The sequence below is a fragment of the Chiloscyllium plagiosum genome, unplaced genomic scaffold, assembly GCF_037043375.1.
Source record: "Chiloscyllium plagiosum isolate Xiang-an unplaced genomic scaffold, Cpla_swu_hap1 HiC_scaffold_30, whole genome shotgun sequence".
Lineage (NCBI taxonomy): Eukaryota > Metazoa > Chordata > Chondrichthyes > Orectolobiformes > Hemiscylliidae > Chiloscyllium > Chiloscyllium plagiosum.
Window position 1 is genome coordinate 43,649,018 of NW_028270168.1, and position 144,179 is coordinate 43,793,196.

General features: G+C 43.8%; 3 protein-coding genes across 4 annotated transcripts; 1 reads left to right on the forward strand and 2 right to left on the reverse strand.

Moving 5' to 3' along the window:
• Window positions 1-25,164: 25,164 nt before the first annotated feature.
• On the reverse strand, window positions 25,165-29,142 carry LOC148142186 (general transcription factor II-I repeat domain-containing protein 2A-like). The gene is made up of 2 exons (XM_087976980.1): window positions 28,921-29,142; window positions 25,165-26,388 (listed from the first exon to the last, which is right to left on the reverse strand). The coding sequence occupies exons 1-2, from the start codon at window positions 29,140-29,142 to the stop codon at window positions 25,741-25,743; spliced, it is 870 nt and encodes a 289-aa protein (XP_087833106.1). The 3' UTR covers window positions 25,165-25,740.
• Window positions 29,143-31,255: 2,113 nt separating this feature from the next.
• Window positions 31,256-43,859, reverse strand: airim (AFG2 interacting ribosome maturation factor). Its single transcript, XM_043717889.2, has 5 exons — window positions 43,772-43,859; window positions 39,571-39,861; window positions 37,368-37,547; window positions 34,249-34,367; window positions 31,256-32,289 (listed from the first exon to the last, which is right to left on the reverse strand). Exons 2-5 carry the CDS (start codon window positions 39,840-39,842, stop codon window positions 32,207-32,209), a joined length of 654 nt encoding a protein of 217 aa, XP_043573824.1. The 5' UTR covers window positions 39,843-39,861; window positions 43,772-43,859; the 3' UTR covers window positions 31,256-32,206.
• cdca8 (cell division cycle associated 8) lies at window positions 43,838-105,498 on the forward strand. 2 transcript variants are annotated; one of them, XM_043717888.2, is made up of 11 exons: window positions 43,838-43,930; window positions 69,264-69,369; window positions 70,477-70,605; window positions 77,697-77,737; window positions 79,475-79,562; window positions 81,435-81,517; window positions 84,535-84,608; window positions 103,728-103,814; window positions 104,067-104,184; window positions 104,309-104,395; window positions 105,324-105,498. In XM_043717888.2, the coding sequence occupies exons 1-11, from the start codon at window positions 43,838-43,840 to the stop codon at window positions 105,357-105,359; spliced, it is 942 nt and encodes a 313-aa protein (XP_043573823.2). In that variant the 3' UTR covers window positions 105,360-105,498. The 2 variants fall into 2 exon arrangements, with proteins under 2 accessions (XP_043573823.2, XP_087833032.1); XM_087976906.1 differs by lacking the exon at window positions 43,838-43,930 and adding an exon at window positions 60,411-60,443 and having other exon boundaries at window positions 69,263-69,369.
• The last annotated feature ends 38,681 nt before the right edge of the window (window positions 105,499-144,179 follow it).

Sequence of the window (144,179 nt, forward strand, 5' to 3'; positions counted from 1 at the left end):
AAGATCAACAGGAGAAGATCAAATATGAGGGGGTAAGCTAGCCAGTGAGAGTTTCTTTGGATATATAAACGGCAAAAGACAGGAGAAAGTGGACATTTGGCTGCTGAAAATGACACTGGAAAGATAGTACTGGGGGACAAAGAAATGGCTGAGGAACTGAATAATTACTTCCTGTCAGTCTTCATGGTGGAACACTCAAATAATATCCCAAAAATTCAAGAGAGTGAGACGGCAGAGATGGTGGCCATCAACAAAGAGAAGGTGCTAGAAAAATTGAATGACCTGAAGGTGGGTAAATTACTTGGACCAGGTGGAGTACACCCCAGAGTTCTCAGGGAGATAGCTGAAGTGATAGTGGAACATGAATGATAATCTTTCAGGAATTGCAAGAGTCAGGGAGGGCTCCACACTGACTAGGCCAGCACAGTGGCTGTGGTTAGCACTGATGCCTCACAGCGCCAGCAACCTGGGATCAATTCCAGCCTCAGGTGACTGTCTGTGTGAAGTTTGCATGTTCGCCCCATGTCTGCATGGGTTTCCTCTGGGTAATTCGGTTTCCTCCCATAATCCAAAGATGTGCAGGTTAGATGGATTGGCCATGCTAAATTGTCCATAGTGTTCAGGGATATATAGAGTACCCTATTACTCTACGTTTACCCCTGACTAATAGAGGGAATGCATCTGGATAAGTTACTCTTTGAAGAGTTGGTGTGGACTTGTTGGGCTGAATGGCCTGTTTCCACACTGTAGGGATTCTATTTTTCTATTCTGTGACTGGAAAATCACTAATGTGACATACCTGTTTAAAAAGGGAGCAAGGCAAAAGACAGAAAATTACAGACTGATTAACCTAACCTCGGTACGAAACTGGAATGTATTGTGAAGGATGCGATTTCTGAATACTTGGAAGTATATGGTAAACTAAGGTAAAGTCAGCATGGTTTCATCAAGGGGAGATCATGCCTGACAAATCTGCTAGAATTTTTTGGGGAAATAATGAGCAGGTTAGACCAATGACAGTCAATGGATGTTATCCACCTGGACTTCAAGAAGGCCTTTGACAAGGTGCCACACAGGAGGCTACTGAGTAAGAAAAGGGCCCATGCTATTAGAGGCAAGGTGCTAGCGTGGATAGAAGAATGGCTGTTTGGCAAAAAGCAGAGAGTGGGGAAAAGGGTCCTTCTCAGGATAGCAGCTAGTGACAAGTGGTGTTCCGCAAGGCTCAGTGTTGGGACCACAACTTTTCACTTTATACATTAACAATCTAGATGAAGGAACTGACAGCATTCTGGCTAAGTTTGCAGATGATACAAAGATAGGTAGAGTGAAAGGTAGCATTGAGGAGGTGGAGAGGCTGCAGAAGGTTTTGGACAGGTTAGGAGAGTGGGCAAAGAAGTGGCAGATGGGGTACAACGTGGGAAAGTGTGAGGTCATGCACTTTGGTTGGAAGAATAGAGGCATGGACTATTTTCTAAATAGGGAGAGAATTCAGAAGTGTAAAGAGACTTGGGAGTTTTAGTCCAGGGTTCTCTCGAGGTAAACTTGCAGATTGAGTCAGTAGTTAGGAAGTCAAATGCAATGTTGGCATTTAGTTTGAGAGGACTTGAATATAAAATCAGGGATGTACTTCTGAGGCTCTTTAAGTCTCTTGTCAGACCATATTTGGAGTATTGTGTGCAGTTTTGGCCCCCCTATCTCTGGAAGGATATATTGGCCCTGGTGAGTGTTCAGAGGAGATTCACGAGAATGGTCCCGGGAATGAAAAGCTTAACATATGAGGAATGTTTGAGGACCCTAGTTTTATATTCGATGGAGTTTAGAAGTATGAGGGGGATCTAATTGAAACATACAAAATGAATGACTTAGACAGAGTAGCTGTGGGAAGGTGTTTCCACTGGCAGGATGCGAGGGCACAGCCTTATAGTAAAGGGAAGACCTTTTAGAACAGAGATAAGGAGAAACTTCTTTAGCCAGAGAATAGAATTCATTGCCACGGAAGGCTATGAAGACCCGGTCATTAAGACCGAGATAGATAGGTCCTTGAGTATCAAGGGTTATGGGGAGAAAGGCGGGAGAATGGAGTTGAGAAACTTATCAACCATGATTGAATAGTGGAGCAGACCTGATGGGCTGAATGGCCTAATTTCTGCTCCTATATCTTATGGTCTTAGGGCCTATTAGCCAAGTTAAGCCAAATAATATCCAAACGTAAGGGAGTCCAAAAGGAGAGGGTTAGGTTTAGGTGGAAAATATTTAAGAGACCTGAGGGGCAACTTTTCCGCACAGAGGCTGGCACATATATGGAATGAGCTGCCAGAGGAAGTGGTACAATTGCAAGATTTAACAGACATTTGGACAGGTCCATGAATAAGAAAGGTCTAGAGGGATGTGGGCCAAATGCAGGCCCACAGGTTGGGGGTATTGCTGCCTAGGCCAACCACTTATTGCCCATCCCTAATTGCCCTGTTATCTCTTGTTGTGGATTTGGAATCACATGGAGGCTAGACCAGGTAAGGATGGCAGTTTCTTTCCCTAAAGGACATTAGTGAACCAGATGGGCTTTTCCCAACAATTGACAATGGATTCATGGTCATCAGTGAACTTTTAATTCCAGATTTTTATTGGATTCACATTCAACATGGTAGGATTCAAATCTGGTTCACCAGAACAATACGTGGGTCTCTGGATTAACAGTTCAGTCATAATAACAGTAGGGCATTGCCTCCCCTTCAGTTTAGGATATCTGGTCGGCATGGACAAGTTGGACTGAAGGATTTGTTTCCGTGCTATACGACCCCATGACTAAGTCTGAGGTTGAGATCTGAGATGTAGTAAAAACAGCAGTAACTGCATGGTTGAAGTGTTCTAGCTTTGTGAATATACAACAGAAATGTAATTTGTTGGAGCCTCACCAATCTGGAAATTGTGCTCAGGGTAATGGCTTTTTTGCATGTATAAGTAAGCATCATTTATTTTGAAAATAACTTGTGTTGCTAAGTTTATACCTGTTATTGTATGCCAATTTAAATAGCGCAGCATCCTGAAAATAAATGTTTTCTTTGTGTGTTCTGGCTTTAAATTTAATGGAAACTTGACTATTATCGATGATATTATGAATTTGTTTATTATGAATTCAAATACTGTTTCCATGAGAGTCTAAATATACCATATGTCAAAACAAATACAGAAAATATTGTTATATGACTGCATCTCCTAACAAAGGAGTTACTGAGAACGAAAATAATAGCTCTTGCTAACCAAAATGCAGGCACTAAAAATTAAACAGGAATGTCTGTGAAAATCACAACCTGTGAAAAGAAGACACTATCTGGTGTCTACCTATGGTTGACAGTTTCCCAAAAGCCCACATTTTGTTGCATTTTACTCCCTTCAGAACCCCAGCAATGCCTCATACAGTAGACATTTTGGAGGATGTATCCATTGGTTGCATCTGTGCCAGGAAGAAGCATGAAAACCAAAGACTCTTTCTCTATTTTCCACACATTTTTACACTGTTTTGACTCGATGATGAGCTGCGGAGTTGCTGATTTAATTCTCTGTTTTTTTTTGGTTATGCAGAAACAATTGTACCTGCAGCAAATTTCTCAAAAACATTTTGAGTGTAACCTACCACCACTTTATGGAAGTATGGGAGGTGTAGGGAAATTTCAGATCTTTTATATTTTAAATGGAAAATTAACATCAAGTCTCCTTTAAGACGGCTATCCCGCCATCGGTAACATGATACAAATGTGCCACGACCAATAAGAAATTGTTTTCCTGACTATAGAAATATTACTTTGATACAATTTAATCAGAATTGCAATGGTTAATGGGTTCAATTTGCATGAATTACATAGCTAATAGAGGCAAGCATTGAAGATGAGCACCAGCAATATTTACTATACATAAGATTGCATTCACAATACTGGGTCATATCACGGGCTACATCACATTTTAACTGAATTCTTTACCAACTGCTGTTTGTTATTCTCTTCTGACAGAATTTCTATCAGCAATGAAGCAGAAACAATGACAGAGGAATATATTAATCCCTCTAGAAGTTACATTTCCTTATGAGTTTATTAAATCAATTTCTGTAATAAAAATGTAGAAACAGTAAAATTATTATTGGCCTTGCGCATGATTGCACATTTGCTGGAATAGCAGACCCGAAATAATTACTCTAACTATATGAGTGAAACTGAATTAAATGGAATTCCCAAATCAATTCAAGTTTTGAAAAAAAACATGCTGTTCCACTATTTAATCATTAACTGTTTCATTGACGAAATGATAAGGAATAAAGGACTGGCCTGTTGTAGGAGATTATTTTATGAAATAACCTCAGGAGTCTCCAGGTACATGTCAATAATTGTTTATTGAGCCAACATTGGGAGAGTATATCCCAGTAAGGAGCCTGAGGTAGCACACTAACTCAGTGAGGATTCATTAGTTATTGATACATTGTAACTCATATGGATAACACATTGCTCATATTCTGAAATGGTCTGTTTTACACAAATATCTTGTCAAAAGTGGCAAGGCCAGTGTTACCCCTGGTCTCACTGCTCCTTACCTTCCCAATGCAAACCGATTTTGTTTCTGAAGCCTGTGCTTTGTTCCCATCCATGACTAAACTCTATTGTGTTGTTTTTCTTGCTATGGCACAGGGTCCGTCTCACATTCCATTTCCAAATACGACCTCAGAGTTAATTCCAGTTCAGTCACATTGCACATTCCCAGAAACTCCAGCTTAGCACTGTCCCCATGACCTGTCCTACCTGCCAATCCCCCTTCCCACCTATCCACTCCACCCTCTCCTCTGACCCATCACTTCCATCCCCATCCCCATTCACCTATTTTACTCTTTCATGACTTCTCCCAGCCCCACCACCCCCCATCCCCCATTTATCACTCCACCCTGGAGGCTTCCTGTCTCTATTCCTGATGAAGAGCTTTTGTCCGAAACGTTGATTTTCCTGCTCCTCGGATGCTGCCTGACCTCCTGTGCAATTCCAGCACCACTCTGATCTAAACTCTGGTTTCCAGCATCTGCAGTCCGCACTTTTTTTCCAGAAACTCTGTCTGTCTGCTGCATCGGCATCTGAGTGTGTTTATGCGATTCCTCTTTTAACCTGATTACTTTCTTGAACTAGCAGAAATGGAAAATGATTTATATGATTACTGCTCATAAGGTTATTTAACATTCTCCATCTCATTTGAATCCCAGCTGGGCCATCATGTGGATTTACAGGTTAATTTATGTCAAATCCAAATCACCCTTTAACTGACTCTCATATCCTCAAGCAGAAGTGAACATCATCTTGAAGTTAGAGCTTAGCCAGCCATGAACAAAGTCATTATTTCCCCATGCAAAACAAATCCAGACCTCTCTTCCCTTGAGAATTGTGGATGTTGAGACAATCAAAACATTCAACTATAAGTTAGTCAGATTTCTGTTTGATATTGGGAATTGAGGAAGCTCTTGAGGCCCATTGCATGTGTCCCTACCTCTGAGGCAGAAACTCCAGGCTCATGTCTTATTTTATGGTCACAGAAGTTGCGTTCATAACACCGTCAAAGAAGCAGATTAACAACTTGTAAATCCCTCCAATGAACCATGGCAGGTGGTAAGAGCAGGTCAGCAATGCTTATGTGGAATGGAACCATTCAAGCTACAGTCATTGGTGATAGATCAGTGATCCTGCCTTCAAGGATAAGTTGCTTTGGAAACAGACGTAAGTACATACTTTGATAGCATTATGCACCATATGATGTGGGAAGATATTAAGGAATATTGGGGAACAAAGGAAACTTGAGCCATGGTGGAGTTGTCATCATTAAACAAATAGGAGGGCACCCCTAAGGGACTGAATGGCTTACTGTTGTTCTTATGTCCCAATATGATTTACAGTCAATGTCTTTAGTTTGCAGCATATATTGTGTTATTTTGTAGACAAATGTGGTAGACAATTTGAAGACTCCACTGTGATGAGATTTTGGGAGCATTGCCTGTGATTCAGGCAAAACAATGGGTGAACACTCTGCACATTACAATGGGACAGATGGTGAGCACTGTCCGGGGATGAGAGTGGTGTGGTGGGTGAATATAAAAGTTTAGGAGAGCTCATTATCGTTGGAGGTACGGGAGTGCTTTGACAATCCAGCTGATTTATATAGTCACATGGCTCAGCAGGCTTTGCCTATTATGAAAAGGTCGAAGGAAATCCATGCCTGGACCAGGGTAAGTATCGGACTAATAGCCTAATTCTTCATGGCTTTGGCCAGTCGGGGAACAGTCCAGGCAAGGTGAAGTAGCTTGGATGTGTGAATACAGGGAGTTCCTCAGGGGTGGCATGGTGGCTCAGTGGTTAGCACTGCTGTTTCACAATACCAGGGACTTGTATACATTTCCACCCTTAGACGACTGTGTGGAGTTTCCTCCAGGTGCTCTGGTTTCCTCCCACAGTCCAAAGTTGTGCAGATTAGGTGCATTGGCCATGCTAAATTGCCTGTAGTGTCCAGGGATGTGTGGGCTAGGTGAATTCACCATTGAAAATGCAGGGTTATGGGGATAGGGTAGGGAAGTGACTCTGGATGGGATGATTTATGAAGGGTCAGTGTGGACTTGATGGGCCAAATGGCCTGTTTCTGCACTGTTGGGATTCTATTCTATCGGGTCCTGGAACACATCAGCGATTTAAGTTGAATTGGAAGCTCCACTCCTTTCAGGAGATTTGGGCCTATATATTTGTTACCTGTGTTCAAAGAATGGCCAGATAAATTAATTAAAAGTCTTTCCTCCCTCTGCTGAAGGTATCATCCTCTGATCTCTGGTGAGGCAATCTGTACAGCAATGACTATTTGAGTGTCTCTTACAAATGGGATTCTGTTCCATCTAAAATGCTCCATTTGGGGTATTGTGCGCAGTTTTGGGCCCCATATCTCAGGAATGATGTACTGGCCCTGGAGCATGTTCAGAGGAGGTTCATGAGAATGGTCCCAGGAATGAAAAGCTTAACATATGAGGAATGTTGAAGGACTCTGGGTCTATACTCAATGGAGTTTAGAAGGATGAAGGGGGTTCTAATTGGAACATACAGAATACTGATGGCCTGAACAGAATGGATGTTGGGAAGATGCTTCCAATGGTAGGAGGGACTAGGACTAGAGGACATGGCCCTAGAGTAAAGGGAAGACCTTTTAGAACAGAGATAAGGAGAAACATCTTCAGCCAGAGTGTGGTGAATCCATGGAATTCACTGCCACAGAAGGCTGTGGAGACCAGGTCATCGAGTATATTTAAGACCGAGATGGATAGGTTCTTGACTATCAAGGGGATCAAGGGTACGGGGGGAAGCGGGAGAATGGGATTGAGAAACTTATCAGCCATGATTGAATGACGGAGCAGCCTCGATGGGCTGAATGGCTTAATTTCTGCTCCTACGTCTTATGGTCTTATGGCTTCTACGGTCAGGATTCAGTGAACTGGATTATAAAAGCAGGATGTCCATTTGTCTTGGGAAATAAATGTCAAAGTCAGACCAGATAGGAAGGTGGGAAATCTTGTCCATAATGTATAATGGTTAACAGAGTTATTTAAAAAAAGTTTCGGTTATTCTTTTCTGGAATCAGCCAGATGTGGGTGAAACCGTCTCCAATAGTTGGAAGAGATGAGCCTCAGTGAATAGAGTTTATAGGCCTGGCCTAATTTTCAGTGAAACTGCTTCCATGAAATAAGATTACAAGGGGCATGGAGTAGGAAGCAGCTGTTGCCTTTAGTTGAAGCGCAAATAACAAGGGACATAATTTTAAGGTGAAAGATAGAAGCTGTAGAGGGGATTTGAGGAAAGGGTTTTTCACCCAGAAGGAAATCTGGCATGCATTGGCTGGGAGGGCAGTAGTGGTGGGAAACCTCATAACCTTTAAAAAAATGTGTGGATAAGCACTTGAAACGTCATAATGTCCAAGATTATGAGCCAAGTGCTGGAAGTGGATTAGTATGTATAGGTCAGCCTGGACTCAACGAGCCAAAGGTGTTGTGAGTTGTTATGACTATGCTCTTGATTTAGTTATAGATTCCAATTTTAAATGCACTCATAACTTTGCCCTAAGCATTAACTTAAAACATCAGCGCCTCATGCCATATATTAGACAATGAGGCTTGAGCAATTGCCAAGTCATTCTACAAGAAATTCTGATATGACAGTGCTAAATCTTGTTAGTGCTGAAGGAAAAGGACACGATTACATTGCACGCTTATTTCTGACATGCGGCATCGCCTATCTCTACGCTATTCACAAAACAAACAGCTTCAGGTTTTGGTTGTCAGTTTTGCTGTTTTGTAACCAACATGAGAGATCAAACTAATACAGTGTGTGTCCTCACTTTCTTGAATTGTTTAGCTTTACAGATGGTCTCTTGTAGACAACACAGCCAGTTCAAGGAAGAGAGACTTTCAGATAAAGGATAATTTTTTTTTAGATTAGATTAGATTACATTACAGTGTGGAAACAGGCCCTTCGGCCCAACAAGTCCACACCGACCCGCCGAAGCGCAACCCACCCATACCCCTACATTTACCCTTTACCTAACACTACGGGCAATTTAGCATGGCCAATTCACCTGACCTGCACATCTTTGGACTGTGGGAGGAAACCGGAGCACCCGGAGGAAACCCACGCAGACACGGGGAGAATGTGCAAACTCCACACAGTCAGTCGCCTGAGGCGGGAATTGAACCCGGGTCTCCGGCGCTGTGAGGCATTGCGTGCTGTTCTGTTCTCCTTCCTATCAGAAAGATGTTGTGAAACTTGAAAGGATTCAGAAAAGATTTACAAGGATGTTGCCAGGGTTGGAGGATGTGAGCTACAGGGAGAGGCTGAACAGGCTGGGACTGTTTTCCCTGGAGCATCGGAGGCTGAGGGGTAACCTTATAGAGATTTACAAAATTATGAGGGGCATGGATAGGATAAATAGGCAAAGTCTTTTCCCTGAGGTCAGGGAGACCAGAACTAGAGGGCATAGGTTTAGGGTGAGAGGGGAAAGATATAAAAGAGATCTAAGGGGCAACTTTTTCACGCAGAGGGTGGTACATGTATGGAATGCGCTGCCAGAAGAAGTGGTGGAGGCTGGTACAATTACAACATTTTAGAGGCAATTGGATGGGTGTATGAATAGGAAGGGTTTGGAGGGATATGGGCCGGGTGCTGGCAGGTGGGACTAGAGAGGGTTGGGATATCTGGTCGGCATGGATGGGTTGGACCGTAGGGTCTGTTTCCATGCTGTACATCTCTATGACTCTACATAAACAGTACTCTGTGGCTCAGTTGGCTTTATTTTAGTTCAACAGTAGAAGGAAGTTGATTAAAAGTAACACCTTGGTGGGTTTGTCACTGCTCTCTCGTGAAATGACTCCAGTTTCACTGAAATACATTACCCAGACTGACTAGGGTGGCATGGTGGCTCAATGGTTAGCACTGCTACCTCACAGCAGCAGGGACCCAGGTTCAATTCCAGCCTTGGGTGACTGTCGGTGCGGAGTTTGCACATTCTCTCTGTGTCTGCATGGGCTTCCTCCCTCAATCCAAAGATGTGCAGGTTAGGTGAATTGGCCATGTTAAATTACCCATAGTGTTCAGGGATGTCTAAGTTAGATACATTAGTCAGGGGAAATGGGTCTGGATGGGTTACCCTCTGAGGGTCAGTATGGACTTGTTGGGTTGAAGGGCCTGTTCCCACGATGTAGGGATTCTATGATTCTTCACCTGGAATAGTGTGAATTTGTTTTAGCAGGGGATGGAATAGTGTAAGCCCATTAATGTCGATTTCCTCTGTCAGATGAAAGGACCACACAGCACAGCACAAATAAGAGGAGTGGTGTTCACCACATCAACTTGCTGGTATTTATCCCAAAAATGAAGACCTAGAGATGGATTATCTCCTTCCTGTTGGTGGGACCTGGCTGAATGCTGACTGGCTGATACATACCTATATTAAAACATAATAACATTTCCAAAGTATTTCATAGGTTGTAAAACATCTTGGGACGTTTTGAAATCATGACAAGGGCTATAAAATCTGAATTTCTTTTATATCAACTCCTCGAAATCATATGAATAACATACATATACAGTCAGTTCTGCTATAACACATGTTTCTTCAACACTAATTGGCTTTAATGTGATTAAAGAATTTAGACCGTTATTTGTAGTACGCGAACTTTCCTTCCCTGTATTGGCTTTAACGTGATTCCAGCCCCATTCATTTAAATGGTGTGGCTATTCTGCGATTTTCTTATAACGCGTGATCGTTCAAAAATGGAACAATAGTGTTGTATCAGAACCGACTTTATATGAAATAGATTTCCAAGCATTGCTAATAATGAAATTAAGAAATTGACTGTTATGGCACAAGTGTTTTAAATTCATTATCACCATCGCCCATCTGAAAGTATAGTAATGTAATATCAGCTCAATTCATCAAGTTCAAAAGAGCTGCAGCACAGAAGATCCAGTGATTAATAGATACTACCTAAGATTATCTGTTTGGGACTGAAAGCGTGTCAAAGTGCCCAGTCTTGAGGGCATTGCAGCTCTAGCTAACAGTTAATATTGCAAGATTAATATCTTCAGCACAATAGGAAAAGGTTACCAATTACTGTCTGAATCAAGCATTTATTAGCCAATACTTAACAGGAGTTGTACCAATTCGAATCACGAAGGTGTGAAGCAAATTCATCTCTGAGTCATTAGGGTTTGACATCCAGGAGAACCTTGTGCGAATGTCGAGGGAAGGATCAAGTGATCACTATAGGTTAAAGTAACATTCAGTCTTGTGTACCTGCATTGCTAGAATACATAACATTAAATGGATCCAGTCAAACTCCTGCTGCTTATTACATCAGTTAGCTCTGGGAAGTTTCAATAATTCATGAAGAAGGCTTTCTCCTTTCCCAAGTTCTGCAAGGATCCGATGAGATTCCCAGGCTGGCAGCTTCATTATTATCTGACAGTGATACAAGGTGATGCACAGAGCCAGCAGGAATCCCATCCTGGTGCTAACATCACAATCTATAATGTGGCTTTGCATTCAATAGAAAATAGTATCATATTTGAAAATTACATGGCCTGATTTTTCAAATAATTTATTTTATATCAGCTGATGCTGACACTAAAGTCACATCATGCAGATAACCCAAATGTATATGTTGCTGTGAATATCCCCAGTTCTGTGAGCAAGGACAAGTTACATTAATTCTATGCATCACACATAATCAGGCACAATTGAAATGATACCTGGGCAGTTCAACTGAGCATTCAACTGAAGAGTGCAATCAAAGTATGTTTGTGCGAGTCCATCATACAGAGCTTATAATGCTGAAGTCCTCCTGAATCAGGAATGCTTCACCACATGATTTAGTAGATGTTATGTTCCTCCTAGAATCTGTCCCTGGTTTAATGACATTCCCAACATTGAGGAAACAGGTTTTGCACTCATGGTCCACGCCACACAGTTTAGCACAGAATTTAAGTTTGTAGAAGTTCTGAAGGTGATCTATAGTGATTGTAAGAAGGTCAGTCATTGGACCTCATAGAATATGAGTTCCCTGATTGAGGTTGTTAAACTGGTTCAATCAGGGAGCCCTGGCTAACAGATATAAACAGGAATATGGGTAGGGGTGGGCTTCCTTAGTGGTCGGAAGGTGGGAGGGGCGGGGGCTTGCTGAGTCTGTATTGTCTGCACTTTTGTATGTAACAGTACTGTGTAATGTACAACTGTCATTGCTGTTGTCTCTTTATATCTTTATGTGAAACTGGGATTTGAGGTTTGTCCTCATGCCCCTGTAAACTGTTTGAACGGTAGGGTTTGGGGCCTGGCTTTGCTGCTCCTCTCCCTTGTAAAATAGCTGTCTCTTGTATGCAGCTGTAAATGTAACTGTTTGTTTGTTGTAAACTGTTTTTGTAATTTGTTTAATAAAATAAAACAAACAGGAATGTCTGGGATTCTGTTCACTCTGAGAGCTGGCTCTGAAGAAGATGGATCCATGTCAAGGACTCGCTGCATGTAAATAAAGAGTAACTTGGTACTGTGATGTGGCCTCTGTGGGGTTCTATCAGCCTAGTAGCATTATCACTGGACTTTTAATTCAGAGACCCAAGTCATGTTCTGGGGATCCAAGTTCGAATCCCACCACAGCAGATGGTGGAATTTGAAGCCAATAAATATCTGGAATTAAGAATCTAATAATGACCATGCATCCATGTTGGTTGTCAGGGAAAAACCATCTGGGTCATTAATGTCCTTTAGGGAAGGAAACTGCCATCCTTACCTGGTGTGGCCTACATGTGACTCCAGACCCACAGCAATGTGGTTGACTCTTAACTGCTCTCTGGGCAATCAGGAATGGACAATAAATGCTGGCCTAGGTAGCAATGTCCATGTCCCATGAATGAATAAAACAAAGTCAGGTTGACATTTTTGCACTGTTCTGAGTTTGGAGCTGGCTGTCACGGAAAGTGTTAAAGTGAGGCCCATTCTGCCTTCTCAGGTAGACATCAAATATCCCTTGGCATTATATTGACAGAAAAAAAAACAAAGGCTATTTGCCAATTTCCTTGTTTATTTGCTCATACTTTGTGATGTCTGTATGTAGTGATTGGAAGGATGTTGACAATCATCTAGTGTCAGATACCCAACCAGGGCTGTTAACCTGGAGTAATCATTGAGCCCTGGCTGACAGATATAAACAGGAGTATCAGGGCTTCTCCTCAGTCAAGTGACTGGCTCTGAGCTAGCTGGTTAGTGTCCATATGCTGTGCTGTTGTAGATAAAAGGTAACTTGGTGACAGGATACCCAGCCTCTGAGCAGTTATCTCACTTCAGAATGTGGCCTGTGTGGAATGATTGTGAATCCCAAAACTGCTCAGTTCCAATTTCAGTTCTGTGGAAAACATCTGTGAGAACAGGGCCGCTGGTGAACTTTCACATCAGAGTTGGGGAATTGCTATTCTCTGTTGTCCGCCTGCTTCCCGTGTCAGCCCGCAAATTCGACTTACTTTCCCCTGGGCAGAATGCAGCAGGCCTGGAGTCACTGCTGCTGCCCCCCCAGTGGTGACTGAATGTCGGATCAGTGGGGAGGAAAGTGCTGAGGTCTGCAGGTTAGACAGACAATTCCCTCGAACAATGGGCCATTTCAATCAGTGCCTGATAGACAGGCTTCCTAAACCTCACCCCTCACCCTTTTCACATCCCACCCAAATTCCCATTGACTCCATATCCCCTCCACATCTTACTATCATATTTTGTATGTCTCATCCTTACCTACCGTGCTGCCTCACTCAACATCCATTGAACTCAGAAGGCCTGACATGTCTCTGAGAAACTCACAAGATCATCAAAATAGACAATCATTCATGCAAGCTACTTTAAAAAATGTCTCCCCTTGATAGCTGAGACGTGTGTTAATGAAACAGACACCCATTCAAAAATAATTTTGAAGAAGCATAATCCTATTAAATGTTCATAAAATTGTCAATATGTCAAAGATCACTGACACCGTGACTGCTGTGTAGGGGAGTTAATGGCCTAGTGGTATTATTAGACCTATTCATCCAGAAACTCAGCTAACTCCCCCTCCCACTCCGCCAAGGACATGCAGGTCTTTGGCCTCCTCCATCGCCAGACCATGGCAACATGACGCCTGGAGGAAGAGCGTCTCATCTTCCGCCTATGAACCCTCCAACCACAAGGGATGAATGCAGATTTCTCCAGCTTTCTCATTTCCCCTCCCCCCACCTTTTCTCAGTCCCAACCCTCAGACTCAACACCGCCTTCTTGACCTGCAATCTTCTTCCTGACCTCTCCGCCCCCACCCCCTCTCTGGCCTATCACCCTCACCTTAACCTCCTTCCACCTTTCGTATTCCCAACGCCCCTCCCCCAAGTCCCTCCTCCCTACCTTTTATCTTAGCTTGCTTGGCACACCCTCCTCATTCCTGAAGGGCTTATGCCCGAAACGTTGATTCTCCTGTTCCTTTGATGCTGCCTGGCCTGCTGCGCTTTTCCAGCAACACATTTTTAAGCTCTAATAGTCTAAAGACCCAGGTTCAAGTCCCACCATGGCAGATGGTGAAATTTGAATTCTATATAAAACAAAAAATCTGGGATATAAGAATCTACTGATGACCGTGTTGGCAATTGTTGGAATAACCAACCTGGTGCACTAATGTCCTTCAGGGAAGGAAATCTGTTGTCCTCACCTGGTCTGGCCTAATGTGACTCCAGATCCACAGCAATGTGGTTGACTCTCAACTGCCCTCTAGTGGCCAAGAAAGCCACTCTGTTGTATCAGTCATGATAAATCCCAACAGAGAAATGAAACCAGACAGACCACTTGGCATCGACCAAGGCACTAAAAACAAAATGACAAAATCAGTCCGGTTGACTCTGCAAATTCCTTCTCACTAACATGAGTGCCAAAAGTAGGAAGGCTGTCTCACAGACTAGTCAAGTCATTGCATTGCATAGTCATACTCAAAGAATCATCCCGTACAATGTCCCAGACACTACCATCACCATCTCTGGATATGTCCTGTCTCAGCAGAGGTGGTGGCACAGTGGTATACAATCAGGAGGAAGTGAGCCCTGGAAATCCTCCACATTGTCTCTGGACCCCATGAAGTCTCATGGCTTCAGATTAAACATGGGCAAGGAAACCTCCTGCTGATTGCAATGTACTGGCCTCCCTCGGCTGATGAATTGGTACACCTCCATGTTGAACAATACTTAGAGGCAGTACTGAGGGTGGCGATGGGGCCAAATGGGCAATGGTCAGGGGATTTCAATGTCCACCCCCAAGAGTGGCTCAGCAGCAGTACTCCTGATTGAGCTGGTCAGGTCCAGAGGACATAGCCACTAGATTGGATTTTCTGTCCTTTCCTCAGCTCTCATATAATCTCTTGTATTTGGGTAAAAAATGAAACTGCAATTGATTTCACTGATACAAGGTTAATGCAGCCTTTTATCTGTAATGTGTGTGTGTGTATTTAGGATATAATGCTGACCTGTGAGCTATGTTTCAATCTTCCTGTTCACTACAGTTTAAACATTCACAGTGACAGCACTGCCCTCGGCCGTTGTCTGGACATTTTCTACATGGAGCTCCAAGGCATCATTGCACAAAAGGTAACTGCAATTCGCTCTGTCATTGCTTAACACGAACAGCATGACTTAGCTCACTTTAACAGCATGACCACTCTCCTGTTCCCACTCTGGGATGTGTCTGGTGATATTATTGCAGTTGGTGAAAAGTGCCAACATCCTGGGCACGTCAACACAAAAATACAAGATTTTAACTGAGTGGCCCAGAGGCCTTCATTTAATGTTAATTAATGTCAGAAAGCATAAATGGGGTTGGAATCGCTGTACTCATGGAACGAACACACAAAGATTGTTTTTTACACGTGAGCTGCCAAATTTGTGCAGCTTAAATTATTTAAGTGACCTTACATTGTGGAAGGAGGCCATTCAGCCGATCAAATCCACACCATCCCTTGAAACAGCACTGCACTCAGACCCAACCTTCTACCCTATCCCTGAATTTCCCATGGCTAGTCCACGGAGCCTGCATATCCCTGAACACTATGGGCAATTTAAATCCACCTAACTTGCACATCTTTGGACTGAACGGGAAACCCAGAGCACCCAGAGGAAACCCACACAGATGCAGGGAGAACGTGCAAACTTCACACAGACTGTTGACCAAAGTTGGAATCGAACCAGGAACCACTGAGCCATTGTGTCGCACTGTAACTTATGGGCACACTGTATCCTTTTCAAGTTGAGAGACATTACAGGCTGCTACACCTGCTACGGGCTACAGCCAACACCTGCACCAAACCTGTTTACTTTGGAGCAGAGGAGACTGAGAGGAGACATTACGATGTAGAAATTATGAGGAGCAGGGGAAGGGAGAGAAGAAGAAATTTTTCCTCCAGCTGGAGGGATCGATGACTGGTGGGGGACACCATAGAATTAAGGAAAGGGATAAGAGATTTAGACAGGATATGAAGATAATTTTTTTTCACCCAGTGGATGGTGAGAATCTGGAACTCACTACCTATAACAATGGTAGAGGCAGAAACTCTCCTAACAGTGAAGGAGTATTTAGTGGTACACTTACAATGCCAAGGTGTACAAGTCTATGGACCACCTGCTGGAAAATGGGACTGGAATAGTTAGGCTCTTCTTTTTATCCAGGCCAGACTCAATGGTCTGTCACTCTATCACTCTGACAGACACTAAATACAAAATCAAGTTCTCTGCACTAAAGTGTTGACTCTGGTTGGATAGATTTTGAGGAGTCCTCATTCCCCTCCACTGCTGTAATCAGTTGCTAATATGTCCACCCCCTTAGTATTTTGGCTTCTTAAACCAATTGGCAAATAACCACTTCTTGGTGACCCAGATTGATGATTCTTGACCGTCAATGAAGTTGCATTTTATTTCACATCTCAGATATTTTTATAACCAATAATTATGTGTACAAATAAAACAAAGAATAAAGAAAGCGTATTTAATTGCCCCTTTGATTTTTTTCTGCCGTGTGCAGTGGTGCAGGGGGTGGAGGGAGTTGTTCACAGCAGTGTCCAGGAGATTAATCTCCTTCGCCCACAACTGAATAACCCTGCAATGGGAATTTGAATTACATGCTGTTTTTAAGCATAGATAAGGATACTGAATGCTGTTGGTCTGTAAATCAAATCTGAATTATTATACTTTTAATAACTAATGCACAAAATTAATGTCTTACACTCAGGAGCATATCATTGTGTTTTGCTTTAATCTATAATTATTTTCTTACTACTTTTCGAACACTGAACGCACAAGAATGTTTCTTTCTGTCACCAGATCAGTCCTTTTGGCACCTTGATGTGATAGCATATTATTTTGTTCAATAAAAGACCTTCAAATTATAAACAATTAAGTTCTCTTAAGTCCAAAATGTATACTGCATGGTGATAGGAAGACAGCAATGTCTTAAATCCTACACTGCATGGGTCTGTTCTGACTGTTGATATATTCACTGTGAGCTGAAAATGTGTTGCTGGAAAAGTGCAGCAGGTCAGGCAGCATCCAAGGAGCAGGAGAATCGACATTTCGGGCATGAGCCCTTCTTCGGGAATTCACTGTGTGTCGAGCTCACCAACTGGTGACTTCAAAGTTTTTTATATTGTAAAGTACAGCTAAAATGAAATCTGCAGATAACCACTGCTGCTACCATTTTAGGGACTGACTTACCAGCATATTATGAGTGGATACACTACCCCTAACCGTTCTTGTTGCTTTAGTCGAGTTATGGAGTCATAGAGCTGTACAGTGCGGAAACAGACCCTTCAGTCCAACTCGTCCGCATCAACCAGATATCCTAAACTGACTTTGTGCCATTTGCCAGCACTTTGCCCATATCCATCTAAACCTTTCCTATTCATGTACCCAGAAGAAGGGCTTATGCACGAAACGTCGATTCTCCTGCACCTTTGATGCTGCCTGACCTCCTGCGCTTTTCCAGCAACACATTTTTCAGCTCTGATCTCCAGCATCTGCAGTCCTCACTTTTTCCTATTCATATACTCATCTAGGTGTCTTTTAAATGTTGCAATTGTATCAGCCTCTAACACTTTGGCAGCTCATTCCATACACACACAACCCTTTGCATGAAAAAATATCCCCTTAGGTCCCTTTTATATTTTTATTATCTTTATATCTTATTATCTCACCTTAAACCTGCGCCCTCTAGTTTTTGGACTTCCCGACCCTATGAAAAAGACCAAGTAAATTCACAATTCCATAAAAGGTACCCCCTCAGAGGACAGTCAAGCTATGAAAGGTTAGAGCAATGACACAAGTATGATCCAAGAGGTTCCTCCAGACAATCTGAAACGCACTGATGCACAACACCGTGGAAGAGGCTCCAGCAGAGAACAAGTTCACTGCTCACCAGAGTTCACACAGACTACACAAACAAGCCAGCTTCCACTCTGTGTATTGTCCTTACTTCAAGCAATTTGTGCGCGGCATGGTGGCTCAGTGCTGCCTCACAGCACTAGGGTCCCAGGTTTGATTCCAGCCTCGGGCGACTGTCTGTGTGGAGTTTGCACGTTCTCCCAGTGTCTGCGTGGGTTTCCTCCGAGTGCTCCGGTTTCCTTCCACAATCCAAATCAGGTGAATTGACCATGCTAAATTGCCCACACTGTTAGGTGCATTAGTTAGAGGGGAAATGGGTCTGGGTTACTCTTTGGAGGGTCGGTGTGGACTGGTTGGGCCAAAGGGCCTGTTTCCACACTGTAGGGAATCTAACCTAATCTAAAAACTATAATGCAATTTCATAAGCACGATTTATATTACTGCTCATTTTGTATGATTGATATATATCCAAGACCAGTGTAAGTTTTCCTTAGAAAATTTTTGTGATGATTTTAGAACACACGCTGAGATGTTTCCAGTAAATATGCTCTTGTATGACATGAACATTTATAATAGGAAAATGTCTGTACCTTATTTTCTGACATGCATACGTTGTTTAATTTAAAAATGCACACAAATCTATTACATCCAGTGCCAAAAAAAATCAGCAAAATATTTAGGTTGTGGGAACAAGGGAAAATGGATAGAATAGGACCAGTATTTGCTCCACAGGGTCTTTTGCTCTAAATTTGTGGTCCACGGACAAAAAGGTTTGAATACCACTGCGCTACATAAAACCAAAGGGTTTTTTTGGCAAAACATTTTTTTTGAATGAATTCTTATTGAAATAGAATGGGAAGATTGTTATTCAGAGCTGGGTGCATTGCTAACGTGGTAGAATGGTGCCATCTGCTGCTCATCAATACTGCAGCATTGCGGGGAACAAATATTCATTGATCAAAAACCTTCTAAAAATTTCACATAATTCACATAAAAATATAAACCACGTTTTGTGCTAAAGACACAACAGATAAAATCTATAGTTAAATCTTAGAGGATTTAAATAACTACAAGAAGTATTTTTGACATTAAATATTCCATATAGCATATTTTTAAAATGCATATCTGCTACTTAATTGATATCCTTATATATTTAGATTATTCTCTTTATTGAATTTCGATTTCTGGATTCTTCTCACTGACTGAGTAACTCATTTCAAAGTGTGACTGCCAAGTTTTTTTTCTTGGTTCGACTATTAAGGGACCAAGATGAAGTTCAGAGACACACTAGCCTTGATCAAAATGGATGGCACAATAGGCTCAATGCCACTGCTTCAGATTTGGAGGGAGTTAGAGGCAGTGTGGTCTTGAATGTTTCTGGATCAGACCACATGCTGTGCGTGGTTCTCAGCCTGAAGGCTGGTCTGACCCACTTGAGTTCCACCGTGGATGGAGTAAGGAGGCAGGTTCTGAATGGAGAATTTAATCCCGTGCTATAGGAGCAATCTGATCTAAGCTGGCCGTTGAATGTTGCTTTGGCAACATTGACTTTTACATGCATGCTGTAACCTATATAACACAACATAACATAATATGACATCACAGAATAGGGCTCCAATTTCTTTCCATCACCCGGCTGACTAGAAATCTCTTCTGCTCCTGCCAATCACCAATGGCATCTATTGGAAGGATTTATAAGTTGATACTGAACCTGTTGGACTCATGCTCAGCAAGTCCTGGAGTGTGTCTAGAACCCTGAGTTTCCTGAACCAAAGGCAGGGTTGCCATCTACTGTGTGAAACTCCTCCTAATATGGACAGTTCATTTATTTTAAGAGCAATAGATCAACTCTGGGAAACATATGAGTTCACTTAATGAGACACAAGATGTACAGGAAGAAATGTCGAAATACATCCAGGACCCCAAACAGTCTTTCCAGGTGAGACAGAGATTCACCTGCCTCTCCTCCAACCTAGTTTACTGCATCAGGTGCTCCCAATGTGGTCTTCTCTACATCGGGGAGACCAAACGTAAACTAAGGGCAAATTTCACCGAGAAACGCAGCTGGGTTCACAGGGGCCGACCTGACCTCTCAGTCATCGTCCATTTTAATTCCCCTTCCGACTCCCTTACTGACATGACCATCCTTGGTCTCTTCCATTGCCACAGCAAATCAGACCACAAATTGGAGGAACAACACCTCACCTTCCGCCTGGGCAGTCTACAGCCCGGATGACTCAACATTGAGGTCTCCAATTTCAAATAACCTCCCTTCCCATCCCCCAACTCCCTTCCCAGCCCTGCCTCCTCCCCTCCATTCCTCTGATCAACCCTTCATTCCAGTTACCAACCGGATTCCATCCTCCTATTGACCAACCAGATCATAACCTCTACCTGTGTTCACCTATCTCTACTAGCACCCACCTCCCCCCTCAACCCCCTCCAAACACATCCCCAGTCCTGAAGAAGGGTTACACCCAAAACATTGCCTTCTTCACCTCCTGATGCTGCCTGGCATGCTGTTTTCTTCCAATCTCCTGCTTGTTTTCCTTGGATTCTAGCATCTGCAATTTTTTTGTCTTGAACCAAGCTTCTGTGGACAGAAAGCGGAAGCAGTGTTTCAAGTCCAGTGACCAGTTAACTCTGAAGACAGAACACTGGACTCAAAATGTGGACTCTGCTTTCTCTTCACAAATGCAACCAAACCTGCTGAATTTCTCCAACAATTTCTGGTTTTGTTTGTAGACAATGTTTGTTGATCTAGTGACATGGATTTGAATCCCATCATGGCAGACTGGAAGCCTGTGACCGGCAGTGTGTCGCTAGGATCAGTGTTGGGTCCACTGCTTTTTGTCACTTATATAAATGAGTTGAATGTGAATATAGGAGGAATGGATGGTAAACTTGTAGATGACACTGACAGTAGCAGCACACTGTATTGTCTCAAAACTGAACGATCCTTTGACCAGATGGGCCAAAAAATGGCAGATGGAGTTAAGATAAATTCAAGATTTTGCATTTTGGTAAGGCAATTCAGGGCATGACTTATACACATAATGGTAAGGTTGTGGGACTGTTGCTGAACAAAGAAACCTTGGAGTGTAGGTTCATAGTTCCTTGAAGGTGGAGTCACATATGGACAGAGTAGGGAAGGCAGCATTTGGTATGCTTGCTTTTATTAGTCAGTGCATCGAGTAAAGCATTTGAGAGGTCATGTTGCAACTGGAATACTGCATTCATTTCCAGTCTCTCTGTTTCAGGAAAAGTGTTGTTAAACTTGAAAGGGTGCAGAAAAGATTTAGAAACATCTTGCTGAGGTTGGAAGGTTTGAGCTTGAGGGAGGTGCTGAATAGGTTGGGGCAATTATTTGTGTGTGTGTGTGTGGGGGGGGGGGGGGGGGGGGCATCAGAGGCCAAGGGGTGACCTTATGGAGGTTTATGAAATCATGAGGGGCACGGATAGGGTAAACAGTCAAGATATTTTTTTCCCAGGCTAGGGGAGTCCAAAAGTAGACGACAGAGGTTTAAGGTAATTTTAATGTAGAGTGGTATGCATGCATGCAATGAGCTGCCACAATAAGTGGTAGAGGCTGGTAGAATTACAATATTTAAAGGCATCTGGATAGGTGCATGAATAGGAAGGATTCTGAGAGATTTGGGCCAAATGCTTGCAAATGGGACTAGATTAATTTAGGATATCTGGTTGGCATGGACAAGTTAGAAAAGGTGTCTGTTTCTGAACTGTACAATTCTATGAATCTATGAGTTGGTAAAACTGCGATCCAATAAAAAAAGCTAGGTTAAGGGTGACTACAGAATCACTGTTGACTGTCATAAAACCCCATTTGGTTTAATGACATCCTTTATAGAAGGTAATCTGCCTTCCTTTCCTGGCCTGCCCCGCCCCATGTGACTTCAGATCTACACCAATGTGGTTGCCTCTCAACTATCCTTTGGACAACAAATGCTGGTCTAGCCAGCAATACCTACATCCCATGAATGAATAAAAATAAAGTTAGCTCTTTACATAGAAAACTTGAGTGAGTTTTCTCCCTCTGCTTCACATCAAAGACTGAGTTGGATTATAACACTTGGAGTTTCATATTCACGAGTCTTTTGAAGTTGAGTGGACAAGTTGTCAGGGTTATTAACAGAAAAAAAATCCCTTAATTTGTAAACAGAAGCATTTGCATGTGTGATATATGTAAAACATATGCGAGTACTTCACATATATTCTACTTTAATTTCAGATTCCCAGCATCGACAGTACTTAAGTATTAGATTAGATTACCTACAGTGCAGTAACAGGCCCTTCGGCCCAACCAGTCCACACTTGACCCTCCGAAAAGTAACCCACCCAGACTCATTCCCCTCTGACGAATGCACCTAGCACTATGACAATTTACCACGGTCAATTCACCTAACCTGCACATCTTTGGACTGTGGGAGGAAACCCATGCAGACACAGGGAGAATGTGCAAACGCCACAAAGACAGTCGCCCGAGGCTGGTAATCAAACCTTGGACCCAGGTGCTGTGAGGCAGCAGTGCTAACCACTGAGCCACCGTGCTGCCCTAAATTGCTTGAGCATACACACTCCCAGTGCAGTACTGAAAAAGGGCTACATTCTAGGATGTCTCATGTTAAGGGGTTAATCTGAAAAGATTCTGCAGCATCACACTGAGCAAGGGATTGCTGCCAGTGTTTCTGTCTAAACTTATCGCTTAACCAACACCTAAACCAAATGATCTGCTCATTTACCTCATTATGTTTTGTAGATCTTTCCATGCTCAAGTCAGATGTTTTGCTTTTCTGTATTACAAGTGTCTATCCTTCAAAACCATTTCTGCTGCTTGAAATACACAATGTTCCCAGCACAGAAACCATTCATATTCATTTTGATGACTATGCTCATATGCACCTTATTCTACTCTTCCTCATATCCTCATTAACATATTCTTCCTTTCACCTCGTATCACCTTAAAGGCATCATTTGACTCAACCACTCCTTGCATAGCAGTTTCAACAAGTTTGCAGAGTCAACCGGAGATCTCAAGGTCATTGAAGGCACTTTGTAAATGCAAATTCTTCCTGTACCCATCCAAGAGAAGTCCCACTGTGGTCTCGTTTGTTTCTTTTGCTGAAACATAAAATGTTGGCTTCTATTTTCCCAACAGCGCTACCAGGACTTGATGTGATAAATGTATAAACTCAATTTCTTGGAAGACAGTTTCCACAAGCCTTCAAAACTAAATAATAGCATCAGTGGTAACCATTCATTTCCTGTCAGAATGCTACACAGTGTTTCAGAAAAAAAAATCAAATGAAAAGCTAATGACAATGTAATGATATGAATACAAATAGCCCATTGTGGCTGCGTTTGAAATTGACTTGGCATCAATCAAGTGGGGCATTAATGATAGCTAAACTGCTGAATAGATATTGTTACTATTTTATAACACCCAGCACTCCGAATTTATTGCACATAAATATATCCAAAATGAACAGCCACAATTTCCTGAGGCTTTGTATTTCAAATGACAGACATGAAAGTGCAAAGTTGTTGCAGTGACTGATGAGCAAACTTGCCAAAAGAGTGGGCTGTTTGACTTGAAGGCAATCTGACTGTTGCAGGCACCTAGTACTCTCGGGCACTTGCACACAAGGATCCACCCGGACTCGATACCAAGATGGGCAGGACTGTACCGTTAGAAATGTTCTCTGATCAACTGATTATAGAGCTCTGGTGAACAGCAGGTGACACTTGAGCCCATGGCTTTCTAGCTCAGAGGTAGGATCACTACCAGCGTCACAAAAGCCGTAACTGTATCATTGCATTGAAGCATGTCTGCTATTATTGTTAAATTAGTGGTCAGAAAGACATCCATTTGCTGCTGCCTCATACTGGAATATCCCAACCACAGTCAAACTAAACTATTTAAATATTTTTTTCCCACGGAAATATAGATGCATGTGATTCAAAATCAGACATATTCAGAAGATATTCGATGATTACTGAGAGAGCAGATCAGAAACCTGAGAGAACAGTGTGGATCGAGAATCTATGAAAATGGAACTGAGCTACGTACAGCTCTCCACAGTGAGTTACATTGAATATCTTTCATTATCCACTTGTGATATTTGACATACCTTGGCTTATCCAGTATGAACAGCATTCAGTTCCACCCAGGCTTTACATATTTCTTTACTACCTGTTTTTGTGTAGAGCATATTAACATTTGTTCTAAATTTACCTTGTATAAACCTTTTTTTAAATATAACCTCAGGCTGTCAGGTACTTTAGAAGTACAATGGCTGCCAAGCTGCACACAGCAAGATCCCACAGAGCATTGCAATAATGACCAAATACTTCCTGGTGATGCTGCTCGAGGAATACAGAAAATTAGGAAGAACTCTTCTGATCAGCTTCTAAAGCACATCTTCTTATGTCCACCAGAGAGGACAGGTGGTTCAATGTTTCATCCACAAGCTAGGGCCTCCTGCCATGCTACACTCTGTCAGTGCCGTATGAGTGCTGCTACTAAGCTAGTTGAGCTAAGGAGTCCAAGCAGAGCACTCAACAGCTTGAATACTACTTCCTCAACATTAACATGACTTGCTGGTTACTGTCCCAAATTGGCTATGCTGAGCCCTCCTCTTCAAGGCTGGCTTCCCCCTTGCCAGCACACCATTACCTTTGCCTCACACTCTATTTGTTTTTATTTCAAAAATATACGTTATTCATAAAAATATTTTGATATCTATACAAGTGGTGATCCCATTCACATGCATACATTGCATTTCTTTACATACAGAGATCGGACTTAATTATTTGTATATACAAGTACGTATGTTGACCCTCCAGATATTTAGCTGAGGTGTCAGGAGAGCCCAATTACTGAGTGGGTCTCCCCATTGTTCTTTGGCAGGCAGACCTTACACCACGGCTGGGCAATTAATTCTTCCAAGGGGCCACATGAGAAACCTGAGTTGTGTTGAAGGGCTGAACCAACAATAAGTTGAACACAATTTTGCTCAGTATTAATTTTCTCCCATTGTAAAAAGTACTAAATTATATAGTTTTGCACTGAAACTTATAATCAAAAGAATAAGGATATTCTGTTACAATAAAGATATGAAATTGTGGAGTAGGTCAAATATAGAAGAAATAAACAGTAAAAACAATAATTTGAGTATTTCATTTTATTTTTAACATGTTAATCTCACAAACCAATAATGAAAAGTTGTTTCATTATTGTTCAGTATTACAAACAACAAACTCTATACACAAAGCAATAAGTGCTTTTGATGTTTCTCAGCTCATTTTACTTGTTTAGTGAGAAAAAGCCAGTCTATTTTGGGCTTGAACAAGTGCACTGAAATCTGGTTGAATGTCTGAGGTGGATATGCGAAGGACAGCTGAGAGGTGATCATCAGTGATAGAGGATCTGTATTTGAATTTGTAGAACTTCATCACTGAGAATGCCTGTTCGCATATATAGGTAGATCCAAAGAGGACTAGAATCTTCTGAGCATGTCTCCTCATGTGTGGAAAGTTCTCCTCTTTGAGGGATGAGTAAAAATCAAGCAGTGAGACTGGCCTAAAGTACTCTGCCAGAAGTGTGTCAGACTGCAGGTCAATGAGTTCAAGCTGAACATCAATAGGTGCATTCTCCAAATTGCATGTAAATGGGGGAAAAAAATCATGTGCATTTCATTCTCAACCGTTTTAAAGTTTTGAAATTGCCTTGAAAATTCACCATGCAATGCTTCTAACATAGATGAGTACCATGGAGGTGATCAGCTGAAGGTGCAGCTTCCTTCTGTGTTGGCAAGTGAGTGAGAATGTTGTCCTCCATTTGGTTTGAGAGAAGCTGCAACTTTCTCATAAAAGCCTTCACCGAGTTGTACATTTCATGCACAAAAAGGCCTTTGCACTGCAGTTTCACATTTAGTTCATTCATAAGTGCAGTCACATCATCAGCAAAACCAAGGTCTGCAATCCAGTCTGCATCTGAAAGCTGTGGAATGCCATTCCCTTTCTTCACACAGAAATCTTGAATCTCTTCTCTCAGGTCCCATACACTTTTCAGCATTTTGCCCAGGCTGAGCCACCTGACAGCTGTGTGGTAGCCTATGTCACGATGTTCAGTCTCATTTTCCTCCAAAAGTGCAACAAACTGCCTGTGATTCAAAGCTCTTGCCCTGATGAAGTTAACTACTTTAGTTACAACATCAACCACATGGTTAATTTTTAACACTGACTTACACAACACTTCCTGATGTATAATACAATGCAAAAATACCAATTTCTGTTCAGGGTCAATTTCTGTCACTTTATCCTGCATTCTCTTTAAGAGCCCAATATTTTTTCCCATTAGATTTGGACAACCATCTGTTGTCACACCCGCCAGCTTGTCCTATTTTAGTCCCAACGTGTCCAAATATGCATTTACCTCCATGAACAAATCATTACCAGTTGTTGTTCCTTTCATAGACTGCATGGCTGTCAGCTCCGCCGTGATTTTAAAGTTCGTAGTTATCCCATGTATGAAGATGAGTAGCTGGGTTGTGTTACGTACGTCGCAGCTCTCATCCAAAGCCAAGAAAAAAAAGTCAAAGTTGACCGCTCTGTGCTGCAGCTGAAGCGTCAGATTTCTCGTGATGTCCCCAATCCTTCTCGTTACAGTGCGTCGGGAGAGGGGCACATTCTCAAATGTCTCCTTTTTCTCCGGGCATATTAGCTCTGCAGAGTTCCAGCAAGCACTCCTTAATAAACTCTCCATCAGAAAACAGTTGACTGTTTCTGGCGATTTTGTGGGATATGACATAACTTGTCTTGGTGTGAGCTGACATTTGGAGGGCTTGCCAGCAAGCATCACTTTTAGCTGTTGATGCATGCGTGCACATACACGCACACGTGCGTCCATATGTAAAAAAGCATCCTTTTCAAAACAAAAGCAACAATCGTATTGCGTGCATCGCGTAAATAAATTAGAAAATAAATTAAAAAGTAAGATTGACTGCATGCGGGCCAGACAGAAACGACCATATGTTGATAATTATGTTGACCCTCCAGACATTTAGCTGAGGCGTCAGCAGAACCCAATTACTGAGTGGGCCCCCGTTGTTCTTTGGCAGGCAGACCTTACACGGTGGTCTTTCCCCACCATGCCTTGGTGGCAGCTGCCCCCTGCTTCAGCACATAGTCCTGGACCTTGGAATGTGCCAGTCTGCAAAACACAGTCGGGGTCAACTCCTTCAGTTGGAAGATCAACAGGTTTCGGGCAGACCAAAGAGCATCTTTTACAGAGTTGATGACCCTCCGAGCACAGTTGATGTTCGTCTCAGTGTGCATCCCGGGGAACAGACCGTAGAGCATAGAGTCCCGCGTCACGGAGCTGCTCGGGGCGAACCTCGACAAACACCACTGCATTCCTCTCCAGACTTCCTTTGCATAGGCATATTCCAGAAGGAGGTGTGTGACAGTCTCACCCCCTCCACATCCACTTCGAGGGCAGCGTGCGGTGGGCCAGAGAGTCCAGGCATGCATAAAGGCTCGCACCAGCACAGCCCTTCTCACCACCAGCCAAGCAATGTCTTGGTGCTTGTTTGAAAGTTCTGGTGATGGGGCACTCTGCCAAATGACTTTGACAGTCTGCCCCAGGGAACCGCTCAACAGGATCCACCCTCTCCTTTTCCCAAAGGGTCTCAAGGACACTACGTGGTGACCACTTCCTGATGTACTTATGGTCAAAGGTGTTTTTCTTCATAAATTTCTCCATGAAGGACAGGTGAAACGGAAAGGTCCAGCAGCGAGGCCAGGCCCATCCTTCGCAACACAGGGAAAGGTAGAATCTCAGTATGTAGTGACACTTGGTGTTTGCGTACCGGGGATCCACGCACAGCTTGATACAGCCACATACATAGGTGGCCTTCAGGGTGAGAGTGGCATTGGGTGTGTTTCTTTCCCCCCGTTGCCCAGATCTTTATACATTGTGTTGCTTCGGAACTGGTCCATTTTTGATCTCCACATGAAGTGGAAGATGGCCCAGGTGACTGCAGCGGCACAGGTTCTGGGAATAGGCCAGACCTGTGCCACATATAACAGCAATGACAGTGCCTCACACCTGATGATCAGGTTTTTACCCATGATAGAGTGACCGTTGCTTCTATCTACCCAGTTTCTGCCTTACTTTACTGATATGCCCCAGCCCCTCTGAACCAAACACGCAGCACCTTCAGGTGGTCAGTCCTGAAGGGGATAGAGGATTGGTCGGCCCAGTTCCCGAAGAGCATGGCCTCGCTCTTGTCTTGGTTTACCTTGGCCCACCGAGGCCCGTTGTAACTGGTCACAGAAGCACACAAGTCTGTGCACGGAGAGCAGATCCGAGCAGAAAATGGCGACGTCATCCATGTACAGGGAGGCCTTAACCTTAGGCCCCCGCTGCCAGAAATAGTCACCCCTCTCAGGCTCGCATCCTTCCTGATGGATTTGACAAATGGCTCAATGCAGCACACAAACAAGGCAGGCGAGAGAGAGCAGCCCTGCCTGACTCCAGATCTGACTGGAAAGCTCTGATTCCCACCCATTGATCGAGACTGCACTGACAATGTTGGTGTAGAGCAGTCGGATCCAATTGCAGATTCCCTCCCAAAGCCCATTTTGGAGAGATCATCTCGCATATACGAATGTGATATCCTGTCAAAGGCTTTCTCCTGGTCCCGGCTGATGAGGCAGGTGTCCACCCCCTTGTCCTGCATGTAGGCAATCGTATCCCTGAGGGGTGAGAGACTCTCAGCGATCTTCCTGCCCGGTAAACACAGGTTTGGTCAGGGTGGATCATCGATCCCAGAGCAGACCTGAGCCAGTTGGCAATGACCTTTGACAAGATTTTGTTGTCTACGTTTAATAGTGAGATTGGTCTCCAATTTCTGATTTCCTCCCTCACCCCTTTCTGCTTGTAGAGGAGGGTGATGATGCCTTTTCTCATGGATTCGCTCATATTAGTATGCTTCTGGCAGGCACTATAGACCTCCAGCAGGTCCCTGCCAATCAAGTCCAATATAGCAGAATAGATCTCAACCGGTAAGCCGTCGCTGCCGGGAGTTTTATTCTTTTTGAAGGAGTCTAGGGCTTTGGTCAGCTCATCCAGAGATAACGGCTGGTCCATCATCTCCTGTGTTCAGTTTTCTAAGACCTCAGTGATAGAGGTCAGGAACAACTGGGAGGCTGCGCTGTCAGTTGGCTTCAAGTCATACAAGACTGGCATAGAATGATTTGCTGATCCTCATGACATCAGCCTGAGATGACGTTACCGAGCCATCTTCTTCCTTCAGGCTGCTGAGCACGGAGTTCTCTTTGTGCACCTTCTGGAAGAAGAAATGTGAGCACGTCTCATTCTGCTCCACGGAGTGGACCCTAGACCGGAAGATCATCTTGGAGGCCTCCAAGGCAAAGAGCGAGGCTTGCTGGCCCTTCACCTCCTGGAGGTCCTCCGGAACATCGAATCCAATCGTCTGCAGCAGGAGCAGGTTCGGCATACTTTCCTGGAGTTGGGACAGTTTTCCCCACCTCTCTCTCACCTCCTGAACACCTCTGAGGATGAAGAACCTCTTGATGTTCCCCACCAGTCTGCTGGCGACTCAGAGGGGCTTCACGGTTCTCCAACTGGCGTAATCCCTCGAGCTGCTCAATGTTTCCCGGGGTCAACAGCCTCATGCTCTGTTTGTAACAGTCCCACTTGTGCTATCTTCCAAAAACAAGGTTAGCTCATGGCACCACATCACGATGTGCCTCTACTCCTACCTGCTTTAGTTAAAGGTTGCTTGTCCAACAGTTTTCCAGACCCACATAGTAAGTAAATTGAATGTTTATTACTCAATTAGATGATTCTTAAATGTAAACACCCCCACACCTATTTTCAATAGAAAAATAAGGATGCATTTAAATATATTGAAAAAATATTAGAATGCAAATATTCCAAATTGCTCACAACAGCATCCAAATGAAGTGTAAATTCTAAAAGAGATCCAAATAATGCTGCAGAGCTTACATTTGTAATCTGACTGTTTAAATAGAAAGATAAGAACTACATTTATTGTTTCTTTTGTAACCTAAGGTCAGCTCAAAGGACTTTCAGCCAATTATGTGGTTTTAGTGGGTAACTGGTGTTAAAGTTGTGACAAAGTTCCAAAAAAACGCAAACCTATGAATTAAGAGTCGGCCAGTGGGTCCACTGTGCCATTCAACCAGATAGTGGCTGATCTGTGTACTCCACGATCCCAGCTACTCTTACAACCTTTCACCCCCATGTTCGTAAGGAATCTAAATCTGCCTTAAGAGTACGCAAAGACTCATGTTCCTCTGAGGAAAACAATTCTCATTTAAGAGGCTAATCAGCAATCTCTTGTATTCAACCAGCCACCATAACTCTAAATCATCGTGTAAAGGAGACACTTTCCCCACCTACCTTGTCTTCAGGACACTGGGTAATAAACTTAGTTAAACTGATCTAGTAGATGGTTATTATACTTCAGTTGAAATTATCTTCGAAAAAGAAAGAAATGCAATAGAACTGACCAGACAGGGTTAAAGGGGAGCTGTGATCTCTCCTAATCTAGATGTAACAGGCAAGAAGTTGGCTTTAAGAATTAAAATTAAATGGAACATGGATCAAATAATCTCAAATTAAATTTCATGGAATTATGGACTAGTCTCCATTTGGTTAAAAAGAACAGAGCGAAGCTTTAAAAATGCTTTCCATCTCTCTTGCATCCAACCCACCACCACCCCTACCCCTCCCAACTCTCCACGAGTTGTCTGGGTTTTGTAAAAAAAATGTCTTTAACCTCTCCTAGAAGACTGCATGGTACTGGGTGAGGCAAGGACTTTCTGCACCATGAGACATCAACTTTCAGACAGGCTAAATAGACTAGCTAAATTTGACCAATAGCAATCAAAGGTTTCTTTCAAAAAGCTATTAAATCCTGAAACTCACTAAGACACACAGCCATTTACTGTAAACTGATTGTTTTGAAAACACAAATACCAGCAGCCTTTTTGAAGTGGTTTCTACTTGCTTTTCAATCAAAACAAACATACTAAAGAATTATTGCCTCCTTGACCTAATGTCCACACAATTTACTAGTGATGATTGCATACTCTTGCCTGATCAGTTGCTGTGGTAAATGATACAAAGTTACTGCTAGGATCCCGCACAAATGCAATATAAAAAGAAACAATTTTTGAAATGTGATTGAAATACATCTATTTATAAAACAGAAACGAGTCAAATTAGTTTATTCTATTACAGAACAAGCTTGCAAAGCTATAACATTGCTCTTAAGTGAATAGCACATACCCTGCATTACACAAGAATTTTTGTGAAATTCACATTGTACCTCCTGTCTTCTCCAGCAGGTTAGAGACACTGCGTCCAAATGTCCGAGCTCTGGCTTTCCAAGTTGCGATGGTGATGGTGGTGAGCAGGGTTGTCTGTAAGGATTCTTTACCATTACAGCCCCACCCGGACATCAGAAGCCAGATTAGAGCAACCAGTTGCCTTTTCAAAATTGGTGCACAAGGAAACTGAACCTGAAGCTACCAGGACCCCTTTAGGCTGTAATAACATGCCACATTGAAGACACTCACCCCCTCCTCAAGTGGGTGCCCCAGTTGCGTGCACCATAAACAAAGCCAATGTCCACTGCATATTTCTGTATGAGTCAGTGTCTCAAGCAATGGGCAGATGTTCCAGTCCAACTTGATCTTGACATCCCCTCCCCTTCACCCCACTCACTCTTCCCCTTCCTTCCCACCTGCTTTCCTATTCCACCAGGAATTCCTGGGCCTTTGTTTTTACATCTTGCACTGCCACTTTAATAATTTATTTCTTTTTTTAAAAAAAAAGCAGTGCATGAGACAACTTCCCACTCCATTGTGGAGTCACTTTCTGTGAAACTGTGTGGCTAGATGCAATACTTCCAAGTTGGAAATCATAGACAAATTTCTGCTGCAGCTCCATAAACGATGGTGCAGAACTCCATCTGCACCTTAATTCAAAAAGATACATCTTAAAAAAAAAAGACATGAAATACTAAGAAGTCTATACTTGAGAACTAGTTAGGCTGCATTCATAGTACGCACGAGTTGGGCCATGTTACCCTTAAACTACATTCCATATCGGCATGTAGTGAATCACTACTTTCATCAGATCAAATGGCTTCAAGTAGAAATCAGACTTGTGACAGTTCTGGTGAGGAGCCTTTCTTGGAGCTGTGGCAAGTTTCCATGAAGTATGTTACTTTGAGTAAAGTATCTGCATCAGTAAAACAAAGAAAGAGCATCAGTGATCCTATGGATACCACAGACAAACACTACTTTCACAAATACAAGTATAAACATGTGTTCCTGTCATTCAGATTTAATAAAACAGTATCATTCGTGCAACTGATTTTGTTTTCATTTTCAGGGTATGGACATTATTCACAAGGTTGACATATTACCCAGTCCTCATTGTCATAAATGAGTGGCTTGCTAAGCCTGGTCAGACGACAATTAAGAGTTAACCACATTAACTGGATTAGGATGACTTTAGGAAAAGTGACATGTCAATCAGATTTCAAACCAATTGTTAAATTGTATGTTTGGCAACAATCTATTTGCAATCTTTTCTACTGATGTCAGTTTTTTTTTTAGTGAGAGTCATTATAGCACAGAAAGGTTATTTGGCCTGAAGCCCATTCCAATCTTCATAGCCCTGATAATTTATTTCCCTCAACTGTCTATCCAATTTCGCTCTGGAATCATTATTTCAATTCACATCATCTTCAAAGGCTGCAAGTTTAAGCTCATTACCACTGGTTACATAAAAATGATTTTCCTCTCAACTTTTCTTTATCTATTCAAAAGGTTTGTCATAATCTTTATACTGCATTTTCAATTTCCATCTGCCGTTAAAATCATGTTTTGAGGGGGTCTGGCCTGGTCCATAATAGAACAGAAAGAGGCCCTTCAGCCCAAGAAACCCATGCCAATTATCAAGCATCTATGCATTCCAGTCCCACTTTTCAGTAATTGATCACATGAAATGCCGTAGCACACAAGGATCATCTAAAGACATCTTAAATGTCATGATGGTTAAGACTAACTTGAGCTAAGTTCTCTCATTACTGAAACCATTTTGTGAATTTCCTCTGCACTATTCAAAGACTTTCACATTATTCTTAAAGTATGATGACCAAAAGTGGCTCAATACTCTACTTTGGGCTAAACTTTCTAGAGAATCAACATAATTCCAAATTTTTTGTATTTAATATCTCCATTCATGAAGCCAAAGAACTCTATTTGTTAATTCCTCTTTCAACGTCTGATTGCTCTCAGTTAACCTGCAAGGTTTCTTTATCTCTGCACACTTTAGAATGTTATCAGCACGCTTGTATCTCCTCTATTCCTTCTGTCAAAATGCATCACCTCACATCTCGTATTAAACTCCATTCACCATTTGTTTACATATCCTGCTAGCCTGTTGCATTCCATTGGTATAGCCCCACTGTCTTCCATATCGAAGTGAATATTGTCAGTAAGTTTTCCAAATGTACCTTATATCCCAAAATCCAATAGTTTGTCTCAAAAATAGTTGCAACACTGAACTTTGATAAATACCATATTCTACGATCTTTCATTGAAAAAGAACTATTTACAAAATTTACTATCCTTAAGTCTTTGTTTTAATCCATCCTTTTCCATGAACCTCCATTTTGTTAACCAGTTTATTATGATGTACTTTGTGAAAAATTTCTTAAAATCCATACAGACATCATCTATTGCATCCCCTTTAACCTTCCCTTACTTCAAGAAAAGTTAATTTGAGTAATCAAGCATAACTGCCTTTTCCAAATCCATTAAAAGGCAAAATACAGCGGATGCCGGAAAACTGAAACAAAGGATACTAGAGAAACTTAACATGTCTGGCTGCATCTGTGGAGACAGAAAGAGTTAATGTTTCAAGTTCAGTCTGACTCTTCTTCAGAACCCCCGTTCTGATTCAAATAAAAGTATTAGTCTATGGTACTTGCTCCAGGTTTTAAAGTTCCTACAGTCCTCCTCCCAATTTTACACCTTTTCTTCCTTTGCCTTTAAAAGGCACTAATTGGGCTATGGGTCCCACAGATCCAAGAAGCAGTAAATCACCCAAATTGCCATTCTGTTAACCTGCTGGGGGTAAAGGTTGAGGCAAGCTAATGAATAGGAGATTAAAGAAATGATGACAAATTACCTGTAACCAAGTCCTGATCCATCTGCTCTGAGACACTGCTCCAAGATTGAGGGAAAGCCTGAAGATTTGCTAGATTAGCAGGGCTGATATTTTTAAGTAAGAGCATCCTGGATAGATATCTTTCATAATTGTTAATGAATACTCAGTGATGGAGTGACGACAAGTTAGAGGGTCAGATGAACATTTTTTTTCTGCCAGTTGCCTGAATCCTCCTATAACCAACCACTTATATTTACATAGAGTTGATGTGCTATCAGTACAAGCCAAGGCACAAAGTGTTGGGGTCCCACATTCAAAGCATGAAAACCAAGGGAGGTGGCTGAGATGTTGGATATAAATGTGGTTGTTTGGAGGTAGAGAAAGGGTGGTGTTTAGTAAAAGGAGCTCATTTTCAGGCTGGCAAAAACAGGGTAGTACCTTGAAAGGAATAACAATAATCCACCGTCATTGCAGTTGCAGCACATTCACCCACCCTGCGGGTCTGCATCTACAGCCACCCCCTCCCCCTCCACTGAATCAAACAAGTGTCTTTTTAAAAAGCCTAATTGGGGACCCTCTGACATAAATAGGATTCCAGCTGCCACTTTTTTTAAAAAAACTGACCAGGTAAATTCCCCTTATTGCTCTATGTCCTTTTACAAACATCCCCACCTTCCTCAGGCTTTCAGGAACCAGTCAGAAAACCAGGTTTTGAGATGGTCAGTTGCTAGCTATCTCTCTTGACATGTCTAAATACCTGTCACAGACAGCCACCCTGAAAATGAGGTCCAGTAAAAGTATAACCAAGAACTGCAGATGCTGGAGATCTGAAACAAACGGAAACAAAAATTGCTGGAGTACCTGTGGTGACAGAAACAGTCACCATTTTGAGTCAAGTGACCCTTCTTCAGGACTTCTCAAGAAGTCAAAATGTTAACTGTTTCTCTCTCCACATTTGCTGCCAGACTTACCAAGTTTCTCTAACAATTTTGTTTTTGTTTGTTCCAGTTAACGTATGTCAGGCCTTCTCCTGAAGACTGCCATTTAGATTATGCGTTGAGCAACTACTCACACCAGCTTGGATATGGTCATAAAGCAAAAGAATGCTCTACCAGCAACAGCGCAGAAGAAAGAAGGACTGCACTGAATGGAACCAAAAGAGCAATGTGAACAGGAATTGAGAGGCCAAGTATTACATATCCATCCCTCCCAGGCTGTCCAGGATGGAAGGTCTGCTTTCTCAAACACTAAATTAGCAAACTAGTAAAGAGGTACTTTACACTATAATTCACACCGGCCTACCTCCATTTGAGATCAGGAGCTGCTCACTCCAAAGTGGACTTGAGGCCCTGTTCCCACACTGTTGGGATTTTATGAACAGCATTTCCCCTCCAACTACGACTCTTCTGCCACCCTGAATCAACACCCACCCCCATTACTGGTCCTACATTTCCAGTGAAGTTACAGTATAGTCATAGAGATGTACAGCACGGAAACAGACCTTTCGGGCCAACTCGTCCATGCCGACCAAATATCCCAACCCAATCTAGTCTCACCTGCCAGCATCCGGCCCATATCTCTCCAAACCCTTCCTATTCATCTACCCATCCAAATGACTTTTAAATGCTGCAATTGTACTAGCCTCCACCACTTCCTCTGGCAGCTCATTCCATACACGCAACATCCTCTAAATGAAAAAGTTGCCCCATAGGTCTCTTTTATATCTTTCCCCTCTTACCCTATGCCTATGCCCTCTAGTTCTTCTCTTCCCCCACCCCAGGGAAAAGACTTTGCCTATTTACCCTATTCATGCCCCTCATGATTTTATAAGTCTCTATAAAGGTCATCCATCAACCTCCGACGCTCCAGGGAAAACAGCCCTAGCCAATGCAACCTCTCCCTGTAGCTCAAATCCTCCAATCCTGGCGGCATCCTTGTAAATCTTTTCTGAACACTTTCAAGTTTCACAACACCGTTCCGATAGGAAGGAGACCAGAATTGCACGCAATATTCCAATAGTGGCCCAACCAAAGTCCTGTACAGACACAACATGACCTCCCAACACCTGTACTCAGTACTCTGACCAATAAAGGAAAGCATACCAAATGCCATCTTCACTATCCTGCCTACCAGCAACTCCACTTTCAAGGAACTCTGAACCTGCAATCCAAGGTCTCCTTATTCAGCAACTCTCCCTAGGACCTTACCATTAAATGTACAAGTCCTGCTAAGATTTGCTTTCCCAAAATGCTGCACCTCGCATTTATCTAAATTAAACTCCATCCACCACTTCTCAGCCCACTGGCCCATTTCATCAAGATCTCGTTGTAATCAGAGGTAATCTTCTTCGCTGTCCACTACACCTACAATTTTGGTGTCATCTGCAACTTACTTACTATACCTCTTATGCTCACACCAAAATCTTTTATATAGGTAAAAACAATTACTGCAGATGCTGGAAACCAGAGTCTAGATTAGAGTGGTGCTGGAAAAGCACAGCAGTTCAGGCAGCTCCCGGGGAGCAGTAAAATCCACGTTTCGGGCAAAAGCCCTTCATCAGGAATGGTGCTTTTCCAGCACCACTCTAAAATCTTTTATATAAATGACGAAAAGTAGTGGACCCAGCACCGATCCTTGTGGCACTCCACCGGTCACAGGTCTCCAGTCTGAAAAAACAACCCTCCACCACCACCCGCTGTCTTCTACCTTTGAACCAGTTCTGTATCCAAATAGCTAGTTCTCCCTGTATTCTGTGAGATCTAACCTTGCTAATCAGTCTCCCATGAGGAACCTTGTCGAATGCCATACTAAAGTCCATATAGATTATATCTACCACGCTACCTTCAATCCTCATTGTTACTTCTTCAAAAAAATTAATCAAGTTTGACAGACATGATTTCCCACGCATAAAGCCATGTTGACTATCCCTAATCAGTTCTTGCCTTTCCAAATACATGTACATTCTGTCCCTCAGGATTCCCTCCAACAACTTGCTCACCACCAAAGTCAGGCTCACTGGTCTATAGTTCCCTGGCTTGTCCTTACCACCTTTCTTAAACAGTGGAACCACGTTAGCCAATCTCCAGTCTTCCAGCGCACACACAAGTTATGAGGTGGAGGGGCCAACATTAAAAGGATACTGCCTTCTGTAAAACCGCTGGACATCCTGAAGCCACTCCAACATATCTGCTACAGATGGACAGAGGCATGAACGCTCAAGAACTGCAGGCAACCCAATGGTATCAGCATGTTTCTCGTACATTTGGAAGCACATTGTCACTTGATTAGTGGCTGTGTCCCGTACCTTTTTCATTACACTCCTTGACAGATGTTAAAAAAGAAACCGTTAGATCAAGCAACATTGAATAACGAAACATATTCAAGTTATAGCCACACAGATAGCAAAGTGTATTTTAAAGACACATTGCTCCCTGGTTTTCAATAAAGTCTCTTTCAGGAAAGTCACAGTTACCACAATTTTGGCCTAAGTCCACAGGAATAGAAATCAATTTTAGTGGTAATATAAGAATATTAATTTTCAATTCAGCTTTAAACATTGCATTCATGCACAACCAATGAATTTAAGATAGTCAATAACTCAGATAGCAAAATCCACTTGGTTCATTTATTTCAGAGCCAAAAGGCTCTGCATTCACACCCCACCTCATCATCATTTGAACACAGTCGAAGCTGATATTCCAGTTTAATAAAGGAATGCTGCATTCTAGTATTTTAAATCATGTGCTTGTCAAGTTTGATTTAATATCGATGACACAATTTAAAGATCAGGACATTTTTCTAGTGCCCAAGCCAGCAATTTTACTGCAGCCACCAGAAGCAGATCAACTGGTTGTCATACAATGTCATTTATGGGATCTTCACTTGTCTATTTGGTTTACTACTACTGCACAAGTGCTAAATAGATGACAGTTACTCGTGACAAGTTTTTTATAGCATTAGAATAGCTTTGGTTTGTTTGCTTCTGTCATTGTTCTCCAGAACCTTTGATTGGTCTGGATGATCTTTCAGAGTTCTCAATGTGCAACAGGAGAATTAACGAAGAGACAACAGCTTACTCAAACCAAAAGTCATTGTTCGGACTGAGCATATTCTGGAAAGCTATGAGAAATGTACAAGTAGTCTGAATTTTGTAACTTACATAAAGTTCCTAGATGAAGTTTCATCAATAAAATCAATGGGCAGCCAATCCACACTCAACCAAAAAAAAACTCATCCCCATTTAGTTTCCCTAATTGCATGGAGCTTAATGACCTGATCTGTGATTTCAGTGAACATCAGTAACCGGCTTCAGCAAAGTGTTGGGAAGATAAGAAAGTACATGGGGATAAAAGCAAAAATTACTGGAGAAACCCAACTGGTAACACTTGTGGACAGAGAAATAAGAGTTAATGTTTCAAGTCCAAAATAACTCTTCTTCAGAACTGAAGTGAGATTAAAAAGACTAGTTTTATAATGTAGAAAAAGTGAAACAAAAAAAGAGAAGTCGGGGGAGGTTAGCTAGAGGAGTAGAGATTAGAAATAACAGGTGTCTCAAAACAAAAAGCAAACAAGTGATAAGAGGAGAAGAGAGATAGGTCCAGAGTATATGCTGACAGCAGTTGACAGAAACTGCTGGAAATACTTGATAGAGTGAACTTCAAAAGAGAATCACCATTTATTATTCAGTGCCTAGTAAATATACTTCAAAAACAAACTAACACACTTAAACCATTCACCTAACTTCAGATGTTAAAAACATTCTTTCAGACTAAATATTAAAGGCTGCAAGCTCCTCAGAAAGTAAACCCTACCAGAGGTCAGTGCCAGATGAAATAAGATAGCCAATATTCTACATTTCTCCTGGTTTTCAGAAATTACATTACCAGTCAAAATCACAAATACTACCATAGAGAGAAAAAATGTGCTTAAATGAATCAAAATGGAGCTCATAGTGAATGGGAAGTTCAGTCACGTGAAGGTAGGATATAAATGCATTTCTGCCACAAAAGCTCTTAAACTGACCTTGGCTTATTCAACTCAGGGTACAGAACTGGCAGGAGCTGTATTCTCCAAAAACAAAGTAGCATTGTAATAAACACAAGAATTAACAAATGAGTGCTTAGGAAAACAGCTGTAATTCTATTCATTTTCAGCAGAAGTCTAGATCGCTTTAGGCTAACTTTCTTGTAGGTGCTATCAGCATTTCCAGAACAATAAAAATGCATATTTAGTGCCAAATCTAGCTTGACTTTGACAATAAACAAGCTGATGTTTGTACAAATTAATGTCGCAAGACAGTACTTTAGGGTTAAATATCAATAGATGAAGGATGCTGGAACCTACATTTTCTCACCAAGGGTTTCCAAGTTGATTGTGATAGCCTGGGTGAGTTTGTATTTCAGACGGTTTTGTAGATCAGGGAACTCTCGAAAGGGAGTATTCATAAACATAACTTTGTTGCATGCTTGCAGTTGCTCTGCCAAGTTACTCAGCGAACTCATGATTGGGATACATTCCTTCAGTGCACTTTCCCACAAATTCTGTTGCTTCTCAATAACATGGAAACATTTCTCCAGGACTTGATGAACAGCCAGCAAGGCTTGTTTCTGAGCCATGACTTTCTGCTACAGTAATCTAATCAGAAAATCACAAGAAAGTAAATCCAATCAACAAGAAAAAATATCCAATGAAATAAAAGTATCCAATGAAATAAACAGGTAAAGCACGTGTTTGATTTCTATAAGTGATAAGACTATTAAAATATAACCTCTAATATGAATTAGCAAATCATGTTTTTTAAAACTAGATACCAAACACATTCTGAAAATATCTTGTTATTCTTGCAATTAGATTTTATATTTCCGGTTAGCTTTCTCTTGTGCTCTAATTTTAACCCCCTTGTCAACCTTTTCATCATTTGGTGTTTTTATATTCTGTCCTTCCTTCTGACCTGCGTAATTATGTTCCTACAAAACGGATACTATACTTATGGACTTTCCTTCAACACTATGGTTCCCACAATCACCAGGAGCTCGGTACCGAGTAAGTTGTTGGAGTTGTGGACTGGCAGGTGATAAATCTCACACTGTCAACATGGCTTTGTGAAAGGGAAATCAATTTTTTTGGAGTTCTTTCAGGAAGCAACATGCACTGTGGATAGAGGTAGATGCATTTTCCTCAGATTTCCACCAAGAAAATTTACAAGAAAATGTATATTAGGTATAAATGGTTGATGTTCTGGTTGGCAAGGTGTAAGGAATGGCCAAAGGGATCAGTGCTGGAGACTCACTGTTTTACAATTTACATTAACAGCTTAAATAAAAGGGACCAAAGTTAAATTTGCTGATGACAAATTCAGGAAGTTGTGAAGTGTACATAATAAGGTGAAAAAAGGGATAATAAATGGGTTTAGTGAGCAAGAAAAGATCTGGCAAATGGAGCATCCTGTGGAAAAATGTGACATTGTTCATTTTGGCAGGAAGAATCAAACTGGATACTCTAAATGGTGAGAAATTGCAGAGTTCATGGATGGAGAGGAATCTAGGTATCCTAGAGCATTAATTTAAAGAAAGGTTAGAATGGAGGTACAAGTGTTCAGGTATCCAACAGAATGTTATTACTTACTGTGTGAAAGATCAAGCTTTGTTACACAGGGCAGTAGTAAGACCACATCTGGGAGTACAATGTACAGCACTGGACTTATTACTGAAGGTTAACCATAGCAAAAACATTTAGAGAAGATTTACAATACCTGGAATCTGTGTTTGAGGAAAGTTTGGACATGCTCGACAGGCATCTGCTGCAGTTTCAAAGAGTGGGAGGTGACTAGATTGATAAATAATACTGAGAGGTTTGGAGAGAGTATACATGGAACTTATGATTTTTCTTTTAGGAGAATCTAGAACTAGGTGGTCACTTTACTGTAAAGAGTCACCCATTTCAGATGGAAGATCATGGTTATGAGTGTTTGGAACTTGCCTTTTCGAAAGATGATGGAAGCAGTGTATTTGAAATGCTTAACTCAGAGGTACAAAGATTATTGATTAACAAGAGGGTAAAGGTTAATGGGGCAGACAGAAATACAGAATAATCAGATCAGCCATGGCTGACTTTTGCTCCTAATTCACATGCAACAAGTTAAAAAGGCTAGAGTTGAAATGTTAATTCCTCTGACTGTTTCCAGTGTTGTGTTCTTTTGTTGGTCTTAACTGACTATTCACATCTCAGTATCCCACCTGCAGAGAAATGGGCCTCTTATCTAGGAAGATGAGTTGGCCATGCAGCCCCTTGAGCCTGTTCCACATTCAATGAATTTACGACTGAGCTGTGGCCCATATCTCTTAATATCTTTGCTTAACAAATAGTTACTATCTCAGATTTAAAACCAACCACTGATCCGGCATCCACTGCTGTATGTGGAAGAGTTCCAAACATCTACCACCCTGTTTGTGTGTGTAGAAGTGCTTCTTAATGTCTCACCTGAATGGTCTGGCCCTAATTCTCAGAGAATGCCCCATAGTTCTACAATTCCCAATCAATCTTTTATTTTCCTGTTACTTCTTTTTTCATCATGAAAACCATTGCTTCAGCTCCTGCTTGTTTTGAAACTGTCAGCCATGTTTTCCAGACTGGAATATTTCATGCTTGTCTGGCAACCTCTTACCCTTTGTAGTCATGAGCTCATCCAAAACCCTGTACTCAAATTTCCAATAATATATTGGTGCATCCACACAGCACACACTATTGCAGTTATTGTGTTCACTGATCTACATTCACTTCCAGATCTTAGTAGATTAAATGCAAAATGTTTAAACTCCTCCATTTCATAATAGAATCCCTACAGTGTGGAAACAGGCCATTTGCCCAACATGTCCACACCAAACTTCCGAAGAGTATCCCAGATGCATTCCCATACCCTATTACTCTACATTTCCCCTAACTCAAGCAGCTAGCCTACACATCCCTGAACACTATGGGCAATTTAGCATGGCCAAATCACCAACCTGCATTTCTTTGGAATGGAGGAAGAAACCCAAACAGAAACAAGGAGAATGTGCAAACTCCACACAGATAGTCACCCAAGGCTGGAATTGAAGCCAGGTCCCTGGCACTGTGAGGCAACATTGCTAACCATTGAGCCACCCTCTACAAAAAACTAAACTGTTTGTGATTATATACAAATGATATTTTTAATGAATAAAGTATACTTTTGAAATAAAAATAACTTAGAAATCAAGAGTTAGGTTTTAAGTAGAAACAACAGGTTGAAGAAGGAATTTAATATCTGCAGGCGACAGCTTTTTTAGGAATAAATGCATGGCAGGCTAAAGTTGGGGGAATGCAGCATTGTTGAAGCTTTGGAAGGTTGGAGAAGGTCACAGAAGGCAATGGTGATATGGTGGCTCAGTAGTTAGCACCGCTATCTCATAGCACCTGAGACCTGGGTTCGATTCCAGTCTCAGGTGACTATCTGTGTGGAGTTTGCATTCTCCCCATGACTGCTTGGGTTTGCTCCGGGTACTCCAGTTTCCTTCCACAGTCCAAAGATGTGCAGGTTAGGTGAACTGGCCAGGCTAAATTACCCACAGCATTCAGGGATATGTGGGTTACGTGCATTTGTCAGGGTAAATGTAGAGTAATAGGGTAGGGGAATGGGTCTGATTGGGTTACTCTTCAGAGGGACAGCGTGGACTTGCTGGGCCAAAGATCCTGTTTCCACAATGTAGGGATTCTATGATCATACAGTAGCAATATCAAGGAAACAAATAAACATTTGGAGTTTGACTCTAACCAAACAAACCAAAGACACCTCTTTGAGTTCTAAGTCTTCTACATAAACATTTACCCTCTGCAACTCAATGAGAATTTCTGATTAAAACATTGTGTGGCATTGACACGAAATAAGATCTCTATCCCAATGACAGTTACAAATGTGGTTTGTAATGATAGCCTGCAATGGGGAATGGGTGACCCCAGGGTTAACTTTCATTGGAAACAGTGCCACGGGATCTGTTACAGCCATCTGAAGAGGCAGATAGGACCATTTCACATGGAAGATAGGAGTTGGAGATGCCGGTGTTGGACTGGGGTTACAAAGTTAATAATCACACAACACCAGGTTATAGTCCCAACAGGTTTAATTGGAAGCACACTGGCTTTCGGAGCGTCGCTCCATCACCAGGTGATGGTGGAGGGCTCAATCCTAACACAGAATTTATAGCAAACATTTACAGTGAGATGTAACTGAAATCATACATTGAAAAATTGATTGTTGAGTCTTTCATCTGTTTGAATACCGTGATAGCTTCATGTGAACCCCCCACCCCCCGGTACAGTGTGCTGAAGGAGGGTCACTGGGAGCTGAAGCGTCGCCTCTGTTTCTCTCCTCACAGATACCGCCTCACCTCCAGAGTTTTAACCCCCCACAACTTCCGGTTTTATTTAAAGTGTTCAGAGACTCGAGGAGGCCACGAAGGGGTCAAGCCCCGAGATAAAGTAACGCGAGGCCTCCCTTTCCCCCCTCCCTTTCCGCCCACATACGCACCCGCTGACGATGGTGAGTGAAGCTCCAGAGCGGCTCCAACACCGACTGCCGCCGCCGCACACCGCCATGGCCATCTCCGCGCCTGCGCACAGCTCACCCAACCGCCAGGACTACAACTCCCATGATGCTCTGCGCTTTAAATTATTTCTTACCTCGCAGGTATATGAGTGTGACTGAGAATTTACAGGCCCACTTGGTCACTTTCGTGCTCTTTTCCTCCTTAGAGTTTAAAAATAATTTAGTTGTTGATAGTGGAATTTAGAATGGTTGCTCTGTGAAGTAAGAATCCACTGTGATTGGCTGTTATCTGAGCTGCTGTGTTGTGATTGGCTAATGTCTGAACTGTTGTGTTGTGATTGCCTGCTATCTGAGCTACTGTGTTCTGCTTGGCTGCTATCTGAGCTACTGTGTTCTGATTGGCCGCTATCTGAGCTACTGTGTTCTGATTGGCTGTTATCTGAGCAGCTGTGTTGTGACTGGCAAGTCCTGGACCTGCTGCGCTGCGATTGACAGCATATCCTGGATTAACTGTGATATGATTGGCTATTAGCTGGACATGCTGTGCGATGATTGGCTGAGTCCTGCATCAGCCTTGCAGCGACTGGCTGCAGCCTAGGCCCCCCCCCCTGCACTGCATTCAATGCTGAGCAATGAAAATGCTGGAAATTAGAGGGAAAAAAAATCAGAAATTGCTGGAAAAACTCAGCTGGTCTGGTAGCATCTGTGGAGAGATATCAGAGCCAACATTTTTGATACAGTGGTCCTTTTCAGAACCTTGCTTCTGCATCAGCACCCAAGTGCACAACACAACATTAACTTGCATTTGAACAGCACTCTCTCACTCAGCACAGACAGGTCATTCAGCTCATTTTTTTCTGTCACAGTTCTTTGTGAAGTTATTCATTTATTCTTATTGCCCTGCTTGTCTGCCGTCGCCTTGCAATTTTCTCCAGTTCAAGTATTTATCCAATTCCTATTGAAAGTTATTGCTGAATCTAGCTGTTATCTCCTTTTGCCTCGTGCTATTTAATTAGAGTCAAAGAGGTACACAGTATGGAAGCAGACCTTATGGTCAACTCATTCATGCCAACCAGATATCCGAAATAAATCTTGTCGCATTTATCAGAATTTGGGCCATATCCTTCTCAAACCACCCTATTCGTATACTCATCTAGATGCCTTTTAAAATTTATAATTGGATCAGCCTCCACCACTTCTTTTGGCAGCTCATTCCATATATGTACCATTCTCTGCACGAAAATGTTGTCCCTTAGGTCCCTTTTATACCTTTCCCCTCTCACCTTAAACCTATGCCCTGTAGTTTTAGACTCCCCTACCCTGGGGAAAAGACCTTGTCTATTTAACCTATCCATCCCCTTCATGATTTTACAAACATCTATAAGGTCACCCCTCAACCTCCGACACTCCAGGGAAAATAGCACAAATCTAGATGCCTATTCAGCCTCTCCCTATAGTTCAAACACCCCAAGCCTGACAACATCACTATAAATCTATTCTGAACCCTTTCAAGTTTCACAACATCCTTCCCATAGCAGGAAGAACAGAATTGCAGGCAACATTCCAAATCGAGACAGATTGTGGGGGTTGTAGCCTAATCAATGTTCTGTACAGCTGCAACATGACCTCCCAATTCCTGTACTCAATGCTACTTTGTAATATTACCTTATATCTGTGTCCTGAGTTTTGACCCAGCTACAGTGAAGGAAGGGTGACTAATATCTTTGACTTCAGAAAGTGGAGTGGAGGAAATACCCCTGTCTGCATTGATGGTGCTGAGGTGGTAGGAAGTTGAAGCTTTCAAGGTGTAAACATCATCAACAACCCCCACAATCTGTCTCGATCTATTCACATCATGCCACAGTTAAGAAAGCACACCAATGCCAAGAATGTGGTGCTGGAAAAGCACAGCTGGTCAGGCAGCATCTGAGGAGCAGGAGAATCGACGTTTCGAGCATAATCTCTTCAATGGGCATCTTCCTGATGAAGAGCATTTACTTGAATCGTCAATGCTCCTGCTCCTCGGATGCTGCCTGACTAGTTGTGCTTTTCCAGCACCACATTCTCGACTCTGGTCTCTAGCATCAGCAGTCCTCATCTTCTCCAGGCACACCGTTGCCTCTACTTCCTCAGAAGGCTTAGGAAATTTGCCACGTCCTACAAATTTTTATACATGCACCATAGAAAGCATCCTAGCTGGATGCATCACAGCTTGGTATGACAACCGCGCTGCCCGAGACCGCAAGGAATTACAGACAGTTGTGAACACAGCCCAGTCCATCAGAAAAATCAGCCTTCCTTCCTTGCACTGTCTATACTTCCTGTTGCCTCAGGAAAGCAACCAACATCATCAAACACTCCTCCCACCCCGTTATACTGTCTGCCATCCTATTCCATTGGGAAGAAGATACAAAAGTTTGAAAACAAATACTCAAGTTTTAAAAACAACTACTTCCTCACTGTTATCAGACCTGTCATACATGAGAGTTGATCTTTCTTTGCACCTTCTCTATAGCTGTAACACCTTATTCAGCATTCTGTTCTACTACACTGATGTACTTAGGTCAGGTATGATTTGTATGGTTATTATATAACACAACATTTTCACTGTACCTCGGTACATGGGACAATAATAAATCAAATCAATTCAACGTAGTTTGGTAATCAGAGCTACAGGTTCAAAATTGGCTAAAAAAAAAGACAATTCTTTTCACATTAAAAATTAAGATCTACAAAACACAATGCAAAAGACCCGGTGAACTAACTGCCACAGGATCTTTTCAAAAGCAATTGAACATGCATTTGGTAAGTAGAAACTTGTTATGGTGGTGGGATGAACTTAGGAGTAGGAATAAAATGGGAAGTTCAGATTAAGTGACCCTCTTATACTATAATATTTTATGAAAAGCTAACAATGAGACACAATGAATCAGTACAGGAAATAATTAAGGCAATAAGTTTTAGGGATGCCATACAGGAAATGAAGGATTCGAATGTCTGTGTTGGGGGCCTAGGCAGCTGACGACACAGTTGCTGAACTCTGTCCAATCTGTGCCATTCAATCCTTCCCCATCAAGAGTAACTTTAGCTTGGCACCAGGCTATGACAAACACTCCAACAAGGAAGCATAGGGCTGTGGTCAGGCCATTGGCTTTTTGCTATGTAAGCGAACTCATTTTGGTCTCTCACTGACAAGCCAGACTCAATGTTCCCTAACATTCCCCAATCAAATGTTGCACTATGGGAAAGTAATTATACTTCCTACTCTCCTTTTGGCCAATTTGTCAGACATTTGACATGCTTGTTTGTTTGGACATGCTCACTTGAAGGTGATTCAATGTATATTATGGGTAATGGAGTTACTATTTGGAAGAATTCGATTTGCAAATGTGTTTCTCTGAATCTCTTTTTCCCATTCTATCTATTTTCCCTTCCTTATATCTCTTTTCCCAATTTTCCTCTCATTCTATCTTTGTTCTCCATCCTCTCTAATCGATGGACTTCATTGAGTGTATTTATGACAGAGATTGGTAGGTTCTTCATTTGTAATGGGGTCAAAGGTTATGTGGAGAAGGCAGGAAATTGAAGTTGCGAAATATATCAGTCATGATTGAATAGGAGAGCAGACCGGTCAGACCAAATTAACTAATTCTGCTCTTATATCTTATGCTCTATTTTCTTTCCTCGTCCCTTTTCTTCACCTCTGTTCCTCTCTCCATTTCTCAGATCCCCACTCTACTTCCTTGCTTTATTCGCTCTTCCTCCCCATCTTTACGTACTTTTCTCTATTTTCTTTCCTCTCTCTCTTTCCTTTACAAATAATCTCTATCGAAACCCCACTCTCTCCCCTCCTATCTTATATGGGGATCCAAACACACACACACCATTTTCACATTACACCCAGATGGAGCAGTTATTCACGTGCACTTCTTTCAATTTAGTCTGTAGCATTTACTGCTCACAATGTAATCTCCTTTGTTGGTGAAACCAAATGCAGACTATGTAGCTACTTTGCAGAACACCAGCGCTTTGTCCATAGGAATGACCCTGACCTCCCAGACGCTTGCCATTTCAATAAACCACCTTACTCTCATGGTAATTTTTCTGTCCTGGTCTTGCTGTAATGTTCCAACAAAGCATAATGTTAGCTTGAAGAATGACACCTCAGTTTTCTCTTAGGTGCTTTTCAGCTCAGGTTTAAACATCAACTTCAATAACTTCAGGACTTCATTGCAGTATATGGGTTCTCCAATTACCTTACATTCTCTCTCCTTGTCTTCCTCTAAAGTCCAATAGCCTTGTCATGTTTGTAAAAACAAAATTGTGGATACTAGAAATCTGAAACAAAAACAGTAAGTTCTGGAGAAACTCAGCAGCTCTGGCAGTGTCAGTAGAGAAAAAAGCAGAGTTAATGTTTTGAATCCTTTGTGTTCCCTTTCCATGTTTGTCTCATTGACTTTGCTTCTCGCCCTTTCACATCTTAATTTACACCCATTTTACATTTTTTTAAATCTTTTTCTCCAACATTTACAACTCATTTGTCTTTTGAACTGAAAACAAAAAATGCTGGAGGTCACAGCGGGTCAGGCAGCAACCACAGAGAGAGAGAGAGAGAGCAAGCTAACATTTTAAGTCTATGTGACTCTCCATCAGAACACTGATGAAGAACATCTTGGAGCTATCTCTCCATGGATGCTTCCTGATCCACTGTGACTTCTTGCATTTGCTGTTTTCAGTACAGATTCCAACATCTACAGTAATTTGCACTGGGTCTCTGCCTCTGTCAAAAGATGTTTGAGAAAATTGGTAGCTCAGGTTGAGGTTTTGGATATAAGTTTGCTCACTGAGCTTGAAGGAACAGGAAGTGACTTCACCACAGGAAATAACATCACCAACCCAAAGAAACCCAAACGTATAAATAGCAAGCAGGAATTTTCAGCAGTGCTTCGCCTGATGCCCACTGAGGATATTATTTAGTAGGCTGACGAAACATCTAGAAATGAACCTTCAAGCTCAATCTGTCAAAAGATTAAAGAAACGTTTTCCAGTTAGAAAGGTCATTCTGGACTTAAAATGCTAACTCTGTTTTTCCCTCCACTGATGTTGCCAGACCTGCTGAGTTTCTCCAGAATTGTGTTTGTTGTAGTAGGATGGAACCATTTTTAATCCTAAAGCAATCAAGATCAAGGCAGCATTGACATAAAGTAATTGCCAAAAGAAGCAAAGTGCGAGTTCACACAAAGCCTTTTCCCACAGTGTACATACAGTATGATTTGGAGATGCCGGTGTTGGACTGAGGTATACATAGTTAAAAATCACACAACACCAGGTTCTAGTCCAACAGATTTATTTGGAGGCACTAGCTTTCAGAGCGCTGCTCCTTCATCAGGTGGTTGTGGAGCAGCGCTCCAAAATCTAGTGCCTCCAATTAAACCTGTTGGGCTATAACCTGGTGCTGTGTGATTTTTAACTTTGTACATACAGTATGTGAGGGATGCTGCATCCACTGCCTGAGGAGCAGCATTGACTGTTGTAATCAAGAGGCTCATTCATTATATAAGAAACAGGAAGATGTGAGAAATGATTCTCACTCTTCAATAATTTCAGTCTGAGTCAAATTCCGAAGCAGGTATTTATTAAAACATTCATATAAGAATGGGTGTCCGACAAGTAGGCACACTGATCAACAGGTTACATCGCAAGTTATACAGTTCAGCTGAGTCTCTCGGTACTCCTCTTTTAGCTTATTGGCTTAGCATGCAACGCGTCAAACCTATCATAAGCTACTGACTTCACTCCTCCTCTGTTTACTTCTCCCGCTACTCTAAGCCTGTCGCCCCTTACTCTTGTTTGTTTCTTGCCTTATTTGGCCTTATACGTGACAAAGTGCAGGTGTTAGCTTGACTGTTTCACCACATCCCTCTGTGGTCTATTGTTAGCGTGCACCCCCCATCACTGCAAGCTGTGTACGTGCTTGCTAGATCAACACTTCTTCCCCACACTGAGCCTTATGACCTGTTTGTGGTTGTGTATGTGCTAGGATCATAGTCATAGTCATAGAGATGTACAGCATGGAAACAGACCCTTCGGTCATGTCTAAGGCCAATCTGTTCTCCCAAGCCATTCTGCTGGTTGCATCGAGCTGCTCTGCTATACCCTTGACTGCATCCCTAGTGTAGTTAATGAACATTGTGGTTCTGTTCGCCGAGCTGGGAATTTGTGTTGCAGACATTTCGTCCCCTATCTAGGTGACATCCTCAGTGCTTGGGAGCCTCCAGTGAAGCACTTCTGTGATGTTTTTTCCGGCATTTATAGTGATTTGTATCTGCCGCTTCCAGTTGTCAGTTCCAGCTGTCCGCTGCAGTGGCCGGTATATTGGGTCCAGGTCGATGTGCTTATTGATTGAATCTGTGGATGAGTGCCATGCCTCTAGGAATTCCCTGGCTGTTCTCTTCTCCCAAACTCTGAGTAGTTAATGAACCTTTGTTGATTATAGAAAATATAGTTTATCCAATCCACATTCTTGTTGACCGTTACCCACCAGAAGAGAGCCGACTCAAAGTCTGCTGTAATCTGATTGCGACCCTTGAACTCATCTGGCACCCCTCTAGGAACTCCTATAGAGTCCAGATAGATACGATCATCAAAAGAGGTATCCAATAATGATCTTTTACTCTGACCCATTTTTGTGACAACTTTTTCCTTTTCAAATGCCAAGGTCAGTGGGGTTGCCAATTGCACATGTGCCTCCCCAGTCAGGAGGTAGGGTGGGTCTCCGCATTCTCCCTCCACAGTACCACCACAGATCCGCTCGGGGGACTTGCAGCACTGAGTAGTTCCCTCCCTTGTCTATTCCAGTCACATTTTCAATATCGATACACGATTTCAGCTCACCAACATCTCTGAACTGATTTAGACCTTGTCTGCTAACACACGGTGTGTGATTGCTGACCATAGCCAATCATGTGGAGGGGGATTTAAATCTTTCTTCTCCAATGGAAGGAACATTAGTGATAGGGAAGTACAATTCCCATTATTCCACGCAGTCTTATTCTGATAGAGGGTGATCATACATTCCATGCCCTTCCTGTCTCGCTGCGACCCAAGCGGAAAGGGAACTACTTGGGTCACTGGCCTACTGGAGGCACATGCACAGCAATTGCTTTTATTCTGACTTTTCACAGTGTACTTTACCCATTCAAGCCAGGCATTTGAATCCCCGTAACCAATTTCTATCTTGATGGTCTGTTTTAAGTCCTTTATCTCTATAATCTGTACTACCTTAGGGTCATTGGGAGGGGTGAAAGGATATGCCTGTGGCATCTGAGTGCTCTTTTTATTCACTTCGACTGGCCACTTTCCTCTGCCCACCTGTATGCGGAAACAACAGCCCGACAAAACCTTCCCATTTGCCTTTATTTCTATCCCAAATGTTTCATTTAATTGGACCTGTCAGGAGTCCCCTCCCAGAACCACCTCGTGCCATGTGGTTTTCTTTACTGTTAAATATATCGGGTTACACTTTGTATGGGGACACTCAAAAGCTGGCCGGAAGGGGCGCCGGTGTATTGTGATGAGTTGATTAATCCAAGTACCATTCCCCAAGGCCATCCCCGTAGGACTTAATGTGTATATCTGAGTTGCTGTACTGTCTCTGATTTTCTACATCTCCACAATCAACTGGGCTGCAGGCATCGCTATCTATTACTTGCGGATTAGCACTCTCAGGGACCGTTATCACCAAGTAAGAGGACCACACCAAGGTTGGATGAAATCCCAAGACTAGAAGAGCTAAGATCGTATACCTAAGTATACACCTCATTCCAAAAATAGTGCTGAAGCGCCAAGAGACTTAATATACAATCTTACAGAAATAATCCTGCGCTTGCTTTGCCACTGTATAATCAGTTACTCAAAGTCTCTTTAGCCTGAGTTTCAATGGTTCTTTCATTGATTCGGCCGTCCAGACTTCCTTCTCAACCGGAGACTCCACTGGTCCGTTAATTCTGTTGTAGTGAATCCAACCTCTCTCCACCGTCCTTTATCGCTGTTTCGGTAGTCAAAAGAGTCTGGTATGGCCCTTCCCAATCCGGTTGTAATTTAGTCTCTGCCCATGACTTCACAAGGACCCAATCTCCCGGATTGGATGAACAGCAAAATTGAGAGGTGGAGTCTGTGCGAGTGAACCCTGTCTCCTGAGAAAAGATAAATAGGAGGACAGGCCCAGTATATATTTTCTTAAGAACAAGTCCTTAGTCTCGGGGATCGGCAGTGCCCCTGTCGTTCCCAAGTATGGCAGCCCAAATAATATTTCATAAGGGGACAGATCCAAATCTTTCCTTGGAGCCGTTCGCACTCGTTGGAATGCTATCGGCAAACATCGGGTCCAGAGGAGTCTGGTTTCTAATACCAATTCGGACAACTGTCTTTTAAGAGTTTGGTTCACCCTCTCGACCCTCCCTGAAGACGGAGGGTGCCAGGGGGTGTGAAAATCCCAGGAGATTTCCAAGTTTTGCATTATTCCCTCAAGCACCTTCGAGGTGAAGTGACTTCCCTGGTCTGAGTCTATACGCTCCACTATCCCATACTGGGGAACTATCTGCTCAAGAATGATCTTAGACACCCCACTTGCTGTCACTGCGGCCAGGGGGTATGCTTCCACCCAACCGGATAAATGATCTATTATAACCAACATTTATTTTAGCCGTCCTACCCGGGGCAATTCAGTGTAATCCACCTGTATGCTCTGGAATGGTTATAGCCCAGGGTCTTTCCCATCTGGGACCTGTTTCCTTTGTACCTTCTTGTTTATCTTTTTATATGTTATACAGCCTTCACACATCTGTTTGGCAATTGTGTATATCCCTTTCCATCCATATTTCCTAAGAACCAAATCACACATGGCCTGCACTCCACAATGACTCTCCTGATGTAGGACAGCCATGATTTCTCGCACCAGCATCTTAGATAACATTTCCCGACCATCGGGTAGCACCCATTTCCCTTCTACCATTTTTGTAGCCCCTAGTTCCTCCAACTCCTTCTCTTCCCTAGCATTAAATAGGGGTCTCCCCGTAGGTTCCTGTATTGTACGGACCAAGGTAAATATCTGGGTGACCTGTGGGTTCAATGCTGCCTCCTTAGCGACTTCATTCGCCAACCTATTTCCTCTTATCTCGGGATCATCTCCCCTCTGATGACCATTAATGTGGACTATGGCTATCTCCTTTGGAAGCACAAAGGGATTCCAATACTTGCTGAACTAATGCCTCATGAACCAGTTCTTTACCTCTACTGTTTACCAGTCCTCTCCTGCCATATTTTCCCGAATGTGTGTGCCACCCCGAAGGCATATTAGAATCTGTGTAGACAGTTCCTTCCTTCCCCTCCAGAGTTTTAAGAGCGCGATCTAGTGCATAGAGTTCGCAGGTCTGTGCCGACCAGTCATTGGGCAACCTACCAGCCTTGACTACACTCCCCTCTATTCTGTCCACTACCACATATCCATTACGTCTTTTGCCTTCAATTACTCTGGAGGACCCATCCACAGCCTGGCCCCTGCGTGGAGAGGGACGTCTCTAAGGTCCATTCTTACTTTAGTCTGATACTCTATAATGTCAAGACAGTCGTGTTCTGGGTCCGAGGGAACTACGTCCTCCCCCCTTCCAGAGAAAAGTAGCTGTATTCAGACAAGTGTCTGTGATCAATGTAAGGTCATCCTTCTCTATTAAAATTGCTTCATATTTTAAAATTCTAGAGTCCGTTAGCCACCGCCCTGCCTTCTGGTTCAGTATGGCCTGTACTTGATGTGGGGTGCTTATTATCAATGCCCCGCCGAATGTGAGTTTTCAACTTTCTTCCAACAGTAACGCAGTTGCTGCTACTGCCTGCACACACTCGGGCCATCCTCTAGAAACTGGATCTAATAATTTAGACAAGAATGCTACCAGCTGTTTCATCCCTCCCCATCGCTGGGTCAGGACTCCTAGGGCTGCTCCCTTATCAACGGTGGCAAACAAGTGAAAGGGCTTATCTAGGGAAGCAACGCCAGGACAGGGGCATGGATCAAACTTTTCTTCAATCCTACTACTAATTCTTTTTCTTCCTCTGTCCACTTTAACACTGTGGTTCTTCTTCCAGCAATTTTAGGTATAATTTCTTTGTCTTTTGGGCGAACGACTCGATCCATAATCTACAGTATCCTGTTAGCCCCAGAAATTTCCTCAATTCCCACTTAGTCCGAGGGAGTGGCATTCCCATTATCCCTTCAATCCTTTCATGACTTATTTTCCTTTTTCCTTCACTGACCAGGTGTCCTTAGTATTTTACTTCCCTTTCTACATATTGTAATTTGTTCCTCAAAACCCTCAATCCCTGTTGTCCCAGAAAATTTAGGAATTGATTAGTTGCTTCCATTGTTCCCTTCTCATCTTCTCCCATGACCAATAGGTCATCTACATATTGCAGCAAATTTGCCCCTTGGGGACTTATAAACTTTTCCAAAATTTGTTCTAAAACCTGGCCAAACCTGGGGACTCAGTGAATCCCTGAGGAAGCATTGTCCATCTATATTGCTGTTTCCACCCCATTCTTGGGTCTTCCCACTCAAAGGTGAACATGTTTCTGCTTTCCTCTGCCTGGGGCATGCCCAAACGACATCCTTTAGGTCCACTACACTGAACCACTTGTGGTCATGTGGGATTTTACTCAAGAGGGTATAAGGATTAGGGACTACCGGGTGTCGAGTCTGTACTATCCTGTTAAGTGCCCTTAGATCTTATACCAGACGATAGGTACCATCTGTTTTCTTTACTGGCAAAATGGGGGTATTATAGGGGACATGCAGGGTTCCAGCAGGCGGTCCCTAATTAATCCCTCAATCACGGGTTGTAGCTCCCTTCTTCCTTTGGTCGAAATCGGGTATTGTCTTTCACATACCGTCTCCCCCACCTCTTTCAAGCTGATCTTGAGAGGGGGAATCTGCAATCCCCCTCAATTGCCTTCCTGTGCCCTTACTGTGGGGTCTATATGTTTTTCCTCTTCCTTGGTCAAAAGGGCGATTTTTACTCCTAGTTGTCGGTCGCTCACCCCGATCCCTAGTCCCAGTAATATAATTAAGTCTCTTCCTAACAAACTACTTCCGATGTCCGGAATTTTTCCTTCATCACTTTCGATCGTCATACGTTCAAATACGGGGACTTGTAAATCCATCCCCCTTTACACCGGACACTGTTACCTTTTGTTTTGTAAATTGTACTCCTTTGGGTATAAAATTTAAGGATGATCATACTGCCCCCGTATCTATTAAGAAAATTGTATCCTCTTTATGAGGTCCCACCTTTAGATTTATCAAGGGTTCCCAGTGGGTCCCCATGGGGAAGGAACGCCTGACGCCCTATTCTTCACCAAAATTCATAAGCAGTATCGCCCTCTCTTCCCTTTTCAGATCTGGACACTCCCGCTTAAAGTGACCTGTCTTTCCACAGTAGTAACATCCCGCCTGTGGGGATTTCGTAATTTTGTTTACGAACAGGATTGTACGTAGAATTTTGCTTCAACGTACGTACGAAATTCAAGGTACGAACGAAGGTACGAATGCAAAAAGCCCGTGTGCGACCACGTGGTTTCATTGTTCTGCTTTGCTACGAGTTGTTGAACACAAAAGCTCTCAGGCCCTGCGTGATCTCATTCAGTTCGTCTTTGGCGTGTGCACTGTGAACAGCGTTCGTTGCTATGTCCAAGCGTTCTTACGCTATCCGAGCCATGGGAAAAATGATTCAGTTCGCGAACTTTTCGGTTCGCGAACCGGGTCCCAGAACGGATTAAGTTCGTAAATCGAGGCGCTACTGTACTTTCTCATTGAGTCCCGCAGCCTCAGTAAAAATGCTGAGGGAGTCTCATCTTTCTCTTGTCAGACCTCAAATGCCTTTGTTAAATTCTGGGATTTAGGAACTGCCTCTCTGATTCCTTTTATTATTAAGTCTTTGAGGTCCTTCATCTGGGTTTGGTCAGCTGCCTCGTTGTTCCCCCAGCCTGGGTCTGTATTGGGAAACTTCTGTTAAGCCGTCATAACTTCCTCCCCAGGAGGGTGTTCTCGTTCCCACAACCTCATAGCAGCTCTTCTGATCATCCCTCTCTCTTCCCCAGTGAAGAGAATATTTAAAATAGACATCAACTCCGTCCAAGTGTATAGGTTGGGACCTAGGAATTGATCTAATTGTTCAGAATCTTCAATAAGAAGTTTCATCTCCTTCTTAAAGGTCCTGACTTCGCCGCTTGTTAAAGGGGCATTTATGAAGCCAATTATTCTTTGCCCTATGGGAACTTCCCTGAGAGGGTATACATTTGTCTCTTGGTGTCGTTCATTTAATTTCGGGAATGGATATTCCTCAATATCCTTTTCTAATCGCTTTACTTCCTTCATCAGTCCTCCTTTCGGGACTTTTGGTTTCAAAACCTTCACCTGTTCATCTTCCCCCTCCCCTTGGTCGCTACCAGCCGCCACACCTAACCCAAGGCTATCGGCTTGTAGATCGTCAGGCTCATTTTGTGGGGGGGGGGGGTCATATGGTGGGGGCAAATGGTCAAGAACATTCCAAGGGGGAGGGGGTGCCGAGGGTGACTTTTCCTCCTTTCCTGTCATAGTTTTCATACTATATAAACGCATGTCTCGACTGCCCTGCCAGCAGGAGGCTTAGTCAGACTCCTCTTTGGAGAAAGATTGTTTTTCATTAACATATGACTTCAACAATTGACAGACCCAATCCTCTTCCGACCCATATTTTGGCTGAAAGACTGATGGTGAACAAATACTCTCTTTGGTCCAGACAAAACAACAATATTTTATCATAGTTTTCTTATCCTCCTCCATTGTTCAAGAATTATTTTTCCAGTTTTTCAACATCCGTCTCAAGGGACTTTCTGGAGGGATGTCTTCTGGGACTTCTTTACCCTTTATCCCAGGCGCCTCATTTTTGCTTCCTTTGCCTCCCATAGTGGTCAACTTGGCAATCCCTTAATTTGACAGGTATCACACTCCCAGTCACAAAAGCAATTCTAACTCAAACCCCAATCAAACCTAGGGGACTCTAACCCCAATCAAATCCAGGGGAACATCCCTCCCAAAGGACTTTCCGGAGGGATGTTTTTCCGGGACTTCTCTAGCCGTTTTCCCAGGTGTCTTATTTGACATCCCCGCCTCTCCCCCACCACCCCCGGCCAGGGCTCATTGCCTCCCGTGGTGTTCAACCCATCAGTCGCTTAATTCAACAGGCATCACACCCCCCAGTCTCTTTTCTTCCTTGATCCATGCACGGATTTGCCTGACTGCAGCTGTGCCTTCTATTCCATGCCTGCCCTATTTTCCTGTCCTAGTTCGGAATGACTCCCTTAGGATCCTCGTCAATCGACCGGATGGAGCACCCACCAACGAAAGACACAGGACTGTTCTAAAAGGAACGGGACGCGTCTTCCCAGTCGTCGATGGTGACCACTCCGCCGGTGATGACAGTATCCCGGACGACGCCCCCAATTGTGAGAAATGATTCTCACTCTTCAATAATTTCAGTCTGAGTCAAATTCCGAAGCAGGTATTTATTAAAACATTCTTATAAGAATGGGTGTCCGACAAGTAGGCACACTGATCAACAGGTTACATCGCAAGTTATACAGTTCAGCTGAGCGTCTCGGTACTCCTCTTTTAGCTTATTGGCTTAGCATGCAACGCGTCAAACCTATCATAAGCTACTGACTTCACTCCTCCTCTGTTTACTTCTCCCGCTACTCTAAGCCTGTCGCCCCTTATTCTTGTTTGTTCCTTGCCTTATTTGGCCTTATACGTGACAAAGTGCAGGTGTTAGCTTGACTGTTTTACCACATAGTTGACTGTTCCATTATGTCTTTCTGTGATCTATTGTTAGCATGCATCCCCATCACTGCAAGCTGTGTACGTGCTTGATAGATCAACAATTCTTCCCCACACTGAGCCTTGTGACCTGTTTGTGGTTAAGTAAAAACAATGACTGCAGATGCTGGAAACCAGAGCAGGAAAACACAGCAGTTCAGGCAGCATCCGAGGAGCAGGAAAATCGACGTTTCGGGCAAAAGCCCTTCATCAGGAATAAGGCAGAGTGCCTGAAGGGTGGAGAGATAAATGAGAGGAAGGTGGGGGTGGGGAGAAAGTAGCATAGAGTGCAATAGGTGAGTGGGGGAGGGGATGAAGGTAATAGGTCAGAGAGGAGGGTGGAGTGGATAGGTGGGAAAGAAGATAGGCAGGTAGGACAAGTCATGGGGACAGTGCTGAGCTGGAAGTTTGGAACTGGAGTGAGGTGGGGGAAGGGGAAATGAGGAAACTGTTGAAGTCCACATTGATGCCCTGCGGTTGAAGTGTTCCGAGGCAGAAGATGAGGCGTTCTTCCTCCAGGCGTCTGGTGGTGAGGGAGCGGCGGTGAAGGAGGCCCAGGACCTCCATGTCCTTGGCAGAGTGGGAGGGGGGTTGTAATTTTGGGCCACAGGGCGGTGTGGTTGATTGGTGCGGCTGTCCCAGAGAGGTTCCCTAAAGCGCTCTTTGTCAGTGTCAAGTCAGTCGTCATTAATGGAGGCGTCCAGTCTCCCCATTGTAGAGGAGACCACATCGGGAGCAATGGATACAATAAATGATATTAGTGGATGTGCAGGTAAAACTTTGATGGATGTGGAAGGCTCCTTTGGGGCCTTGGATGGAGGTGAGGGAGGAGGTGTAGGCGCAGGTTTTGCAATTCCTGCGGTGGCAGGGGAAGGTGCCAGGATGGGAGGGTGAGTTGTAGGGGGCGTGGACCTGATTAGGTAGTCACGGAGGGAACGGTCTTTGCGGCAAGTGGAAAGGGGTGGGGAGGGAAATATATCTCTGGTGGTGGGGTCCGTTTGGAGGTGGCGGAAATGTTGTCGGATGATTTAGTTTATGCGAAGGTTGGTAGGGTGGAAGGTGAGCACCAAGGGGTTCTGTCCTTGTTACGGTTGGAAGGGTGGGGTCTCAGGGCAGAGGTGCGGGATGTGGCATTGGAGGGCACCTTTAACCATGTGGGAAGGCAAATTGCGGTCTCTAAATAAGGAGGCCATCTGGTGTGTTCTGTGGTGGAACTGGTCCTCCTGGGAGCAGATACAGCGGAATTGGAGGAATTGGGAATACAAGATGGCATTTTTGCATGAGGTAGGGTGGTAAGAGGTATAATCCAGGTAGCTGTGGGAGTTGGTGGGTTTGTAAAAAATGTCAGTGTCAAGTCGGTCGTCATTAATGGAGATGGAGAGGTCCAGGAAGGGGAGGGAGGTGTCAGAGATGGTTCAGGTAAATTTAAGGTCAGGGTGGAATGTGTTGGTGAAGTTGATGAATTGCTCAAGCTCCTCGCGGGAGCACGAGGTGGCACCAATGCAGTCATCAATGTAGCGGAGGAAGAGGTGGGGAGTGGTGCCGGTGTAATTACGGAAGATCAACTGTTCTACGTAGCCAACAAAGAGACAGGCACAGCTGGGGCCCATGGTTGTGTATGTGCTTGTTAAAGCAACATTTCGTCCCCTGTAGTCCACACTGAGCCTTATGACCTCTGATTGTGGTTTTTCTGCACCACTGAGCCTTATATTTTTCACAATTTTTTTTGTTACAAGCCTCTTGCAGAAGGAACAGTGATATTTTTCACAAACATATTCTCCTCAAGGAGTAGGCCATTCATGGCTGATCTTTTTGTGGCCTCAGCTCCACTTACCCACCCTCTCACCAGCCCCTTAAGTCCTTTGCTATTCAAAAAATTATCTATCTTAGCTGTACAAACATTCAGTGAGGAAGCTTCAATAAGTTCCTCCTCAGTTCCTCCTGCTTCCCCTAATTTTGAGGCTATGCCCTGTTGTCCTAGTTTCACCTGCCAGTGGAAACATCCTTTCTACTTGTGTCTTGTTTATTCCCTTCATAATTTTATATGTTTCTGTAAGATCCATCCTCATCTTTCTCAATTCCCTGGGACAGCGCCGCCTTGTGATTGGGTTTGTTTGTGTCAGGGTCTGACTTCTTCTACCCCGCCCCCCATCCAACACATCGGCCTGTGATTGGCTGTCTCTGAGAGAGGCGCCGGGTTCTATCTGACGTTCCCCGAGACAGAGCGGGCTGTGATTGTTTTGCCCCCGAGCCCGCACCGGTTTATAATTGGCTCGCCTTGACACAACGTGACAGGACTGGGCTCCGATTGGCTGTGGTGCGGCTGGGCTCTGATTGGCTACAGTGTGACAGGAAAGTGTGACTGGGGGCGTAATCTGAGGCTTTGATTGACTGGTGTGACTGGAGGGGCGCTCTGATTGGCAGTGGTGTGACCGGGGGTGTGGTCCGGTCTCTGATTGGTTGTATGGGTTTCCGATTGGCTGTGTTGCCCCTGGAGGTGCGGCCTGCGTTTCCGAAAGGCTGTGATATGGCTTGGGGTTTGGTCTTTGCGTGTGTCTGGGGGCGTGGCCTGGATCCCCGAATGGCCGTGGTGCGTCTTGGGGTGTGGCCTTGCTCTCCGATTGGCTGTGATGTGTCTGGGGGTGTGGTCCGAGCTCTGATTGGCTGCCCGGGATGTTTGAAATTTAACTGTAGTGAGGGCGCGGGCGCTGAGCCGGAGCCGCAGACAAAGACCGAGACTGACCGTGAGGGGTGAGTTGTTGCTGTACCGACCCACTCTGTGAGCCGGAGGCCGCGGTATAGAGTTGCGGGTCACTCTGGGCTGCCGGTGGTACGGCAGCGGCCGGCAGGGAGAAGGCTCAGCTCCGCTCGCTGCGGCTAGGCCTCAGACACCCCTCAAACCACATCTCCCCCCAGTCAGTGCGGGAAAAATCCCCCAATGCTGCCCCCACTTCACACCCCTCCCCCACCCCCCACCTTACACTGCCCTGACATACCCCTCCCCCCCCACCTTACACTGCCCTCTTCCCCCCCCACCTTACACTGCCCTCTTCCCCCCCCCACTTTACACTGCCCTCTTCCCCCCCCACCTCACACTGCCCTCTTTCCCCCCCACCTTACTCTGCCCTCTTTCCCCCCCCCACCTTACACTGCCCTCTTCCCCCCCCCACCTTACACTGCCCTCTTCCCCCCCCACCTCACACTGCCCTCTTTCTCCCCCCCACCTTACACTGCCCTCTTCCCCCCCACCTTACACTGCCCTCTTCCCCCCCCACCTTACACTGCCCTCTTCCCCCCCCACCTTACACTGCCCTCTTCCCCCCCCACCTTACACTGCCCTCTTCCCCCCCCACCTTACACTGCCCTCTTCCCCCCCCACCTTACACTGCCCTCTTCCCCCCCCACCTTACACTGCCCTCTTCCCCCCCCACCTTACACTGCCCTCTTCCCCCCCCACCTTGCACTGCCCTCTTCCCCCCCACCTTACACTGCCCTCTTCCCCCCCCCACCTTGCACTGCCCTCTTCCCCCCCCACCTTGCACTGCCCTCTTCCCCCCCCACCTTACACTGCCCTCTTCCCCCCCACCTTACACTGCCCTCTTCCCCCCCCACCTTACACTGCCCTCTTCCCCCCCCACCTTACACTGCCCTCTTCCCCCCCCACCTTACACTGCCCTCTTCCCCCCCCACCTTACACTGCCCTCTTCCCCCCCCACCTTACACTGCCCTCTTCCCCCCCCACCTTACACTGCCCTCTTTCCCCCCCCACCTTACACTGCCCTCTTTCCCCCCCCACCTTACACTGCCCTCTTCCCCCCCCACCTTACACTGCCCTCTTCCCCCCCCACCTTACACTGCCCTCTTCCCCCCCCACCTTACACTGCCCTCTTCCCCCCCCACCTTACACTGCCCTCTTCCCCCCCCCACCTTACACTGCCCTCTTCCCCCCCCCACCTTACACTGCCCTCTTCCCCCCCCCCACCTTACACTGCCCTCTTCCCCCTGCCACCTTACACTGCCCTCTTCCCCCCCCACCTTACACTGCCCTCTTCCCCCCCCACCTTACACTGCCCTCTTCCCCCCCCACTTTACACTGCCCTCTTCCCCCCCCACCTTACACTGCCCTCTTCCCCCCCCCACCTTACACTGCCCTCTTCCCCCCCCACCTTACACTGCCCTCTTCCCCCCCCCACCTTACACTGCCCTCTTCCCCCCCCCACCTTACACTGCCCTCTTCCCCCCCCCCCACCTTACACTGCCCTCTTCCCCCCCCACCTTACACTGCCCTCTTCCCCCCCCACCTTACACTGCCCTCTTCCCCCCCCACCTTACACTGCCCTCTTCCCCCCCCACCTTACACTGCCCTCTTCCCCCCCCCACCTTACACTGCCCTCTTCCCCCCCCACCTTACACTGCCCTCTTCCCCCCCCACCTTACACTGCCCTCTTCCCCCCCCACCTTACACTGCCCTCTTCCCCCCCCCACCTTACACTGCCCTCTTCCCCCCCCCACCTTACACTGCCCTCTTCCCCCCCCACCTTACACTGCCCTCTTCCCCCCCCACCTTACACTGCCCTCTTCCCCCCCCCCACCTTACACTGCCCTCTTCCCCCCCCCACCTTACACTGCCCTCTTCCCCCCCCCACCTTACACTGCCCTCTTCCCCCCCCCACCTTACACTGCCCTCTTCCCCCCCCCACCTTACACTGCCCTCTTCCCCCCCCACCTTACGCTGCCCTCTTCCCCCCCACCTTACGCTGCCCTCTTCCCCCCCCCCACCTTACACTGCCCTCTTCCCCCCCCCACCTTACACTGCCCTCTTCCCCCCCCCACCTTACACTGCCCTCTTCCCCCCCCCACCTTACACTGCCCTCTTCCCCCCCCACCTTACACTGCCCTCTTCCCCCCCCACCTTACACTGCCCTCTTCCCCCCCCCACCTTACACTGCCCTCTTCTCCCCCCCACCTTACACTGCCCTCTTCTCCCCCCCACCTTACACTGCCCTCTTCTCCCCCCCACCTTACACTGCCCTCTTCTCCCCCCCACCTTACACTGCCCTCTTCCCCCCCCCACCTTACACTGCCCTCTTCCCCCCCCCCCACCTTACACTGCCCTCTTCCCCCCCCCCCCACCTTACACTGCCCTCTTCCCCCCCCCACCTTACACTGCCCTCTTCCCCCCCCCACCTTACACTGCCCTCTTCCCCCCCCCCCACCTTACACTGCCCTCTTCCCCCCCCCCACCTTACACTGCCCTCTTCCCCCCCCCCACCTTACACTGCCCTCTTCCCCCCCCCACCTTACACTGCCCTCTTCCCCCCCCACCTTACACTGCCCTCTTCCCCCCCCCCACCTTACACTGCCCTCTTCCCCCCCCCACCTTACACTGCCCTCTTCCCCCCCCCCACCTTACACTGCCCTCTTCCCCCCCCCCACCTTACACTGCCCTCTTCCCCCCCCCACCTTACACTGCCCTCTTCCCCCCCCCACCTTACACTGCCCTCTTCCCCCCCCCACCTTACACTGCCCTCTTTCCCCCCCCACCTTACACTGCCCTCTTTCCCCCCCCCCCCACCTTACACTGCCCTCTTCCCCCCCCACCTTACACTGCCCTCTTCCCCCCCCACCTTACACTGCCCTCTTCCCCCCCCCACCTTACACTGCCCTCTTCCCCCCCCCACCTTACACTGCCCTCTTTCCCCCCCCACCTTACACTGCCCTCTTTCCCCCCCCCCCACCTTACACTGCCCTCTTCCCCCCCCACCTTACACTGCCCTCTTTCCCCCCCCCACCTTACACTGCCCTCTTCCCCCCCCCCACCTTACACTGCCCTCTTCCCCCCCCCCACCTTACACTGCCCTCTTCCCCCCCCCACCTTACACTGCCCTCTTTCCCCCCCCACCTTACACTGCCCTCTTCCCCCCCCCCCCACCTTACACTGCCCTCTTCCCCCCCCACCTTACACTGCCCTCTTCCCCCCCCACCTTACACTGCCCTCTTCCCCCCCCCCCACCTTACACTGCCCTCTTCCCCCCCCCCACCTTACACTGCCCTCTTCCCCCCCCCCCACCTTACACTGCCCTCTTCCCCCCCCCACCTTACTCTGCCCTCTTTCCCCCCCCACCTTACACTGCCCTCTTTCCCCCCCCCCACCTTACACTGCCCTCTTTCCCCCCCCCACCTTACACTGCCCTCTTTCCCCCCCCCACCTTACACTGCCCTCTTCCCCCCCCCCCACCTTACACTGCCCTCTTCCCCCCCCCCACCTTACACTGCCCTCTTCCCCCCCCCCACCTTACACTGCCCTCTTCCCCCCCCCACCTTACACTGCCCTCTTCCCCCCCCACCTTACACTGCCCTCTTCCCCCCCCCCCCCCCCCCCCCACCACCACCACCATCTTACACTGCCCTCTCATCCCCCCCCCCACCTTACACTGCCAGGATGGGTCTTTGTTTTACCCAGCACGACATGGTAGTGTCAGGGTTTGGGTGTAACACAGAGACACAATGAGTGTGTGTGTTCTGTTGTGGTCAGGTCTACGGAGTTCAAGCTTGTGGTTATGATTCTCCAGCAACAATTGGTAATGGTGCAGGTTTCTTTCAGAGGGTTTGCAGTTGATGCCTCAGTGTTCCCAGACTTTAGTTGGAGGGGAACAAAAACAGAAATTGCTCGAGAAACTCCGCAGACCTGGAGGGAAAGCAACATTCACGTTTTGAGTCTAGTCAGCTTTTGACAGAACATTCCAAGTGAAGGGAATTCATACTCATCTGTGTAAGGTGTTATGTTTGTCTGAGTAAATATGTCATCTCGAGCAAAGTGGCTCTGGTTCTTCCTGCTCTCTTTCCAGCCTTACTGCATAGCTCTTTGAATTTGTCAGTGAGCTGACAAGAGAATGGCAAAAATGAGAACTGCTGATGCTGGAAACCAGAGTCTAGATTAGTGGTGCTGGAAAAGCACAGCAGGTCAGGCAGCATCCGTGGACCAGGTGATTTTTCCTGCTCCTCGGATGCTGCCTGACCTCCTGTGCTTTTCCAGCACCACTCTAATCCTGACAAGGGAATGGGTCATCTGTGAAGTCCAGATTCTTTGGAGTTTATGTTCGTTGTCATCCCACATATTAATGTATGACCTCCTTGGCATTGCATCCAGGAGCACTTAATTCTACAAGTGTAAAGTAGTACCTGAGCAGTTTTTAATTCTTCATGCTCTCAATGGACTAAGGCTTGAAAACAAAAGTTATGACACCTTAAGCCTACATTTTCACTGCTGAACTCCAGAGTGGAGACCTCTCAAGGCGGACATGTGACTTTGGTATGACCGCACCGCATCATTCCTGGCTGCCTCCTTCACACTGAAAATAATGCCAATGCCCCTGTATTGAGCAATGTTTTCACAAGTCTATTAGCGTACTGTCAAAAAGTGTGGCGCTGGAAAAGCACAGTAGGTCAGGCAGCATCAAGGAGGGGAGTCAGGGTGCTGCCTGACCTGCTATGCTTTTTCAGTGACCTTTTGACTGATCTCCAGCACCTGCAGTCCTCACTTTTTCTATAAGAGTACTGCTAGCTAACCTTAAATTAACGATCATGTTGGAGCTGGATAAGAGCAAATTTGAGAAACTCTTAGCTTTTCATCTTGAATTCTTTGTAGAGTAGCATAGCCTGGGTATGTTGTCACTGGGTGAAAAGTGAATATTTGGGATTTATAACTATTCATCTGATCTTGAAGGGGGGTGTGTGATAATCCTGTCTTGTGTGGCGGTGGTGGGTAGAAGAGAAGAGGTGTGAACTAAGGATTATAAGTTATCTTTGTAGGTGACCACGGCTTTACTGATAGTGGGATAAGGCATTTAAGTAAAGTAAATTTTGGTTCGGAGTCATTTTACTATCAAAAAGAAAAACTGAATTATTTGAAGTCCCACCGTGGAGCGTCGGTGGTTGAGGGGTGACATTGTACAGATTTATAAAATCATGAAGGGTATGGATAAATTGAATAGTCAAGGTCTTTGTCCCAGGATAAGGAAGTCTAAAACTGGAAGACATAACTTTAAGATGAGAGGGAAAAGCTTTAAAGAGGACCTGATAAATGTTTTCACAGTGGGTGGTGTGTTTATGGAATAAGCTGCCAGAGGAGGTGGTACAGGCAGGTACAATTAGAACATTTAAAGGCATTCAGATGGGTACATAAGTAGGAAAGGTTTAGAGGGATACAGGCTAAATGCTGGCAAACAAGACTAGCTTAGTTGGGGATAGTGTGTGGATGAGTTGGACCGAAGAGTCTGTTTCTGTGACCTGTGACTCTAAGGCTTAAAAACTGGGAAGTGACCAGTGTTAATTCTTATTCCTCTCCTCACTTAGTTGTCCTGACTTCAACATACTGAAGGTATTTTCAAACTCCCTGTCCTCTCCACCATGCATCATCTCAATGTTTATTGTTTATTTAGCTCTGTCAAAAGGCAAGCTTTTTTAATTCATGGGATGCACCTACTGGCTAATTTTGTTACTCATCCCGAAATGCCTTAAGGGCAATTCAAGACTGTTGTGGGCTTGGAGTCAAATAGGCTAAATCTGATAAGGATGGTAGATTTCTTTCACTGAAGGATATTAATTAACTAGATGGGTTTTTATGACAGTTGCTAATCATCTTCGTTGTCAAGGGATTATGCTCCTGTGCTCCTTGGTCTGTTTGTTCTGCAACACTCCCTCGGGCTCTACCATTAACTGTGCAAGTCCTGCCTTGGTTTACCCTACCAAAACACAATACCTCACTTTTTATCTAAGTTAAACTCCACCTGTCACTCCTCGTCCTATTGTCCCATCTGATCAAGCTCCCAAATGTCCATTTCTAACTTTTTGTCCAGTGACTGATACAGTCACCATTAGAAAACTTTTATTACAGATTTTTGATTGAAACCAAATTTGACCATTTGCCATGAAGGGGATCCGATTATGAGGGACAGGGTTTATGTTCATTTATGGATTAGGGATAAGTCAGCATGGCTTTGTGCATGGACAATCTTGTCTCATGAACTTGGTTGAGTTGAAGAGGTGACAAATAAGATTGAAGGCAGAGCCGTGGATGTTGTCTACATGGGCTTCAGCAAAGCATGTGACAAGATTCAGGATGATAGACTAGTTAGTAAGGTTAGATCACATGGCATCCGGGGGGAGCTTGCCAATTGGATGCAAAGTTGGCTTGAAGTTGGAGACAGACTGAGGTGATGCTGGAGGGCCGGTTTTCAGACTGGAGGCCAATGGTATGCCAAAAGGAACGGTGCTGGGTCCACAGCTTTTTATTACTTATATAAATGATTTGGATGTGAATATAGGAGTTATGGTTAATAAGTTTATAGCTGACATGAAAATAGGTGGTGTAGGGAACAGTGAAGATTATTATCTGAGTACAATGGGACCTTGATCAGATGGAGTTTAATTTAGATAAATGTGAAGTGTTGCATTTTGGTAAGGCAAACCAGGGCAGGACTTCAACACTTAATGGTTGAGCCTGAGGGAGTGTTTAAAAATGTGTTGCTGGAAAAGAGCAGCAGGTCAGGCAGCATCAAAGGAGCAGGAGAATCGACGTTTCTGGCATAAGCCCTTCTTCAGGATTATGCCCGAAACGTCGATTCTCCTGCTCCTTTGATGCTGCCTGACCTGCTGCGCTTTTCCAGCAACACATTTTTAAGCTCTGATCTCCAGCATCTGCAGTCCTCACTTTCTCCTGAGGGAGTTTTGTAGAACAAAGAGACTAAGGGGTGCAGGTGCATAATTCCTCGACAGTGGAGCCTCAGGTAGGCAGGCTGGTGAAGGTGGTGTTTGGAATGCTTGCCTTCATTCGTCAGAACATTTGAGGATAGGAGTTGGAATGTCATGTGGCTGTACAGAACATTGCTGAGGCTCCTTTTGGAATACTACGTACAATTCTGGTCAGCTTTCTATGGGAGGGATGCTGTTGAACTTGAGAGGGCGCAGAAAAGATTTAAAAGGATGTTGCTGGGACTGAAGAGCCTGAGCCACAGGGAGAGGCTGAATAGGCTGGGGCTTTTTCCCCTGGACCATTAAACACTGAAGGGTGACCTTATAGAGGTTTATAAAATCATACAGAACATGGATAGGGTAAACAGCCAAGGTTGTTTCCCCAGGGTAAGGGAGTCTAAAACTAGAGATATAGGTTTAAGGTGAGTGGAGAAAGATTTTAAGATGACCTGGGAGGGGTAACATTTTCACGCAGAGGGTAGTGTATGCATGGAATGAGCTGCCAGAGGAAGTGGTGGAGGTGGGTACAATTACATCATTTAAAAGGTATCTGGATGGGTACATGAATAGGAAGGGTTTATAAGGATGTGGAATTGGATCAGTTTGGGCTCTTTGATTTGCACAGATTGCACTGAAGGATCAATTTCCATGCTGAATGACTTTACGGCTCTAAAATCACTTCTTGTTTTTCTAAACTGCAGTGAGTATAAGCCTAAGTAACGTAACCACTCTCTCTACATGCTGAAGTCTTTGATGGAACCATCAGACTCCGAAAAAGATCAGAATACCCTGATTTTATAAAGCTAGTTCCTATCTGAGTTGCTGGATAACCAACAGTACAACACACACAATCTCAGTTTAAAAATCCTTCCTGATAAAGAAGCAGTGCTCCGAAAGCTTGTACTTTCAAGTAAACCTGTTGGGCTATAACTCTGTGTTGTGTAATATTTAACTTTGTCCACCCCAGTCCAACACTGGCACCTCCACATCACTTGTGATCTAGATCAGGGAACGTGATACGAGACAGAATATGGAAGTATGATTGGGACAGGGGAATTCGCCCATGATTAGATAGTTTGGCAGTGATGCTGTAATTACATTCTGTTCATTGGTGAAACAACCTGGTCTTAATTTACTCCATTCATTACATCGGAGAAAGATTGTCTAGACAGATGTGCAAACTGGGGCAGTGTAGCATTCCAATCTGTCCCTCACCCAAGGTCTAGACTCAACAAAGTGACCCATAGTCTGATTGATAGTGGGAAATTTCTTGGAAGCATCTCCGTCTCATCCTAGGCAAACTCTGGAGTTGTAAAAGGGCATTTGCAGCAGTGAGTTGGCTGTTTTGCAGTTTCGAGGTGCACGAGGCTGGGAAGAAGTAATCATGTTGCAAATAAGACTGTGTCCCCTAGCTACTTTTGGTAATGTTTATTTTTCATAAAGGCAAGAATCTAGTTGGAGCCTTTATTAGTGAGACCCTTTTGTACCGGTACATAATTCTGTTCTTCACTTGTTGAGCCAACAAGCTTCATCTTTTCTTCCAGAAAGGAAGAAGCTAGTACATCCATTTGTTCCAAAAACGTCTAATGGAATGTAACTAAATCATATAATGTTAGCAAATTGTAAAAGCCGTTATTTTTGTCAGCCAGTCATAGTGTTGATAATCTTTCAAGACCCTGGGTTAAAGTAGAAGGCTTACTGTCATAAAACTTTAAAATTAAAAATGTGTTGAGTGGTGCGAGGGAGGTAAATCTGAGCCTTTCCTCGAACTACACTTTGTTTATTTGAGAATAATTGCTTCCATTCTTTTCCTTTCAGGAAACAATGCCTGCAAAACGGAAAACAACTGGTCGCAAAAAGAATGCCCTGGAATTAAAGAAATATGAAAAGCTTCAAGCCTTCCTGAAGGATTTTGACATTGAAGGTAGTAAACTCAGTTAACTATACAATATTATTTTGTTAACAAAGTCTGTGTGGATTATTTTTCAGTTCTGAGTAAGTTTTTTGTTTAAACTAGTTAATCTATACAAAAGGTTGGCAAGAATGTTGCCAGGGTTGGAGATTTGAGTTACAGAGGGAGGCTGAATACGCTGTGTCTGTTTTCACTGGGGGTTCGGAGGCTAAGGGGTGACCTTGGTGGTTTATAAAATCATGAGGGGCATGGATAGGGTAAATAGACAAAGTCTTTTCTCTGGGGTGTGCAAGCCCCAAACTAGAGGGCATAGGTTTAGGATGAGAGGGGAAAAATATAAGAGACCTAAGGGGCAACTCTTTGATGCCGAAGGTGATGTGTGTATGGAATGAGCTGCCAGAGGAAGTGGTGGAAGTTGGTACAATTGCAACATTTAACAGGCATCTGGATGGGTATATGAATAGGAAGGGTTTGGACGGATATGGGCCTGGTGCTGGCAGGTGGGACTAAATTGGGTTGGGATATCTAGTCGGCATGGACCAGTTGGACTGAAGGGTCTGTTTTCGTGCTGTACAGCTCTCTGACTCTGCCCTTTTCTTCTTGCAGAGTTATTATTTCTCTGGATTGTAAGATAAAGGAGCAGAAGCAGACCATTCAGCCTGTACAGTTTGCTTTGCTATTCAGTAGCTGATCTGATCATCCTCCACTTTCCTGACATTTCCCTGTAACCCTTACTGATTAAAAATCTGCCTATCCGAACCTTGAATGTATTGGTGACCCAGATTCTACAGTCTTCTGCTGGAAAGCATTCTACAAATTTGCTACCCGCAAATGAAATTCCTTCTCATCTCTGTCCTAATTGGATGAACCCCTTGCCCTTAAATAAACAATCTTCTGGTCCTAGACTCTCCCACAAGAGGAAATAACCTCTGCATCTACCTGGTCAAGTCTGCTAAGAATCTTTTACATTTCAATAAGTTAACTTCTCATTCTGTTCCTTTTTAAAATTTTTTTTTAAAGAGTAACAGCTCCTTGCCTTGATAACTAACTTCTGAATGTAAATGGTAGAATTGCCACTCTCTTAATGTTTGCTTGTTTGAACTGTGGCTTTTCTTATAGTTGAACGCCGAAAGAGAGAGATGGAGAAAGCAATGAACAGTCTTCTCATCACAGTAGATGCTTATTACAGCCGTGCGATTATGAAACTCCCAGTGGCTGTTCGACAGATGGATTTCCTTGAATACCTTGGTAAGACATTGCTCCCACTGTATCTGCTATGCACTGGTTTGGGGGGTGCTTTGAGGGCAGCGGCTTGTTGAATCAGGAGGATGACAGTTCAAGCTGGATTGAAGCTCCACATCAGCCTCCAAGCTCAATCCCACTTTGGAGACCTCTGTTCTAGGCTCATGTTTGTAAAATGTTGAAAATACCATAATCTCATAAATCAAGATTTAGGCTTTTTTTAAGTTTACAAAATATGCTGCAATTTGCATTAATTATTTATTTTCAGTGCATGTCTGTGTATATTTTTTTGAAGCTATTACATTGTACAAGTTAATTCAGTCTCTTATAATCTAATGCAATGCTGCTACATTTTCTGATGTTCGCTACAGTGTGATTGCAGAGTGTTCAAATATTCAGAAGCACAACATTTAGCAATCATTGTTCGTGCATTCAATGAGCCCCAATCTTGCTCCATTACGAGAGCATGCTATCTAAGATGTCATTTCAGTGCAATACTGAGAGAGTGGTTACTTTAGATGACCTCTAGCCCTGCTCATGTCCCCCTACCTATTCATATATCCATCCAGATGCCTTTTAAATGATGCAATTGTACCAGCCTTCACCATTTCCTCTGGGAGCTCATTCCATTCATTATACCATTTAAAGGTAAGGAGAGCTCTTCAGGAGAGATGTATATGTTATCCCTCAACTGAGGCTGTTGGTGAGTTTCCATGTTTGCCCAGGAATATAGTTCCTGAAGTATTTCATTGGAATGCTAATAAATGTCCTAACAGCAAATTGGTTATACTGTTTTCTTTTAAAAAGAATCACCTTCAGATCCAGAATTGCCAATCCCTTTAATTTGAGTTTTATTTGGACTTTGTCTGTCTGGAAGACAATTGGCTTGCAGTAATGTAGGGTCCTTCGCTTAAAGGTAGCGTCAATTATATCGGTAATTTGAAACCGCTCATTTCAAAGTGGGCATTGTTTGTGCAGTAATCGGGATAAGCATGGTATTCAATATTCAGCTGTGTCCCCTGCTGTTTTTTAAACACTTGATAAGGGATTTGATGTGTTTTATTGAGTCCCTGCTAGCTGGGTATGACTTTGTCATTTTTGGTTCGTTGGGTTTCCTAATTCATGTCCATTTCTATTGATGGCAGGGCTGCTATGTTGGCAATGTAACTGAACAGATGGGTGCCAACCTAATTGGGGTAAATTCACACCGTGCAAACCACTGTCTTAAACCCTCCTTTTTCTGGGTGCTGCAGCTAACGCATTGAGGGTAGTGGGAAGGAGACAGTTAACCCAGTAGTATCTCATGTAATGAGCTGGGAATATGTTAGAAAAACTAAGCAATGCAGCTGATGCAAGTAAATTGAGAGTACATTAAAGCGGCAAATAGTAATAATTAGAAATAAATGAGACTGAAATTAAATCCACCTTGGATGAAATGAAAAAGGGCAGTGTGCCAAACTGACAGCGCTTCCCTCTAAGGTCAGAGGACTGAGGGAACTTGATTCATCTCAACAGCTAAACTGTTACCCTTGTGGTTTAGAGTTCAAACAATTTTGAATGTTCTAAACCACGTTAGACCAAGAAAAACAAAGTAGGCCTCTTAGCCCTTCAAGCCTTCTCTGCCAGTCGGTGAGATTTTGACTGATCAGATTTTAACCTCAAGTCTACATTCCTGTATATCCTCAATCTTTAACCCCCTTGTAACCAATAATCCATCTACAATTGCCTTAAAATTAAAGATTCTGCATCCAATGCCTTTTGAGGAAGGGAATGCTGAAGTCTGAACCATCTGAGAGAAGAAGTATTTCCTCATCTCTGAGAAAGCTGACCCATGAGGCACACCACTAGTGACATCCTATCAGCCTGAAAAATACCCAGCCAGTCTTCTATCCATGCCAAAGTGTTATCCCAACATCATGAGCTTTTATTTTTTACAATAGCCTTTGACACATCCAACGGTTCCCTTAATCCAAAGCATAAATTACTTCTTAAACTCTAATAAATTAGTCGGACATGATTTCCTTTTGACAAAACTAGATTAGCTGTGCTTAACTGTTTTAAACTTATCCATGTGCCAGGTTAAAACTTCTTTAATAATAGCTTCTAACATTTTCTCTATATTTGATGTTAACTGGCCCATACTTTCCTGCTTTCTGCCTCCACTCCCCTTTTTGACTAAAGTTAGTAATCTGAGGAGTTCGATGAGCTATTTTTCCAATCTAAAGGAACCTTCCCGGATTCTAATGCATTTTGGAAATTTAAAACCAATGCATCAACTATTGCATTTGCTACCTTTCGGAGCCTAGGATGAAATCATCAGGACCTGAGGACTTATCAACTCAGTTCCAACTCAGTACTATTTTCTGGTAGTGAATATTTTTGTGTTCTTCCTTCCCAACTCCTGATTTACAGCCATTTCTGAGATGCTGCTTATATCATCTTGTGAAGACCAGTACAAAATATCTTCAATTCATCTGTCATTTCTTTATCCTCCATTACTAAATCCTCAGACTACTTTCATTTGGAGCAATGCTTACTTTGTTTAAAAAATAATTTAGCAATAAGTCAGCATATGCTGCTAAATCAGTGGACATGGAGCTCCTCAAAAAATGTGAGCATTTGGAGAAGTAACAGTTCCATACTCTCCATTTCTTAACAGAAATGATAAAAAAAACGTGATCTGGTCAAGTCCAAGTCAGCTGGATTTTATATCAGTGACTCCAAGCAAATATTATGGAAGCAATTAAGTTATTAACTTGATTAAAACGGTGTTCCAATTCTACAACAATTATTGAAGGAGACAGAGTATAGACTTTATAGTCCTCAAAGAAGTGGTCAAACAAAGCCACCCACCTGCTCCGTACTTTTTTTAGATTGCCCTGAACCCGTTACTTTGGTTCCAGTGTATAGATTAAAAGCATCACCATTTCCAAGAATTTCAAATGACAAGCATACCTGTTTTTTATGTGCTTCCTACATTGGGGTAACTTAGAAAGAACTTGAGTCATTCTGTGGAAACTGGTATTGAAAATTCGTGTTTATTTTTCAAAGGTTCTTTAAGTCAATGAAGGAACAAGACAGCCTATTCAACCATAGAAGCAAATGATCTTCAGTTAACAAAGAAATTGACTGCATAATCCTGAAGGAATAGAACAATTGTTCAGGGTTTAATTTAATCTATGGGGAGAAAAGCAATCAAGTTAGGTATACAATCTCAGAAGTTGAACTTTAAACCCACATTATATCAATGAACCTATTGCCATTTTATTCTCAAAGTATTGTCAAGTTGATTCGTTCTTTGGATGCATTGACTTGATGCTCACAGCTGAAATCATTAAGCTTGGGTGTGGACAAATAAAATAGCTGCTGAAAGAGCTGCAAGTTAATGTTAACTTGAAGCAGACAAGGCAAAGCATTGAGTAAAACCTGTTACACACTTAGAAACAAGTGATTTCTGCATCGTTTGGAAGTACAAAATATATAATAGGTACTGTGAAATGTTGATCTCCTGTGAACAGAATAATTAAAAAGCATTTGGAAATTAGGAACATAGTACTCGGGAGTAGGATTAGGCAATTCGTTCTTTAGAGTCTGCTCAATTCAATGAGATCACGACTAATCTAGTTGTGATCTCAAGCCTACATTCCTGCCTGCCTTCACAGCTCTTTACTCCTTTCGTTAATATAAAATAAATTGTTCAGCTCTGTTTTAAATTCATTTGTTGGCATCCCCTTTAGTATCTGAGGTGGTGATTCCTACAGACAGGCAACCCTTTGAGAGAAAAGGTTCTCCTTAACCCCATCTTGAAAGGGTGATCTCTTATTCTTAAACTGTACTACCTTGTTTTAGGCAAAAGTGAGGACTGCAGATGCTGGAAACCAGAGTTTAGATCAGAGTGGTACTGGAAAAGCACAGCAGTTCAGGTAGCATCCGAGGAGCAGGAAAATCGACGTTTTGGGCAGGAATAGCTACCTTTGTTTTAGAACATCCTGTTCTGTTGACTTCCAAGATATATCTCTCCATCATACTGGCCATGATGTGGAAGTGTCGGTGTTGGACTGGGGTGGACGAGGTCAAAAGTCACATGACACCAGGTTATAGTCCAACTGGTTTATTTGAAATCACAAGCTTTTGGAGGGCTACTCCTTCGTCAGGACAAAGAGGCAGTGCTCTGAAAGCTTGTGATTTCAAATGATCCTATCGTACTGGAAGCATTCTTAATTAACAGGGCTGCTCCACCTATTTCTGAGCTTCTATCTTTTCAAAAAATCAAATGCTTTTCAATGTTCAGATCCCAGCCCTGGTCACCTTGCTATCTTGTCTCTGTGGTGCTTACTTGGTCAAACTATTTATTTATGTCTGCTGCCAATTAATTTACTTTATTAGAAAGGTTGCACTCATTCAGATCGAATGATACTCAAGAAGGTCAACATTCTCTTGACCAAAGCAGCCTGTTTGATTGGCAGCCCATCCCACCTTCAGCATTTGGTCTCCTCTTCACTGACACACAGTGGAAGCAATGTGTATTGGCTTCTCTGACAAAGCCTTCCAAACTCATGACCTCTACTATCTTGAAGCACAAGGGTAGTGGATGCATGGGAACACCACCATCTTCAAGTTCCCTGCAAGTCCTACACTATCCTGATTGAAACTTTATAGCCGCTCCTTCATTGCTGGGTTAAAATCCTGGAAATCCTTTCAGAACCATTGGAGTACCTGCAGCTGTTCAAGGCGGTCCAGGACAGCTCGGGACGGGCAATCAATGCTGGCCTAGCCAGTCACATCCACATCCTTAATGTTTCATTACAATTGACATCTTTCAGCCATTATGAGATAAATAAATGTAATATTGAAAACACCTAAAAATTCATCACCCTTTGGTCCAGGAGCTCAGAGTCATGGAAGGGATCTGAAGAAAGCTGGGGTAGAGAAACATTAAAAACTAGAACCAGGCTAGCCTCAGATCGTTTAAAATGAAAATAGGCGAATCTCTGGTACATGAGGACTACCCTACAAGGACAAAATTTCAAGCAGTTAGGTTACCTCAACCAACGATATGGGAAAAAAACCCTAAATGCCATACTGTTACGATCCAACATATACCTTCCCTGCTGGGTAATATTACTTTGCAATGTGTGGTTTAACAACATTTTGCAAAATTATGGTCTTTTAAATGAAACCCTGCTAGATGTAACAATTTAATTAACAGAGCAAATATAAATTTTCCAGTCTTTAGTTTAATAGGATATAAGTTCGGAAATGTACATCAGGCAGCCACTTAGGTCCTGGTGCCCAGATGTATGCTGAAATTGATGGGGAAGGTTAAACATTTGATGCTCAGATTTCAGCCGCTCAGGATCCACTATGAACATCTTACGATCCTGAGCTTGGCAAAACATTGACCAGAAACACAGGGCTTACCTGCATACCTATCAAACTAAGAGTTTCAGACTGCCTTGTCTCCAAGTCCTCATGATTTAATTCATGCTGGAGCCTAAGAGATGGTTAATGAGGTAGTAGATGTGTTGGTGTTAATTCTCCAAGCTTCTCTAGACTCCAGAAAGCCTTCATTAGACTGCAAAGTAGCAAATATAACTCCTGTTAGGAAGAAATGTAGAAAACAGGAAACAGAAGGGCAGTTGTTTTGACCTCCTTCATGGGGAAGGTGTTAGAATCTCCTATTATGCAGCTTATAATGGGGCACTGCGAAAATCTTTAGGGATTTGGGAAGAATCGGCTTGGTTTTGAAAAAGGGAAATCATGTATAATCAATTCTTTTGAAGGAGTAGCATGAGCTGAAGATAGAGAGCCTGTAGATTTGGATTTCCAAAGGGCATTTGACAAGTTGCCACATAAAGGGGTACTGCACAGAAAAGGGAGCCTATGGTACAGAAGGTAACACGTTATTTTGGATAGAAAATTGGGAACAATGCAGACATAGGTCTTTTCCTGCTTGGCAGGATTTTTATTGTGAAGCCTACAGGAGTCTGCTGGAGCTTCAGATTTTTACAATTTACACAAATGATTTAGTTGAGGGGAGCAAAGGGCTCTTGTGGCACAGTGGTAGTGCCCCTATTTCTGAGCCAGCAGTCCTGGATTCAAGTCCCACTTGCTCCGGAACCGTGTCAACGTCTCTGAACAAGTTTGTTCAAAATATCCAGATGTGGGGACCAGTAGCATGGTAGCTAAGTTTGCACATGACAATCTATATTGTCAAGATAACATATAGACAGGTGCAGTGAGTCGTCAAAAATCTGGACACTGATATGTAATGTGGCAAAATGTGAAGATGTTCACTTGGCAGGAAGAATGCAAAGGTAAAAACAAGGACCGCAGATGCTGGAAACTAGAGTCTAGATTAGAGTGGTGCTGGAAAAGTACAGCAGGTCAGGCAGCAACCGAGGAGCAGGAAAATCGATGTTTTGGGCAAAAGCCCTTCATCAGGAAGAATACAAAAGCAAACGTTATGCTGCCTGACCTGGTGTTCTTTTTCCAGCACCACACTTTATCAACATTGACTTCTCCAGCATCTGCAGCCCTCACTACCACCACTATTCAAGAAGAATGTAAATTAATTGGAATGGAGTTGATTCAGGGAGCTTTTTTAGATTAGATTACTAACAGTGTGGAAACAGGCCCTTTGGCCCAACAAGTCCACACTGACCTGCCGAAGCGCAACCCGCCCATTCCCCTACATTTACCCCTTTACCTAACACTATGGGCAATTTAGCATGGCCAATTCACCTGACCTGCGCATCTTTGGACTGTGGGAGGAAACCGGAGCACCCGGAGGAAACCCACTCAGATACGGGGAGAATGTGCAAACTCCACACAGTTTTTCTGGATTGATATCTGAAACCTGTGGGTTGTATGTGGAAAGATTGGATCGATTGTACTTGTTTTCATGGCACACAACCTATTTTCACCCACTGGTGCCTTGTGCACCAGCTTGTCCGAAGTTGAGAAATTATCAAAGGCAGACAGAAAAGCACCAACTATCTGACATCAAAAGAAAGTTCACATCTGTTATTTGGGACTGTCAGTAATCTCTGTCCAAGTTTCAGCCTATTTAATCACGTTTTTTGTTCTCTTTAAAGCCATGGGTGGCAGCGCAAAGGCCGTGGCTGAGGTTGAGCAGGTAAGGGGTTTTCCTTTTAATTTGTTCATGAGTTGTAGATGTCACTTGGAAGGTGAATATTCATTTCCTTTTCCTAATCATCTATGAAATGTTGTCTATGGGTGCTAGAATAAAGTAAAATCTTAATGCATCATATGGCCTTTCCAGAAAAGAACGGTGTTAAAGACTCCAGGTGGATTACTAAGTAAATAACTTTTCTGGTTTAGTATTAACCTTCTAGGCGATACTTGAGGAATATTCCAGGTTTGCAGCATGCTGTTGTGAGTGAACCGTCTGATAAATATGCGAGAGAATGACAAAGCTAGATTCTTTTCTGTGAAAATGTGCAAGTGACATCTCAGGTAGCATGTTTTCATTTGAAAGTGTTATATTCTTTTGAATAGTAGTTGTGACACCGATTGTGCAGTTTCTACTGTACAGGTGGCATGTAATGCAGTATCCAGCTTGATGTGTTCACCTGCACCTGTCAGTGGCAAGAAATCGACTGTGTGCTACTGTGCTGAATAAGAAACCCTAACCCAATTAATAAAACGAATAATACAATTTGTCCCTCAACTCATTAGTTTGTTAAATTATGACCTTTTATGGTTTCTTGCATCAGAAGGTGAAGTTGTGCAGCATCTTGGTCAGACTCTCTGGGGTAAAAGTTAACTTTGAGCATTAAACACCTTGTAGTCTTGGAGGCGATGTAGATTCACCAGAGGTGTGAAAACTGGCGAGGAAAGGCATGCAAGTTGCAAACCGTGTCTTTGTTCGTGTTGACAAGGTGGAAGGATGAGCTAATTGAAGTGTTTAAACTGATTTTTTAAAAATGTTCATTATAAATGGGCGTTGTTGGCAGTGCTCATGTTTATTTCCCATCCTTAATTGTTTCTGAGAAAGTGATGATGAACTGGTGCCACTGCATCTTAGCGCGTTAAGAACAGAAATTTCAGGATTCTGAGCTAGCAATTGCGAAGTAATGGTGGTCCTAAGTCAGGCTTTTGGGTGAACGTGTGGGTGGTGATAGTCCCATGCATCTGCTGCCCTTGTTCTTCGTGGCAGAAGTTGCAAGTTTACTGTCGAAGGAGCATCGGAGTTGCTGCAATGTATCTTATGAATGCTGCAAGTTGCGACCTCTGTGCAATGGTAGTGGTGGGAGTGTCTGTTTTAAGTTGGTGGATGTGGTGCTCGATCCTGAATGACTTTCAAGAAATCTAAAGTTGCATTGCTGACAAAAAATACATTTTGTCAGATCTTTTCAACTTACCTTCATCAGGACTACTTTACGAATGCCAGTGTAAAGGAGAACAACATTTTCAAAATGTCTGAGAAAAATATTGATTGCATAGTAGACAATTGGTCTCTGATCAAGGCATAGCCGTGGACTATGCACTAGTTAGGTGATGGCTGACTGTTAATTGCCATGCTTGGTTTACATTTTAACCAAGTTGGTTGATTTTGGTTGGTGCATTGAGGAACAAACCAGAGGGTGACTATTGCCTATTTTATTCATTTGAAAGCAATGCAATATACATACACATTCTTTCTATCCGTGCAAAACTGTATTTAAAACAAGATTTATTCTAATTTTAGTCTGTTAAATAAAAATGGCCATTGTTCCATTTCAAAACCGCTATTTATCTTAAAGATTACTCTTCAGATAAAATACTTAATGTTGTGTCCAAACATCATCTAGGATAAGGAGGCTAAGAATTGGATAATGTTCTCCTTAACCACTAAGTGTTGTTGTTACAGAAGCGACTCGATGCAGCCTGCTTGGAAGTTGAAGCCATAGAATCTGAAATCTTGAAAGATGCTGCACTGCTAAAGTTAACTAAGAAACGTAAGTTTATAACTTGAATGCTGAAATGATTTAACTATCTACTGTTAAATGTGTTTTGGCACTTGTTTATTTAGCAATGTTAGATCTATAAATATGTCAACGACCTTCTGCATTTGCAGATACTATGGAAGGAAACATGTACCATCGATGACAGTAGCTTGTCCTCAGCACCTTGGAAAGCAGGAGGCCTGGTACTAACGAGCAAATAATATCTTGCCTAAAATATTTAGCATTTCAGACTACTAATTTCAAGAATGGGCCAGTATATTGTGACAGAAGTGTATATGGATGACTTTTTACTGTCTCAACATTTTTCAGAAAGAAAGCCAAGGAATTGAATTTTAAATGTCCCATTGACCCAGAGTGCTATTATAGTTATAATTCTTTTCACTGTTGCCGGAAAGTATTTTGTTTAGTACTTGCGTGAAAGACTGATGAGCAAATTGTCTCAAAGCAGGCTCCTCATTTTGGACTTTCTCTGGCAGTGCTTGGTTATTTACATGAAATGCGTATGATTACAAGAAATGGAAGTAGGACTAGCCTGTTTGGCTTCTCTAGCCAGTATTGCCATTCAATAAGATGACACATCCTGTGGCTCATCTCCACTTAAGTGTTTGCTGTCTTCATGCTTGACTTCCTTTAGATCACCAGTTCTTTTTATTTACCTATTAAGTGGTTAACGATCATACAGAAGAATGCTATGCAGGGGAACATGATAGCACTAGTAATCAGTATGGTGCGAAAGGAATTCATCAAATCCCTCGAGTGTGGAAATAGGCCATTCGGCCCAACAAGTCCACAATGACTGTCCACCCAGACACACCCCACCCTACACTATTACTGTAACGCTGAGCTTCCCATCTCTAATCCACCTAATCTGCCCATCCCAAGACACTATGAGCAGTTTAACATGGCCAAACCATCTAACCTGTACATGTTTGGATTGTGGGAGGAAACCGGAGCTCTCAAAGGAAGCATACGCAGTCACAAGGAGAACGGGTGAAAAGTCCACACTGACAGGCACCCAGGCTGGAATTGAACCTAAGTCCCTGATACTGTGAGGTAGCAGTACTAACCACTGTTTTTCTGGACCAGTACAAGGTGAATGTGTAACTCACCATATCCCTTGACTCAAAAATTTCCAAAATTATCTACTCGGTCAACAAAAATACTTATGTACTGTTGAATCTCGGGCCGCATGTTGCCATTAACCTTCATGGATCAATTTGCTTTTATTAACACCTTTGGTATATAAATGTTGAACTTCAGTGCACTGAGAGAAGCTATTCTTTCTGCACCTTAAGATCCACTGTATTCTAAACAAGACTAACCAGCAGAAAATAAACGTATGCAAATTGAGTTACTTTGCAGGATGGCTTGGTCTTTGTCCTGTCTCCCCCAATATCTAGCATTTCAAGAACTAGAAGTGTTGCCAGTTAGTGGATTAATTGATAGTGAGCAATGATTAGGCCCAGCTATGCATTCCTCTTCTCACTGTATGTAAGTAAGCAGATGCTTAAATGTTGCAATTAATTTGAAAAGTATGGGGCGGCACGGTGACATAGTGGTTAGCACTGCTGCCTCACAGCGCCAGAGACCCGGGTTCAATTCCCGCTTCGGGCAACTGTCTGTAGAGTTTGCACATTCTCCCTGTGTCTGCGTGGGTTTCCTCCGGGTGCTCTGGTTTCCTCCCACAATCCAAAGATGTGCAGGTTAGGTGAATTGGCCATTCTAAATTGCCCGTAGTGTTAGGTGAAGGGGCAAATGTAGGGGAATGGGTCTGGGAGGGTTGCTCTTCAGGGTTGGTGTGGACTTGTTGGGCCAAAGGGCCTGTTTGCACACTAAGTAATTTAATCTAATTTATCTCCGCAGGTAAAATCAAGGCAAGGAATGATGGTGATGGAGCTGCAAGTGAAGATGAAAATCTTGCTCCTTCTAACAAAATGTTCCGAAAGGTTGGTTTATTTAAAAAATATCTTGTTACTTGTTTATGTTGAACAGATGAATTGTAGTCAGTAAGTGGATGAAAATTTGTGCAATTGTAAGTGAGCTACCCATTGCCCAACTAAAAATCTCACTTTCCACAAAGAAAATTCCATTTTGTTGGTTACTTTAATCACAAGACTGAGGGCGATAGGTGCAAGGGACGCTGGAGAAAGGTTGGACTTCCCTTGTGTACACTACTCAAGCTAGATTAGTGTTGATGATCACCTAAAACCTAAAGTTGAACAAATTGTGATCTGCATTCATATAATCGCCTCTTTCAAATAAGCGTTTTCCTGGGTTTGATCTGTTTTGACGTCTTTGTTTTCCTCTGGTGCATATTGGAGACATGGTTTAACACATTCTGATGAGGCTGCTCAAATAGAAACTAAGACATAATCTCTGCACAAAGAGATTTTATTGATAATACCAGTACAACAGTCCTCTCTCTCTCAGTTCTCCTTTATATATCCAGGCATCAATTAATAGCCATCACCAATTTCACTTTTAGCCTTAAAATACTTGTTGCAGTAAGTATTACTATTGCATGGTTTTCTAAGAAAGATGAGCTCTTTTCAAATGTACGCTTATGCTCACAAACACACTGGGTTCTTTGACCCTCTGTTGAGAAGAAATTATTTCAATAAGGGTATTGTTTTAGAGCAACCTACTCAGTACTTATTTAAACAGGTTAAAATAGAAACTTCCTCTTACTGTTATGCCATTAAGATATAGGAACAAAACTAGGCAATTTGACCTGAGTCTGCTCCACCGTTCAATCATGGCTAAGTTTTTCAATCCCATTCCTTAGCCTCCTCCCTATAACCTTAGATCCCCTCACTAATCAATAACCTGTCTAAATGTGTCTTGAATAATCTCAATGTCTTGCCCTCCATAGCCCTTCGTGTTATCTCAGTTCTAAAGGGTTGTGCCTTCAGATCAGGTCTGTCCTACTAATGGAAGCATCTTCCGTGTCCACTCTCTTCAGGCTTCTCTGTATTCAGCAATTTCAATGAGTTGTCCCTCCCTGGTTCCCCCCCTCCCGTCCATCCCTGGTTTCCCCCCCGTCCCTCCCTGGTTCCCCCCCCCCCCCCCCCCCCCCCCCCCCGGCCCTCGTCCCTCCAGCCCCCTCTAGATAACTCTGAAGCTTACCCTTCTATTTCATCTTTAAACTCCCCATACACACACAATACACTTTTCTTGTAGTTGCCTTCTGTGGGTTTTTAAAAGGTTTCACAATCCTGTGTTTCCCACTAATCTTCACATTGTGTGTTTTTTCTTTTGCTTTTATGTTGTCTCTGACTTCCCTTGTTGGCCATGGTTGCCTCATTCTTCCCTTTGATATGCTGCTTCTCCCTTGGGGTGAATTTCCCCTGTGCTTCCCACAATACCCCCAGAAACTCCTGCCACTGCTCCACCATCCTCCCTATTGCAGATCCCCTTCCAATCAATTCTGGCCAGTTCCTCCATCATGTCTTTGCAGTTACCTTTACTCAATTTGAGTACTGTTATATCAGATTCCTGATTCTTCAGGGTGAATTCTATCATATTATGGCCATAGTCCTTCGGGGTTCCTTTTAACTTAAGGTTACTAATCAGTCTGCCTCACAGCAATGACCAAATGCTGAATTGTCTGTTCCCTCTACAACAAGCTGCTATAAGAAACCATTCTGTAGACATTCCACAAATTCCTTTTATCGATTCGTGGGCGGCATGGTGGCACAGTGGTTAGCACTGCTGCCTCACAGTGCTAGAGACCCGGGTTCAATTCCCGCCTCAGGTGACTGTCTGTCTGTGTGGAGTTTGCACATTCTCCCCGTGTCTGCGTGGGTTTCCTCCAGGTGCTCTGGTTTCCTCCCACAATCCAAAAATGTGCAGGTTAGGTGAATTGGCCATGCTAAATTGCCCATAGTGTTAGGTGAAGGGGTAAATGTAGGGGAATGGGTCTGGGTGGGTTGCGCTTCGGCGGGTCGGTGTGGACTTGTTGGGCCGAAGGGCCTGTTTCTACTCTGCAAGTAATCTAATCTAATCTACTAATGTGATTTTCTCAGTTGATCTGCATATTGAATTCCACCATGATTATTGTAATAGTGCATTTCTATCCTCTAATTTATTTTCTTCCTCACATTCTGTCTACTGCTAGGAGGCTTGTATATGTCTCCCATCAGGGTTTTTTCCCCTCTTTGCAGTTCCTCAACTCTATCCACACAGATTCTGCACTTTGAGTCTATGACACTACTTGTTATTGATTCGTTTTAATTTTATTTTCTTACTGACAAGGCAATGACAATTTTAAAGTTAGCTGCATTAGTAATTCTGAAATAACAAGGATTAAAACTGGTAAACTTTAGAGGAGTTGTTAGTTCTGCTAAAGATACTTCCATTGGTCAATCCTAGTTGTCCTCTGAAGGCTGCCCCTGAGCCCCAGCAGATCTTGTGCACTACAAGTGTTCCCAGCATAGCATTAGATATGAAATACCAGATTGTTGACCACAATAGTGATGTTATGCTGTATTGTTGCTACAATGTACTCTTTAAATAATGTTGCAGCTATGATCTTAATGGTAAATGGATAATGCTTTCAATGATGGGAAATCCAGTCAAGTTGTCTGATTCATTGAGAATGAGAGTGTTTCTTGAATATTAGGGACTGCAGCCATCCTGGTAGGTATTTGATTTTGATTCCTGGCTTAAACTTTGTAGCTGCTGACATGTCTTGGAAGGATCAAAAAATGAGCCAGTAGCCTTATAATACCCAGTTTCTGTTGTGTGTTTGTAGCCAAAAGCATGAACATGATTGCTACAGCTAAACATTTAGTCAGCGGTGATCACATCACTGCTGGTACTGAAGATTGGAGAGGGAGTTGAGTTGCATTAAAGATCATTTTCTGTAATTTGGATGAGGAAAATGTAACCTTTTACCTGTTGGCCCAAATCTGACTGGAGTATTGATTGGAACTAACATTTTGTTATATTGTTCTCCTAACAGGGTAAAAAAACTGTAACCCTGTCAGCTAAATGTAGACCTCCATCAGCATGCGCCACTGGTACTCGGACTAAAAGGTAAGCACTTGTCTCCAAAGATGGTTATTCTTGGTACGTAAGAGTAATAACTTAATGCCCTGATCAATACAGCTGAGAGTTTATCCAATCACAAGTGCATCTTGGTTATTTTGTCATCTTTATGACCTTGTTATTGCTTTATGGCAATGTTGATTATAGAATGGTCATCGATCAAAAGACCATTTGGCCCTGTGTCTCTTTGCTGACTCTCAGCAAGAGATGGTTCTTCTAGTATTATCTTTTTTTCTGAGTGGCCCTGCAGTTTATTTTTGGTAATCTGATTCTCCTTTGTCACAACTGGATCTACCTTCATCAGGCTCTCGGGTAGTCTATTCCAGATCCTAACTACTTCCAAGATTAAAAACAAAAAATGTTTTCACTCCTGTTTTGCCCTTCATTCTTCCCCTCTAAATGAATTGCTTCACCTCTCTAACAAGAAAGAAAGACTTGTTAGTAGTTTTTATTTCATGGGCACAACATTTTAAATGCTTTGCAGCCAACTAGTATGCTTTTGAAGTGCAGTCACTGGTCTATTTTTAAATATGGCAACTAATCTATGCAGAATCTCCCACAAAGAGACTGGGCTTCTTTTTCATACAATCTTGGTTAAGGGATAAAGGTTAGTCAGGACGCCAATAATTTCCTGTGTTTTTATTGGACCATAAGAGACAGAAGCAAATAAACAAAGAAAATTACAGCACAGGAGCAGGCCCTTCGGCCCTCCAGGTCTGAACTGATCCAGATCCTCTATCTAAACATGTCTCCTATTTTCTCGGGGTCTGTATTCCTTTGCTCACTGCAATTCATGTATCTGTCTAGATACATCTTAAATGATGCTGTCATGCCCACCTCTACTACCTCCACTGACAACACATTTCAGGTACCCACCACCCTCTGCACAAAGAACTTTCCACGCATATCTCCCCAAATTTTTCCCATCTCACTTTGAACTCGTGTCCCTTAGTAATTGAGTCCCCACTCTGGGGGCAGAAAAGCTTTTTGCTATCCACCCTGTCTATACCTCATGATTTTAAAGATCTCAACCTCCGTCTTTCTAATGAAAATAATCCTAACCTACTCAACCTCTCTTCATAGCAAGTGCCCTCCATACCAGGAAACATCTTCGTGAACTTCCTCTGCACCATCTCCAAAGATCCACATCCTTTTTGGTAATGTGGCGACAAGAACAGTATTCCAAATGCGACCGAACCAAAGTCCTATACAACTGTAACATCACTGAGCTCTTGTACTCTGTACCCTGTCCAATGAAGGAAAGCATGCTGTATGCCTTTTTGACCACATTATTGACCTGCGTTGCCACCTTCAGGGAACAATGGACCTGAACACCCAGATCTCTGTATATCAGTGTTCCCCAGGAACTGGAACCAACGACATAGGAAGGGAAAAGGTTGAGATTCTGAAGGGAGCTTGGAGAGTTAGGCAGGAGTTTAAAAAGGAGGTCCTTGAAATTAGTAATTTCTGGATTACTTACGAGGGCAGGAATAGGAGGATAGAGTAGATGAATACATGGCTGAGGTGCTGGTGTATGGGAGAAGGATTCACATTTTTGGATCATTGGGATCTCTTTTGGAGTAGAGGTGACCTGTACAAGGACGGATTGCACCTAATTTGGAAGGGGACTAATATACTGACAGGGAGATTTGGGAGGATTTAAACTAGTATGGTTGGGGGGAGGTGAGACCCAGGGAGATAGTGAGGAAAGAGATCAATCTGAGACTGGTACAGTTGAGAACAAAGGCGAGTCAAACACGGCAGGCAAGGAAAAAGCAGAGAACAAACTAGGACTGACATTTATTTCAATGTAACAGGCCTAACAGGGAAGGCAGATGAACTCAGGGCATGGTTAGGAACATGGGACTGGGATATCCTAGCAATTACAGAAACAAGGCTCTGGGATGGATAGGACTGGCAGCTTAATGTTCCAGAATATAAATGCTACAGTAAGGATAGAAAGGGAGGAGGGAGAGTGTCGTTTTTGATAAGGGATAGCATAGCAGCTGTACTGAGGGAGGATATTCCTGGAAATACATCCAGGGAAGTTATTTGGGTGGAACTGAGAAATAAGGAAGGGATGATCACCTTATTGAGATTGTATTACAGACACACTCATAGTCAGAGGGAAACTGAGAAACAAATTCGTAGGGAGATCTCCGTTATCTGTAAGAATAATAGGGTCGTTTTGGTAGGGGATAAAGAACAAAAAACTTACAGCCCAGGAACACGCCCTCCGGCCCTCCAAGTCTGAGCCGATCCAAATGTACTGTCTAAACCGGTCAGTCAATTCCGAAGCATCTGCTCCCCACCTACTCGTGCATTTATCCAGACGCATCTTAAATGAATCTACCATGCCTGCCTCTACCACCTCTGCTGGCAACACGTTCCAAATGCCCACCACCCTCTGTGAAGTACTTGCTGCGTGTATCCCCCTTAAACTTTCCACCTCTCACCTTGAAAGCGTGACCTCTCGTTATTGAATCCTTCACACTGGGGGAAAAAGCCTATCTCTATCCACCCTGTCTATACCCTTCATGAATTTGTAAACCTTAATCAGGTCCCCCCTCAATCTCCTTTTTTCTAGTGAAAATAAACCTAACCTCCTCAACCTTTCTTCATAGCTAGCACCTTCCATACCAGGCAACATGCTCGTAAACCTTCTCTGCACCCTCTCCAAAGCGTCCACATCCTTTTGGTAATGTGGAGACCAGAACTGTACACAGTATTCTAAATGTGGCCGAACCAATATCTTGTACAATGTTAACGTGACTTGCCAGGTCTTATACTCAATACCCCAATGAAGGCAAGCATACTACATGTCTTCTTGACCACTCTATCCACCTGTGCAGCAACTTTCAGGGTACAGTGGACCTGCACTCCCAGATCTCTCTACCCATCAACTTTTCCCAAGGCTCTTCCATTCATTGTATAATTCGCTCTAGAATTAGACTTGCCTAAATGCATCACCTCACATTTGTCTGGATTGAAATCCATCTGCCATTTTTCCGCCCAACTGTCCATTCTATATCCTCCTGTATTCTCTGACAGTCCCTTATGCTTTCTGTTACTCCACCAATCTTAGTGTCATCTGCAAACTTGCTGATCGTACCAATAGTGCCCTCTTCTAGATCATTTATGTATATTACAAACAACATTGGCCCCAACACTGACCCCTGTGGAACACCACTGGTCCACCTTTCTCCAGTTCGAGAAACTCACTTCAACTACTACTGCTTCCTGCTGCTCAACCAGTTCTTCATCCACCCAGCTAGAACACCCTGCACACCATATGATTCCACTTTCTCCATTAGTCTACCATGGGGAACCTTATCAAACACTTTACTATATGACATCAACAGCCCTTCCTTCACTTATCAACTTGGTCACTTCCTCGAAGAACTCTATTAAGTTGGTAAGGCACGATCTCCCCTGCACAAAACCATGTTGCCTATCACTGATAAGCCCATTCATTTTTAAATATAAATAGATCCTATCCCTCAGTACCTTCTCCAGCAACCTCCCCACCACAGATGTCAGGCTCACTGGTCTGTAGTTACCTGGAATATCCCTACTACTACTCTTGTACAGGGGGACAACATGAGCAACCCTCCAGTCCTCCGGCACTTCACCTGTATTTAAGGATGCTATTTCCTCTCTCGCCTCCCTCAGAAACCTGGGATAGATCCCACCCGGTTCTGGGAATTTGTCCACCTTAATAACCTTGAGCCTACCCAACACCTCTTCCCTACTTATGTCAACATGATCCAAAATAATCAAACTTCTATCTCAAATCTCAACATTCATCATGTTCCTCTTCTCAGTGAACACTGATGCAAAGTAATCATTCAGAATCTCACCCATTCTCTCAGGTTTGAGACACAGCCTTCCTTCGTTATCCATTAGTGGACCAATCCTTTCTCTAGTTCCCCGCTTGCTTCTTATATAAAAATAAAATGCTTTGGGATTCTCCTTAATTCTGCTCGCTAAAGCTATTTCATGACCCCTTTTAGCCCTCTTGATTCCTCATTTAAGACTTGTCCTGCTCTTCCGATATTCTTCCGGGGCCTGTTCTGTTCTGAGCTGCCTCGACCTCATGTATGCTTCCCTTTTTCCTCTTGGCTAGTCGTACAATTTCTCCTATCGTCCACGGTTCACGAATCTTGCCCTTCCTATCCTTAGCCTTCAACAGGACATGCCTATCCTGCACTATCTTTAGCTTATCTTTGGAAACCTCCCACATCTCAAATGTGGACTTTGCTTCAAATAGCTGTGTCCAATCCACATTTCAGTGCTCCTGCCTAATTTTGATATAATTGGCCTTGGCCCAGTTTAGTACTCTTCCCTTAGGACCACTCTCTTCTTTATCTACGAATATTCTAATACTTACAGAATTGTGGTCACTGTTCCCAAAGAAATCCCCCACCGCAACTTCTGCCACGTGTCCTGGCTAGTTCCCCAGTAATAGGTCCAATTTGGCCCCTTCCCTCATCGGACTATTAACATACTGCTCTAGAAAACTCTCCTGGATGCTTTTTTACAAATTCTACCCCATCCAGACCTCTGACGTTCAGTCTATCCCAGTCAATGTTGGGAAAATTAAAATCTCCCATCACCACTACCCTATTGCCTCTACATCTTTCCATAATCTGTTTACCTATTTGTTCTTCTACCTGTAATACAGCCCCAATAGTGTGACTGTACCCTTATTTCTCAGCTGCACCCATAATGCCTCACTACCCAAGACCTCCATAGTGTGCTCCTTTAGCACAGCTGTGATATCATCCTTGACCAGCAATGTAACTCCACCGCCCCCACCTTTTACTTCCCTCCCTGTCCTGTCTGAAGCGCCTATATCCTGGAACATTTAATTGCCAATCATCATGGTTTTTAACTTTTCAAACATAGACTGGGACTGCCATAGTGTTAAGGGTTTAGATGGAGAGGAATTTAAGTGTGTGCAAGAAAATGTTCTGATTCAGCATGTGGATGTGCCTGTTGGAGAAGGTGCAAAACTTGACCTACTCTTTGGAAATAAGGCAGGGCAGGTGACTGAGGTGTCAGTGGGGGAGCACTTTGGGGCCACTGACCATAATTTTATTAGTTTTAAAATAGTGATGGAAAAGGATAGACCAAATCTAAAAGTTGAAGTTTGATGGTATTAGGCAAGAACTTTCAAAAGCTGATTGGGGGCAGATGTTCGCAGGTAAAGGGATGGCTGGAAAATGGGAAGCCTTCAGAAATTAGGTAAAGATAGTCCAGAGAAAGTATATTCCTATTAAGGTGAAAGTAAAGGCTGGTAGGTATAGGGAATGCTGGATCAATAATGAAATTGAGGGTTTGGTTAAGAAAAAGAAGGAAGCAAATGTCAGGTATACAGGATAGATCGAGTGAATCCTTAGAGTATAAAGGCAGTAAAAGTATACTTAACAGGAAAATCAGGAGGGCAAAAAGGGGACATGAGATAGTTTTGGCATTTGCGTTAAGGAGAATCCAAAGGGTTTTTATAAATACATTAAGGACAAAAGAGTAACTAGGGAGAGAATAGACCCCTCCAAGATCAGCAAGGCGACCTTTGTGTGGAGCTGCAGGAGATGGGGGAGATAATAAGAGTATTTTACATCTGTATTTACTGTGGAAGAGGACATGGAAGATGTAGAATGTAGGGAAATAGATGGTGACATTTTGAAAAATGTCCATATTGCAGAGGTGGAAGTGCTGGATGTCTTGAAACACAAGTGTGGATAATTCCCCAGGGCCTGATCAGGTGGACCCTAAAACTCTGGGAAACTAAGGAAATGATTGAGCCTATTACTGAAATATTTGGATCATTCATAGTCACAGGTGAGGTGCTAGAAGACTGGAGATTGCCTAACGTGGTACCACTGTTTAAGAAAGGTGGAAAGGACAAGCCAGGGAACTGTAGATCAGTGAGCCTGACGTTGGGTGTTGGGCAAGTTGTTGGAGGGAATCCTGAGGGACAGGATGCACATGTATTTGGAAAGGCAAGGACTGATTAGGGGTAGTCAACATGGCTTTCTGCGTGGGAAATTGTGTCGCAAATTTGATTTGAGTTTTTTGAAGAAGTAACAAAGAGGATTGATGATGGCAGAGCGGTAGATGTGATCTCTGGACTTCAGTAAGGCGTTCAACAATGCTCCCCATGGGAGACTGATTAGCAAGGTTGGGTTTTATGGAATACAAGGAGAACTAGCCATTTGGATACAACTGGCTCAAATGTAGAAGACGGTGGAGGGTTGTTTTTCAGACTGGAGTGCCACAAGTATTGGTGCTGGGTCCACTACTTTTCATCATTTATAAAAATGATTTTGATGTGAGCAGTTTGCAGATGACACCAAAATTGGAGGTGTAGTGGACTGCGAAGAAGGTTATCTCCGATTATAGCGATATCTTGATCACATAGACCAATGAGCTGAGAAGTGGTTGATGGAGTTTATTTTAGATAAATGCAAGGTACTGCATTTTGGAAAAAGCAAATATTAGCAGGATTTATACGCTTAATGATAAGGTACTGGGGAGTGTTGCTGAACAAAGAGACCTTGGAGTGCAGGTTCATAGCTCCTTGAAAGTGGAGTCGCAGGTAGACAGGATAGTGAAGATGGTGTTTGGTACACTTTCCTTTATTGGTTAGTATTGAGTACAGGAGTTGGAAGGTCATGTTACGGCTGTACAGGACGTTGATTAGGCCACTGTTGGAATATTGCGTGCAATTCTGGTCTCCTTCCTATCGGAAGGATGTTGTGAAACTTGAAAGGGTTCAGAAAAGATTTACTGGGATGTTGCCAGGGTTGGGGGATTTGAACTATAGGGAGAGGTTGAATAGGCTAGGGCTGTTTTCCCTGGAGTGTCGGAGGCTGAGGGGTGACCTTATAGAGGTTTATAAAATCATGAGGGACATGGATAGGGTAAATAGGCAAAGTCTTTTCCCTGGGGTTGGGGAGTCCAGAACTAGAGTGCATCGGTTTAGGGTGAGGGGAAAAAATAGAAAAGTGACCTGACGGGCAACCTTTTCACTCAGAGGGTGGTACGTGTATGGAATGAGCTGCCAGAGAAAGTGGTGGAGACTGGTACAATTGCAATATTTAGAAGGCATCTAGGCAGGGTTTGGAGGGAAATGGGCTGGGCACTGGCAGGTGGGACTAGATTGGGTTGGGATATCTGGTCGGCATGGACAAGTTGGGCTGTTTCCGTGCTGTACATCTCCATGACTCTGACTTTTCCATTTATTGTATAGTTTGCTCTTGAATTGGATCTTCCAAAATGATTACCACGCATTTGAACTCCATCTGCCAATTCTCTGCCCAATTCTCCAATTTATCTCTGTTCTGCTGTCTTCTCTGACAGTCCCCTGACAGGCGAAAGTGAGGATTGCAGATGTGGAGATCAGTCAAGATTAGAGTGGTGCTGGAAAGCACAGCAGGTGAGGCAGCATCTGAGGAGCAGGAAAATTAATGTCTCGGGCAGGAGCCCTTCATCAGGAAGCTGCACAAAACCTTCCCTGCACAAAATCATGTTGCCTATCTCCCAAATGGGAATAGATCAAATCCTTCAGTATCTTGTCCAGAAGTTTCCCTACCACTGACGTCACTCTCTCCTGTCTATAACTACCTAGATTATCCCTTCTTAAACAAGGGGACAACATCAGCAATTCTCCAGTCCTCTGGGACCTCACCCATGTTCAAGGATGATTTGTTAAGGCCTGAGCCACTTCCTCTCTCGCTTCCCTCAGTAACCTAGGACAGCTCCCATCCAGACCTGGGAACTTGCCCACCTTAATACCTTTTAGAATACCAAACATTTCCTCCCTCCTTATGCCAACTTGAGCTAGAGAAATCAAACATTTATCCCTCACCTTGGGAAATACCAATGCAAAATATGCATTAAGAATCTCCCCCATTTTCTCTGTATCCATGCATCCATGCGTCCTCCTTTGTCCTTGAGTGGGCCAACCCGTCCTCTAGTTATCCTCTTGCTCCTTTATATATGAATAAAAGGCTTTGGGATTTTCCTGAATCCTGTTTGCAAAAGATATTTCATGACCCTTTTTCGCCCTCTTAATTCTTCGTTTTAGATTGGTCGTACATTTCCAATATTCTTCCAAAGCTTCATCTGTCTTCAGTTGCCTAGACCTTGTGTATGCATCCTTTTTCCTGTTAGCTAGTCTCACAATTTCACCTGTCGTCCATGGTTCTCTAATCTTTCCATTTCTAATTCCTCATTTTCACAGGGACATGTCTGCCGTGCACTCTAATCAACCTTTCTTTAAATGTCGATTTCCTTTCAATCAGCTGCTCCCAATCTACATTCCCCAGCTCCTGCCGAATTTTGATGTCGTTGGCCTTTCTCCAATTTAGCACTCTTCCTTTTAGGACCAGTCAGATCTTTGTCCATGTGTATTTCAAAACTTAGGGAATTGTGATCACTACTCCCAAAGCAATCCCCTACTGAAACTTCAGCCACCTGGTCGGGCTCATTTCCCAACACCAGGTCCAGTATGGCCCCTTCCTGAGTTGGACTATTTACATGCTGCTCTAGAAAATCACCTGGATGCTCCTTACAAATTCTGCTTCATCTAGGTCTTTAACCCTAAGTGAATCCCAGTCAATGTTGGGAAAATTAAAATCTCCTGTCACCACCATCCTGTGGTTCCCTGATCTGTCTACATATTTGTACCTCTCTCTTTCACGCTCGCTGTTGGGAGGCCTGTAGTACAGCCCCAACATTGTTACCGCACCCTTCCTATTTCTGAGTTCTGCCCATTTTGCTTCATTGGTCGAGTCCACCATAGTGCCCTCCTTCAGCACGGCTTTGATATCCTCTTTGACCAGTAATGCAACTCCTCCATCCCTTTTACCTCCCGATGCAGGCCATTCAACTCAGAGTCTGCTCCACCGTTTAATAAGATCATGACTGACCTAATCAGCTTCAATTCTATTTTCCTGCCTTTCCCATAAACCTTTGGTTCCCTTATTGATTTGAAAATCTTAGCCTTAAATGTACTTAACCCAGACTCTGGAGCTGTACGTGATAAAGACATCCACATTACCGTCTGAGAAAATTATTTCCTCCTCAACTCTGCCCTAACTGGGTGACCCTTACTCTGATATTATTCCCTATCATCCTAGACACACTCACAAGGGGAAACAACATCTCTGCGCCTACCTTGTAACACCTTGTAGAGCAGACTTTTTATGAACTGGTACTCTTGATAAACTGGCAAAAATTATATACTGCTATCTATCACGATGTTGTAAATATTTAGGCTGTAAATGAAATATAGGTGATGCGTATACCTCTGCATTATGTTTCTGTTACGTACGGTGTGTTTTTAAAATTGATTTTGGAGAGTATGTTGATGTTTTTACATAGATTTTTTTGAGGGATGCTGATGTCTCAAAGCTTCACTTGGTCAGGATTTGCTGAAATTATGCATCTCTCTCTTGATTATCTGGAATATTTGATCAACCGGCACACTCCTGGTCCCAGAGGTGCCAGCTAATAAAATGTTCACTATATATTTCAATAAAGTCACTTATCATTTTTACAGATTCTAATAAGTACAGGCCGTACCTACTCAAAGTCCCTGCATACCCCAAGTGAAATATCTCTGGACAGCCTCCAATTCCAGCAAATCCTGATAAGGGGAGCATGATATTTTGTTTGTGCCCTACCTTGAGTTTTAGCAAGACTTCCCTATTTCTATATTCCATTCCCTTTAAAATAAAAGTGTATAGTTAATTTGCTTTTCTTATGAATTGCTAAATTTTTGTGCTAGTTTTTTTTGATTATATGTACACGGTCATATATCTCAGTGCAGTAGCTTTCTGCAATCTTTCTGCATTTCAATGATATTTAGCTCCACGCTTCCTCTGGTCAAAGGTCGTAAGACATAGGTGCAGAAAAAGGCCATTTAGCCCATCAAAGCTGCTTTGCCATTCAGTGAGAATGTGGCAGATCTGATCATCCTCTATTCTACACTCCTGTCTTTTTCCCATAACACTTGATTCCCTTACTGATTTAAAATACTTGTCTAAACCTTGAATATACTTAATGACCCAACCTCAACAGCCCTGAGTGCTAAATAATTCCACACGTTCACTATATTTTTTGAGAATGAAATTTCTCCCCTTCTTTGTCTTCAATGGGTAACCCTTATTATGAGACCATGTCCTCTGGTGCTGGACTCTCCCTCAAGGGGAGATAACTGTCTGTATCCAACCTGTCGATTTCCCCTAAGAATCTTATATGTTTCAATAAGGTTCCCTCTCAGTTGTCTTTATTCCAATGAGTACAGTCTTCCTCAGAAGACTGCCCCTCCATAACTGTTATCAGCTTAGTGAGCCTTCTCCGGATGCCTCCAATGCCAGTGCACCTTTCTTTAGATAAGAGGCCTGAAATTGTTCACACTATTCCAGCTGTGGTCTGATTAGTGACTTGTATACTTTTAGCAAAACTCTCTGAATTTTATATTTCATTTGCCTTCCTTATTGCCCACTGAAATTGGATGCTAGTTTTTTTGCGATTCATGGGCAAGGGCATTCAAATTCCTTTGTTCCACAGCTTTCCGCAGTATTCCTCTGCTGACAGTATTCATCCCCTCTTCTTCCTGCCAAAGTGCATGACCTCACATTTCAGCACATCATTGTCCATTTGCCAAGTTTTTGCCTGGCCTGGCCTGACCTGTCTATAATCCCTCTGCAGATTCTGTGTCACCCTCACCACCTGCCTTCCTGCCTATTTTTGTCATCTGCAAACTTGCCTATAGTACATTCACCTTCCTCATCTAAGTCATTAACATAAATATAGTTAATAATTGCTGCCCCAGCATTGATCCCTGTGTCGCACCATGAGTTACAACGTTGCTATCTTGAAACTGCCCCATTATACCAACTGTTTATTAGCATAACCTCACATTTTCCCACTTATTCCAGCTGCCAGGTGTTTGCCCACTCAGTTAGCCCATCCATATCCCACTGCAGATTCTTTGGCATCCTCACCACATACTTTCCCATCTGTCTTTGTGTCATCTGCAAATTTGTCTATAGTTCATTAATTTCCTTTATCTAAGTCATGAATATATATTGTAAATAAATTTGACGCCAGCATTGATCCCTATGGCACTCTACTAGTTCTAGGTTGTCATCTTAAAAATGCCTCTTTTTCTCAAGTCTGTCTGCTTTTAGCTAGACAATGCTCTATCCATTTTAATATACTATCCCCAACATTGTGAGTTCTTATGTAGCCTAGTGTGTAGTACCTTAATGGATTATCTTCTGGAAATAGAAATATTACATCACCATGTTATGTTTTATTTATTCTGTAATTCTGGTAAATTAGTCCAGTATGATTTCCCCTTCTTGAAGCTATGCTGACGGTGCTTAATCATATTATGTATTTCTAATGCTCTGCTATCACAGTTTGTAAATACATTTCTAGCATTTTCTCTATAACAGATGTAAGCTAATTGCCTGCTTTTGGTCCCCTTCTGTTTTAAATAAGAATGTTACTTTGATAGTTTTCCAATTCTCTGGAACTTGCCAGAGTAAAGGATACTTTGAAGATCCATATCAGTGCATCCACGATCTGTAAAGGTATTCTGTTTAGTATCCTCTGATGCATCGCACAGGTTTATGGAACTCTACTTTTAGCCCCTTTGTTTCTGTGATGATAATTATTGTTTACTTCCTCCTCCGTCTTTGTCCCTTGTTTCATATTTATTCGCCCCTCTGCCATTTCCTGGTTCCCCATTTTTATTTTCTCAGCCTCTTTCTCTAAAGGACCTATGTTCACTTTGGCATCTGTCTTCCATAACACAAAGGAGCAGAAATTAGGCCATTCAGCCCATCGTGTCTGCTCTGCCATTCAATCATGGCTGATAAGTTTCTCCTGCTTTCTCTCAGTAACCCTTAATCCCCTTGACAATCAAGAACTTACTTATCTCCATCATAAATATACTCAATGACCTGGCATCCATAGTGTTCTGTGGCAATGAATTCCATGGATTCACCACACTCTGGCTGAAGATGTTTCTCCTTATCTCTTTTAAAAGGTCTTGCTCTAAGATTTTTATATATTTAAAGAAGATCTTGTTTGTCCCAATATTACTTGCAGGTTTACCCTCCAAAGTATTTTCTTATCTCTATTCATTTTTTTCGATCATCTTTTGATGGTTTTTAAAACATTCTCTGACTTGCCACTAATTTTTACCAAGTTTTTTTCTTTTCAATTTGATCCTATTCTCAACCTCTTGATGATAAATTGTTTTATTCTCTTCCTAGAATTCTTTATCACTGGGATATGCCTTTGCTTTGAGTCATGAATGATTGTTTTAAATTCTGCTATTGTTCCTCAATTACCTTTGCTGCTAAATTCACTCCAGCTGACTCTGTCCTCATTCATTTGTAATTGCCCTTATTTATGTTTAGCACCATTGTTTCCTACCCAAGTTTCTCACTTTTTAACTGAATACAGGTATACTATCTTTATCCTAAACACTCAGGGCCAGCTGGTTTTCAGAATTTGGAATTTTTGAATTTTGGAATAAATGATGGTTCAAAGGTGAAATTTTAAAAGAATCTTAGCGAACAGCAGACTCACTGAGTAATTGGCCCTGAGACAGGAATTGAGGCCTGCCAGTACTGGGCCATGCCGCCCCCCCCCCGACCTCACGTCACATCTGAGTGACATGCATTGAACGGGTGTGGAGTTGGGTAACAGCAGGCCAAACAACCTTGTAACTGAGATTAAAAACTTGATGAAAAGCCTTCGGAATTTGGAGATTTTGGGTTTCAGATGAAGGATTATCTACCTGTACTAAATTCTATTATGTTATGGTCACTGTTTGGAGGGCATCTTGTACTCTGACATCATTTATTGAAACTATCTATGTGCACGGTACCCAACCAAAATAGTCTGATTCCTGGTTAGATCCACAACGTAATATTCTAGGAAACTCTCTCTCTCTAGTGTTTTTTGCCTCCTCCTTCATGGTTTTCTCCGCCAATTTAACTATAAGAAGATTAAAGTCATCCACAATTAATAAACTACCTTCTTACATGCCCACATTATCTCCTGAGTATTTTGTGTTCGATCATAGCTACTGTTAGAAGACCTTTTGATTACTCCCACCAGTGGTGTCATCCTTTTTTTTGTTTTAAATGTCTTCCCATATGATTCTTCACCTTCTGATCTAAGGTTGTTTCTTGCTATACTATTCTTCCTGTACTAAAATAGCTACCCAACCAGTCTTTCCTCCTTACCTGTTTCATACTCATTAGCATTTTACACTAACATTGTGCCATTAATTTGTTTATTCTGTTCCAAATACTATACGTGCAGAAGCAAATCCATTGATTTTGCCTTTTTACAATTTTTTCCCCTCCTTGGACCATTTACTGCTGTTTTTTTTTCGCTGCTGAGCTTTCCTGTTCCACCCAGGGAATTGTTATGCAAATGATGATCTGCACTGCTGCCATAATAAACATACACATTTACTTAGCAGTTTCTCCTCTTACATTCAACTGTCACACATGCAACACTGCTGCTGTCCAAATTAATTTAAAGACCTCTTTACAGTACGAGTTTTTTGATTTGCTGTGCTGCCAGCCCCAGCACATTTCAACTGAAGCTTGTCTCACCAGAGCAACTCACTTTTGCGCCAGTACTGACAGTGACCCATGAGCTGGAACTAAAACCCATTCCACCCACACCAGTCTTTGTGCCACACTATTAACTCCTCAACTTTATTTACCCTATGCAAGTTTCCCAAGGTTCAGGTAGTAATCCAGAAATTTACTTTGGAGACTGTGTTTTAACTGTGCTCTAGACTGTTTAAATTTCTTCCAGCAGAACAATTTTTCTAGTCACAGCAATGTCATTAGTACCAATGCGACACGTATGAAGGCAGATGAGGTAGCTGTTTAGCATCTTATCAGAAAGACTGTGCCTCTGTCAGTACAGCACCCACCCAGCACCTGACTGGAATGTCAATCTTCTTTATATGCTCAAGCCATTTATTGGGACTTTAATCTGGATCCTTTGGTCAAGTATGCCAGCAACTGAGCAGTGACTAACTTGGCATTATATTTTACCTATTGCACATCCATCCTTTGCACCAACCTGTCATGGATTTGTCTATTTTGATTTTAAAAACAACCAACAGCACAGCTTTATGCTTAAACAAAATGAAGGTTTGTTTAGTTCAAAACTGCTATAGATACGTAAGTAAGCGTGTCTTGGTTATTATTGAAATATACATATATAAAGATACAAGTGGGTTGGAATGAAAGATGTTAATAATCTTGTAAGATCAGGCCGTAAGATATAGTTGTTACACTCTAGCATCTGGCAACAAAGATACTTCACTTTTGTAGGAGCCTCTTCAATTTTTATATAATTCAATAATAATGAACTGCCAAAGGCAGTTCAACATGTCTGTTATGTGAATCTTCTCGACGATGTGGAGTGATAAACTCATAATGTTAATAAATTTCAGCCACCTTATCCAACTAGTTTAAGTTCAGAGACATGATTGGCTGTGTAGTACTTCCTCATAAATCCAACAATCTTCTATGATACACAAGCAATAACTTAATGGTGAAAATCAACTTGTATTTGTATCTCTTATTTATAAAAAAAGTTTGATGTAATAACATGTTCACAGAAGCATTGCAAAGCAAAACCTGGCACCAAGCCACAAGATATTAGGGCAGATGGCTTCGAAGAGATGTAGGAATAGGAGAAAGTGAGGACTGGAGATCAGAGTCAAAATGTGTGGTGCTAGAAAAGCACAGGCAGCATCCAAGGAGCAGGAGACTCCACATTTCAAGCATAAGCTCTTCATCAGGAAAGACAAAGAACTTATGCTCAAAATGTTGACTATTCTGTTTCTCTGATGCTGCCAGACTGGCTGTGCTTTTCCAGTGCCACACTTTTTGACATAAGAATAGGAGTAAGCCTTTCAGACTCTCTAGTCTCCATTGATATTCTAGCTCATAGTTAATCATCTATCTCTATGCCGTTTTCCTGTGCTATCACTATACCTTGTATCTCAGTGTCTAGAAATCTGTCAATGTCCATCTTGATCATACTTGATGACTGAACTTCCACAGCCTTCTAGGGTTGAGAATTCCAAAGATCCTCTAATTGAAGAAATTCCTCTTTATCTTAGTCCTGTATAGATAACTGTTTATTTTGAAACTGTATCCTTTAGTTCTAGAATCCCCTTCACCCAGCCAGCAAAAATACCATTGCTTCTCACAAAGCCTTTTTAATGTCAGTTTTAATGAGATGACCTCTAATTTTTTCTAAATCCATTGGAATATAAGCCTAGTTTCCTCTGTGTTCTTTGGGTAGTCCCATTATCTCAGGAATGTGTCTGATGAATCTCCACTTTACATTTCTGTGGCTAACACATTTTTCCTTGGGTAAGGAAGACAAAACTGCACACTATTCCAGGTGCTGTCTCACTAAGTTTTCATGCAATTGAAGCAAAACATCTTTACCTCAGACTTTATGCCTCTTGCAATACATTTCAGCATGCTACTTGCATTATTTGCATATTTTAAGAGCAGTCTTAAAGATGTGCAATTATCCAATGTTTTTTCATGAATGTATATATTAAATGTATAAGCAGTTCATGAATCACTTGTTGAACTGTATTCACTGCTGAAACATGGGCAGATTAAAAGGGGAAAGGAGGGAATTCTAGATTTGGGGACCTTTACAATAGTAGGCATCACCAACAACTGTGGAACAATTAAAATAAAGGTGTTTAAAGGCCAGAAATGGTGTCCATAGTTGTAGTTCTGGAAGAGATTAGAGATCAGAAGGGGAAAGATGCGAGTTAGGATAGGGGCAGTGGAGTTTTAGCTTCCATTGAATTGTGAAGAGGGTAGAATGTGCAAGACCAGCCAGAAGTTTACAAGAATAAATGATTCCTGCAGAAGCAGGAAGAGAATAGATACCCTGCATTATTTACAGAAGAATAATTAGTTACAAAAGTATAATTCAATAATGCCACTCTGCGAGTCAGTGGAATGAAGCTAAAATTAAGCTGTGGTCAGCTATATCAAGATCTGCAGAAAGATTGTGAAGAACTTGAGATAGTTTGACTTATCAGAGTCACACAGGTTAAGAGGCAACTTAACACTGGCTAATAATCTGATTTGGAGAGATTGGTACATGGATTTTGGTAATAAAGGAATAGAATAAGAAAATGGGCAACACCGTGGCTCAGTCGTTAATACTGCTGCCTCACAGCGCCACAGACCCCAGTTCGATTCTACCCTCTGGTGACTATCTGTGTGGAGTTTGCGCGTTCTCCCCGTGACTGTGTAGGCTTCTGCTGGTGCTCCGGTTTCCTCCCACACTCCAAAAATGTGCAAGTTAGGTGGATTAGTAATGCTAAATTACCCGTAGAGTTCAGGGATGTGTAGGTTAGATGCGTTAGTCGTGAGGAATGTAAGGTGTTACAAAGCGGAGATCTAAAACTGGAGCACCTCACCCCACAATCTAAAACCGAATGTGAAAAGTGGTGTAACCTGCTTTTCAGTAACTTCTAGTGGGCGGCACGGTGGCACAGTGGTTAGCACTGCTGCCTCACAGCGCCAGAGACCCAGGTTTAATTCCCGTCTCAGGCAACTCTGTGTGGAGTTTGCACATTCTCCCCGTGTCTACGTGGGTTTCCTCCGGGTGCTCCGGTTTCCTCCCGCGATCCAAAAAAAAATGTGCCGGTTAGGTGAATTGGCCATGCTAAGTTGCCTGTAGTGTCAGGTGAAGGGGCAAATGTAGGGGAATGGGTCTGGGTAGGTTGCGCTTCGGCGGATCAGTGTGGACTTGTTGGGCCGAAGGGCCTGTTTCTACACTGTAAGTAATCTAATCTTAAAAAAAACCCTGACATTCACTTTAAAATCAACAAGCGATACTTTATTTATCTAACAGTGAACAAATTAACTAAACTATTAACAAACTCCATAAATCCCTTCGAATTACTAGCTATTGCAGAATAAAGCAAAATTCTGAAGGTGTTTTTCCAATAAAAATAAGTCCCATTCATATTTTTTAAAAAATTAGTCTCTCAATTAGAGCCGGGGTACGTGTCTTCTGTGCTTTTTCTGTCAATTCTTCACACAAGAATGTTAATGAACTGTGCCAATGGTACCGTTGTTACTTAGATGGTGCTCTCTCTAAGACATTGAGGAGGCTGAGAGTGTCAGTGATTCTCTGAGAGCTAGGGGCTGTTAGCTCTGGATGGCAACTAGTTCTGGACTGTTGTCCAACTGCCACTTTTTTTTTTAAACACTTGATAACATCAATATTTCTTCCTACAGGATTGGTCCTATGTTGTCAAAACCATCAGTTTTAAATTTAATAGCTTTTGGTGTCTAAGTACCTGGTTCAAATCAATTGGCTAAATTCAAAAGCTTGTTGTCTTGGTAAAAACTGCTGTTTGTCCTGCTAACTGTACGGTCTTTTGATGCTAATATTTCAATTCAGGTGCTCTCTGTGTACTTGCAAACTTTCAAGCTGCTGTTCACAGACATCCATTTTAAATCTCTAAGCACAGAAAAAGTGCACAATCTTTTAAAGGTGCCATGCAATTCCCCCGCCCCAAGCACTTTACAAACACCAAATTTTAATTTACTGCCTCCCAATCTACAAGTACTGTACCCAGCTTTGCAACTAGTGTTACAGGGATCAGGAAGGGGGATAGGTCTGGGTGGGATGTTCTTCGGAGGCTCGGCGTGGACTTGTTGGGCCGGATGGCCTGTTTTACACACTGTAGAGATTCTAACAATACATCTAGAGGTGACAGTACAATCAAAACTTTCAAGAGAAAAAGAACATTGAATATGGGATATTAATTTTACAAAAAAACCCTTTGGTATTCTAAGGAGATAGGTGACAATAACAGATTTGACAGAGCAGAAGACAGTACCTTAAAGGAGAGACCTATTCACAATATCAGCTAATGCTAGAACCAGAAAGGGAAGCTTGGGAATAGTTTAGTCATAGTCATGCTGAGAAATCTGAACTCTGATAGGACATAAAGATGGGAGAACTAAGAAGATGATTGAGTTTGAGTAGGGTTGGAAGACACGTCAAGAAAGTGTGGCTGAGAGTCAGGCAAAGGAAGGAAGGAAAGTGCTAGTCTTAGTTGATCAAGCCTTGACATTCTGAGATGATCCTGGAATATTTAGCAGTTTTGGCTAATGAGAGCAAGATCCAATCATATTTTATATGGTCCAGCCAGATCTGAATGACAAAACCAATTGTCCTCCAGATCAATTCTGTTCAAGTCTTGCACCCTTGGATTTGTGAGTAGAGATGAAAACTACCAAGTGGAATAGCCAGAGACTAATAAGTTCAAAGGTGATGGCCATGCATGTGTGTTGGGAACTCTGATGGTTGAGATTAAGGTAGGGCAATAAACTTAAAATATAGAGAATGATGAATTGAGAAGAAGGTTAGAGAAAAATGTGTCATCATACCCTAGTTAAGTTTGAATAAAAGTTCTGATGTCCATTTCATTATTGACAATCTCCTGCAAGGTAAGAAGATGATAAGCTGATTCCACTGGCTACAGAGTCTAGAGCAGGATGTTGTCATTTTAGGGTATATATCAGCTATTTTGGACTGGGTTGAAAAAATTTCTTCCTTCCAAGGTCAGGACTTTCTGGAGGCAGCAGAGACTGTCGACTGATTATTTCCAAAAGTAAAGTTTATAGATTTATGGGCATTAAGGACGTCAAAGAATTGTAATAGTGTCATAAAGTGGAGTTGGCTGTGATCATATTGAACAACGGAATGACTTGGCCTTATAACTGACACCAGCTTTGGTTTGTGTTGAAAAAGCAACACACATCTTTGTAACAATACTCAGTCATGTCAGTGTACTGCTGATTTTTCTCCCATCTTCTAAACAAAAAGTGTAACTTTGAAGAACTTCTAATGAAATCTTAATTAGAATGTGAAAGCATTGGATTTCCTCTCTGTTAAGCACAAGATCTTGGTTATCTGGAATTGGGTAAACATTTTTTCCTTCTATTTGACTTCTGACAAAATATTGTTTGTTCAATTGTACAGGAACAGCCGAACCAAGGGCCTACGTTCTACAAGTAACGGTGATATCTGGGGACCCACGCCACTGATAACACCTAAATTTGATTCAAGGTCAGTTTATTAAGAGTTCACAATATCTAACAGAAATATTGAATTTCTATGAATCACAAACTGAAAAACTTTATCTTCTGGTATCCAAACTGAAAAAATTGGTGTGAAAGAAAAGTTATTTTTTGACATATTGCTGTAATTGTAAGATGTGAAATATTCCTTTACCCTCCCTCCCTGTGAGATTTGTTTTAGTACAAAAGCATTCAAAAACATAACCATGTAGTTGAGATAATCTGGTAAAATGGTTCATAGATTACCAAAGACGACAACGCGCTTACGAAAAGTGGGGGAGCGTGTATATAGCTTTTCAGGAAGCCCACTCTCTGAACCCAAAGAAGTGACCATCAGCATCCCCACTCAGGATGGACAGGTGAGCTTATATGACTTGAAGACTTTTGACATCATTCCTCTAACAGCTTCTCAATCTGTAAATGAGAGCTTTTAGCATCCTGTGGTTCTAGTGAAGACTGAATTACATTTTTCCTATGTTTTAGAATATCCAACTTCTGGCCAGCAAAATAAACAATACAGATTTTAGTCAACTAGATGACAAGACATTTAAAAGTTTTGAGCAACTCTCTGTAAGTATTATTTTGTTTGGCTGAGTATTTGGCTTACTGTGAATTTGTATGTAGCATGTGGGTCTCGTGGCTCCTCGAAGTAAATTTTTACCAACGTGAGTGCTCCCAACGCCTTTGGGAGATGAGATCCTTATAGTCACCCTCAACTTCTCTCTCGCTCACTCACTCTCCCACCACTCACTCTCACTGGCCCCAATTCACCCATCAGCTCACTTTTCTTGTATTTATTGATCTTGCATGAGATCGTTCATCCTTTGTTGAACGATAATACGGTCTTGTCCTCCAGACCCTTGCAACCATGTTCTAACAAGCTTTCACTGTAGTTTGTTTAGTTACCTGTGTTTTGGGTTGGAACAATTCTGTCTTAATATTAAATATCTGCTCTGTTGAAATTAAAGTTCTTGAGAACCCAAATATTTTCCAATTGGGTGTCTGTAAAGTTTAGTTTTTCCACACTTCAGGGAATTCTGAGATTAAAAAGAGTGACCCATTATCAACTCTTTTTATATAAAGAAATATTACTTCTGAGTTGCATGAGTCCATGAATTTAGCAATTTCTATTACTGGACCTTGCTTTTAAAACATCAGATTTCTACGTATCAAAGTGTAAAATGGACTACCCTTAAATAGTAAGAACTTCAGATGGTCATTTATTAGAACCATGAAGATTCTTCCCCCCCCCCCCCCCCCCCGACTTTTTCCCCTTCTCATCATTCCCTGCAGATTTGCTAAGCTGTGTGCTGCAATATATTGTAACTTGCACATATATATCAAAGAATGAACAACTTCAATAACTGTTTCTATAATTGAATGACAAAATTAACAGAAATTTTTATTGTAGTATTGTTGAGTGCAAAGGTGGAGTTTGGGCAAAAAGGTGTAAAATAAGTATGCAATATTCTAATTTGCATTTGCTTTTATCCTGTAGCATCAGCTCAATGAAATGTTAAAGACACGAAGATGAAAGCTCAGATACCAGCCTTCCATGCTGGTTTTAAACATATATCATTTACGTTGTACCTGGATAGTGATTAAAAGCTCTTTTTTGTTGTTGTTGTTGTTAAAACTGTATTTTGTTAATAAATACTTTTTATAATCAGAAACAGCCTGCTACTGGTTCCACTCCTGCACAAAGAAGCTGCTCATGTCTCTGAATTTCAAGCCACATCTATGTTCTAGCCGGTTCACCTGTTATCTATGGTGTAAAGCTTTTCCTAGATCCACGGTAATTAACGATTCAATATATATTATCCTAAATGCCAGAATTCATTGCCCATGCCTCACTTAGAAAGATAGTTATGGATCACCTACCCAAACCACTAGTCCAAGTGGTGAATGCACTTAGTAGTTTGATATACTTGTTTTCTAGGCCACTTCTTTGAGCAATTTGGAATCTACCACATTTTTTTATAGTATGTTGCATATAACCTTGACTGGGCAATGGTGGCAGATTTCATTCGCTAAAAGTTTTTTTGAGATTTTGTGAAAAACTGACATCATCTTGGCCCCTTGCAGAGACCACCTTTTACTTTTTTTTTTTGAAAACTGGGTTCAAAATTTGGGGATTTGAAGTCCAATCTCTTGGTGGTTAATCTAATGACAGTTTGTTCCCTGGATCTTCTCCTGTGAGTAAACATTTAAAATGCAATGTCTTCAATTTGTATGCATACTTGCTCACCTTTACACGACACGTTAGAAAGGTCAGCTGTAATTAGAAGTTGGAAGTTCCCCTGGATTAGACGAAATGTTTCTGAAGATACGCAGGGTGGTGTGGGTAAGAATTGCAGAGGAACTGATCATAAGCTTATAATTTTCCTGAGGATTGGTGCCAGAAGACTGGAGAACTATAAACTTTGGACAGTTGTTCAACAAAGTGTGTACAGATTGGGCGTAACCAGAAACTCAGTTTAACCTTGATTGTAGGAAATCTTTGGGGTGTTACTCCAGTGCAAAATTTGCAATCACTTGAGCAAGTGTGAATCAATTAAGGAAAGCCAGCATGATTTGTTAAAGACCACTTTTATTTAACAAACTTGAATGAGAATTTGAGTATGTGAACTTCCAAAGAATGTTTGATAAAATAGCATAGAACATGCTTCCAGCTAGGTTAAATAAAAAGGAGGCGGCTCAGAAGATGGCTGAGTGACAGGAAATGGGGTACTAGTGAAGCAGTGATTTTGGACTGGATGAAGGAACACTGGGATTGATCTGTGATCCCTCTCAGCTACACAGCCTGTCAGAGGTTTCACACATGCCAATGGACATGACAATGCATTGATTTCCAACTCTGGATACTACTGCTCCTCATTTGTCCTCAGAAGTTTGTGCACCAGGAAGAAACATTGCTGAGAACATAGTTCACCAGGCATCTGTACGAAGACTACTGCTTTTCTTAATATTATGGAGACTTGTGTGTTGGACATAATTCCAAAATGTCCACATAACACTTAAAGATATAACGAAGGACAGTGATCAACTGACCGAGGGAATGATTGGGCATATGCAGAGGCAATTCAATGTAGAGAAATGATATGTTTTTGTATGAAGAACAAGGGGAGGCAATATAAATTAAAACAGATTATATTTACACCAAATGATTGAAAGTGGCTGGATAGGTTGAGGAGCAATTCTGTTGTTGTGGTTCTGTTCGCCGAGCTGGGAATTTGTGTTGCAGACGTTTCGTCCCCTGTCTAGGTGACATCCTCAGTGCTTGGGAGGCTTCACAGGAGGCTCCCAAGCACTGAGGATGTCACCTAGACAGGAGACGAAATGTCTGCAACACAAATTCCCAGTTCGGCGAACAGAACCACAACAACAACGAGTACCCGAGCTACAAATCTTCTCCCAAACTTTGAAATAGTCTTTTAAATAGTCATAGAGATGTACAGCACAGAAAAAGATCCTTTTTGGTCCAACTTGTCCGTGCTGACCAGATATCCTAAATGAATCTAGTCACATTTGGCCTATTTCCCTCAATCCTTCCTATTGATATACCCGTCCAGTTGCCTTTTAAATGTTGTAATTGTACCAGCCTCCTCCACCTCCTCTGGCAGCTCATTCCATACATGCACCACCCTCTGCATGAAAACATTGCCGCTTAGGTCCCTAGTTAAATCTTTCTCCTCTTGCCTTAAACCCATGCCCTCTAGTTCTGGATTCCCCTATCCTGGGAAAAAATCTTAGCCTTCACCTTATCCATTCCCCATCATAAATTTATAAACCTCTATAAGGTCACCCCCTCAGCCTCCAATCCTCCAGGGAAAGTAGCTCCAGCTTATTAAGCATGTCCCAAATAGCTCAAATATTTTCTGCACATTGCAACTTTAACAGCATCTTTCCTAAAGCAAGTGTTATGGACGAGGCCAGACCCCCTCAAAACATTTCAAGAAGGAAGCCCAGACCCTAACTTTGCTAGTTGTTTTAAGTAGGTGTAGATGGATATTTCAGGAGTGATGCAGCTGGTCAAAATCCCTCTGTTTTAAGCAAAACATTTTTTTTTTACATAGAGTAAGGAATTAAATAAGACAAAATAACTTAACCTGTCTGAAAACCCAACAGACTATCCAAACTTAATGATGCTATTCCAAATGCCTGCAACAGTGCCCATAAACACACCCTTGGCAAAAAGGTAAAATCAGTCGCAGGTTCTTACAAAGGAGGGAGATGTCAGAGAGATTGTGCATGGTACCTCCTTCCACTGTCCCTTTGGATTCCCCAGCTTTAACTGACCAGCAGCTCCTGAACAGCCAAACTGCTAAAACCAAAACAAACCAGAATAAAAGCTGAGCCAGGAGATCTGGCCCCTCCCCTTTCATTGTACAAGTGTTTTTATATATAAACTTAAAAGCTTCAAGTCGATAAACCCAGACATCATGGAACCCATGACTTTATGACAACTCTGGGGGAAAAACCAAGGACAACATAACCTTATTAAAGGAGCAGCATTGTCACAATAACACAAGTTACGAAGAATCTTCAGGAAACACAGGTTTGGCATCAACTGGACTATTGTCCCCAATTCTGATCTCTGCACTTTGAGGAGGATATGAAGGCTCAAGGGTGGATGAAGATTTACAAGAATGGTTCCACGGAGGTGAGATCTCGAAATATAGAAAATAGGAGCAGGCCATTCACTATGGCCATGGCTGATCATCCAACTCCATCCCCTGTTCCTGCTTTCTCTCTATACACTTTAGTTCTCTTTAGAATGAGCAGGCATATCTAGCTTCTTATGGAAAACATACAAGTTTTGGTCTCGACTGCTTTCTATCCCAATCTCGTCCTGTTGGAATTTTATCATTTTTGTGAGAATCTCTCTTGGTCTAAGCTGCAATGAGCAGTCCTAACCAATCCAAAGTCTTAATACTCCACCCCAGGAGTTTGTCTAATAAACCTTCAATTCACTCCCTCCATAACTAGATTATCCATCTACAGATAAATAAACAAAAAGAAATCCAAAACCAATACTCCAAGTGTGACCTTACAAATGATCTATGGAATTGCATCCAGACATCTCTGTTCCTGTACTCTAATCCTCTCACTGTGAAGACCAATATACCATTTGCTGCCTTCACTGCATGTTCCACATGCATGCTTACCTTCAGTGACTAGTGCTTGATGACATTCTGGTCTTGTTGCATGTCCCCCTTTCCTAATTTGTCACCCTTCAGATAATCTGCCTTCCTGTTTTTGCTACCAAAGCTTTTGCAACATTTAACATCATTTAGACTCTTGTATGTTAATGGATTTGCCCAGACTCTCAACTTGGTCAAATTACACTGACGCATTTCTGCATTCTTAAGTTCACCCTCCCCCTCTGCTTTATGTGGTCTGCAAACTTGGAGGTTTTTAATGTTTAGTTCTCTTCTAAATCATTTCAGTGAGATGGCTTGACAGGAGACGGTGGCATTGTTCCTTTTACAGAGATTGAGATATCATAAAACTTAAGGAGTCTAGACATAGGAAGGTTTGAGAACAGAGATTGCCATTTTAAGATTAATGACAAAAAGCCCAACATACAGATTATGGGGAGAGGGAGGTTATGGTGTGGAATCTACATAGTGAATGAGAGCATTCAGTTTTAGCTTTCAAAAGGAAATTCGATAAACACCTAAAGAAAAAAGATATTTGCAGCATTGTGGGGAAATCATGGAGGATTGAGTCCGGCTATGTTGCTGTTGCAGAGAAACTGCAGAGACAAAACCGACTTAATTATATTCTGTGCTATAACCATCTATAATGACTCCATTCCCTGAGCCAAGTTGTCTAGTACAACAAGATAAATTTACACTTTAATGAAAGAGAAATTGCTGAAGATATAACAGGAACTTGACCATAAAAGTTCTTCAATGTCCAGGAATAAAACTGAAAATGTGACGTTTTATTTTTCCTCAGGTGACCAAGGAGTCCATTTTTTTGACAGGGGAAGAGTAGTATGGGTAAAGTGGATTTTTTTTTTTTAAAGTTGGCTTTTTAAAACCTGAGTATTTGCAGTGCATTCCACATGCATGATTGCACGCAAGTGGTCACTTTATGATCTGTGTAATGAGGCAAACTTGATTAAGGAGCTTAAGCTAAATGCACACTTAGAGGTTGTGACCATATTATGATAGAATTCACCATGCAATTTAAGAGGAAAAAGCTTGAATCAGATGTAATTGTTCTACAATTGATTTTAAAGGTAATTACAAAGACAAAAGAGGAGCTGGCCTGAATTGATTGGAAGGAGAGCTGAGCTGGGAAGAGCAGCAATGGCAGAAGTTTTGGGGAGTAATTTGGGGCATACAGCAGAAATTCATCCCAAGAAAGAAGGAACTTACTCAGAAGACGACCAGGCAACCGTGGCTCACAAGGATGGTCGGGGACAGCATGAAAGCAAATGAAAAAGAGCATACAATCTTTATTCGGATGCCAGAGGATTGGGAAGTGTTTAAAAACTAGCATTGGATACTGAAGAAGCAGTAATGGGGGAAGATGAAATATGAGGACATACTAGCTAGTAATTGAAAAAATGATTGCAAAATTGGACTGCTGAGAAATGAGGCCAGAGAAGAAGTAATGAGGAACAAAAGAAATGGAGGAAGAACTGAATAGGTACTTTGCATATGTCTTCATGGTGGAAGATATTAGCATGTCCGAACTTCCAGAGTCAGGAGCAGAAGTGAGTGTTCATCGAAAAGGTGTTGGGGATGCTGAAAGGTCTGAAAGTGGATAAATCACCTGGACTCTGATGGAGGTTGGAGAGGGCATTGGTGGTGCTCTTTCAGGAATCGTTGGAGTCAACAGGGTTCCAGAGGTTAGGAAAATGGTTAATGTAACACACCTGCTTAAGAAAGGAGGAAGGCAGAATAGGGAAAATTTTAGGCCAGTTGGCCTGATCTCTCATTGGTAAGATTTTAGATCCTCTATTAAAAATGACATTGCAGTGGACTTAGAAGTATGTGGTCAGACAGGGCAGTGTCAGCACGGCTTCATTAAGATGTGGTCATGTCTTGACAAATCTGGTAAGAATTCCTTTGAGGAGTTAACTAGCAATTTGGACAAATGAAAATTAGTGGATGCAATCTATTGGATTTCCAGAAGGTCTTTGACAAGGCGCCACACAGGAGGCTGCTAAATAAGAGCCCATGGTTTTAGAGGTAAGGTACTGTCATGGATAGAAGATTTGGCTGACTGGCAGAAGGCAGAGAGTAGGGATAAAAGGATCGTCTTCAGGATGGCAGCTGGTAACTAGTGGAGTTCTGCAGGGGTCTATGTTGGGACTATAATTGTTCATGTTATACATTAATGAAATTGAAGAATGAATTGAGGACGGTGTTGCAATGTTTGAAGATGACACAAAGGTAGATGGAGTGATAGGTAGTATTGAGGAAGCAGGGATGCTACAGAAGTACTTGGACGGCTAGTAGAATGAGCAAAGAAGTGGCAGGTAGAATACACTGGGAAAGTGTGAGTTTGTGTACAGCGATAGGACTATTTTCTAAACGGGTAAAGGCTTTGGAAATCTGAAGCACAAAGGGACTTGGGAGTCATAGTTCAGAATTCTCTTGAGGTTAATATGCTAGTTCAGTTGGTGGCGAGAAAGGCAAATGTAATATTCGCATTCATTTTGAGAGGACGAGAACATGAAAGGGATGTACTGCTGAGGCTGTGGTCAGAGTACATTTGGAATATTGTGACCAGTTTCAGGCTGCATATATAAGGAAGGATGTGCTGTCTTAGAAGGAGTCGACAGGAGGTTTACAGGAATGACTCAGGGATGAAGAGCTCATCCACACGAGGAGTGGTTGAGGACTCTGGTTCCATACTCAGTGGAATTTAGAAGGATGAGTGGGAAATCTCATTGAAACTTACTGAGTGGTGTGGGAAAGAGGGGTTCCATTTCATGGAGCATTGGCATCAGATTTGGAACAGGAGGGATCTGTACTGATAAGACTGGTTCAGATAGAGACAACCTGGAAGTTCCCTTCTGGGGAAAAGGATAAATAGGGTGGTCACTCGGACTTTCAACGAGTGAATCGGGGCTAGGGAAGGGAAGGGGCAATGACAGGAAGTATGATGGTAAATAGAAAGGAAAACAGCAGGTTAGCGTGTGTGCAAGAGGGTTTAAGTACAAGGCAGACTATGAAAGAAGTTAAAAGGAAGGATTACTCGGAATCTATTAATAATGGAGATTCTAGAATTCAGAAAAACTAGCATAAAGGCACTTTACCTGAATGTTTGTAGCATTGGAAACAAAGTTGATGAATTAACAAAACATATAATTGTGAATGAATATGATTTAGTAGCCATTAAAAGAGACATGGTTACAGGATAGTCACGACTGGGAGTTAAATATCCAGGGGTATCAGACTATTCGGAAAGACAGACAGGAGGGTAAGGGAAGGGGTGTCACTCTGATATTCGAGGACGATATCAGGGCGGTGCTGAGATGATATAGGTCCTACGGAGAATACGGTTGAATCCATTTGGATGAAAATTAAATTCTAAGAAGAAAAAGTCACTGATAGATGTAGTCTATAGGCCACCAAATAATAACATCATATTGGGGTGGGCAATAAACAAGGAAATAACTAAAGCGTGTAAAAATGGTAAGGCAATTATCATGGGGGATTTTAATCTACATGTTGATTGGTCAGACCAGCTGGGTCAGAGTAACCTTGAGGAGGGTTTGTTGAGTGTATTTGCGATAGTTTTCTTGAACAGTATGTAATGGAACCGACGAGGGAGCAAGCTATCCTAGATCTGGTCCTGTGTAATGAGACAGGAATAATTAATGACCTCATAGTTAGGAATCCTCTTGGAAGGAGTTATCACAGAATGGTTGAATTTAGAATGCAGATGGAAAGTGCGAAGATAGAATCCAATACCTGGGTCCTGTGTTTAAACAAGAGATTACAATAAGATGAGGGAGGAGTTGGCTAAAGTAGACTGGAAGCAAAGACTTTATGCTGGGACAATTGACTAACAATGGTGGACTTTCAAAGCAATTTTTCAAAGTGCACAGCAAAAGTATAGACCAGCGAAAAGGAAGGACTGTAGGAGAAAGGGTCATCTGCCATGGGTGTCGAAGGAAATAAGGAAGGCTATCAAATTGAAAGAGAAGGCACAGAAAGTGGCAAAGACCAGCGGGAAACTAGAAGACTGGGAAATCGATAGAAAGCCACAAAAAAGCTATAAAAAAAAGTAAGATAGATTGTGAAAGTAACTAGCTCAGAATATAAAGACTGATAGCAAAAGGTTTCTATAAATATATAAAACAAAAGAGTGGCTAAGGTAAACATTGGTTCTTTAGAAGATGAGAAAGGGGATTTAGTAATGGGATATGAGGAAATGAACCCGACATTGAACAGGTATTTTGTGTTAGTCTTCACAGTGGAGAACACTAATAAGATGCCAGTAAGTGACAAAGAGACCAAGGTAGGTGAAGATCTGGAAACAATCATTATCACGAAAGAAGTAGTGTTGGGCAAGGATAGACCAGTCCCCTGGCCCTGATGGAATGCATTTTTGGATGCTAAAAGAGATGGCAGGAGAAATAGCATATGCACTTGTGGTAGTTTTCCAAAATTCACCAGACTCTGGGGCAATTCCAGTGGATTGGAAAACAGCAAATGTGACACCACTGTTTACAAAGGAGGTAGACAAAAGATGGGAAATTATAGACTAGTTAGTTTAACGTCTGTAGTGGGAAAAATGCTTGAGTCTATTATCAAAGAAAGCAAGGCATCTAGATAGAAATTGACCCAGGATTCATAAAAGGCAGGTCATGCTTAACAGATGTACTAGAATTCTATGAAGACATTATGAGCATAGTGGACAATGGGGACTCAGATGTGGTGTATCTAGATTTCCAAAAGGCATTTGACAAGGTGTTGCACAAAAGGCTGCTGCATAAGATAGCCCAACCCAATTTAGTCCCATTTGCCAGCACCCAGCCCATATCCCTCCAAACCTTTCCTATTCATATACCCATCCAGATGCCTTTTGAATGTTACAATTGTACCAGCCTCCACCACTTCCTCTGGCAGCTCATTCCATACACATACCACCCTCTGTGTGAAAACATTGCCCCTTAGGTCTCTTTTATATCTTTCCCCTCTCACCCTAAACCTACGCCCTCTCCTGAACCCAGGGAATCTTTGTCTATTTAATCCTATCCATGCCCCTCATAATTTTGTAAACCTCTTTAAGGTCACCCCTCGGCCTCTGATGCTCCAGGGAAAACAGCCCAAGCCTGTTCAGCCTCTCCTTATAGCTCAAATCCTCCAACCCTGGTAGCATCCTTGTAAATCTTTTCTGAACCCTTTTAAGTTTCACAACATCTTTCCGATAGGAAGGAGACCAGAATTGCACGCAATATTCCAACAGTGGCCTAACCAATGTCCTGTACAACCGCAACATGACCTCAATACTCTGACCAATAAAGGAAAGCATACCAAACGCCTTCTTCACTATCCTATCTACCTGCGACGACTCTTTCATGAAGTTATGAACTTGCACTCAAGGATCTCTTTGTTCAGCAACACTCCCTAGGACCTTACCATTATGTGTATAAGTCCTGCTAAGATTTGCTTTCCCAAAATGCAGCACCTCGCATTTATCTGGCATTGAGTATATTTAAGATAGAGATAGGCTTTTGACTTGTATGGGATTAAGGATTATGGGGTAAAGGCAAGAGAATGGGGTTGAGAAACAAGTCAATCATGATTGAATAGCAGTGTGGATTTGATGGGCAAAATGGTCTAATTCTGCTCCTGTTGTTTTATGGTATCTCTGCTGTATATCCAATTTATTGAACTAATCGGTTTGGGACAGAAAGCCAGAAGTAGCAAGCTGAATAAATCTGTTGAAATGAATGGAGCTGAAGAAACCCAAGGCTAAAATGTTCCATTATTTCACTTCTAGATGGCAGTATTGTGCAATAGAACTGTCACTGTAAAAGTATTAACACACATTGAAAGGAAGCCTAAATAAAAAATAAAATTATCATCTGGCGAGAGCTGAATCGAATGCTACAGAAAGAGCAGGAGATTTTGAAAGTGGAAACGAATGTCTAGTTGACCTGTTACAGGAAGGATATTATTAAGCTGGAGAAGATTCAAAAGAGAATCACCAGGAGTGTGCTGGGAATAGAGGGCTTGAATTATAAGGAGGTGCTGGATAGGCTTGGACCTTTTTCACTGGAGTGTTGGAGGTTAAGAGGTGACCTTTATCAAGGTTTAATAAAATCATGGTGGGGGGTATAGATAGAGTGAGTGGCGGGTGTCTTTTCCCTAGGGTGGGGATTTAAAAACTAGAGGACATACTTTTAAGATGAGAGCAGATAGATTTACAAAAGACATGATGGACTTTTTTTTTTACAGAGTGGTTCATGTATGGAATGAACTTCCAGAGGAAGTGGTGGATGTGGGTACAGTTACAACTTTTAAAAGACATTTGGACACATCCAGGAAGAGAAACATTCACAGGGATATGGGTCAAACACAGGCAGGTGGGACTAGTTTAGTTTGGGATTATGATCAGCATGGACTGGTTGGACCAAAGGGTCTGTTTTTGGGTTGTATGACTCTATGACTGTAAAGAATACAGCTATAATGCAAGGCAGTGATAACATTTTCAGGATCTCTCTAACTGCTAAGACTTAAGTTAGCTACAATTACAGACAGTTGAGGGGGCCAATTTAGAGGTTTAATAATTCTGATTAATTACATGACTCATTACAGGTACATGTATGTTTTCACAGATATCCAGAGCTTATTACATTTATCTTAAGTGCAAAATACACGATGCTTCATAAAAACAAAAGTTTTTCTGTCAATCGTACTCAGGGCATCAGCTTGTGACACAGGTTGACTGGGCAAAGTTTCTTTCGTTTATTGAAGTTCTTCTATCTTTCTTGTACACTAAAACATTAAAAACACCACCTCTTGTTAACTCTTGCTGGCCACTGCCCCTTGTTGTGATCAGAGATTTCCTGTCCTTATCTTGCTAATATATGAATAGTAATTTGATCGATCTCAAGTTGGCTATACACCATGTCCAATTCCTGATTTGTTACTTTATAAGTAATGGCCATCTTACTGACATCTCTTCCTATTGTCTCTTGATTTATTCTTTAACATACACATCACTTTGTAAGAACATCCTTTTTGTAATTGCTTGTCCATATCAGTCAGCAGCTTGGCGTGCCTTTTTTTTTTTGCGTACAGATAACGTGGTGCCAATTAAGCCAATTGTGTCTGCCTTGGAGTATGCAATGTCAACTCACAGTGACTTATTTAGTTTCAGATGTCCTAACAAAATACATCTTAATGTTATTGAAACACCAAAAGTCTATCAATATATTTTAATTGAAAGAACCATTTGTCAATGCATGACTTGACCATGAATCTGGTACTTAAGACAAGTTAACTAAAACTGACAAGAGTACAAGCTACTCCTACTTAAAAATCGACGCAATGTACACAATAAATTAGATCGTTTTAATACATTGATTATTCCTGAGATAACAGAATACGCATTGAATGTATTATCTTGTATCTTCTGTCAACACACTTTAAAAGGTCACAACTACAAGATGACAATGCTCACTGTAGAACCTAACACCGATGTAATATGTGTACATATGCACACATACATATCCAAAGGCCTTTTATATACTTCAACATTTTGTTTTTAAACCAATTAATTTACAAAACTAAACCAGTCTAAAATACACAGCACTGTGTCCTAAGTAAGAACTGTATCTATTTCAAAAAGCATTGGTTCATTTGTCCTGTGGTGATGAGCAAGCCATAAACTCTGTGGCTTCACGATGATGCTCATTAAACTTAAGCCATAAAACAGCGAAATAAAAATAAACCTTCCTACTAAAAATGCTCTATACCCAAATATAATTAAACAATGAGTCCTTTCTTTGCTTAATCAAGTCACAATTATTTCAAAAGACTTGGTCCTGTAGTGTAATGGATAACCATAAGTTGAGAGGAAGTGACTGAGTGAATCAATGAGTGCAGCAGCAAATAAGGTTAGGGTAGGAATTTACAGGCATTACTCCCCTTTCCTGGAACTGCAATAGATAGAACATAACTGACTAATTTAATATGTTACTGTTTTATTCACAGTGCACTGTGATTTGATTTATTTTGATGATCCATCCAGACATTAAATATAACAGCTTGCAATATTGAGGTGATTCAGCTTAGTGAGGCAAATTAAGGCATAAATCACAACAAGTTGAGCACAAATCTGTCAGCAATCAATAGCAATGTAGAACCGAACCCCTCCAGAAAAATTTACAATTACTATCTTCAACATTAGCTGCCCAAAGCATTCCATAGACACAACATAGATCGTTCGTCCTCAGTGAGGGGGAGGTCTGCCCCACTGAACTCATCTCTACCTACCACGACACTGTCCTATCCCCCCCTAGTTCAGGAACTCCCCACATACGTTCGAGACACCACCCATGCCCTCCAAGACTTCCGTTTCCCCGGCCCCCAACGCCTCATCTTCACCATGGATATCCAGTCCCTCTACACCGCCATCTGCCATGACCAGGGACTCCAGGCCCTCCGTTTCTTCCTCTCCCGACGTCCCCAACAGCACCCTTCCACTGACACTCTCATTCATTTGGCTGAACTGGTCCTCACCCTTAACAATTTCTCCTTCGAATCCTCTCACTTCCTCCTGACCAAAGGGACAGTCATGGGCCCCAGCTATACCTGTCTCTTTGTTGGCTACAGAGAACAGTCCATCTTCCGTAATTACACCAGCACCACTCCCCACCTCTTCCTCCGCTACATTGATGACTGCATTGGCGCCACCTCATGCTCATGTCAGGAAGTTGAGCAATTCATCAACTTCACCAACACATTCCACCCTGACCTTAAATTTACCTGGACCATCTCTGACACCTCCCTCCCCTTCCTGGACCTCTCCAACTCCATTAATGACAACCGACTTGACACCAACATTTTTTACAAACCCACCGATTCCCACAGCTACCTGGATTACACCTCTTCCCACCCGACCTCCTGCAAAAATGCCATCCCGTATTCCCAATTCCTCCGCCTCTGCCGTATCTGCTCCCAGGAGGACCAGTTCCACCACAGAACACACCAGATGGCCTCCTTCTTTAGAGACTGCAATTTCCCTTCCCACATGGTTAAAGATGCCCTCCAACGCATCTCATCCACATCCCGCACCTCTGCCCTCAGACCCCACCCCTCCAACCGTAACAAGGACAGAACCCCCCCTGGTGCTCACCTTCCACCCTACCAACCTTCGCATAAACCAAATCATCCACCGACATTTCCGACACCTTCAAACTGACCCCACCACCAGGGATATATTTCCCTCCCCACCCCTTTCCGCCTTCCGCAAAGACCGTTCCCTACCTGGTCAGGTCCACGCCCCCTCTACAACCCACCCTCCCGTCCTGGCACCTTCCCATGCCACTGCAGGAATTGCAAAACCTGCGCCTACATCTCCTCCCTCACCTCCATCCAAGGCCCTAAAGGAGCCTTCCACATCCATCAAAGTTTTACCTGCACATCCACCAATATCATTTATTGTATTCGTTGCTCCCGATGCGGTCTCCTCTACATTGGGGAGACTGGACGCCTCCTAGCAGAGTGCTTGAGGGAACATCTCCGGGTCACCCGCACCAATCAACCAAACCGCCCCGTGGCCCACTCTGCCGAGGACATGGAGGTCCTGGGCCTCCTTCACCGCCGCTCCCTCACCACCCGATGCCTGGAGGAAGAACGCTTCATCTTCCACCTCGGAACACTTCAACCCCAGAACTTCAATGTGGACTTCAACAGTTTCCTCATTTCCCCTTCCCCCACCTCACCCCAGTTCCAAACTTCTAGCTCAGCTCTGTCCCCATGACTTGTCCTACCTGCCTAACTTCTTTTCCACCTATCCACCCCACCCTCCTCTCTTACCTATCACCTTCACCCCACCCCCATCCATCCATTGTACTCTTTACTACCTTCCCCCACCCTCCTCCCTGACCTATCACCATCATCCCCACCTCCACTCACCTATTGTACTCTATGCTACTTCCTCCTCACCCTCACCCTCCTCTCATTTATCTCTCCACCCTTCAGGCACTCTGCCTGTATTCCTGATGAAGAGCTTTTGCCTGGAACATCGATTTTCCTGCTCCTTGGATGCTGCCTGAACTACTGTGCTTTTCCAACACCACTAATCCAGAATCTGGTTTCTAGCATCTGCAGTCATTGTTTTTACCTAGATTAATGTGTAGGCCAGGAAAAGCACAGCAGGTCAGGCAGCATCCAAGGAGCAGGAGAATTGACGTATCGGGCATGAGCCCTTCTTCAGGAATGGAAGAGAGCTTCTTCAAGGAAGGCACCTTTGTAAGAGGATTCGTAGTAGGTTAAAATCTTCTAGGAGAAAGTGAGGACCGGGCTGTTAATCCAGAGAAAGTGAGGACTGCAGATGCTGGAGATCAGAGCTGAAAATGTGTTGCTGGAAAAGCACAGCAGGTCAGGCAGCATCCAAGGAACAGGAGAATCGACGTTTCGGGCATGAGCCCTTCTTCAGGAATGGCTCCTTTTTCAGCTTTGATCTCCTCACTTTCTCCTAATGTGTAGGTCAGACCATTAAGACAGTAGATTTACTTCCTAAAAGGGCTTCAGGGAACCAAATGTTTTTTGTTTCAAATGACAATTTACAGTGCTTTCATGGTCATGATTAGGTTAGCTTTCTTTTTAAATTCAGGTTTATATTGAATTCAAATTTCACTATCTTCCATCGTGGTATTTGAGCCTACAGGTAGTTCTTCTATAACCTGACGGTTACATTCTTGTGCAACCCTGCATTGTATAAAAATTGCACTTTAGAAATAATGCTTAAAGTTTTAGTGATATAATTTCATTAAAGCCAACGCACATTTTAAAAGTTCGCGCTTTAGAAACAGTGTCTCAAATTCATCAAATGGGTTACAACAAATTCCTGTTAACGAAATGTACGTTATAGCAGAACGACCTAAACATCACCAGAAACATTAACCTGGGGTTCTGGGTGACTAGTGCAGTGACATTACCATTACTCCACTGTCATCCCATGCTGTATTAAGAACAGGAGTTAATAGGAACATTTTATGGAGCACCGTAAAACGATGAAAGGCCTTGAGGAAATTGCAGAACTTAATCAGATGGATCGATGGGGCAAAGAGTGGCAGGTGGAGTTTAATTTAGATAAATGTGAGGTGTTGCATGTTGGTAAGGCATACCAGGTGGACATGATGTGGAGATGCCAATGGTGGACTGGGGTGGGCAAAGTCAGAAGTCACATGACAGCAGGTTACAGTACATCAGGTTTATTTGAAAACATAAGCTTTCAGAGCACTGCTCCTTCATCAGGTGAAAAAGCACAAAATTGATGAGGCCATGTTTGGACTACTGCATTCAATTCTGGTCTGCCTGCTTTAGGAAAGATGTTGTGAAACTCAAAAGGGTGCAGAACAGATTTACAAGGATGTTGCCAGGGTTGGAGGGTTTGAGCTACAGGGAGAGGCTGAATAGGCTTTCCTTCTAGTGTTGGAGGTTGAGAGGAATCTTATAGAGGCTTGTAAAATTATGAGGGGCATTGATAGTGTGAATAGTCAAGGTATCTTCCTCAGAGTAGGGGAGTCCAAAACCCTAGGGCATAGGTTTAAGATGAGAAGGCAAAGACATAAAAGGCACCTAAGGGGCAACGTTTTCACAAAGAGGGTAATCGAAGCAGGAAGATTTTGAGCAACCCACCCACCCCACTGCCAATTAATGCCCACTTAAGGACTTCACCTTGGCAGGAATTTCCAAAAGTAAATCCTGTCAAGTTTGCTTGCAGATTACCAAAGAGTTCCTTGTTCAAAGACACTCTGTTCTTAATCGAGAGACCCCAGATCAGGAGATTGATCATGAGCCATTCCCTTGCTCTTGTTGCCAATACTTCCTCCTATCAACACTCACCTGAGGCCCCAGGCTGGGTGCATTACTCGCAGTACTCAGTGTCTCCACCAATGGTGCTGCTGAGCAATGTACAGCAGGCCCTTGATCTTCAAGAAATCTGCCACTGCCCAATAAATTACCTGATAAAGCTTTGAGTTTATCAGCCTTCCCAAAGTGGTCAATGCAGAGTTCACACCAGCTCGCCAGTGAGTCAATGTGACCCACGTCACCCTGATTAAATACTGTTTACAATGGCAAATAGCCTCAGCTCACAAGAGACAAAAACCCAGAGAAGACTTTCACAAGTTCATAGTGGAAGCAGGCCATTTGGACTATCAAGTCTATACTGACCCTCCAAAGACCATCTCACCCTGAGCTATTCCCACGCCCCTCCAGTCCCCATGCTACTCCTTAAACCCTGCATTTCCAGTGGCTCATCCACATAACCTACACATCCTTGAACACTATGGGCAATTTATCGTGGTCGATCCACAACCTGCACATTTTTAAACAGTAGGAGGAAACCGGAGCACCTAGAGGAAACCCAGGCAGACGTGGGGAGAATTCCTTCAAGTAAAACCTCTTGCAGCCAGGGTTAAAAAATGATCAAACAGTTTCTTTCAGAAGCCCACCCACCTAAAATCCTGCATAAAAGAGAAATAAAGATGAATCAACCATTCTTACTTTGCAACCATTAAGATACATACAATAATTTGTTTTTATTAAAAGACTTTAGAACGTTGTCCCAAGATGCAATCAAATTCCAAGCCAAAGGAGATACTAAAAGTTTAATCAAAAAGTAGATCTTGAAGGTCTGAAGGATTAACAAGCTGTTCACTGCATTGACTATTTGTAAGATCTTGTTCTGCTTATGTTGGCCATTTTGTTTTCTGCTTGCACCTGCAAAATGCCTCACTGGCTCGGTGGAAGAGATATGTTTTACTGCTTCTTCCTCCAACTTTTTCTGAAAGGTTACATTTATTCTTTACAGAGTCCTTTACTGATTAAACCCAAGACATTACGATTTTTAACATTTCATTTTATTTTGTTCCAAGTGAAATATCGATCTGGTTATAGATAATTTTGAATGAATCAATTTAAAAATCGAGTACCAAATTTAAAGCAGTTTGTGCAATATATTTACCCAGCTTCTAAATAGCCAACAGATGGCGCTAAATACTATATATTTTTAACCATCTCTCAAACCAGGCAGAACAAACATCGTCAACTTTCCAAATTGAATTGGTAATAAAATAATCACTTGGATCTTCAGGAAATGAATGTGATTAACAGTAAATTAATGTCTGTACATATATGTTTAGTTTTTTTTTTCTTTCTCTTTCAGGAGATGAGGGCATCATTGGTAAAGCCAATTTATTGCCCATTCTTGATTGCCTTTAAAATACACAGCACCTCCATTTTAGTAAATTAACAAGTCTTTTGTTGTGTTTTTGGTTGCATGTCGGGCCCATGCTCCTGATCTTTGGGCACTCAGTGCAGAGGGGTGTGGGTAGATCGGAGACCTCGTCGTGGGTCTGCTCCTGGGCATGGCCAGGCTGGTTATAAACAGGTGCAAACAGCTGACAATGGAGGGGGCCATCTCTGCCAACTGTCTGCCCCTCTTCTGTAGTTATGCCATGTCTGGGTGTGCTTAGATAAAGTGCACAAGATGTCCACTATTGCTCTCTATGCTTTTAGAGAGAGGAATACAGTACTTTATTTCTCCCTCCAACTCCATTTTGATTTTGTCCCTTCCCTGTCTCCCTCTCCTCTGATGGTTTGCATTGCTTATAACGGGCTTTGCTTGTAAGTATTCAATTGGATACATGGGTGTTTTTATTGGTGTTGGGTGCGTGTTAAAAAAATAGTAAACTGCAAAGCCAATCCACCTAACCTGCACATTCTTTGGACTTTGGGAGGAAACCCACACAGGCACAGGGAGAATGTGTAAATTCCACATAGTTGCCCAAGGCTGGAATCAAACCCATGTCCCTTGTGCTGTGGAAAATGCCAATAGGGTCCAGGAATGTGCAGGCTAGTTGGAGTAACCATGAGGAATGTGGGGTTATGAGGGCAACAATGAGCTGACATGAAAGAAGAGTGAGACCTGGCCAAATCAGCCACCATCTTGTTGAATGGATCAGGATTAAAAGGCTGAATAGCCTAACCCCAGATCATATTTCTTGTGGTCTTGATCCACTCATACCTGATGTATGGGTGATATTATCCCACTCGCCTGTGCTGATCATGAATGGACAAATATCCAATGAACAGTACTCAGCAAAGTAATTTGAGAACTTGAGTTTGTCTTTAAAAAGGGTCCAGGGATTTTTAAAAAAATGATATCAGGAATAGTCACTGGGAACATTGTGAAAACCAAGCTGTTTCTCTCACATCCTTCAGCCAAGGGGAAACATTGTTCTTACCTGTTTTGGCCTATGTGTCTTAGACCAGCCTGATTAACTCTTACAAAAACAAAAAAAAACTCAGCAAGGCTGGCAGCATCTTTGGAGAGAAAGCAGAGTTAACATTTCAGGTCAAGTGACCTTCAGAAGTGTGGTTTTTCAGCATCTGCAGTCTTTTGTTTTATTTTTATGGTTAATTGTTAACCACTTTCTGAAATGTCAATCAAATCACTCAGTTTTTAAAGAAAAACTAATGCCAGCTGAAGAAGTGTGTCTACCACCAACTTCTCTGGGCAATTCAAACTGATAATATATGCCAGTCTTCCCCCGACACATCCTGGGAACGAGGGAAAAGTAACCAGACTGTTAAGTACAGGCCAATCCCAGTTACTAAAACACGAATACTATCCTAGTGTGCTTCCCCTGATTGCCGATCAGCCTCACACAGATATCTACATGTTACTTTCTGGACAGATAGGTTGCAATGATGTTCTGAAAAAGAGTTATACCACATTGAAAGGACCAACTCTGTTTCTCTGTCCACAGATACTGACAGACATGTTGAGTTTCTCCAGAATTCTCTGAATTTCAGATGTCGACTATCCACGGTATTTTGCTGTTATACATTCCAGTGAAGTTGATTGAGGGATAAATAATGGTCGGATAATTGGAAAAATCAAGTACTCTCTTCTTTAAGGGCAGACAGCATCTCAATTTAACATTTTATCTGTAATAGACCACACCTCCAGCAGTATAGCCTTCAGTACTGAATGGGAGTGACAGCCCAGGTTTTCATAGAGTCATGGGTCATTGAATCATACAGCATGGAAACAGACCCTTCGGTCCAACTAGTACATGCCAAGCATGATCCCAAGCTAAACTAGTCCCATTTGCCTGCTTCTGTCTCATTTCCATTCAAACATGGTCCTGTAAGATCTGGAACACTTGGCCACACTGAAGCTAATTCTGCACTAATACCTGCAAGTGGAAAATGTAGCTGTTTACTTTTAACAGTAACATTATAAGCTAGTGGAGGAATAAATCCATACATGGCACAGATTTGTTCAAGGGGTTACTGAATCAGTACACTCTCTTTTTCTTAATTAATTCTTATTGGGTGAGAGAATGCCTCCAGAAACACTTCCATTCCCCTTCCACGTGAGATTCTGAAGCAGTTCAATTAATCTTTTTCACCTTTGTTGGGATTGAGAGGAATTACTGTTTTGTGCCATTGCCTGAGTATTAATCACTCAGTGAGACATTCTTAATTGGACTGAGAGGCGTTTCTAGCAAAGGGGAGAAAGGGCTGAGGCAGTCAATAGATTTTTATTAGGCAAAGGCGTTGAGGGTTACAGACCTGAGGCTAATAACTGGAGTCTCTGCAATTGGATCAGACTGCTCTACACCAACATTGTCAGTGCAGTCTCAATCAATGGGTGGGAATCAGATAGCTTCCCAGTCAGATCAGGAGTCAGGCAGGGCTGCCTTCTCTCTCCTGCCTTGTTTGTGTGCTGCCTAGAGCCATTTGCCGAGTCCATCAGGAAGGATGCGAGCCTGAGAGGGGTGACTATTCCTGGCAGTGGGGGCCTGCAGGTTAAGGCCTCCCTGTACATGGATGACGTCGCCGTTTTCTGCTCGGATCCGCTGTTCGTGCGCAGACTCATGTGCATATGTGACCAGTTCGAACGAGCCTCAGGGGCCAAGGTAAACTGAGGCAAGAGCGAGGCCATGCTCTTCGGGAACTGGGCCGACCAATCCTCGATCCCCTTCACCGTCAGAACCAACCACCTGAAGGTGCTGGGTATTTGGTTCGGAGGGGCTGGGGCGTGCGCCAAGTCTTGGGAGGAGCGTATCAGCAAAGTGAGGCAGAAACTGGGCAGATGGGAGCAACGGTCGCTCTCCATCGCGGGAAAAAACCTGGTCATCAGGTGTGAGGCACTGTCATTGCTATTATACGTGGCACAGGTCTGGCCTATTCCCAGAACCTGTGCCGCTGCAGTCACCCGGGCCATCTTCCAGTTTATATGGAGGTCAAAGATGGACCGGGTCCGAAGAGACTCGCTGTACAAAGTTCTGGGCAACGGGGGAAAAAATACACCCAATGCCACCCTCACCCTGATGGCCACCTTTGTGTGTGGCTGCATCAAGCTGTGCGTGGATCCCCGGTACGCAAACACCAAGTGTCACGACGTACTGAGGTTCTACCTGTCCCCGGTGTTGCGAAGGATGGGCCTGGCCTCGCTGCCGCGGAACGCTCCGAGTAGTTGGATCGTTCCGTATCACCTGTCCTTCATGGAGAAGTTTATGAAGAAAAACACCTTTGACCACAAGTCCATCAGGAAGTGGTCAGCACGTAGTGTCCTTGAGACCCTTCAGGAAAAGGAGAGGGTGGATCCTATCGAGCGGTTCCCTGAGCAGACTGTCAAAGCCATTTGGCAGAATGCCTCATCGCCAGAACTTTCCAACAAGCACCAAGACATGGCTTGACTAGTGGGGAGAAGGGGTCTGCCTGTGAGATCCTTTATGCACGCCCGGACTCTCAGCCGCACCACACGCTGCCCTCGAAGCGGCTGCGGGGGGGACGAGACTGTCACACACCTCCTTCTGGAATGTGCCTATGCAGAAGAAGTCTGGAGAGGAATGCAGTGGTGTTTGTCGAGGTTCATCCTGAGCAGCGCCGTGACGCGGGACTCCGTGCTCTACGGCCTGTTCCCCGGGACGCACACCGAGACGAACATCAACTGTGCCTGGAGGATCATCAACTTGGTGAAGGAAGCTCTCTGGGCGGTCCGAAACCTACTGATCTTCCAGCTGAAGGAGTTGACCCTGACTGAGTGTTGGAGACTGGCACATTCCAAGGTCCAGGACTACGTGTTGATGGACGCGCTGAAGCTTGGGGCAGCTGCCGCCAAGGCGCGGTGGGGAAAAACCACTGGGTAACATCTGCCTGCCTAAAGAAGAACAGGGGGCCCGCGCAGTCATTTGGGATCTGCTGACGCCTCAGCTAAAAATGTAATTGTACAGACCTGTAAATAGGAATGATTACTCTGTTTTCCTGTAAATGTAAATGGAATGTTTACATATGTATGGCATGTCCAACTGTACAGACCATTAAAGTATTTTATGAATAAAGTATATTTTTGAAATAAAAAAAATAACTGGAGTTTCGATGCAGACTAGTCCTGATCTAATCCAACAGGAGAACAAGCTGTGGCAGCTGGGCTAGTACTTTCTTATGGATGTAAAAATCTCTCAGGTTTCCCTACGTAACAACATCATATGTACATAGAATTCCTCCAGTGTGGAAATAGGCTCTTCGGTCCAACAAGTCCACACCAACCCTCTGAAGGTTATCCCACCCATTCCCCTACCCTATTATCTTACATTTACCCCTGACTAATGCAGCTAACTTGCACATCCCTGAACACCATGGGCAATTTAGCATGGCCAGTTCACCCAACATATAGAGATTAGGCTCATAGAGTAGAATCCAAAGAAGAATCATAGAATCCCTATAGTCCAGAAAGGGGCCATTCAGCCCACTGAGTGCACCGACCCTCCGAAGAGCATCCCACCCTAACCCAACCCCCACCCACCTACCCTATCCCCATATTTCCCATGGCTAAAAACCCACTGAACCTGCACATCCCTGGACACTACAAATAATTTAACAATCCACCCAACCTGCACATCTTTGGACTATGGGAGGAAACCAGAGCACCCGGAGGAAACCCACACTGAGACAGGAAGAATGAGCAAACTCCACACAGGCAGTCATCCAATGCTGGAATCAAATCCAGGTTCCTGGCTCTGTGAGGCAGCAGTGTTAACCACTGAGCCACTGTTCCACCCTTGTGATGGAGATTAGAATAAGCTAACAGACATTTGGATCTGGCAGTCCACGTTACTATTTGTCACACAAGCATTGCGAGTTTGTTTCATCTTTAGAATGACTTAGCATACATCCTATTTACATACTGCTATGCTAATTTTGAAGCATTCACTGGAGTGAATCACTGATGTACACAGTTAGCAGAAGTGCTCAGAGAACACAACCCTGTACACTATCAGAAGTCATACGAAAATAAAGCCCCCGGAGGAATATCCTTTGTGTTATTCTATCTAATCTATGTTTAGTCCAACATGCTAAACTCCTTAATCTATCCTGAATCTCAAATGGTCGAGATGCGGAAGGCTTGTGGGCTGCCCTGTGTGCTGTCGTAGCAGGGAAGGGGACGGGCTGCCCTAGAAGTGGCCGGAAGGTGTATCAGGGCAGTCCACAGGCTGGATGGCACATCTGGGTAGGTGAGAGCCCAATGGTATGTAGGGGCAGACAGAGAGCTGGAAGGCGGGTAGGCCGTCCTCAGCACTGTCACCTCGGATGGGTACCGGGGCAGGCTGTCCTAGATATGGCCAGAAGGTGCGAAGGGCGGTTAGGGAAGCCAGAAGGTGGGTAGGCCGTCCTGACCTCTGTTGTCCTGGGGGGGTGTGGGGAAGCAGGACAGGCTATCCTAGAGGTGGTTGGAAGGTGTATCAGGGCTAACCGAGAACTACATGGGGCAGACAGAGAGCTGGAAGGAATGTAGGGGCGGGCTGTCTTAGAGTGGCCAGAAGGTGGGAGGGATGGGTGACTTGCTGGGGGGTCTGTATTTTATGCACTGTTTGCTGTAATTGGATTGTCTTGTATGTATTTGTTACTGTTTTGTGATGACTGAAACTGGATTTGAGGTTTGTCCTCCTCTCTCTGTAAACTGGTTGAACGTTAGGGTTTGGGGCCTGGCTTTGCTGCTTCTTTCCCTTGTAAAATTATTTCTCTGTATACAGCTGTTATTGTTAATTGTTTTGTAACCTGTGTATTGTTTAATAAACTTGTTTTTTACAAACTAAGATTAGCTGTTGTGGTTCTGTTCGCTGAACTGGGAATTTGTGTTGCAGACGTTTCGTCCCCTGTCTCGGTGACATCCTCAGTGCTTGGGAGTCTCCTGTGAAGCGCTTCTGTGATGTTTCCTCCAGCATTTATAGTGGTTTGTATCTGCCGCTTCTGGTTGTCAGTTCCAGCTGTCCGCTGCAGTGGTCGGTATATAGGGTCCAGATCAATGTGCTTATTGATTGAATCTGTGGATGAATGCCATGCCTCTAGGAATTCCCTGGCTGTTCTCTGTTTGGCTTGTCCTATAATAGTAGTGTTGTCCCAGTCGAACTCATGTTGCTTGTCACCTGCGTGTGTGGCTACTAAGGATAGCTGGTCATGTCGTTTCGTGGCTAGTTGGTGTTCATGGATGCGGATCGTTAACTGTCTTCCTGTTTGTCCTATGTAGTGTTTTGTGTAGTATTTATGTAGTCCTTGCATGGGATTTTGTACACTACGTTGATTTTGCTCATGCTGGGTATTGGGTCCTTCGTTCTGGTGAGTTCTTGTCTGAGAGTGGCTGTTGGTTTGTGTGCTGTTATGTATGGTAGTGTGGCTTGGCCTTTGGGTTTTGGCATGTCCTCATTCTGTTGTCTTTCCCTTGGGCATCTTTTGATGAAATTGCAGGGGTATCCGTTTTTGGCAAATACTTTGTATAGGTGTTCTTCCTCTTTTTTGCAGTTCTGGTGTACCAGCTATCCTTTTAGCCACACACTCAGATGACAAGCAATATGAGTTCGACTGGGACATCACTACTATTATAGGACAAGCCAAACAGAGAACAGCCAGGGAATTCCTAGAGGCATGGCACTCATCCACAGATTCAATCAATAAGCACATTGACCTGGACCCAATACACCGGCCACTGCAGGACAGCTGGAACTGACAACCGGAAGCGGCAGATACAAACCACTATAAATGCTGGAGGAAACATCACAGAAGCGCTTCACAGGAGGCTCCCAAGCACTGAGGATGTCACCTAGACAGGGGACGAAACGTCTGCAACACAAGTTCCCAGCTCAGCGAACAGAACCACAACAACGAGCACCCGAGCTACAAATCTTCTCCCAAACTTTGAACTAAGATTAGCATTGCACTCTGAGAATGGCACTGTTTCTCACTGGCCACTCGGGTGTTTTTTCCTGGTGGTGGAATATAAATAAAGATTTACACACTTTAAAAAAATATATAACCAGGGGATTTAGAATCTCTCAGACTCTGTGCTGGCAGGGCCATAGAGAGTGTGTTCCTGCTGATACTGTGTTTTGAAGGAGGAGAGTTTCTTCCCCCACCAGGGAAAATATGTGTTCTTTTTGGTTTTTCTTTTTTGTTTTTGTTTTTCCTTTGATTCGAGCTGTGTTCAGCTGAACAAGCAGCTACTACCATCGCTGCTGCAGCCTGGGCCTTGTCCATAACTGAGCACTTGCAGGTGCCTGGGCCTACTTCCACTGCTGCTGTCTGGGCCTCAACCACACCTGGGACTGCTACTGTTGCTAACTGGGGCCTACCTCCACTGCTACTGTCTGGGGTCCCACCCAAAGCTGAGGCTGCTGCTGCCTGGGACCTGTCTCCACTGCTGCTGCCTGGGCTGCACCTACACCTGGGACTGTTGCTGTTGCTGCCTTGGCTTGCCTCCATTGCTGCTGCCTGGGCCCCACTGATGCCCTGGATTGTTTCTGCTATCTGGGCCTACCTCCCTTGCTGCTGTCTGGGCCCCACCTACGCTCAGGACTGCTGCCTCACCACAGCTGCCAGAACCCTCCCAACACCTGGAACTATTGCTGCTGTTACTGCCTGGGCCTAACCTCTCTGCTGTCGTCAAGGCCAGCTACGACCCCAGCCTCCATATTGTGACCACCTTTGCCTAAGGCTCATGCAGGGGGAGGAATACCAGGCTCGCCCAGCAGCACACTATGGTGAGCCCAAAAGCTGCAGGCCTCAGCCGCATCTATGCCGGGGTAGCCACTGCCTTAGGCTTGGCTGCTCCAGGCCCAGCTACAACCCAACCCCCTTCAGACCAAGCAAGAGCAGTTGGACATCCAACTGGATCTCCCCCAGTGTTTGAAGGTGGGGGGGGGGGGGGGGGGGGGGAAGAAGCACCTCATTAAACGCCTGGTGGTTACAGCCTATACCCACGAGCATGATCATCGAGGCCTACAAGAAGGTCATGGCTAGTGTGGTCGACCCACTGGCTATTGCCACTGCAGCCTGTGTGTACGAGAAGGCCGTTTTCTTCAGACCAAGCGGGTGGTCCACCTGGCCATGGAGAAGGAGCTTACTGTGGGTAGGGCATACCTACATCCAGAGGGTCATGATCTCTAATGTCCTGCCCTTTATTGCCAGTGAGCTCCTTCTCCCCCACCCTTGCTCGGTCTGAAGGACCCTGCCCTCAGACACGTCTACTCCTTCTGGCGCCAGGTGTTCCTTTGCCTAGCCTGAGAGGAAGTTACCGAGGGCTCCTTTACGCCATTCACGAGGGCACTGCCTACTGCATCTTCTGATTGGCAATGGTGTGCGGTGCCACTTGTGCTGTGAGGTGGGGCACATACAGAAGAATTGCCCCACCCAGAAAGCTGTGCAGACCACACCAGCAGCCACAGGTGATCCTGCTGCACCCACTCCCCCTACCCCTCAGCAGGGTCCAAGCCAGGGACTGCTAGTGTCCTGACCCTGGCAGAGCGAGGGGGTGAGCATCCGGCCGGACAGAAGGCATGGAAAAAGGCCAAACATACTGAGCCCGCTGCTGTGGATGAAACCCCATTCCCCTCCCCTGGGATCAGGTCCTCTACCCCCACCACCCTGGTGCGAAAATACCCCTGTGGCTGTGCCAGCGTTGCCCCAGTGCAGGAACCCTGAGTCCCAAACCCCCAACTCCATGACAGAAGAAGCCCACCCTGTTGCGGTGACCCCTGGGGCCCCATGCCTGACCCATGCCCTGAAACACCTGGCCCCCCCAGGATTCCTGAGCAGGAAGGTGGGCCCCTGCCCTGCCCAAATTCACCTGACATTGCAGGGGCGGGGCAGGGAGTGACACGGTAGGCTCTCGCCACACCAACTTCTTTCCCTCAGCCAATAGTGTTCCTGGAGAGGCTGGGGGGAGGAGCCAAGGTGGTTGGGGAGGGGAAGGCCCATCAGGTACTCCCGTCTCCGAGGAAGAGGCGCTGCTCTCTGGAACGGAGTGACTTCCCAGTAGCACGCCGGTGGTGCTATCCCACCCAAGGGAATGAGCCCAAGGCATCTCCCGCCTGTCCCAGCCTGCCTGAACCCCTGGGGGCTGCAGCAGGGCCTTGTCCTACTGTCGTTCCACCAGCCCCCGGGGATGAACTGGAAACCAACTTGTGCCGTGGTGTGGGCCATAGCATTTTAAATACAGCTGGGCTATCGAGCAGTGGAGGGGAGGAAAGTGTTTTCCTCAATTTCCCCCCTCCCAGACTGTTTATCCGTGGGCCTTGGCCCTGGGGGAGGAACTTTTTCCCCCAAGGAGCTGGGCGGTGCCAGATTGGGAGGATTCGGGTTTGATGGTGGGCACAGGGGATGGCGCAAGTCTATCTCCAGCAAAGCTTTTGATTCCTAGGTGCCTCCCCACTGAGCTCGCCCTCGGGTAACTCCAGGATTTTGTCGAGGAAAATCGTAGTTGCCGGGATAGAGCCCAACTGGCACTCAAACCCTGGAGCTCCTTCGAGCGTGTGTACTGGTCGGCCCAGGCTGCTCACCAAGCACCTGGCCTGACACCAATGAGCAAAAGTACATCAGGAACTTCCTGGGTGCACTCCTGGTGAATCGCCTCACCCGCAGATCTGGCGGGGTGGCTATCTTGTTGCATTTTCAGCCGGAGGTCTTGGGGGTCAGGGAGCCTGTGCCAGGCCATTTGCTTCACCTGACTGAAGCACTGCAGCCCCTGCTGAACACTTAGTGAACATCTACGCTCCTGCAGTCAGACCGAGGCAAACGCGCTTCGACGAAGAAGTGTCCGTTCATCTCGCCTCCATCGACGAAGGCCAGTGTGTTGTCCTCAGGGAGATTTTTAACTGCATTCTCGAGGACAAAGACCATGGTGGTGCCTAGTCTGGTTTGGCGTCAGGGAGGAGGTTGGAGGACTTGGTCAAGTCCTTTTGATCTGGTGGGTGGCTGGCGGAATCTCCATCACCTTCACCTTCATGAGGCCAGGAGGTGGAGTGGTCAGAATCAACCGCCTGTACGTTTTGCGGGCGTACACTTCCTGTTTTCCGAGGGCCTCCATGCGGTAGGTGTCGTGCACGGACTGTCACCTGGTGTGGGGGGAACTCCTTCCATTCGGCGCCCGGCTCGGCTCCACGTACTGGCACTTTTAACAGCCTGCTGCTGGCGGGCGAGCAGTTCCGGGACTCGTTTCATCATTTCTGGGCCGGCTGGAGAAGTAAGGTGGGGAAGCAACCCTCCCTGAGGCTCTGCTGGGACGTTGGGAAGGCTCATGTCTGCGTTTTTCTGTCAGGAGTACGTGAGGGGGTCAACAAAGAGGCGGAAATCCAGGAGCAAGGAGTTGGAGAAGGAGGTTTTCGATCTGGAGTAATGTCTCGGTCAGCCCGACACAGACCCAGCCCTGTGCGGGGTGTACGAAGAGAAGAAGGCCACGCTCCGGGACCTGCAGCTCGTCGGGGCTCGGGGCGCGTACGTGAGGTCGCGGATCCAGCTCCTCCAGAACCTGGACTGCAGCTCCCCCTTTTTTGTACTTGTTAGAAAAAAGATGTGGCACCCGTCAGCTGCTCCTTGTGCTGCTGGCCAATGACGGGTCCCTCGTCTCGGATCCGGAGGGGATCAGGGCCCTTATCCGAAAGTATTACACGGCTCTGTTCTCTCCGGATCCGTCCAGCGAGGATACTCGCAGAGTTCTGTGGGAGGACTTGCCGCAGCTCGGCCCGGAGGACGCCGGAAAGCTCGACGCTCCCGTCACTTTAGAGGAGCAGACCGGTGCCCTCGACTGGCTCTCGAGGGGCAAGTCCTGGGGGCTGGACGGGCTGACAGTGGAGTTCTTCAGGGCGTTCTGGGACGTCCTGGGGAGCGACTACTCACAAGTCCTGGGGGAATGTCTAAATGCCGGACAGCTGCCTCTTTCTTGGCGCATGGCTGTCATCGTCCTGCTGCCAAAGAAAGGGGACCTTCGTTCTCTAAAGAACTGGCGTCCGGTCATCCCCCCTCAGCATGGATTACAAAATCTTTGCCAGGGTGTTGTCTTCTCGCCTGGCCTCCGTGCTGGCCCACGTGATTCACCCGGACCAGTCCTACATGGTCCCGGGCCGGAGGATACACGACAACGTCCACCTGGTCCGGGACCTGATCCATTTCTGTCAACGGGCTGGTCTGCTGAGTGCCTTCCTGTCTCTCGACCAGGAGAAGGCGTTCGACAGGGTCGATCACGAGTACCTGCTCGGGACTCTGCGGGCATTCGGGTTCGGGACGCAGTTTGTCGACCGGATCCAACTTTTGTACGCTGCCACAGAGTGTCTGGTTAAAGTTAACGGGTCCCTGACGGCGCCCCTTCACTTTGGGAGAGGAGTGCGTCAAGGCTGCCCCCTGTCCGGCCTGCTGTATTCCCTGTGCATGAAGTCTTTCCTGCGCCTCTTGCGGAGGAGGTTGTCAGGCACGGGAGTGGTCCTCTCGGCCTACGCCAATGACGTGCTCCTCACTTTCACCAACCCAGCTAACCTGGGGAGGATGCGCGAGTGCCAGGCCGAGTACTTGGTAGCATCTTCCGCCAAGATCAATTGGGTCAAATGTTCCGGATTACTGATTGGCCCGTGGCGGGTGGACTCTCTGCTGGAGGAGTTACGGGGGTTCAGCTGGAGTACCACCCATCTCCTCTACCTCCGGGTCTACCTCAGCCCAGCTGGATAATCCTGGCCGGCAAACTGGCAGGAGCTGGAGGCCAAAGTCTCTGCTCACCTAGGCCGCTGGACAGGACTGCTCCGAGTGCTATCTTACAGGAGTCGAGTGGTCATAAACCAGCTGGTGGCTACCATGCTTTGGTACCAGCTGGTCACTTTGGTGCCTCCTCCTGGTTTTGTCACTGACATCCAGAGAATACTGGTTCACTTCTTTTGGGGGAAAAAGATGCACTGGGTCGCTGCGCAGGCTCTGAGCCTCCTTCCTATTGAGGAGGGCGGTCAGTCGCTGGTGTGCATCCGCACCCAGGTTGCGACATTCCAACATCAGGCCTTGCAGCGATACCTTTTATATTGAGCCTCCTCCTCGGTGTGCACCCTGGCGACGTATTTTTTTTTCCACTAGGTATGTAACCTCAACTACGACACGCAGCTCCTGTTCATTGACCGTAACGGTTTGGAGGTTGCCCTCAGGACGCTGCCTGTCTTTTACCAGGACCTGATCACTGTCTGGAACATGTTCGAATCGCGTCGTGCCTACCTTCCAGCAGCAGTAGCGGCTGTTGTCAGGGAGCCGTTGCTCAGGAATCCGCACCTCCGTACTATCAGCTTCGAGTGGCTGTCGGAGGGGAGGGCCGTGGCGGCGAGGGTGACCAGGGTCGTGGAGGTGCTGGGTGTCGATGGCCTGGACGCTGCCGCAGGACATAGCGAGCAGGGCAGCGGTAGACGTCCGGTACGTGGCCACCGCCATCCGACGCCTTAAAACGGTGGTGCTCAGACCCGACGTAGTTGGAGGACGCTCAGGTGTGCGGTGGGATCCCGTTCGCGCTCACCCCAGCCCGGACGGAATTTCACATTGGCCCCAAGGTCCCGTACTTCCCGCGGGAGCCTGTGCCCCACAACCTGAGCTGCCTCTGGAATTTTCATTTTATCCCTTTTTAAGGATGTAAAAAGGCGGGTTCTGTATAGACTGCTGCTGCACACCGTCCACCTCTTCTCCCTCATCCACCGTCCGGACACACCTTGTTGTTCCCATTTGCCACCGGGCGGTGGGGATCCCCAGTGGAGGGCTCTCTACGCGGGAGTCCTCCCCCTTTCTCTCGGGGATCTGGGGTGGAGGGTGCTGCACGCAGCAGTCCCCTGCAACCGCAGATTGCGGTGGTTCACGGACTCCCAGCCCAACTGCTTGTTCTGTGGCTCTGTGGAGTCCGTGGACCACGTATATATTGGGTGTGGGCATTTGCACTCCCTTTTTGATTTTCTAAAAAACCTCCTTCTCTGTTTTTGGCTGCACTTCAGTCCCACGCTCCTGATCTTCGGGCACCCAGTACGGAGGGGGGAGGGCAGGTCTGGGGACCTCCTCATGGGTCTGCTCCTGGGCCTGGCCAAACTGGCCATAAACAGGTCCAGGCAGCAGGCCGTGGAGGGGGTCATTAGGGCCGACTGCCTGCCTCTCCTCCACGGTTATGTTAGAGCCCGGGTGTCTCTGGAGAAGGAGCACGCAGTGTCTACCCACTCCCTTGAGTTGTTCAAGGAGAGGTGGGCACCACAGGGAATGGAGTGTTTTATTTCCCCCTCTAACTATATTTTGATTTAATCCCTGTCCCCCCCTCACCTTTTTGTTCACCCAGCATTGCCCTTTGATGTGAAGGGCACTGCTTGTCACTGGCCACTCGGGTGTTTCCTTTCTTCCTGGTGGGAATTGAATAAAGATTTGTACACCTTGTGTCTTTCACTGTGTCTCACACCTGCACACACACAACATGGGTGCTGGGGAAAAACAAGCACTACCACAGGTAGGCAGTAGTGTGAGGGGAAGAATGAAAAAAAAACAGGGGCATATATAGACAGGGGATCCCTCAGTTCAGGTGAAAACAAATATATAAACGGGATAGGTGAGATGGGCTAGTTTGCTGATTGACCAGGGGTGTCTGTGTAAGATGCATTGTTTTATTGGTTGGTTGATCGAGCTGTTTAGTATGTATTTGTGTTTACCGATTCCTCTATGGTAAGCTAAGGTGGGATTTGGGGTGCATCTGTGAATTGGTTGTATGGTGGGGTTTGGCCTTGCCACCCTTTTCTCCGGTAAATTGCTGTTTATTGTAAAGTGCTGTTTATCGTTTACTTTTGTTTGTACAGTTTAATACAAAAATATATAACCAGGGGATTTAGTTTCTCCTCAGTTCAGGGGGCTGACTCCAAGCTGACTGGCCACAGCCAGTGTACTGTGCACATGTAAATAAAGGGTGACTCAGTGACAGGATACCGGCCTCTCTGCAGTTATTTCACTGATTACAAGAACACTGGATCAGGAAGATGTCTCACTCACCATTACCTTCTCCAATATAATTTGTGACGAGCAATTCTGGCCTAGCCAGTGGTGTCCACATCTTGTGAAAAAATAAATAACACTTTTTATCCGACGTGCTGAAGGGCAATGATTTAATCCTAGACTGTTAATCTAAAGAGCTGAAAATGTGTTGCTGGAAAAGCGCAGCAGGTCAGGCAGCATCCAAGCAACAGGAGAATCGACGTTTAGGGCATGAGCCCTTCTCATGCCCGAAATGTCGATTCTCCTGCTCCTTGGATGCTGCCTGACCTGCGCTTTTCCAGCAACACATTTTCAGCTCTGATCTCCAGCATCTGCAGTCCTCACTTTCTCCCTGTTAATCTAAAGACCCTAGTAATGATCTGGGGACCTGGGTTTCAATCCTGCCATTGCAATGGTGGAATTTGAAATCAATTTGAAAGAAAAGAAATCTAGAATTAAGAATCTAATGATGACGATGAAACCATTGCTGATAATGTGAAAAGCCCTTTGGTTTCACTCACTCTCCTTTTTGGAGGGAATGTGCTTACTGGTCTGGACTACATGTGACTCCTGACCCACAGCAATATGGCTGATTCTTAACTGCCCGCTGGGCAATTTGAGTTGGTTTAGCCAGTGATGCCCTCATCCCATGAATGAATTTTAAAAAAAAGCTCGTATCATCAACTGGCTGTGAACAATAGCAATGATTTCATATTACTCAAAGCTTCTGTGAGCATTTTAAACGACTATTCAAAAACATATGGCATCTTTCTAAGAAAAATAACTAATTCAACTATTACAAATCAAACTGTTTGCTTTCAGTTTATCAGTGATAAAAAGATTTCTTGCAACAAAGCCAGTTTCTGATGTATTACAATTGGCAGTAAAAACACTGTCAAATTCTGTGTACCACCTTTTGTAGTGTCTGGTGCTGGCTACTTGTGTAGCTCAATAATTTGAGCTGCAAATCAGAGCAACACAACAGGTGTTGATGTTAATTTACTGCTGAAAAATCTGTTCACATGCCGATGTAAAAGATTCAGTGAGATTGGAAGGGACCTAAGGGTATTAATAAATCTGGGTCTGGATTATTATCACAATGGCTTGTGATAGAATTGTCAGGTGAGCGAAGAAATCATAGGTATCTCCACACCACCGAACATAACACTTGCTATTTTCTTGAGGAAGTATTGGGGACTATCTCATTTTGCGCACACACAGTTGGACAGAGGTAGCTGGCCATTTCAATAATCATCTGTCTTCACTCAGATCAATGTTTGGTAGCCCAGGAGAGTGAAACCCAAAGAGAAGACCTTGTAAGAGCTGACCTGAATTTTGGATCCAAAAGAGAAAATGCTGGAAAATCTCAGCAGATCTGGCAGCATCTGTAAGGAGAGAAAAGAGCTGACGTTTCGAGTCTAACTGGCCCTTTGTCAAAGCTGAATGTTACTTTGGATAAGCAGGGTACCTCTTGAAAAGGCAAGCTACTCCTTTGGATGTCATCTCGGACAATTTTAAAGAAGGTAGGTGCCCTTTAGAATTGTTAGTGTATGACCAGTAATGGTCTGGAAGAAGTCAGTAAACCCAGTGCTGTCAATTTTATTGGAATTGTCAGAGATCTGTCAAAATCAACTGTCCTGACTATCTAAAGTAACTGTCAGGAGAACTTGTGAAAATAGCAGGAGCAGATGTTAAAAGTGTCAGGAGAACCTATCAAATGGAGCTGTAAGGTAGTGAAGACAGTGCTGTTCTTTAAATCGTTGAAGAAGTGTCTGGAATACAAGGAAATGATTGCTATTGTACTTTGTCTGTTGACAAAAGCCTGAGAACTTCTATCACTGGATTATTGCCAAGTGATTGATTTCACAGTTATATATTATCACAGTAGAATGTGTTCCATTCCATAGCTTGATTCAGCATTCAAACTGGTTATAGAGTCAATGAAGTGGGCCTATGAATTCTAATGGCTCTTATTATAAGGGATTTTGAAATTGAATAAAATGCTTGTTGTCATAAGGCATTATGTAATGGAAAAGCACAGCAGGTCAGGCAGCATCCGAGAAGCAGGAGAATCAATGTTTCAGGCATAAGCCCTTCATGAGTAATTAGGCTTGAGGGCCAGGGGGCTGAGGGATCAATGGGGGCGGGACGTGGTGCTGGGGAGAATGTAGCTGAGGATGCAATAGGTAGATGAAGGCGGAGGAGAAGGTGATAGGGTGGAGTGGATGGGATGGGAAAGATGATGGACTGGTCCAGAGGACGGTGCCGAGTTGGAGGCTTCGGACTGGTACTGTGAAAGGAGAGGAAATGAGGAAACTGGTGAAATCCACATTGATCCAATCTGGCTGTAGGGTCCCAAGGTGGAATATGAGGCGTTCTTCCTCTAGGTGTGGGGTGGTAAAGGTTTGGTAATGGAGGAGGCCCAGAACCATCATGTCCTTGAAAGAGTGGGAGGGGGAGTTGAAGTGTTCAGCCACAGGGCGGTGGGGTTGGTGGGCACGGGTGCCCCAGAGATGTTCTCTGAAATGATCCGCAAGTTGGCATCCTGTCTCCCCGATGATGTAGAGGAGACCACATCGGGTGCAACCGATACAGTAAATTACATCGATGGAGGTACAAGTAAGTTTCTGTCCGACGCCTCCTTCCCCTTCCTGGACCTCTCCATCTCCAGCAACTGACTAAGCATAGACATCTACTGCAAGCCCACAGCTACCTAGACTATACCTCCTCCCATCCTACCTTCTGTAAAAATGCCATTCCTTATTCCCAATTCCTCTGCCTCTGCCACATCTGTTCCCAGGATGACCAATTCCACATGAGAAAATCCTAGATGGCTTCCTTCTTCCAAGATCGCAGTATCCCTTCCCACGTGGTTGACTATGCCCTCCAACGTATCTCCTCCACTTCCTGCACATCCGCCCTTGAACCCCGCCCCTCCCAAAACAATAAGAACCCCCTGATCCTCACCTTCCAGCCCACCAACCTCTGCATACATTGCATCATCCTCTGCCACTTCCGCCACCTAAAAACAAACCAGGGATATTTTCCCTCCCCACCCCTATCAGCGTTCCGGAGAGACCATTCCCTGTGTGACTCCCTCATCAGATCCAGCACCACCCCCCTGTCCCAACCACCAGTCCACACCCCAGTCCAGGCACCTTCCCCTGCCATCGCAGCAGTGTTGCATTCGAAGGCTCACTGAAGAAATGTCTGAAAATGAACCTTCCAGCTCAGCGAGCAAACCTACATCCAGAATCTCAACCTGAGCTACAAATCTTCTCAAAACTCATTAGTTTTTTCCTTTTAAAAATCAGAATACTTTGGTGCCTAATGACCAGGTATTCCATCCAAACCATACCCAGAATTCTCCTCATCCTGCCTAAGTAGTATCATAATCTGTCAACACAAAACCTGTCGACACAAACATGAATCCAAGTCCAGAGGCAAAACCTCAACACCCCAATACCAATTTTTAAAATGTTTCCTCACTCCGAGCAGCCGAATCACAGGTGAAACTCCAGGCCCTGCTCTTTGAACTCAGATTACTCATCAACCAAGTACATGGAAAGCTTAGCTACCCTGCCAGCAGTCTAAACTCTGTAATAGTGCTCTCATATTGGAGTCACAAGGTTATGGGATCACGTCCCTTAAGCAGAAACCCTTGACTAACAGTTAACTGCTGTGCCATTGAGGGAACTCACGACTAGAAGTAATTCCCTTCAGATGAGATGTTAAGTGACTGTCCGTTTCTGGTGGACACTGTCACATATTTGTGGGTTGTACCATGTGTACATTTTACAAGATTTACAATGATGTTGCAGGGTGGGAAGGTTTGAACTACAAGCAGAGGCTGAATAGGCTGGGCCTACTTTCGCTGGAGTGTCGGAAGCTGAGGGGTGACCATATAGAAGTTTATAAAATCATGAAGGGCATGGAAAGGACAAATAGACAAGGCTTTTTTTTTTCCTGGGGTGGGGGAGTTCAGAACTAGAGGGTATAGGTTTAAGGTGAAAGCAGAAAGATTTATCAAGAACATAAGGGGCAACTGTTTCACTCAGAGGGTGGTGCGTGCATGGAATGAGTTGCCAGAGGAAGTGGTGGAGGCTGGTACAATTGCAACATTTAAAAGACATCTGGATGGGTATATGAATAAGAAAGGTTTAGAGGGATATGGGCCAAATGCTGGAAAATGAGAGAAGATCAATTTAGGGCATCTGGTCTGCATAGACGAGTTGGACCGAAGGGTCTGTTAACACGAAGTACAACTCCATGACACTAAGTTAATTGCTGCGCTTCTTACATAACAGCAGCCATTACTTGCCAAAAATATACAGTCTTTAATACACTGTAAAATGTTTTGTGTCACTGTGAAATCATGGAGTGGGCTATTATAAACACATGTTCTTTCACATTAACAAACTGGCTATGGATGCAAGTTCAGGTTAGTAATTTAGATTTAATGTTGGACCGTTACTTGTCATGCTGACAGTGAGCATCATTTGGAATATGTTGGCTAGTGGCTAATATTCAGGAATTATTTAAGAACAAGCTGGATGGTGAACTGATCTTTCTTGCTCGATGAGCTACAATGGCCTCAAGTCATCCAAATCTATCTTGTGAACATAGACAGGGAATTATCTTTGTTAAATCACCTTTCATGTATGATTTTACTTTGCTAATCACTTCTGTCAGTCTCAAAATGATCAACATTTAATCATTTCTCCAAACTAGCTGCACTACACCAATGGACTTTAATCAGTCATATTTCTGTTTCCTCTTGTTCCATACCATGGTACCCTCTGCAAGAAGGTGCTTTGAACAAAGGTTATAAACATGAGCAATTATAAATGCTGAACATTATACAAATTAACAAAAGAATGGGAGTTTATATATACAAAATGATGTTCGCAACTTCAGATACATCTCAAAGCTTTTTAGCAACAATTTCTTTCTTTAATGTCATAGGATCAATTATATCTACCCAAAAGAACAGAAGGGGCTTCAGTTTAAAGTTTTATCTGGTTCTTCAGCCAGAGAGTGGCAGGCCTGTGGAAGTCATTGGCCTCCGCTGTGCACCGTGGCAGGACATTAAATGTCTTCAAGGCAGAGATTGATAATTCTTTGCGAGATCAAGAATTTAAGGGCTACAGGGAGAGTGCGGGTAAGTGGAGTTGAAATGCCCATCAGCCACGTTTAAATGGCGGAGTGGACTCAATGGGCCGAATGGCCTTACTTCCACTCCTAAGTCTGATGGTCTTATGGACAGTCAGCACTCCCTCAGCACTGCACCTCAATCAGGTGTTGATACCTCCAGAGTGAAGTTTGAACCTATGACTCGGATGCGAGTGAGTCAAGGTTGACCTCAAAGGAGTTGATCGAAAGAACATGATGGAAAGTGTGGGACCCACTTTTAATTTGATAGGAGTGGAGTTCTTAACTCCAAAGATCACCTCAGTCTAGGGTTAAAAAATAATAAACAGGAGATTCAGAATGTCTCTTCAGTCTGGGGACTGGCTTTGAGCTGGCTGGTTCAGAGCCCAATTTAAAACACTTAACTCAGGAATGTCCCCAAGTTAAATTTTTGATTCATGTTGAGTTCACTGATCTCTGAGTTGGAGATTTACAACAAAGCCCAGTACCTCTATGTTGGAATGGAGTAGGGATCAAAGGAGGAGAAAGGTGTCCAGTTCTGAGCATTAGCACACCCTGAAGAAAGTTTTTTTTTATTTCAAAAATATACTTTATTCATAAAATAATTTGATGGTCTGTACAGTTAGTCATGCCATATATACATACGTAAACATTTGCATACAGAGATCAGAATTTATCATTTGTATATACAGGTCTGTACATTTATCAATCATATATCCATATATTTAGCTGAGGCATCAGCGGAGCCCAAATGACTGCTTGGGCCCCCTGTTTTTCTTAGGCAGGCAGATGTTACACGGTGGTCTTTCCTCACTGCGCCTTGGCGGCAGCTGCCCCAAGCTTCAGCGCGTCCCTCAACCTATTGTCCTGGACCTTGGAATGTGCCAGTCTGCAACATTCAGTCGGAGTCAACTCCTTCAGCTGGAAGATCAGCAGGTTTCGGACCGCCCAGAGAGCGTCCTTCACCGAGTTGATTATCCTCCAGGCACAGTTGATGTTCGTCTCGGTGTGCTTCCTGGGGAACAGACTGTGGAGCACGGAGTCCCGCGTCACGGCGCTGCTCGGGACGAACCTTCGACAAACACCACTGCATTCCTCTCCAGACTCCTTCTGCGTAGGCACATTCCAGAAGGAGGTGTGTGACAGTCTCGTCCCCCCCGCAGCCGCCTGGAGGGCAGCGTGCGGTGCGGCTGAGAGTCCGGGCGTGCATAAAGGATCTCACAGGCAGAGCCCTTCTCCCCACTAGTCAAACCGAGAGAGAGTTTGTGGGCATTGTGGAGGTGAAGCTGAAAACAAGATCAATGGTGTACGCCATGAAAGTATGTGAACTCCTCATTAACTCGCACTCATCAAAAAGTGAACAGCTTCGAAGGAGGATGACAAACTTTAAAAAAAGACAGGCCAGCTTGCTTACATAATAGATACTGGCCTTTGCTTCATACACTTTCTGAAGTGAGTGCTCCTCTCTGCTACCAGACCCAATAAGAACTGAAAGCAGAAAGACAGGACAAAGTGTATTTTGATACCATTTCATCAATGTTTACATCTCTGGGCTGACAATAGTGTCACGGTTGATTGGAAAGCCACTCAGCCTGCTGATGTAGTGTGAAATGAAACCAATACCTTTCTGACTATGTGCTTTTTTTTTATTGTGAAGAAACATCAGACCTATATACAGGATGAAATAAAAGGGTAGGGTGGGCAGATTATTTGTGAAATCTTTTCTTTTAGCTTTCCCATGAAAAAAAGATTTGACAAAATTAGGTTCACACTGCGCTGGTTTTCAATGCCAGACTAAAGCACCTTGCCAGCACGCTGTATTCTATCTCAGTGTGACAGAGAGATGGCTCTTTGATTATGAATTCTATTAAATGCCAGTGCTGAGTTGAAATGTGATGATTTCAGCTTGGTGGCAACAGAGCCTCCAGATTAATTAGTTCTGTCCAGAGGGGACCCTGTTGAGTAATAGATGGTACCTTAAACCTCAGAGACCTGAATTTCTCTTACATCTTGTAATACAACATGCTTCCCAGTCCAGAACGCTAATACGTTGACGAGAAGAATTGTTTTGTTCAGCAAAATACAAATAGAAAATAAAGCAGCTTTGAGAACAGGAAAAGATTAGACATGAAACGCTGTTACCTTTCAGCTCAAAGGCTTTCTGGTTAACACTGTCATTAAACTGGCTTCATTTTTTGATTTGAATCTTAGCAATTTGAGGCAAAAAAGATTGGTACTGTTAACAGTTATCAATCAAAGGCAACTTTCCAATAACCTTAGACCACAAAATCAGGACCAATGTCAGTAAGAAATACAAGTGGCTCAACAGGCATTTGCATTATCTAATGATTTCATTTCTCTGCACCATATTTCCCACTTTCCTGTGTTATTGATGCTCCTGTTTTATCTTGTGCTTTAAGCCAATACCGTTACCTACACATTAAGGTATCAGTCTGTAGTATCCAAGGCTCGAGTACAGCTGTAACTGTTCATGGGGTTGAATGGTTTACTTTAGTTTCCTCCATCAGTTCATGCCAGGAAAACAAACAAAAACAGAAGTTTGCAATTGATGGAAACGAAACCAAACAGAAAACCATGAAAATATTCAGCACAGAAGGCAGCAATGTCTCCATTTATTGCTGTTGTTCCTGAATGGACATCTGATTTATCTGCTCGGTGTATTT

Bases quoted from the DNA above. Each gene is read 5' to 3' on its own strand.
- LOC148142186 (XM_087976980.1), bottom strand. From the start codon at position 29,142: ATGGACCAGCCGTTATCTCTGGATGAGCTGACCAAAGCCCTAGACTCC. The intron at 26,389-28,920 runs GTGAGGGAGGAA...GGACTAAAATAG, and splicing joins TCCTCTACAAGCAGAAAGGG to GACAAGCTGGCGGGTGTGAC.
- cdca8 (XM_043717888.2), top strand. From the start codon at position 43,838: ATGGCCATCTCCGCGCCTGCGCACAGCTCACCCAACCGCCAGGACTAC. The intron at 104,185-104,308 runs GTGAGCTTATAT...CCTATGTTTTAG, and splicing joins TCCCCACTCAGGATGGACAG to AATATCCAACTTCTGGCCAG. The intron at 104,396-105,323 runs GTAAGTATTATT...TTTATCCTGTAG, and splicing joins AAAGTTTTGAGCAACTCTCT to CATCAGCTCAATGAAATGTT.
- airim (XM_043717889.2), bottom strand. From the start codon at position 39,842: ATGGCTCAGAAACAAGCCTTGCTGGCTGTTCATCAAGTCCTGGAGAAA. The intron at 37,548-39,570 runs GTAGGTTCCAGC...ACATCTGTCAAG, and splicing joins GAAACCCTTGGTGAGAAAAT to GAGTGTAATGAAAAAGGTAC. The intron at 34,368-37,367 runs GTATCCTTTTAA...CAATTATGAAAG, and splicing joins CAGCGGTTTTACAGAAGGCA to ATATCTATCCAGGATGCTCT.